The sequence below is a fragment of the Equus przewalskii genome, chromosome 13 (assembly GCF_037783145.1).
Source record: "Equus przewalskii isolate Varuska chromosome 13, EquPr2, whole genome shotgun sequence".
NCBI lineage: Eukaryota > Metazoa > Chordata > Mammalia > Perissodactyla > Equidae > Equus > Equus przewalskii.
The window spans coordinates 74,679,617-74,823,795 of NC_091843.1; the positions used below are offsets into that span (position 1 = coordinate 74,679,617).

The 144,179-nt window shown below is 35.5% G+C and overlaps 1 long non-coding RNA gene across 1 annotated transcript; it reads right to left on the reverse strand.

The window, feature by feature from the left end:
* Window positions 1-113,535: 113,535 nt before the first annotated feature.
* Window positions 113,536-116,801, reverse strand: LOC139075158 (uncharacterized). Its single transcript, XR_011525279.1, has 3 exons — window positions 116,400-116,801; window positions 115,469-115,625; window positions 113,536-113,727 (listed from the first exon to the last, which is right to left on the reverse strand). It is a non-coding gene; the product is annotated as an uncharacterized lncRNA (long non-coding RNA).
* Between the last annotated feature and the right edge of the window lie 27,378 nt (window positions 116,802-144,179).

Here is a 144,179-nt window from a genome sequence, read left to right on the forward strand (position 1 = left end):
GGTTGAGAGAGGATGGAAATGGGGAGTGAGGATCGCATCTTATGAACATGATTGCAGGTCTTCACAGGGATTGAAGGAGGGGCAATGACCAAAGAGAAGGAATCATTGTGGGATTTCTATCACAGACTTGATGTTTTTACAGGAAAGCCTAATTGCCTGAAAGCATGAAAGAATCTACTGACCTGACCTGTGCTCCATAAGTAAGGGCTTTACAACTAGCTATTGTGTTTAAACTATAGAAACAGAGCTGTAAGGGATAACATGGCATAACAGCATTAACAGGAAGCTTGTGCGTAGACTGCTGTAAGCCAGGTAATTTATATACATTATTTCATTTTTTTGTGCAACTCAATCATTACCTCCATGTTACAGATTAAAAAAACTGATGTTCGGTATTGACATAAGTAGTAAAAGATGAAGCCAGGCATCTAGACCAGGTCTGTCAGAGCTAGAAAAGTCATGGTTACGCCGCTCCCCAATTCATATTCTCTGAGTTCAAGGGCCTGTTCTGAACAATTGTAACGTCATTTTAATAATAAAAATTATTAGCCACTATAAAAAAGAAAAATGATCAGACAGTAGGGTGAAACATGATGGAATTGTTGCCATCACCCAGAAATCCTCTCAATGTTTTAGAGGAAAACTACTTAAACTGAGGCCCATGCACCATCTGCCTCTTTCCTCCTTTACCTGGGCCCCTGAATGTAGGGGTAGACAGTTTGTTTTGTGGCAGAGGATATACGAGAAAGTAATCTCAAACTTCTTTAAGGGATAAACCTGGTATTTTGAGCAGTAGATTCGTGTGTTAAGGCTGCTTTACAATGTTTAGTGACCTAAAAGAATGAAGTGTCCTGAAGTACTTTCTCTTCTTGAATAACGTGGGTACTAGGAAGATTTGTCTTCATTTGTATCCTTACTCTGAAAAGCGGGATGTGTGGGTACAAATTTTCCAGGCTGCTATTTTTGGAACATATGGGCAAAGCTGAAATATATGAACATATGTTTGTCTGTTTGTGTATGTATATGAGCATGTATATTTGTATAAGCAACCACGTTTTTATTCTCCCCCTCACCCGCCCCCCCTCTTCTACATTTGGAAGGTATCTGAAATGTGGAACATGTGTTTGGTGGGCAGGCAGTAAGTATTATTTTACAATGATCAACAATCGTGTGCCTGTGTGTGTGTGTTTCTTTTAACAAATTTACAAACAATTAATCTATTCTGTAGCTAAAAATTATTTCATATGTATTATCCCCATTTTATTTCTATGCATACATACATTATATACTCTTTTATGAAGACAAAGATAATTTGTTATAATCTTGTCCAAAAAACTGGATTCTAAATTTTTGTGTATATGTCAGTCAAATAAGAATTTGTCAAAACTTTTAAAAGATAATATGATCACTGGTGGTATGATTTTCGGGCATTCAGGATAAAAGCATAGACTGTAGAAATGGGGTTTTGTGCATAAATGTGTGTCCACAAGGTATGGGGCTGTGAGCATACGTATTGGGAAAATCTATGACATGAGTTCTTACACGTGCGTGAACTTTTTGTTTGACAAATTTTGATGGGTTTACTGATTTTCTTGATCTTTCAAATACTCACTTATATTAATAATATGTTCTGTTTGACAATGTGTTCAACCATCAACAGTGTAAAATTATACAATTTACTCTTCTCTAGCAGTGTATCCTTTCTTAAGATGATCCACAGTTTACCATGCCTTCCTTTTCCTATTTAGTTTCTCTACCCTTTGCATTAAAAACAAATAAATAAACAAAAATGGGTAAGAACTTGGTTGATCTGGGTAATTTTAAGCTTGGATGGTCCATTTAAAATGTTCAAATCCCAGTCGGGATTGTTGGTCAAACGTGACCATCAGCAATTTCAGAAAGTGGAAAGCTAGAAACTAGATTACAAATTAAAAAGAACAAAATTATACTAAATAACGATTGATTAGAAGTTCTTGATATTATTTGTACATATAAACATTATATGGCATTCTAAAAATCTTTCAAACTCTTTGAAAGTTTGAGAGTTCCCAGGGATTTTTTTTTAACGTAGTCTCTGACCTAATGGACACAGTATCTCACTTTTTATTCAGAATACAGCCGCTTACTAAATATGAGCTACGTCATATACGCAAAGCAGTATGTATAACATAAACGTACACCTCAAAGAATAATACTCATGAGTCTTGGGGAACCGAGGTGAGGAAGAGATTATGAAGTGCAGGCCCTTCACTCAGAACAACTCCCCTGCATGCTGAGGCTGTTTGGGTAAAGCTATTTTACTCAAAGATCTTTTTCTCTGTCAGTAAGTCAACATATTCTTGATAAGGATTTACTCAACCTCGATTATTGTTCCTCTACTTTGAAAATGTTAACCTGCATCTTTTCAAAACAGCAATCAGAACAAGATTAGTATGTTTTTAACACAGTAATAGCATACATGTCAGCCTGTTACCCGATTTCCGTGCTTCCTATTACAGATCTCTTATTACAAACTCACAAGCACCATTTTCCTAAAAGCACCTTTCAAGTACCCTGCCTTTCACTGAAATGTGGCTGCTACTGTGTACTTATTTTAAAAATGGCTTGACAGAATTGCTAATGTTCTCATTCCTTCAGGATATTTCCTAATACTTGTAGCCTTTTCATGTTTCTAATTAGGCCAGTAATGGTCCCTGAAGTTAAACCAATTAAAATTATTTACTGTGACACTCAGTGTGGAGATAATTATCTGATATCTGAATCCAACTTCTGCTTACTTCGCAACATTACTTAATAGAAAACAGAGAAACTGATGCCTAGGCTCTCATTTTACTTGTCTACCAAATGTGTTTGCCCTATAGCAAACTGTTTAAATAAAGCATTAAAATCTTTGTGGTGCTAATCAAAATGTTTAAAATCCACTCACACTCCCTTTATAGTTCTGAAAAGCATATAAAACTCTTACACATTACCTTTTACATTATAGTTGCTGACCAATGTGCTATTCTAGCCACATTATATGCAGATAATGCAGCTTCTGCACTTTCTAGTAACCTTACTTTTCTCTCTTCCTCCACTTGTTTTCTCTAATTATTTTTTTTCTTTTTAACATTTCTCCTCTTTTCTTTTTCTCTTTGTCTGGTGCTTTGTTTCAGTATTCTGTGGCTCACCGTAAGGGGCACAAATCCAATGGACTTTGAAATACAAGCTTCATACAACAGAAGGTAATTCTGTATAGTCTAAACACTTATTATGGTGCAGAACAAAACAAGTTAGATTTATTGCCATTTTATCTGCGCGCTGGGTTGGGTGTTTGGAAGACTGGAGGTTTACAAAGGGAATTTTAATTGACGGCAGAAGTCTTAGCAAAAGTTCAGTTTATATTTAATGTAAAGCAAAAATCCCTCTAGAAAAACATGCACAGAGCAAGTAAATCATGTTGTGAAGCAATGCTTTTCATTAAAAGTTGGCTGGCAGCGTGTAGAGAATTTGGGCAAATGCAAAGACTGAGCCTGTAAGTTAGACTTGCGTGTGCTGTAGTTAAACGCTAAAGTGCAGTTGCTCATAAAGTTACAGCTTAGACACTCTGAGAAACTTTAGCCCATAATCCCAATGCAAATTATTCTAAGAGAAAATTGAGTTTCATGCCAAAACGCCACCTTGAGATTGGCAAAGTAGAGTTGGACATTAAGCCCGATCTTAGGGTGGATTCCTTTACTGCCTCCTGCCTTTGTTCAAATATTCATGAAAACCAGTACAGGTACAGTACACACACAGGCATATTTTCCAAGCCACCATGTGTTTAACTGGAGCCCCTGGCTGTTTGTAATAACTTTACTTCGGAGAAATGGATCACAACGGGGAGAAGTTAGGTATGCCATTCAATTCAGAACCACACCCAAGAGTGTGGTATTCGGGAACTTCTGGTCCAGGCTCTGGCTTTGGAATGGTAATGGATCAAATTTGAGCATGCCTGCTTATGCAGGAAGATCTGAGATGCCCAGTTATTCTTCCTGACAGATAGTAGGGAATGCCTGTCCATGTACCACATATGCTTGTGAAGGCATCAGGGTAGCAGAGGGTCAGGAAGAGTAGTAGAGAATCTTCAGAGGCTTTGCGATCGTTCAAGGATGGAGTGGAACCCTTCGCACAGGCTCTCCTTCCCGTAGCACTGGGTTTGACCTTAGCAGGACTAACATGTGCTTGTGGTGGTTTACAATTGAAATCTGTTCTCCTTTTCCTGTATCATCACGTTTTTTGTGCAAAGCTTCATTAACACAACGAGCTTATTGCATTCTAATTGTTGGCAAATAAATGTTGCTAAATTTAATTGCGGTCAACAGCATTTCTTCAAGGTTAGTAGTTGCAAATTTTTTTGGAATAGGAGGGGTAGAGATTATAAAATAAATAACCATAAAATATTAGCAAAGGAAGACCTAACCATCTACTTCTAATTAAGTTTACTGACTCTATTTTATTTATTTTGATTTTATTTATATACAATATTTTATATTAATTTATATATCTTAAGTATTTTTTCAAATTAGCTTTGTCTTCTCAACTATTTTAAGATTATGGTCCAAGTAGCCAAGACTCGTAGAACGTTTAACACAGAGAATGTTACAGAATAAATATCCTGTAATAAAATTTGAATACAACTCCAGACCTATGGATTCTGTGCTACAAATACAGCAAGGCCTCAATAAGCGTTTTTGTACCCTGAGCTCTAGAAGTTTGTCCTATTCCATTCTGATTAATAATTATGCAAGTGAATTTATCTGTGTTCCACGAGAACACAAGACTGAGAGAAGGAAGAAAATTTAATTTTCTTCAAGCTTTAAATATTAATTTAACTCCAACTAAATTTTGGAAGTTTCAAACACTGCTATTTCAGCACTTGTTCTCATCTTTTGCTCTATCTACAAGCAGGAAGGATACTGTTAGTAAACAATGATTTCCCAGACTCTTTTCCCTCTGCTCTTACTTCCTCAGGATATACTCATGAACTTGGACGTATGTTTAAATAACATTATTTATAGCTTAGTATTTACTGCAGAGGCTGGAAGCAGGATGGATTAGGGGAAAAGATACTTGCATTAATGGATGTTAAAAAAGTTGGAGGAGGAGAGAAACGTGATGAGAGGGTGGTACTGAACATGTGAATAGAAGAAAGAAAGCATTACTAAGACACTAGTACCCACAGTCGTGGAAATGCACTTTGGAGGCAAAACTAACACTATTTTGAGCAACTATCAAACAGTTAAAATTAAAATTAAAAGAGAAATGGACCACTCAAATATTTCTAGACTTTCTTGGGGTGATGCAAAAAAGAAACATGAAAGATTTAGAATTCAATTCTTCTCATAAGAATTTTCGTGCTAGAAATTGGCTGGATAACACATGTTCTGAAGACTTCAATGTTGTAGACTTTCATCTAGCCTCTCCAGCCTGTTAATCAGTGTGGTGGAGGGTGGAGGGAGGGAAAGGAAGGATAATATTGCTCTAAAAGAAGGTCTAGTCACTATGCTTATGTTAATAAGAAAATGTGAAAAGTACCGATAATTAGTCCTATAAGTGGAAACAAATTAGGCTATCCTGCTCAATTTAGAGTCAATCAGTCAAAAAATATTGGTTGAGTACTTTTTTGGTCTCACATCACTGGGGTACAGGGGCAAACAAGAATGACAGAGTTCCTTTCCTCAAGGAGATTAAATTCTAGGAGAGAGAGAAGAGACAATAAGCACATCAATAAATCAGATTGCATCAGGAATAAATAAGTGTGAATAATAAGATGAAACATTATTGAGGTAGAGCCACCAATGGTGGGAGTTGGGATTTCATTAGCTATGGTGATTGGAACGAAAAGATAAAAGAAAATTATGTGCCAAGGTCTTGAGAAGAGAATGAACTTGAATTACATGGGCAGTGCAGCTAAAGGGGGCAAAGATGGGGACAAAAGGAAGGATTTGAGTTTAGAGATAGAACTACTCTCCAAATCATATGGGATTTGTGCACAGTGCTAAGGAGCTTGAATTGTTAATATTGTTGTTGTTGCAATGGGAAGCCACTACAGGATTTAAACCGTGGGAGTGAAACAATCTGAATTCATTTTTCTATGAAAACCTGAAGCTCATGAAGGTTAAGTAATACATAAGCCTTTTAATGTTGAGCAAAATGATGAAAATTACTGAGCTAAAGTTTTCAATACTTTCCAATAACTAAAATAAATTAATAATTAAAACAAAAGGAACCACCTCTATCCATGAATGACTGTAGTAGTTTGCTAGAGCTGCCATAGCAAAGTACTACAACCTGAGTGGCTTAACAACAGGAATGTATTATCTCACAGTTCTGGAGGCCAGAAGTCCGAAATCAAGGTGTGGGCGGGGTAGGTCCCTTCCGAGCCCTGTGAGGGCAGACCTGTTGCAGGCCTCTCTCCTTGGGTTGCAGACGGCCATCTTAATCTCCACGTGATGTTCTCCCCATGTGTATGCCTGTGTCTAAATCTTCCCCTTTTTATAAGAGCACCTGTCATATTGGATTAGGGGCTCACTCTCTCCAGGATGACCTCATCTTAACTGATTACATCTGCAATGACTCTATTTCCCAATAAGGTGGCATTTTGAGGTACTGGGGATGGCAACTTCAATATATGAACTTGGGGGAAACACAATTCAACTCATAACAATAGTTATTTTATTAAATGAGCTGTAACTAAGATAGAAGCAGAAAAAAAGCTTTTGCTGTCTTAGTGACCCTTTAAATCTACTCTGTAGAAATTTCTTCCTTACCGCTTAGAGGAAATCTTAACCTATGCTGTCCTTTTCTTCTTAATTTTAGCCTTAAGATAGCATTATTTCAAAAATTAAAATGCCCTGCCTGGTGGCACATCGCATAATTCTGTACACATGCAGTGTAAAGATTCTTCCTTCTGACCTGGTTATTTCTTTAAGTGAAGATGCCCACAGTGGGGAGAAGGGTTGGGTTAGACTACTCTCTCTTTCCTACTTCTAATTCCTACTCTCCCCATTTAGTGGATTGGTTTTGGACCCCTTCAGTGTTTTACCCAGGAAGGGAGAGTGATTTAGAGGAAAGGATCTTATAAGAGGACACAAGTGTGTACCAAGCTAGGCTGATATTTAAAGCTGGCTTTTTATCTCCTGGGCTACTTTTGTAGATTTTTAAAAATAAATAAATGCAACTCCCCTGGTGGAGGGAAATGTGATGACATTTGCTCTCAGAAGACCACCACTCAGCTCCTGTGTGTTCCCCACGTGGTTTTTGTTGAGACCACTGGCCATACATGACTCATGGCTGTCTTGAGAAGACTCCTATCTCAGAGGGCCCTAGGCTTTCTCTTGTGGTCCTCAGTCGAGCCTCTGGAACCACATGTGTTTTCTCCACAGGGAGTAGGACAGTCCACTTCCAGGGCATCTCACTTCTTCTCTGCTCTTGAGACTCGGAAGCACACTGCTTCTCACATTCAGATTTCCTAAATGGGAGTCAGATACTAGTCCATCACGTCCCCAGTTATAGTGATGAGAACACAAGCTCTCTCAGTCACCTCCTTGAAGCCTTCTCTGTGGTCTTGAATTGAGAAGGATGCAGCATCTACCTGTCTCCCAGGGTGAGGGCTTGGAGAGCAGTTCAACTGAGAGGGGTTGGGAAAACTTTTACAGCATTCTCAGGTATTTTTCTGTAAAAACACTTCTCTTGCCAGTGTTCTTTGACTTAGTCTTTCATTATTTGTCTGTGGATGTTGGATGAAGGGTCCCACACCACTTCTGGGGCACCCCTTTTACAATTCTGGCATAGGTCTTCAGAATATAGAGGGAATGGCACCAATTTTTTTGGTTTTGACCTTCACAATCCCACCTGAAACTGAGATAAAGGAGTACCATTTTGCCATTCGGTTACAAGTGTAACAATGAAGTCCAAGTTACAGGATGGATGGAATCTGCTAGTTGTCTGAGTCTGTGTAGGCCCTCCTGTCTGTATATGAAGTCACAAGTACGATTTTCTGATGTATGTCTTTCTGTAATTAGAAACATCAGAGTTGTATTAAGTATTTGTTTTGATCCCCTCTAGAGATGTTTACCTCAAACATCCTGATAATACTCTTAAAATCAGGGATGGTCTTCAGCACACAGGTGACATATTGCTCCAGATCTTTATCCACGAGCCTTGGAAAGATTCAAGCGGTGCAGAAATTTCTCCCAATATATTTTTAAAGCTCTGCTCACATGCCCTTTACTGGCTGTTTCACCATCTGCTGCGGGAGTGCTGGAGTCTGTGGTTTATACCTGTGACCTCTGAAGAATTGCCCATGGCTGACCTAAGCCGGTCATCTCACCTGGAGATGGCTAGGAAATTAGACCCCTATCTGGGGGTACCCAATAAATCCTTGGATACAAAAGCTGGGCCTTCTTGCTTCAAGATGCTGCTGTGTGATTACACTTCTAAGTTTCTTCTCTGGAGGAAGCTTAGGTTAGACCTTACCTGAGACTATCTTCTCGGTTGACCTCCTTTCCTTGCTTCCTCCTCCTACTAAGAGATTTCTCCTGGGAGCACATTTCTCCTGAAATAGGAAGATTTTAAACAACTTAATCTGTTATCGTAGCAGTCAAATTTTCTATTTCTCCTTGGAGTCAGATTTAGTAATTTCTAATTTTCTAAGGATGTGTTCATTTCATCTCATTTTCAAATTTGTTGACATGAATGTCTTCATGATATTTTTCTAACCTTTTTATCTCTATGACAGCTGAAATTATGTTTCCTTTTTCACTTTAAATAATGTTTGTGTCTTCATTTTTCCCTTTATTCCAGAAGGTTTTTGTATTTTATTATCCTTTCAACAGAAGTATTTTGGCTTTATTTATTCTCTCTAACATTGAATTTCTTTTTTGTTTTTTTAAAGATTGGCACCTGAGCTAACATCTGTTGCCAATCTTTCTCTTTTCTTCTTCTTCTCCCCAAAGCCCCCAGTATATAGTTGTATGTTCTAGTTGTAATCCCTCTGGTTGTTCTGTGTGGGACGCCACCTCAGCATGGACCAATGAGTGGTGGCATGTCTACGCCTAAGATCCGAACCAGTGAAACCCTGGGCCGCCAAAGCAGAGTGTGCGAACTTAACCACTCAGCCACGGGGCCAGCCCCAATATTGAATTTCTATTTCATTAATGTCTTATTTGTTTTCCTTTACTTTTTTTGCATTTGTTCTTTCTTTTTGTAACTTCTTACCTAATTTATTTTCACACTTATTATTTGTAATATAAATATTTAAGTACATACTTTTCCCTTTCTGTACTGTTTCTCTTGTTTCCAACGAGTACTATGTATTGTTTATATTTTTAATTTTTTTTAATTTTTATATTTTTCACTTCTGAGTATTTTCTAATTTTCATTATAATTTCTTCCTTGATATGTGAATTTGTTTTTTATTTAGTTTCTAACATTAAGCTTTTTCATTATCACTGATTTCTAATCTAATTTGTAGTGGCCAGAGAATGCAGTCTGTATGATATCAATTCGTTTAAATTTCTTTAGAATGGCTATTGGCCTAGCATATGATCACTTTTTGTAAATCTTTCCTGTATTTTGGTGGTAGAGGTGGAAAGAGAGGGGAGGAGAGGAAAGTGTGTTCTCAAGCTGTTGTTTTTGCAAGCAGTGTTATATTTAGGTTCATTAATCCATATGGTGGGGTTCCGAACTTTTAGCCCTAATTGATTTATCCATCACTGAGAGATGTGTGTTAACATCTCCCTCTACCATGTTGGATTTAACAATTTTTGCCATCAGTTTTGGGTTTTTTTGCTTTGTGTATGTTGAATCTACATTTTAGTTTCTTACTGGTTTATGAATTATTGTACCTTCCTAGGTAATTACAAATTTTAACAGCGCATAATGACTGTCTTTATCACTAACAATGCTTTTTGTCTCAAAGTTTGGTTTGGCCTGAGAATAATATAGTTCTGTTAGCTCTCCATAGTTAATATTTGATTGGCATATTTTTTTGCATCCATCTTGCTCCCTATCTTCTCTATCCTTATGTTCTAGATTTGTCTTTTTCAATCAGCATATGGAGGGGTAGGGTGGGGTTTTTACCCATTCTCGCAAATTTTATCTTTTTACTGGAGTGTTGTTTAGTCCAAATATATTTATTTTAATTGTGGATATATGATTTACATTCTACCACCTTGCCTTATTTTTCACATCTCTACATTGGTTTGGTATTGTTTAGTTGTTGGTTTTTTTTTTTTGCCATCTATTGTATTGATTAATTTTATTAAAGTTAGTTGATTTTTTCACTTACCAGTTGGGCAGTTGTGTGTCTTTTCTGTGGTTTTAGTGCTACTTCTAGAAATTTTAACATGTATATTTAAATTAAAAACTGTAATAACTCATTGTCCTTCATCAATGCAACCTGGAAATGTTAGAATGGTTTAATGCCTATCAATCCCCACCAATTTACATAATATTGTTATCCAGTATTTTGGTCTTATCATTTTTTGACTTCACAAATATTATTGTCTTAGCCAAATTTGGTTAGATTCACATCAACATTTTTATTGCTTTCACTCCTTCTTTCATGAATTTCTGGGATGATTTTCCTTTTTCCTGAATGTGATATTGTGGTTTACAATATATATTTGGTTATGGTCCCTGTTTCTGGCACAGAGCTCCTAAAACCCTTGGAATTTCCTGTGATGTGGACTATAAAAGTGTCTTGATATTAATAACAAACCCCTTTCAACCACACCTGAGTTTGTGTTCATAAGGTGACTTTCGGAGAGCACCTAAGGATGGGGGGCCAAGGGGAACCAAACTTGTGATTGGAGGGTTGGCACTCTCAGTGCCATCCCCTGACTCCCAGGGAAGGGGAGAGGGACTGGACGTTGAGTCAACGGCCAATGGCCAATGAGTTAATCAGTTATGACTATGTAATAAAGTTTCCATGAAAACCCAAAGGCCTGTGTTTGAAGAGGTTTGGTTGGTGAACACGTGGTGATTTGGGGAGAGTGGTGTGCCTGGAGAGGGCATGGAAGCTCCTCACCCTTTCCTATACCTTGCTCTGTACGTCTCTTCTATCTGGCTGTTGCTGAGTTATATCTTTTGACTGAGGAAAAATCACTGCAATTTAAACAGCAGATATTTATTTGGGCAATTAGAATTGCAATTTGGGAGACACAGATTCAGGGAGAAAGCCAAAAAGTGTTCTGATTGCAGGAGAGGGACTTAGGGTTTTTATGAGAAAAAGGGAGGATAAGATGAGCTGTACTAAAGAAGAGTTCATTGGTGCTACGTGAGGTAAGGCTAGATTTGTACTTTATGGATTGGCTTGAGATTCTGTCATCAGGCAAAAGGCTAGACTCGTACTTCATTGATTGGGTAGCAATTTGGTCATCATCCAAGTCCAGTTTTATCAGTCCTTACAAACAGGATATTCTTGTCCTTACAGATGACTTGGAATGTTGGCCATTTTGGTTCAGTTTGAAAGATAAAGAAAAGACGTGCAAGGCAATTCCTCTGAAATGGCTGCTCCAGCTCTATTTTAATATGGCTGCACTCATGTCATATTTCACATCTCTTTTATGATAAACTTGTAATCTAGTAAAAAAGGGAGTCTAAGTTCTGGAACAGCTCTGGTAAATTAAATGAACCCAAGAAGGGAGTTGTTGTAACCTCCAATCTAGAGCTGGTGGGTCAGAAACCCAGGAGATTGGCTTCTGAAGTATGGGGAGGGGACAGTCTTATAGCACTGAGTTCTTAACCTGTGGGATCTGATGCTATCTCCAAGTAAATAAATAGAGTCAGAATTGAGTTGAACTATAGGACACCCATCTGATATCAGAGAATTGCTTGGTGGTGTGGAAAAACCCTCATTCATTGTATTTTGCAGTCAGAATATTACTGAAATACATCTTTAGACATTTTGCTAGTGAGAGTTAGTTGTAATTCATTTAGATTTTGAATTTCAGCATTTACGTTCTTCATGAATTCTGAAAAATTCTCAGTTATAGCTTTCATACCTCCTCTACTCATTCTGGCAATCTCATTTGGTATATAGGAGATCTTCTCACTGTATTCTCTTGTCTTTTAATCTTTTTCACATTTTCCATCTCCTTGTGTCTCTGTTCTATATTCCAAATAGTTTCTTTAGATCTATCTTCCAGTTTACTTACACTCGAAATCTATTTTTTTCCAATATATTGCTAATATGTGTGCCTGATTTCTAATATCAACTATAATAATGTCTCTACTACAGTTTCCCTTAGTTGTCATTCAAGTCTGTGCGGTTAACGTTTTGTCAGAAGAGTAGGTTGTGAATAGAGAAGGAAAAATTCATGAAGGAGTTGGTATTTAAATGGGGCCTTGAAGAATGCATAGGATATTTGTTTCTCAACTTCATAAATTTTTTCAATCTATGGTAAAGTGTAAAGAATAGTATATTGAATTAAATAAACTCACATATATGCCTTTTACCTAAACTTAAGAATTATTAATATGTTGCTACATTTGCACTTATACTGTTCTCTCTCTACATACACACACGCACACGTGCACATAAACTCACAAACGTATGTGTTTTGCAATTTGAAACCTACAGAATCTTATTTTACCTCTCAAAAATTCAGCATGTATCTCCAAAGAAATTAACATTAATACAATATTATTATTTTCTTTATAATCAATATTCAGGGTTTTCCAGTTGTACCTGAATTGTAAATTATAAGCTCTTTCCCTTTCTTTCAATCCAAGATCCAAAGATCATACTTGCTTTTGGTTGTCATTTCTCTTTAGTATCTTTACTCCAGAACAATGCTTCTCAATGGGGGCAATTCTGTCCTTTATGAGACATTTGATGATGTTCATGGACATGTTTGGTTGTCACAGTTTTGGGGAGGTGGGAGAGAGATATTGGCATCTGTGGGTGGAGACTGGAGGTGCTGCTAAACATCCTACAATGTTCAAGACAGTCTCCCACAACAAAGAATTATCCAGCCCAAAATGTCAAATGTGTGAGGTTGAGGAACCCCTATCTAGATCTGTCTCTTCATCTTTTTTTTTTTCTTTTTGCCTTTCGTGGCACTGATATTTTTGAAACATCAAGAACAGTTGTCTTACAGAATGTCGAACAATCTGGCTTTGTCTGATTGTTTTTTCATGACTAAATTCAATTTGAACATTTTGGCAAGACTATCCTATAGCGATATATGCCTTGTCATTTTTGTAGTCTCCTATTCTTCATTATTCTTCCAACACCTTGTTTAATTTCGTTAATTATATTAAATACCTTCTTATCCCATTATTTGCCATTTCTTTTTTCTTAAAGATTGGCACCTGAGCTAACAACTGTGGCCAATCTTTTTTTTTTTTTTCTCTGCTTTATCTCCCCAAATCCCACCTGGTACATAGTTGTATATCTTAGTTGCAGGTCCTTCTAGTTGTGGCATATGGGACGCCGCCTCAGCATGGCCTGACGAGCGGTGCCATGTCCGCGCCCAGGATCCCAACCCTGGGCCACTGCAGCGGAGCACGTGAACTTAACCACTTGGCCACAGGGCCAGCCCCTGCCATTTCTTTAGGTCTGAAGTCTTTTGTGAAGTTTCTTGGTTTTGTCTACTTTTTTCAACTGATTCTCAATCATAGAGTTTTACTATTTACAGTTTTGGGTTTGAGGGAGTAATATTTGATTATAAATTTATTTGACTTTCTGGAAACTTCTTTATCTGTGGGGACTCTTTGACATCTAGACATAAAGAGATTTTTCTTGATTTTCAGAAAGTATTTAAATTAAAATTTTCACTTTGATTTTTCTTGCCTAATAGTTAATATGAGATATGAGCCCAAATTCATGTGACTGCTTAGAATTTCTCTTGGAAGACAGGCAAGTATTTCTACCATTTCCTCCTTTTTGTCAGATTTTTAACTAGTTGACTCACCCGAGGGTGTTGCCGTCTCTGGTCTAATTGTATGCTGTATTCTCCAACTTCTTCTTCTCTTCATATAGTCCCAAGCCTGATGTCTACTTATGTGGACACAGGCACTAGGTTGATGGAAGTTGGTATATTCCCCAGGATGAACACTATTACTTCTTACTTACCTCCCTGGATTGGGGCTTTCTTATTGCCTTGGACCCCTAAACACTGTCTTTACTTTTCTGACAACTATCTGTGCATATAAAATATCTTTTCTCTATTTAATCCAGCATTTTAAGTGTTTCCTTCCCCCTTAAGAATTTCTTGAATACACTTCCACATTTTGTCAGAAACAGAAGCGATTTTATTCAATCTTTAACATCAAATAATCATTCCAAGACTTCCACTTTGGACTTTCATGCAAATGAATGATATTCTAAGCAACATACAGGAATAGATGGCTCTTCTATTGTTGTAAAACTGTGCTAAGAAACTTCCAAAGTGGGAACTGACGTCACCACTTTTAGTTTTTCCCATTGGCTGCTATTTACCACCAAATCAAGATCAAAATTTACCTCTGCCTCCTTGTTGACTAAATCCTAGCAATGGGGTAAATTTTCCTTATTTCTGCATCCTAAATAATTACTTATATATGTCATACCATACCATCTCTTTTCCTCCTCTGGTGTGCCATTTCCAGCTGGATGCCTGCCTATGTTCTTTTGCTGTCTGAAACTTACTTTTTGAAAAGAGGCAAGCATAATTAATTTTCTTGTGGAGAAAAAGAGAAATAAAATATACTAGACATCCAGCAGATATTTTTCAAGAGTCATTAAATGGTAATTTCATTTAATCCATCCACTAACTATGTATTGAGCTCTTTCCTTGTGACAAGTATAATATCAGAAAGTTGGGGATATAGCAGTGAACAAAATAGACGTTGCCTGATTTTGTCTTAGACAACTTGAGGATGCAGATAGTAAAGATTTCAAAATGATGCATAATTAAAAACAATGATAGGTGTATATAGAAAAATAGCAGGATTATATGAGAATAAATGAGTAAGAAAATCCTCTCAAAAAAGTGCTTAAGTTGAAACCTAAATGAAAGGTATGCTATTTGAGTAATCAATGTGAGAAAAAAACGTTTAAAAGTAGAAGTAAAGCAAAGACCTAAGTGGATGTGAGGAGCTGAAAGAAGGTATGGGAGTGGACTTGACTTGTTAAAAATAATAAAATAATAATAATGTTGTAAGGGTAATTAGAAGACAAAGTTTATATGCTCTTGCAAATTAATTTAAGATTTTATGTTTTATTCTAAAAGAAATAGGAAGCCCAAAAAGAGTCTTAGAAGCAGGAGAGTTCACACTTTTACATAGTTATTCTGACTGCTTTTTGTAAAACTGGATTTATAAGGAACAATAGTAGAAGAGGAAAAAATCCAGTTAGGAAGCTGTGGTAATAAACCAAACAAGAGATGAATATATCTTGAGATTGTGCTATGATTCTGAGGGTGGAAAGAAGTAGACATGAGTCAAAATATACTTTGAAGATAAAGTTAGGAGTATTTTTGATAGATTGGATATAGAGATGGAAAAAACCAGAATAGAACATCCCAAGACTGTGGGACAATTTCAAAAGGTGTAACATATTCATAATTGGAATACAAACATGGTAGACGTTAATCCAATTATATCCATAATCACTTTAAATATAATAATCTAAATGTACTAATTTAAAGACAGATGTTGTCAGAATAGAATAAAATAAAAAACAAGGCTCAACTATATTTTGTCTGTAAGAATCCCCTTTAAATATAATCCAAGACAGGTTAAAAGTAAAGAAACCCACTTAGAGAAGCTCAAAGTGAAACTAGGGACAGAAATAAGAACACCAGAGGAATGTGAAGCCTCTGGCACCTGCAGGTACAACAAACATTAAACAGAGCCCAACATCTAGCCAGATTAGCCTAACCCTCACATTAAAAACCTATTTACCTCAGGTCTTATTGCCCAACATATGTCCATCTTTCAACCAAAAAGTTACAAGGCATTCGAAAGGCAAAAGCAAAACAAAACAAAAAATAGTTTGAAGAACCAAAGCAATCATCAGAACCAGTTCAGATATGATATAGGTCTTGGAAATATCATACAGGGGATTTAAAATGACCATGATTAATATGCTAAGGGCTCTAATGGAAAGAATAGGCAACATGCAAGAAGAAATGGGTAATGTAAGCAGAGAGATAGGAACTCTAAGAAATAATCAAAAGGAAATACTTGATGTAAAAAACACTGTAACAGAAATGAAGAATGCCTCTGATGGGCTCCTCAGTAGACTAGACATGGCTGAGCAAACAGTCTGTGAGCTTAAAGATAAGTCAACAGAAACTTTCCAAACTGAAATTCAAAGACAGAAAAGAATGAAAAGTGACGGAGAAAGATATTAACACTAATTAAAAGAAAGATGAATTAGCTATATTAATTCCAAACAGAGTGGACTTCACAACAAGGAAAATTATCAGGACAAAGAGAGGCACTGAATAATGATAAAGGGGTTGATTCTCCAAGAAGACATAACAATCTTAAACAGCATGAACTTAAAAACAGTGTATGTATGCCCCTAACAACACAGCAGTGAAACAACAACTGATAGAGCTGAAAGGAGAATAGGTAAATCCACTAACATAGTTGGCAGCTTCAGCATCCTTCTGTCACTCATTAACAGATCCATCAGGCAGAAGACCAGAAGATATATAGATGATTCAACAGCATTATCAACAAGCTTAATCTAATTGACATTTGTAGACCTCTTCCTCAAACAGCAGAAGTCACATTCTTCTTACACTTAGAACGTTCACCAAGATGGATCACATTCTGGGTCACAGAATATACCTTAACAAATTTAAAAGATTAGTAACCTTACAAAGCGTTTCTATTCTTAGATGATGATGGAATTAAACTAAAGATTAATAACGATAGCTGGGAAATCCCAAATATTTGGAAAGTAAACAATGCTTTTCTAAATAAATAGTGAATCAAAGAAGATGTCTTAAGAAATTGAAAAATATTTTGAACTAAATAAAAATGAATATACAGCTTATCACGTTTGTGACATGCAGTGAAAGCAGTCCTCAAAGGGAAATTTATAGCACTGAATGCATATATTACAAAAGAAGAAAGATCTAAAATTAATAACCTAGCTTCCACTTTAAGAAACTAGAGAAAGAAGAGCAATTTAAAGCTAAACCAAGCAGAAGGAAAGAAATAATTAAAATTAGAGCAGAAATCAATGAAATTGAAGACAGGAAGGTACAGAAAATCAACAAAACCAGAAGTTGGTTCTTAGAAAAGAATGATTTAAGTTTCTGGCTTCAGCAGCTGATTGAGATGAGGGTAATATCAGCTGATATGGGAAAAGAATGAAGGATAGGCAAATTTCAGGGGATAAGTCAAAGTTTTAGCCTTGGGCATGATTATGTTTGAAAATAGGTTAGGTATGAAGTAGGCAGATACTTGAATTTAGGGCTCAGGAGAAACTTTTGGCTGCAAATATAACACACAAATATGGCACACAGATGGTCTGTAGAGTCATTGAAATCAAGGAGTTCCCTAATGAGCGAGGAAAAAAAGTTGACAATGCCTAGTGGTGTCAAACGCTGCTGAAATATCTTTGTAACAACAAATAAAAAGTAGGTATTTGCTTAGGCAACAGGGAGTCATTTGGTGGCCTCAGCAAGAGCAGTTATGGAGTGGTACATGTGCAAAATGGAAAGTTGGCATAGAGAGGATGGGAGACTTTTGGTGAGGGGGGAGGAAGCGAGGGCAGTGTTTAGTGGATAATACCTCTCAAAATTTACCTTAAAGTTAGCAAAAAGCTATATTGTGGCTGGAGCTTAATGTAAGATCTAGAATGTTTCTTTCTTTTTTGAGGATAGAACTAATATTTGTGGAAACGACACAGTAGGAAAGGGAAATTTGAAGATGTGGGAACATGTTCCTGAGAAAGTGGGAGCCAGGTAGTTGTACAGCACGTGTACAAGGTTAAACTTCCCTGCATAGAACACTGACTACGAGTCTGATGTTAGACTCAGAGCTTTATGCAGATTATTTAAATTTATCCACACAATAACTTGAGAAAATAATTGAGAAAATTCAAGTTTAGAAAAATAAATAATTAGCCCAAACTTACAGAGCTAGTAGGTGGTAGAGCCAGAATTCTAACTGGATCTGATGGCAACACCTATAGTTTTTTGACTAGGATCCACATTGCCTCTTGTTTTCATATCTGCAACTGTCCTGAACCTGCAGCCAAAAGAAATAAGTATGATTTTCCTCTGATCGTGAAATACTGAACTCAGAGTCGAGCTCCACCAAGAAAGAGTAGTTCTCAGTTCCGCAATGTTTGGCTGTGAATCGGCCAAATAGATTAACACCTAGAAGGTACTCCTCTCTTTCCTTTGTTCTTTTCTTTTGCACCTACCTCTTCACACTTACTATTCTTTCTTGCATCAAGTGCTTTTTCCTGAATGTTTGTATGATTGTAGCTTTCTTTTCCCTTAGATAAGAGCTTAAATGTCATTTTCTTAGAGAACCTGAAAGGGAAGTCAATATCTGGGGAAATATTGAAAATGAGAATCATGGGCAAAATTGGCAATGCCTACTACTCAAAACTTTTCCAGAAGAGGGGGCCAGACCTGGTGGCATAGTGGTTAAGTTCATAGGCTCTGCTTTGGCAGCCCAGGGTTCACCGGTTCAGATCCTGGGTGCAGACCTACACATTGCTCATCAAGCCATGCTGTGGTGGCATCCCACATAGAAGATCTGGAACGAACTACAACTAGGATATACAATTATGTACTGGGGCTTTGGAGAGGGTGAAAAAAAGGGGAAGATTGTCAACAGATGTTAGCTCATGGTCAATCTTCCTCACTGAAAAGAATACTTAAAAAAAATCTTTCTTCCAGAAGAGAAACTTGCTTTAACCAGCAGATACTGAGAATTTAGGCTTCATTGGCAAGTTCATTCTCCCTCTGCTACTTACTTGCTCTGTGATCCTAAACAAGTTAATTAACCACTCTGTGCCAGTTTCTTAACTATAAAATAGAGACAATAATAGAACATTTTACGAGGGATTTATAAATATTAAATGAGCTAATTTGTATAAATTACTTAGAACAGTGCTTTGCACATAAAAATTGTTCCATAGTATTAGCTACTAATATCATTAAAGTCATCTCTATTGAGAGATGGAATGTGTTATCATGCTCTCTTAGCATGATGATGTCAAAACATTTGATCAATCTAACTAATTCCACTTTGCTTTGATTCCATATTTACAAAGGAATTTCCCAACGACTGTTTCGCTTCACTTTTTATCTGCTAACAAGAAAAGAATAGTCTGTCCCCTTCTGCCTGGGATCTATGATTGTTAATTTCATTGTAAATTAATAAAATAATATTCTTATGAAATTAATCATATAAATCTGTCCACAAGGGGAAATTGTCTGGGCATACTATTTAAATACAGAATATTCTGGTTCCTTGTGTTGGTTATTTATGAATTAATATGAGGCTTTACTGAAAGCTGCATGAGTTTGGAAACTATAAGTGCATCCTGATATTAGTCTGCTTTGGAGTTTTTGAGAAAAGCAAGTTTTACAGCAGATTAGTGATTTTCTGGAAGATGACAGTCCCTGTCTTAGGAGAGAGTGGGCAGCCTTATCCCAGGCAGACAGCATCCAATCTCCTCACACCTCCTTATGCAGAGCTTTCTTTCTCATTTGCATTTTTAGAATCCATGCTATTATCTTCATATTACAGATGGTGATCAGAGAAACAAAGTTACTTGCCCAAGGTCACATAAGCATAAGCGGCAGAGCCTGTACTCAGACTCGGCTGTGACTGACAGCAAAGGCTTCTCATGACGTATACACTTAGTTCCCATAATAGTAAATATAAGAATGATCACAAAATTATCCCTTTGAGGATAAAAAGACATTTGAAATATGTTTACTAATGAGAAGTCTATAAAAAGAACTTTGTAAAATCAAAGGAATATTTAAATAATTATGCAATTATGCATATAAGTATTCCTTTTCTTTCTCAAACACACACACACATATGCATGCACATTCATGTCCTTAAACAGATTTGCTAGTAAATTGTCAGTAGTTCTTTCTATTATTATTTTAAACTCAAACTGTGGGCTAATAGATTTAATTGGTGTGAAAGATGAACACGCTTGGTGTAAATTAAAAAGGCATTTCAGAAAATTGCTATTTATTTAATATCGTGTATAGCTTACAGCCTAGTTAGGTAATTGAGTAACTTGGTCATTCTGGATGGTTTTTCCATTCCAGCTTCAGCTGAAAAGTTTGGATATTAATTGCAGACTTGTTATAAGTAATAGCTTGCCACATACATAAGTGTATGGTTTGTACACTCATCAACAAGATTGTGGAAGCTGAAGTAACACAATCACATTGCTATATGGGTTGTTGTTTGGCTCTTTTTCTTCCTCTGAGCATCTCAGCTTGAAGTGGTTTCTGAAAAGGACTTTAACCACATTCCAGTAAGTCTCTTCATCTCTGGCTTCCATCTGCACTGCTGAGTTCTGTGGACTTAGTCTCAGGCTTAGTTCAGTTTCTGTAGCATCTTTATTAATACTATACAAAAAGAAATTGAATATTAACAAATCCACTTAATCACAGAAGGCTGAGGAAAATACAAGTAGACTGAAGTGCAAGCACAGAATCCTACAGTAAAGAACAATGCACATTAATTTCCACAAAAGAAAAGAACCACAAATAGATAAATCCAAAAGCCTACTGAGGAACTAGGTAAAATGAAATAATGCCCAAAAAAGGCTTAAGGACAGTGATCTAAAACATGAAAGATTCACTTGCATGTGATTTGGTAAGAAACAAAAACCATCAACACTAAGAATGCTTATGTACAAAGAATGCCATTAAAATAAATTTGAGGATTTTTTTCTTCTAGCCTCTCTAAGATGGAGTCTTTCCTTCTTATTCCACTACTCCTGCTTCAGTTACCCTTCACAGCTCTCTTTTCAGTTTCCATCTTCCTCTTCTGGTCACGGCTCTTCCAGCAAATCCGAGACTGACAGAATAGTCTGTAACTATAACTCTCATTAGATGATCATCTCCTCTGGTCGTTCCTTTATTTTCTACTACTTGTGTCCCTGGGTTACACTATACACCTTCTCAGTATTAAACTATTTCTCATTCTTTCCCACCTGAGTGTATTTCTCCTTCAGTTCTATACTATCACTTCATGAACGTAGCTTACTTTCTAATATTTCATTAGCTTTCATAGTTTAATGGTTAAATAGCATCTTCTACAATAGAATACTGCATTCCATGTAGAGTTTTCAGTTTGTATAAGAATAGATTCTTGTCCCAAATATGGTTAAAAAAATTTATATGCAAATGTTTAAGGAAACAAATTGCCAATGTGTGCTTCAGTAATGATAAAGGGAGACAAAATGAAAGTTATAACAGTAGAAACAGCATTTTTAAATACAAGCTCTACCACTTAGTTCTAAGATTTTGGGTAAATTTCCTAAATCTCTGTTCCTCAGTAGTAAAATGGAGTAAATAATGCTAAATTCATACATATGGTCACCTAGACATACGGGCATTTTTGCTTTATAAACAAACATTTCTGAGTAAAATGAATGTTTCTTATAACTTTCCAATTTCCGTTGTCTTATTCACCTTGTAACTGTTTTCTATAAAACCATATTTTTCCATAAGAACTCTCTTTTATGAAGTTTTTAGTGAATTTCTTTTAAGGGTGTTTTACTCTACTGAGAAGCAATAGGAAACTGTGAAATTTAGATGGCACAGATTTAGAAGGAGTCATAAATATGGACTCTAAGATGCAGCCTAAGAAACAAAAAGCTCCATTTTCCACCATTATACCAATTAAATGACAAAGACAATCACTACAATACAGTATAGTGATTTTAGATCTTATTTCAAAAATTGTATATGTTGTTTTAAACCTATTCATAGTCTATGAAAGTTTAAAAAATAGACATTCCATATTACTACTAAGTGGAATGCATTGCACTGATAAAAGTTAGACATTTCTCTAGGTATTCTGTCAATGTAAGCAAACGACAAGTGATTCTAGTCCTAATGTCAGCCTGCTAATCACCACAGCTAATCAGTCCTGGCATTCTCATGGTTCAGTGGCCAGCAATGGAGGAAATGGCCAGTCTTTGGCATTAAAGAGTTAAATGCTCCTTAGTCCAAACTTTGAAAAAGTTTTGCTCCATGCCCTTTTAGACAATGACTAGCTGTTAAGCTCAAAACTAATTAACATTTCAAAAACTAGTGTTAATCAGTATTAGGAAGACTCGAGGGAAATACTTCCCTGCAGAGACCTCTTTCTTCCTTTGCTTTAAAGCAATAACTTCTAAATTATTACTTTAATTTTAAGTTGTGTTTGGCACATAGTAAACAAACTTAAAAATCAGTAAGCTAAAGGAAATGGAATCATAGGCTGGTTCCTTATTTCTTACTCTTTCTAATGGAGGCAACTTATATGGCCCTGATTTTCTTGTTTATAGAAACCAAGTCTAATATGTGCAATAATCCTGCTCTTTAATATGGGTCCATAAACTCATACTCATAGAATGTGTGGGTAGATACACTTAATCCCCTACACTCTTACTCTATTACTGCTACCTGTAGATTTAGAAATAGGGCTGAAAGACTGTCCAGTCGTGTAAGATTAAAGTAATCTAACTTAACATCTTATATTTAGGTTTGGAAGGGTCTTGCAACCAAAATTCCTGCCCACCCCCTCATTTTACACGTGCAGGCACTGAGGTCAAGGGTCAAGGCCAGAGAAGGAACTGTTGGTGGATGTGCACTCAGAATGCAGATGTTTTGAATTCCACTCTCGCTCTTCTCACTGATGAGCATTCGATCAAATGATACTAATCATGTGTTTAAAATTTCAGTTTTATTTAATTGGGATATGTAAGTAACAATAAACCTCTACTTTCCCAAGAACTTCCACATGCAAGATCCTATGAGAGATTTTTTTCTAAACACACATTCAGTAGGCAACCCTGAATGTTTCATTTTTGGATGCAGATCTGTACAAGTCTTTTAGTATGTAGTTGGTGGCATATTGGATTACATATGGACTCAGGACTTCCTGGTCTCAAATCTTTGCTCCCCAATTTGATAACTGTCTATCCTTGGAGCTAAGGTCATTCCGACAAGGTTTGATTTCTCATCTGTGAAAAGAAGATAATAATACTACCTATCTCATCCTCACTGTGAGGCTGATAGGAGATAGTGTACATCCTCTTGCCTGGCACATAGTAGGAGTTTAATAAAGCACCTTAATAGATAAAGGGGTATTTAGATTGTAAAGTCAGGACCAATTGGAAAAATCGACTCATATCGTGAAACGGTGAAGTACAGCAAGATGCCTCTGAAACCATGGCTACGTTTGAGGGGGTACTTTTTACTTTTGTGGTAGTTTCATCAAAGAAGCCGCATGTGACAATATAGATATGAAGTGATGCGTTCCTTGTTACCTTGCCTTTAGAAAATGAAATAAGTGGCTCCAGAGAGTTCATGGGAAAAAATAATCTGAGAAAAGACCTCATACCTGGGAAGATTTCAAATAGTCACAGTGAGAGCAATGGAAGCGATGACTGACACTTTTTTTTCAAGCTTACAGGCTGCATCTCCCAAGCTGAGTAACAAATATAATCTCGAAGCCTATGATGATTTGAAATTGTGGGGAAAGTGATCCTGAAGACTTCTGCTTTGGTCGGCACAATGTGCTCATCTTCAAGCCCTCTGTGAATTGTCTCTCTTCCTGGCAGCCCAAGGCTCTGCATTGCCTTAATTGTAACCTTGAGAGTTTTGCAATAGATTTTTTCACTTAATAACATCCAGTCCAGCAAGCTTCCAAGAACATTTGGTTTGGCCACCCAAGCCGAAACACTGTTTCCCCCAAATCGAACTCGTTACAAACACAGGAAGGGCTCTTTGGTTTTCAGTGTAGCTAAGAAAAAACTCAGATTTTCCTCAAATATTGGCTAAAGATATTTTGCCAGTAGCTTTAGACCCAGTCATGAAAAGACAAAGGAGAAAGAAAAGAAAGAGTAATGACACTGTCCTTCATGTTTCTTTCCCTTAATTCTGGTAATTACAGTAGGCAAAACAACAAAAGTTGTAAGAAGATGTTGTTCTCTTTTGTCTTCATATTGAGTTCTCTGAGGCCTGGAATTCTGTTGACTTTATCCACTATCGAGTCTCCAGGGCCCAGGGTGTGTGAGTGGCATGCAGTAGGAACTCTGTAAATAATTATGGTTTCTGTTTTCTTTCTTCGTTCATGGAGTCCAAGAGTTTACTAGTAGATTTACTTCCCATGTGTACAGTATCTGGAAGAGCAGGAAAGACTGGGAATAAAGGAGGATGATGGTCTTTCTAGTTGAAAAGCTTCACTTAATTCCAAACTGTTTTTGCTATTGAGTAACCTTGCCTCCTGATGCTGAGGCAGTAGGCAAAAGTGGGCTAAGAAAGGATTATTTAGGAAGCAGAATGGGTGGTAGAGAAATTCTAAGACTATAAGAATTTAAAGTATATGAACATTTATTATAAAGAAAAAATAGCCTGGTTGTATATAATTCTGTGCAAATTTAGGAGAAAAAGCATTCAACTTTGGTAAAATTTGTCCTAAAATAAAAGCTAACTATGTGTTTCAAATCACTTTGGGAGAAAGTCAATTACAGGCATGTCTTATGAAGGCATGGTATGTATAACATGATGATAGGTTATTTAAAAGCACGGTTTTACATGTTTAGGAAAATGATGCATGCACCAAATGCTCAAGAATGTTTATCTCAATGGAAAAGATGATACCAAGGGAGGAGGAAGTTATGTCTTTCTACATAATATATATGTGTAATGTTTGAAATTTAACAGCAAGTGGTTACTCTCCTAAAAGGATCAGGTGATGTATACAAACTTGGAATTCAAAGTTCTGGAGATCAAGTACTGTCTCTTCTGATTACTACCTAGTATTTAATATCTGGGTGATTCTGTTTCCTCATCTGTAAAATTGTGTATGAATGATAATAATTTTAACTTTATAGAACTTGGAAGTTATATGGGATAAAAGATATAAAATTAATCCAGTGATGACCAGCACATAGGTGCTATCAATAATTTGTTATTAACATGTAATAGAAAATTATATATTATAATATATATTATAAAATACAATATATAAATATATAATAAATATATCATTATTAATAAGTTAGTATGGGTGGTATCATTGTTACTAATCAGTAAAAGCCACAGACACTTTGAAAGACTAAACAACACTCAAAAAGGATTTATATGAAAACATTCTTTTTGAAGTTACTTTAGGTAATATCTGTTAGGTCTAATACCCTCCTAGAGAGAACTTCCCTGACCACTTTTTCTAAGTATGTTCCCCTGTTTTTCATCATCCCAGCACTATGTCCATTTTCTTCTTAACATGTCACATTTTACCCTTAACTATTTATTTGTTCATCTTCTATATCCCTTGCAAGTGTGTTACCATCACCAGGCAGGGATGACATCTGTCTTGCACAGCACTGCCACAGAGCTCAAGACACCCATCCTCGGACAGTGACCAGCCATGGTATACAGACAATTAAGATTCGGGTCAGTACTCTTGGCATCACATGATATGAACTCAGTTCAAGTTGTCATAAAGAAGGATCTATCAGCTTGGGCAACCAAACCTGGAAACATGTGGCCTGGCAGGCCTCACTGTAGCCTAGATTCAAGGATTTACAGTGTCTATATGCTGTCCCTCTTTCTCTTTAGCACTTTCACCATTTGAAGGCTTGTTGTGTTGCAGAGGCCATGATTGATGAACAATCCCAAGACAACAGTCCCATAGATTGTCATCCCAAGGGGAATGGAGAGTTGTCCTGCAGAAAGATTGTTATTGGTCAAGCCTGTGTTACATGCATAATCCTTGATGGAAGTCAGGGTGTACAGATGGGACGCCCTAAACTCAGGAAAGCCAGTGCTATTACTAGAAGGGGAAAGGAATACTGGAGAGAAAGGAGAAAAAATAGCTTTCTACTACACACATGAAAATCAATGTCAATTATATAGCAGTTGACTATACAGTTCCTTTCACATTTTGAAAGCTAGAGCTGTCTTCGAATTGTTTTTTGTTAAAGAATAAAATTTTAATGCAAATCTTGGGCCACTTTTGCATTATATAAACAAAAGCTTCAGTGGCTGAAGTGTGGCTACGTTTAATGTAATCACATATTTAGGTCAATGCGGATGAATGTCAACCATTGATATTGTCAGCCCATTCCTTCACTGTGGCAGGAGAGCAATTGCTGAATGGAGAAACATAGAAGAAATTGTTGGGGACAAAGCTGCTAGAGAACGGGGGTAATTGGAAATGCATTCTATGGTTTTCTCCTTGAGATCTTTGTCATGGAGGTATGCAAGAAACAAACACGTGAAAATTAGTTTTTGCACAACAATTTCTAGAAAAGTAGCATAAGAACACTACATTGTATCAAAAATCCAGTAATACAGAATCTTGTATACAGATTGCATTTTAATATATACTTGTAATTTAGAAAAAGCAACTCAGGAAACCCCCTCTAAATCAAATATTATCACTGAGTTATGTTTAAAAGAATTGATGCTATATAAGGCTGATCTTTCTTTTCCTTAAGTGTTTTTATTTTTTATCCACTGCTACTCCAACTTCTGTGGACACAAAATTAATGAGTCTGGATAACTAGACTGAGGAACCAATGATATTTAGTTTATGACATTTCTAGAAAAGTTACTTACTTTTTTTAATTTTCAGGATTAAAGGTGGTTGCCTTTGAATACCTAATGTTTACATTGAAATTACTTTGGCCTTTGATCTTACAATATTATATAAAAATTTGTGGTTTTTTGTACTTGATAACACATAGTATCAAACAAATAGTTATGAAAGGGGAGGGTAGACTTGGTGTTGTTCTATGACTCGTGAAGGGACATGCACAGGGTCATTAACTGAGGGAGGAGGTTCACCAAGGAAAATCTTTGACTGCTTTGATAAATGCAGATGATGATTAAGTATGTGACATTGTTCCCATTTATTCAGTGCTGAATCAATCAGTGCCCCAAGTCAGCCTGATGCAATGGGCTCCTCTAGATGCGGTCCTCTGAATAAGACAGAGTGTTAAAATGAGGTCATGACCACTTTGCATGGTACTTTTTTTGCTTGGCCACATTCCAGCTTCGCTAATTAAAGTCTGTCTTTCTAAGACCCCTTTACAGTTTTAATTGGGTATGTTATTTCTTGTGAATTGTATGGAATTGTTATTCACTGTCATAAGCAGTGGCTGTATTTCACCGGGGAGGTGGTTGCATTTCATCATGGGGATCAAAGGAAGGAAACATGAATATAACTTTTAAGAGCACTTTGTAATGCTTTGAGCTCTTTGGGAGAAAGCATTAAAAGGGAAAATAATGGTGTTCTTAAAATGTAAAGTATTGCTATTATCATTTTTAAAAGAAAACTTGGAGATTGAGAATGTGTTTTCTGGTAAAGTTCAGGAAAAATTATTTTACTGTTTCAGAAAAAGGGCATAAATATGATGATTAAGTGAAAATTTAATGAAAAACTTTGCTGAAAAATCTCTATATTATCTACGTTTAGGGAAAAATAGTTGGAACTTCTAAACCTTTCTGAGAAGACATTTTGTATAATATATTAGCTTTTAGTGCTGAGAAGACTACAGCTGCTCCTCAGTTCATAGACGCTAAGGTTTCATTTTCTCTTCCTTCTATACAGAGTGATAGTTTATATTGAACAAATATACTCCTAGACAAATGATAAATTTTTGCATTACACCGAGGTTTTGTTTAGCCCATTTTTAGTTACCTTAATTGATTGGTTGAGTCACACCTCTTCGGGGGGGGCTCCCCCCCACACACACACATGAAAACATATGAAATAACACAATGGTTGAATGGAGGGAAGGTGAAAAATACAGCTTTATGCTACGGACATAATAACCAATACAGTTCTTGGCTATTTTCCATGTATTTATAGTTTTAGAATATGAAATGAGATTGATTTAACAGAATAAAATAAAATAGAATACCAGGAAAGTGAGAGTAAAAGAAGAAATACAAATAGATAGATGACACAGAAACTTGGTTGTGATTAAAAACATTAATTCAACCATACGTTACATATTTGCTACGGGTATAGCCTGTAGTTAACACAAAAAATTTTTTAAAAAGAACAAAAACTTTAGCTACATAGTGCACTGTGTCTCTAAGATAAAACAGAAATTAGTTAGGAGTGTAGAGCTATTTCTATTCCTAAACTCATTTGGGATTTTACTCCCCTTGGGATTCCCACAAAGAAAACACTCTGCGATTACAACAGCCTCAAAAACACCCTGCAAGAGACTTTTTCACAGGACTATTCACTGCAAAGATCTTAAAAATAAACGTACAGTATTGCATAAAAATACAGTCCAGTAGAAAAACTTTTGGTCGTGGCTACCCAAGTTAACATATAACATAGCTCGCCTTTGCTCCATCCCTCTCTGACTGCTAAGTTCATAATTTTCACTTCACCATACTCCACTGTTAAATACGGCAGCATTGACTCAGCATAGTGCTGTTTATTCAGTAGTACGAGAATAGTGATGCATGACAGAGCTGTCTCACTATGTAAATTGCATGTGTGTTTATAGATAGAAATATCCACATATTATGTATGCACATGTAGAAACTTCATAAGTTTCTCTCTCTATATTGTTTTATTTTTCTATTGCACTTATCACTTACCACTACCCAAAAAAATGTGTCTATGTGTGATACACACACACATACACACACACTAATCTCAGGAGCACAGAATTGGATTAGTCATAATCCTTGGTTTTTAACACACTACTTTCTTTGGTCCTTGCATGGTCTTCATTTTCATTTATCCGGGATATAATGAGCACCCTTGAACCCAACATCTGACCCCTAGATCTAGAACATTAAACACAAGTTCCATAATGTTCTTTCTCTATCCATCTTCCTGCTTTCCTCAGAGGCAGCTAGCCATTATCCTAATTCTGTGTCTATCATTTTTTTGCCTAAATACACATACACATGGTTGAACAATGATTTTTTAAGTTAAAATTGTTTTTAATTTTATAAAAAGTCTTTATGCAGGGGCCAGTCCAGTGGTGTAGTGGTTAAGTTCGTGCACTCTGCTTTGGCAGCCCGGGTTCCGGGTTCTGATCCCAGGCATGGACCTACACCACTCATCAAGCCATGCTGTGGCAGTGATCTACCTGCAAAATAGGGGAAGATGGGTACAGATGTTAGCTCAAGCCACTCTTCCTCAAGCAGAAAGAGGAAGATTGGCAGCAGGTGTTAGCTTAGGGCCAATCTTCCTCACCAAAAAAAAAAAAAAAAGGCTTTATGCAGAATGTAGTCTACTGTGGCCCACTTCTTGTGCTCAAGTACTATCTAGCCACATTGTTGCAGGCATCTGCAGTTATTTGTTTCCTACACAGTATAATTTTCATAGTGTAAATATGCCAAATATTTTTTCTTTTCTTGTCTTTGATGGGTTCCAATCTTCGGCTACAATTAACAGTATTGCTGTTGACATTTCTTTGTATATCTCCTGGTGCAAATATGCGAGCATTTCTCTTGAGTATGTACTTAGGAACAGAATTACTGGATCTAAGATTATGCTCAACTTTACAAGGCAACAACAAATTGTCTCCCAATTTATACTCCTACCAGCCATATTTAAGATATTCTTTCAGCCCATATCATCTTTAATAGTTTTATAAGATTTCTTAATATTTACCAAACAAATGAGTGTAAAATGGTATTTAATTTTGGTGACATTTTATTAGTTCTTTCTTACTTGATAATTTATTATCTGTTTCCTCCCACTAGAATACAATCTTCATAAAGCCTGGTACTTTGTCTTCTTTAGTGTTTTATCTTCAGAACCTATGATAGTGTCTTGTATAAAGACATGTCTAATGAATAATTGTTAAATGAATTAATATGAAATTATACATAATTGATTATAAAATTGATATTTAGTACCATGTTTATACATGATAAAATACATATATAATTAGGGAATGTTGTAAATTCCTAAAAATAAGTGTTTATGATAAAACTAATGACAGTGTACATTTTCAACTTTATATCAACATGCACAAATAGATTGTTTTAGCGTCTCTAGCCTACTTAACAACCTTCTTTGTGCAGTCTTCTGAACAGAAAAGCTATGAGATCATTTAAATTAAAAACGCTGAGCAGCGGCCGGCCCCATGGCCTAGTGTTTAAGCTTGGCTTACTCTGCTTTGGAAGTCTGGGTTCAGTTCCCAGGCGTGGACCTACCAGGCATCAGCAGCCATGCTGTGGTGACAACCCACATACAACATAGAGGAAGATTGGCACAGATGTTAGCTCAGGGTGAATCTTCCTCAACAAAAATAAGTAAATGAATAAAAACACTGAGCAACACTGCTAAGATTTAAGAGGAAATTTTTCCACTAATAGAGCTTCAAAGTTATCTAAAGCATACACACAAACACACACACACACTCACTATACCAATAAGGAAGGTATTAGTTCACGGTTGGTTCTCCAAAGACCGAGAAGACTGCCAGTCATTAACACAAACTATTTTATTATCTACTTACATAACTATTTAGGGGCATGTCAGAGTTTTAGAGTACTCATTTATCATTATGGCCATAAGTTTATGTTGAAAACAGTTAATTATCAGAACTCTTACAAAATAATTTTTCAGTTCCTGATCTATAAGTTTTGATTCAGTTAACACAGAAATGCAACGTTGCCGAATCAATGTGAGTGAGATTTGAGTCTTCAAGTGTGGTTTGAGGAACTGTGAGGGTCTCTCAGACCCTTTAAGTGGGCTCACAAGGTCCCCTTTTCTCCAACTATATATTTATTTGAGGATAGATTTTTCTCATATACTTTATTTAAAGTAACATATTGCAATAGATTGAATGCTTAAGCAGATATGAGAATTTATCTTTTATAGGCTAGACATTTAAAAGATTAGCAAAACTGTAAAGGGATACCATCCTTTCCACTGTTATTTGTCTTGGAAAATATAATTGTTTCCATAAAAATATATTTGTCAATGAGTTTAATGAGTTTACTTTTTAAAATAAATTAATATTTTCAGAATTTCACAGTTTTGATTTCTAATAAGGTAAGCATTGATGGATATAATCTACCTAAACAAAACCTCTTTGCAAGTATCAATTTTTAAGAATATAGATGAGTCCTAGTACCAAAATGCCTGAGGTCTGCCACTCTTGGGGAATACATATTTTTCGGTGTTTTATTTTTATTTATTCATTTTATTTTTTTTGAGGCAGATTAGCCTGAGCTAACATCTGCTGCCAATCCTCCTCTTTTTGCTGAGGAAGACTGGCCCTGAGCTACATCCATGCCTGTCTTCCTCTACTTTATATGCGGGACAACTGCCACAGCATGGCTTGATAAGTGGTGCGTAGGTCCCCATCTGGGATCCGAACCTGCAAACCCTGGGCTGCTGAAGTGGAACATGCGAACTTAAGCACTACGCCACTGGGCCAGCCCTGAGGAAAACATATTTTTAATATAAAAATATAGACACATAAAAATTGTGCTTATCCTTAATAAAAGAGTCGCTGACATAGTCATTCCTGCGTCAAACGTTTATGAAGCTCCTATTACGTGTCCAGCACAGCGACATGGTGCTAAGGTGCTGGGATACAATGATGAAAGCTGAATATATAATCCTGTCCCATGTAGAGTTGAATTGTCCTAAGCTGGCAATTACAGAGCTATGGCTTCACATAAGAAGAGTTTATTTTGTTAATATTCCTATTTAAATTACAATCAGAATACTGGTATTCTGGAAAAACATAATTACTGAATAAAGTGGGATAGATAAGCATATGTTTTAAGCAACACATGCTAATGTTCCACTCATTCTTACATGTGTAAATGATTAAATATTTTTTTAAATCAGGGACATTAATATGTTTAAAAGCAATCATTTAAATATAATGCATTAAAATAAATAGAAGTAAAGTGGAGAGGCACATAGTATTTTAGAAATGAAACTTCAGAAAATCACGTGTGAACAAATAATAACCAAAAATGCCCATTTTGATTAGAACTTTAATGGATAGCATTTTTCTCTAGTTAGAGTCAAATATACTGTTACTTCTCCCTTATTAATATTTTGACTGATAATATCTTAGTTCCTTAAAAATAGGACATTAAAAAATGTGGTGTATTATACCCTATGACTCACTGATCTATTAATGAGTCAGAATATACTTTTATGGCCAAAAATATTCTGAAAATGAATACATGTACAAAATATTTCTAAGATACTTCTGAAGCTTTAAAACAAAGCTCTAAATCAGAGGATGAAAACAAACCACATATAATGAGAACAAATACACCAGTTGGAAAAATATTCCTGTATCTACTTTTTGGATTATTTGCTAAAATCTGCATGCCAGGGGGCATGAGCCTTGACAAAAGGTCCTCGTCATATCCTCTCATCACATCTCTGTATTGCTGAAGATTTCTAAGGAAACAATCTACAGTGAAGTGTATGTTTGCTATAATTTGATAGCTTTTTAGAATCCTGAGGTGAAACCAGAGGAAGCTATAATGGTCACTTCATTATCCTGTTGCCATCTTGGATTTTACATGCTGTTTTATATATTGATTTGGTGCATTTTTATCCTATTGATATAGGCTCTTATACCAAATGCCTTTCCCCATTCTGCTTAGCTATCCTCCTAGGTATTTTAACTAGATGTAAAGGTATATGCAATCCATTGTCTAATTATGATTATAATTTCTTTTATGACTGACATCCTTCACTTGGTAGGAGAATGTAGCCACAGGCCCACCATTAATGCCTCTTAAATCATCTCTACACCAAAGAGGAAAAACCTGCTCTCAGCATTATGCTGGAACACTAACGTATGGTTTTATGCATTTGAAACTGCATTGGCAGGTTCATGCTATTTTATTATACACTTGGCTTTCTACCTTCTTGTTCTCTGTGGTGATCAGCTTGTTCCATGGTGCTCACCCCCATTCTGTCTGGCCCAGTATCTGAGCCAAGCACCATGGGCACCCATGGGGTAGACTTGGCAGCTGTGAGACCCAGATGCTGAGCTCCAGTATGTAATTTTCCAGCAACCGCATCTGGGTGTTTGGTTGGCCTTTTATCTGGCTTATGTTGTCTGTCATGGCGGCTGCAGAAAGTCTGTGAATCTGGCAGAAGATTCATCTCCTCGTTTGCGGACCTTTCTCGTCTGCACAAAATGTCATTTCCAATTTATTCTCATTTGGTGTCATACAGTTATCCTCAGTCATACTGCTGGACAGGGAACTGGAGCGAAATTCCCTGCAAGTCACCTACACATTCAACCTTTTTACGTCTTCCCCTTCTAACTTCCCTGCCCAATCACACGCTATATATTTTCTGCTTACATTCTCTGGTTGTGTGTTCACTCTTGTCCTCTATTTCCATTGTGAATCAGAAAGTGTAATAAAATGATTCAGTGGTTGGCACATGTGTGCAGGAGCCGTTTCTCTGTGATTGGACCCCTAGGGCTCTAGGCTTCTTTCGGTTTCAAGTTCTAATTTTAGACCCCAACTATCAAAATACAATTCCTATCCTATATACCATATTCATTGTTTGAATAAAAGAACAAGATTATTAAAGTTTAAATAGGATTGGTCTTTTCATCAGAATAGTAACACTACATTAACATCTGTCTTTAAGACACTGCTACAGCAGATATCAAATACCTTTCCATTTTATGTCTCTTCAAAACAAGATCATATCATTTAAAAAAGATTGTACATTTTTCTTTTTCTTTCCTGGTTTTGATCTCAAGGAATTGAAAACACTTGCCCTTTGATTAAGGATTTAATTTATTTAAGGACTTTTTTTCTTTGGGGAACACAATTTCTTCCTATACCCAAACTTACATAGTTTTCTTTGTGTTATTTTTAAACCAATAAAATGAATGATGAAACCTAAAATATTAATTGCCACAAGAAAATGTGGAAAATTTTTAAAGTTTGATACTAAATCAACCATTATTACATTGTGAAAACTGGATTTAATTTATTTTCTCTGCAATTTAACTTATGAAAGAACAAAGATAATGTAGGCATATACTTGTCCTTGATGTGAAAACATAACTCCCTATATGGTAAGATATGTGACATCTTTCCTCCTGACAAGTGCTTACAGTCCTGTTCATTAATTTTATCACTAACATAAACTTTTAATATGCATATCATCAGAATATAGGACTTCCAGGGCAGCTTAAAGTGACGGTAACCTGTAATTACTGTTCCTGTACTTGATTATAATAATCTGATTGCAATTATTCAGTGATTTTAATACAAGCCTCAAGCTACATAACAATAATTCAAGTTCAGTGATTGGGAACATGTTTCTGTTTGGCTGTGAAGTGATGTTTTAATCCATAGTGATTAAAACTGAACTATAGTTCTGTTCAGGTAATTAAAGCACATTTATATTGCCAGGTAAAATAACCTTATTTTGAAATACATTAATTAATGTAAAAGTTCCATAAGTCAAAATAGATCATTATCATGCATTCTTTGAGAAAAGGTAATAAAGCAAAAATTCTTATGGTTGGGTAACTTGACCTCTATGGTCATGTATCTAAAAATTGCAAATCGAGGTGGAGGAGATGAGGCAGAGCCGGCCAAAGGATATATCAGTTATAGCACATTAGTGCTACCCTAAATATTTCTATTGAATTATGGCGCTTAAAAGGCAATGAATAGGTATAATTTTTTCTCTAGAAAATTCATAGAAATACCAAAAGTCAAGAATCACATTTGGTACAGGAATGATTTCAAAATACAGGAGGCAAGAATGAGTGGCAAAGACAGAAACACACATTTGTCAAATAATTTCCAGGAAGCTTCTCTAGAAATAAACAAATATTTGGAGAGAAAAAAATGTATTGCATACTACATCTGTGCCAGCATGTGGATTTTTCATTTTGGTATTTGTTTCCTTTTCTTTTTTAAAATTAAAATTAATGAGTAGTAACCTTGACTCCAAAACAGGAAATACGGAACACCAAATAATGCTCCCAGACACTTAAACTTACTCTAATGGTAAAGTCATAGTTCCAAATGAGAGATATACAGTGCTATAAGAGAGGGATGATAGTTTTAAGATACTGTCTTGAACTAGAATGTCAGAATTACTGGGCTGCCTGGAGGAGTAGAGGAGGCAGCCCCAATAGACTCCTTTGAAAAATGGATCCCTAAGGCTCCTCAACTCAATCTAACAAGCGACCCAATTTCCTTCTAGAGGTGCTTAAGAACTCCAGGAAACAAAGCAGCCAGGAGTCAAAGCAGAATCCTGATTTTTAAAGTTCCCAATTGGAGAAATAAAGAATAAATTATCTCGATGTTTGCCAAATGAGGCGCACGCTACAAAAGAAACACAAAATACTTTGCCCTTCGGACAGTAGACCCACATTCAGGTGAAAGACCAGGAAAATATCTTTTATGCTAGCTGATAAAAAGCTGTATCATAACTAGGTAAATTAGGGTAAAAGGCATATCTTTGGATTAAATATAGCGTGAAAAGCATAAGATCAGGTCAATAGAACAAACGATCTGTTCAAGAGTAAACTCCCAAGGACAGCTCAGGAATTAAGGGAACATTTCTAAACAACTAACCATGATCAGCCACAAGTGATTTGTCACAGTATAGGAAGGGTTTGGCATCTGATCACCAGATGCAGTTGGCAATGTTTTTGAACCACGTTCCCCAGTGGATTTACTTCCTCTCCCTTCTCTGTGCTTCTTTGAAGAATGTGCTTTACCAGACTTTATATGTTGGTTTCGGTGTCAAGCCATCTTTATCTTTTTGCTAAATGAAACAGAGACTTTGAGCATGGTATTTTTACCAAAGCACTCTTTTTAGGGTTATTTGCCTTGGCTGGTTTTGAAGTGTGTGTGGTGGGGGGGTGGTCAGAGCAAATACAGCTTTCATTTTGTAAGCTATTTTCTTTAGCTGCAGCTTTGTGGAGAGGAGGTCATAGCAGGGAAAAATACTCTAAGTTTGAGAAATGTAAAAAAGCTTTTCGAAATTATTACATAGGCCTGATATTAAATATAAATCTCCGTAACCATGTGAATATTTCGTTTACTATCTTACCCCATACGTGATCTAGAGACTTTTAGCATTTATATATTAAAAGATTCTACAAAGCTAGATAGACTATTTCAGGGAATGCAGGCAGCCCAACTGTGAGTTATATTTGAAACCTAAAAAAACAAAACTGAACAAAACTGTTTTCTAATCAATGTTTAGAGAATATATGAATAATATAGAAATAAGGAAGAAAAATATGAAACCACTTTCTATACTTTATGACGTAACTTTTAAAAGTCATACATTCAGAATTGTTAATCATTTATTATTCTTTAAAAGATAATGCAAAACAATTTGTTTCTAGGTTTTAGAAGAAGAAAGTAATGATAGAGTTAATTCATTAATAGTTATGATTATGTATTATAGTTCAAGCTTATAAAATGATTGCCTCTAGGATTAAGGCCATCCCTTAGCTACTAAAGGAACCTAAGTGAGGAGTGAAATGCCGTCAGTTTTCTAAATGCTCCACAGTAAATTTTAGAATGATGTGAGTCAGGAAGTAACTGCTGATATTCTCCATCATCCTAGAGGATTTATATGTCTCTGCGATGTACCTTTATACATATTTGAGTGTATATTTATGTGTGTGTATACGCATATATGTATGTATGCGTGTGTGTGTGTATATATATATTTATATGGACTGTTAGGTCCACAGTTCTAATTCTGCCTGAAAATTGCCAGCTAATGATATAAAATTAATTTTAGGGAGTTGGTGGCAAAATTGTGATCATATTCTGTGGACAGTTAACTGTTACCTCACGATGCTTACAGTAGACCACTAAACAACTATTTAGAAAATTGCTACACATATAACAATAGTATATAAAGATTTAACTTGCTTATAGAAGCATATCACATATAATCACAGGGTTTTGTTTTGGAAGGAAACTAGGTGTCTAATAATACTCCCATTTAAAGCGGAGGTAGGGGCCAGCCCAGTGGCACAGCGGTTAAGTTTACACATTCCGCTTTGGCCGCCTGGGGTTTGTTGGTTCGGATCCTGGGTGCAGATGTGGCACCGCATGTCAAGCCATGCTGTGGCAGGCGTCCCACATATAAAGTAGAGGAAGATGGGCACAGATGTTAGCTCAGGGCCAATCTTCCTCAGCAAAAAGAGGAGGATTGGAAGCAGGTGTTAGCTCAGGGCTAATCTTCCTCAAAATAAATAAATAAATAAAAATAAAGTGGACGTAATTTGGTCTCAAAAAATGAAGTAATTTTCTAAGGTCATATATTTGGTCAGTGGCAAAACCAAGAAAACACAGGTTCTCTGACTTCTTAAGATGTTTTGCAATGCTTTATTCATATTTCAAGGCTAAGTGATTATTCTAAAAACGTATATTTTATCTTGCACTCAAAGCAAATAAAAACAGCTAAGAGAAATGAATCAATCTAACAAAAATTTTCTTAGTTTCTATTTCCCTAAAAACAATACATATGTGAAATGCAAGTTTAATACGTATGTAGTTTATTCCTCCAAGTAGTTTATTGTAATTCTCCGGTTCACTACAAAGTAAACCTCAGAAAAATTATGTAATTTATCTTTACGTATTTTTCTTCGTCAGATATCACAAGGCAGAAAGTCCCACTATTATAATGATCCCTTAACAAATCGGGGAGAATTGAAAGATATTAATGGGAAAATCCATCATATAATTTTATTCCAGGACTATTACCTTAAGACAGTCTCATGCAGGCCAACATTTGTAACCTAAAAAGTGAAATAAAGAAAGATGTTGAGACTGGTGTACTACTATTGTTATAATCTATTTACCAGCTGTGAGTACTTTAAATATTAATCTCACTGAAGGCTTTTTTCCCCACCCCACTTTAATACACTGGTTTTTATTCATCTGAAGTGGTTTCGGTCTCCAATAGTGCATCAAAGTCAATAAAAGAAACGGATATACTGCACCTATTTTTAAATCTCCAGAGATTTTTTTCCAAATCATTAACCAAGGTGAGCATCTTACCACTACTTCCACAATTGCTTTTGCCTAATGACACTTGGTTAATACCCAGCAAAAGGATGCTTCCATCATAATAATAAACTATTGGTCCCAATTGTACATCATAGTGTAGGAAACCACGTTTTCACTGACCGCAGCCACCACAAATTCACATTTTGACTTCCTTTCTTTTTCTGCATGAGCAGCAGTTTATTATAGGCTCGTATGTTAGCATCTTTAGCAGTGAAAGATCAAATGCCCAGCTCCATCTTAACCCACATGAGATCATTTTAGTGATGGCGGCATAACTTTATGTTGTCTGTTTTAAGAAATTAGGGTGGTTTGTTTTGATAAGCAGGACAATCTCATGCAAAAGAGTACTGGACTAAAACTCAAAAGATATAAATTATAGTCTCCAATTAAAGTTCTAAAGAAGTCACTTATCTTCAGTATGGCAGGTTGTATTTTTTTTTCTGTTCCACACATATAATGATACAAATGTACCTCAAAGGGTTTAATGGTACAATGTGTATAATCTCATTATAAATATTCAGATTGTGTACTTGGTAAGGTATTGTGTTTATTGTGGATTGAGTGTGAGCTTAAAAAAGCTAGAGAGTCATTCCATGGAGAACATGTTAATTCTTCAAGATGACATTTCAAGTTTCTAAGAAAAGTAAATTACTTTTAGTTGTTTCTCGTCGCAATGCTATTTTTCCAGGCTTAAATGCAAGGCAAATGCTATTTGAAGAACACCAACATCCATCTGCTCTTTAAAATTGACTCTCCTATTGGCTTGTATAGCCTATAGCACATCCAAACAGCTTCTTAAAAAGAAAAGAGCACCTCCACAGTTTCGAAGAGTGGTGCTCCAAGTATATTCCCCTAACCACCAGCATCAGTGTCGTCTGGGAACATATTAGAAATACAACTTCTTGAACCTAGCCCCAAACCTACTGAATCAGAAACTATGTGGGTGGGGCCCATCAATTGCTTTTATTACCCCTCCTTTTTGATAACATTTAAGAACACTGGTTTAGTCAAAGCTCTACAAACTTTTCTGTAAAGAGGCAGAAAGTAAATATTTTAGACTTTGTGTGTCATATGGTCTCTACAGTAATCATAGACAATGTGTAAATGAGTAGATACGGCTATTTCAATAAAACTTTATAAGAACAGTTGTAGGTTGAATTTGGACTGTAGGCCATAGTTTGTCATCTCCTGGTTTAGAGAAGCGTTTTTGTGCGAATAGTTCTCTTCCATCTGCTAGTTTACCCCTATTAGAACCTAAAAGCACCTATAAGGCCATTCAAAATGTATGCACAAATCTGGAGTGAATGGGGAAGGGGATGAAGAAAAACTCTGAAATGTGGATGGTAGATCTGAGGAAAAGATCATATGGGATGGACATTTTGAGTGCTCAGGAAGAGCCATAGCTGACTTAATATTTCATGGTTTTGTCTAAGACTAGTCCTGCATCGATGTGAGCAGTATTAAACATGCAATGGTAAGAGTTGTTGTGGAATTTCAGCCTGTGATATCTGGAATATCCCAACCAGGGCATGAAAATCCACAGTTTAGTAAGATATAACGTGTGTTCCACATTTACAGTGGAACTACTCACTGATGCTTTTTCTATTTAGAGGTATACTTTGAATCATTACTTAGATTTAAATACAAATAATGATTTAGAATAAACTTCAAAAAAACAGTACAGGTATCCTCTTAAAGTAAAATTACTTTAAAAGCATTTATGTTCACATTGCTTGTCCGATGCTATCTGACAGATCCTTCCTTTTTCCCCTTGTATAAGGTAACCAATGCTCTTTAACATTACAGAGGTAAGGCAGGGCAGAATCCAGAATGGCACTGGTTTCCAGACTTTCCGAACTTGCTCAATCTTATGCGTTTTAGAATGTATGTTTCCAAAGACAGTGCCTGTTCTTTTTGGAACAGGCCATTTCATGTCCAGAAAATGGTTAAGAATAAAAATTGTAAAACTAACAAACTAAAACAACAGAGCTAGTTTTTTTGTTTGTTTGTGTGTTTTGAGAAGGAGCTGATGCAGGTGTGTTTTGAGCCAGGAATAGAGTGAGATCTTAAATATTTTGAGTTGAAATGCCAATGAATCTTAATCTTGACACCAGAAGAACACATTCAGACTTTACAAAGTAATAATAATGACAGCTATGTTTATTGTAATGTGAACTTTACGGATCTTGAAGAACTTTAATATACATTATTTTATTCAAGCTATGTCTTTTATTCAAAGACATGTTCTGCTATAAGAGAACTTATAATAAGAAATATAAGGCAGGAAAATTATCATACCGGATTTTCTCAAAATCATTAAGTAGTCCTAACTTTCCCATAAAGTCATTAAATCATCATTAAAATTGCCCCCAGAAACATTATTTAAAATGTTGTGATGCAAGCAAAAAGAGTTCTATCACAGATTGATGCTACGAAGTAGTATAAACTGGACATATTTATAAACAGTTAAAAACTACATGTTAAGCTAGCAACTATAAATATATTATAAAATGGTCTATTAACAAAGTTAAATAACCGGTTACTGCATTTCATTGTTTGACTGAAATACACTTTTTGGGATCTTTAAAATTTCCATGATGATAGTTTATCACTTTTATTTGCTGGAATATGTAAGTTTGCAATCAGTTCCTTGAAACGTTGGAGACAGAAAACTTTAGCGAGGAATTTTAAACCTCTACTATCACTTATTTTCTATTTGAAGTGGACTTCAAAACTCTATGAATAATTATATGAACTTAGTGTACATTTGCATACATGTAACCCAATTTTGGATTACAACATTAGATTACCCGTAACTTAAAAACCAAACATCATGGATATAGACAGTCATTCCCATCATTAGGTTGAAATATTTTGTCAACTTACAGCAAAGAGTACACCAGTGATAAAGAAATACAAAACTAAAATAAGGAAATACAGGAGTCCTTTGCAAAGATAACTGATGGAAAGGGTCTTAAAGCAGAATTAAACTCTAAATTAACTTGTCCACTCAGAGCATTACAACTAGAAAGGAGAATGGATCAAGCTTGGTCATTGCGCACAGCCTCTGGCCTTGTTTGCCTAGCAACAATTTTGAGTCATGTTTTACCTTAAAGAACATGACAAGGTCACAAACAAAATTCTGGAACTCATCCAGGCCTAGTGTTTCTAATTTCCAACAGATATTAATCCTCAGGATTGGGGAACAGGAAATTGGAATTCTTACGAATTCTTGGGATTGCTGAAATCATAAATTATTCTTTGTTTTTCATAACACTTTGTTTACATGTTTCTAAGTATAAATGACTGAATAAAGTAATAAGCAGTAAAACATTTTCATGTGCTAGGGCTATACTAAAAGTTTCAGAAGAATGTTATAAAACAGAGACAATGAATAATAAATGCATATATTATGCACCAATATACTATGACAAGATTAGATATTTTAATGAAATGTAAAAATTATATCTATCTGCTATAGATATTTGATAATAGATAATGATATATGGAGGGGGTATAACGTAAAATGTATGCCAAATAAAAATCATTTAAAATATTGAAAATAATTTGAATAATACTTTCATGTTATTCTTAAAAATAATTTTAAAACACATGAATCACTAATTTCTCTATTTAAAAGTATTAATTTGTTTTATGATAAATATTCCAGATGTAGGAAAATTTCTCTTCCTTTCTATTGACATTGGTTGAGTAGTTACAAGTGCTTTCAAAAGCATTTTCAACTTGGGCACTCAAGTTGCTTCATATTTTTCTTTCTACTTTCCTTATTTTTAATTTTGGTTTTACTGTTGAAATAAATATTGGTTTCGTTAATTCGGATTTTAGATCAGTTTTGAATTTCGCAATGGAGATTTCATAACCTTTGTGTTTTCACTTTGTATTTCTTCTAGACTATTTCAAAGAATCGTAGCCTATAGAAAATACTGAAACATTGGAAAACATCAGTGAGCAGCACTCGGTAGTATTAAAGAAATAAAATATTTGTATCTCTTATCAAGTTTAACAGCAGTACACATGCCAATTGCCAATTTAATAACTTATTTTACTTCTAAATCATTGTTTCTTGGAGCACCACTCATAGTATTGGTATAAAGTATACAATATGTGTAAACTTATTAATGTTTATTTTAAAGGACTCATTGTAAACAGCCCACGGAGCCAGGAACAAACACTTAAAACATGACAATCACCACAAGCAAAACTGGGTGATTAGATTGTGACTGCCTCTGGGCTGGGTTCTCTCGTCCTGTTTCCAGGAAATATCCACCTTAACATTTGACGCTGAGTGTCAGAGTGTTTCGCTTTTAACTTGATGTCAGTGGGTTCCTTCAAACTAGTAGCATCTCTATATTGATTTTTTAAGCTTTAATTCTCGCAAAAAGATTATAATATGCTTTCTAATTTTCTCCAATTTCTCAACTGATAATTCTTCAAGATTCAAATTTGGAAAAACATGAAAATTTCCCAAGAAACACTGGGAGGGAATTTCCAAAGGAGGACTGTGTTCGGGTTGATTGTATTACAGTCATATTCGTGTAACTCCTCAGTATTTATGTGGAGAGTACACATGCCATCAGGTTTCTAAACTTATGTCCCCCAGAGCAAGGAAAAATGGCATTGATAGGATTCCTGTACTTATTAAAGCAAAAGGAGGCACCAATCACCATCAGAAAGTTACCCCTAGAGATTAGCCTCAAAAAGTAACAGCTGTCCAATGGCGCCCTGGCGTATTATTTGGAGATAGAATAAATTGTTTATGAAAAAGTACTCAGCAGTCAATGAGATGGGGAAGTAAATGGGGTCAATAGTGACAGGTTCTGCAAACAAAAGTTACATCCAGAAAGTGAGGAAGTATTTCTAACAGTTTACAATAGAAAGCACGTGATTCCTTTCATTTTCAACGTAACTCACTTCACCAGGATGTCAAAGTAATGATTTATGTGTGCAAAAGATAACACATGCCGTGAAGGATAAAATTAACGCCAAAAAGCCTAATTCAAGGGGAATGCAAATTACCTTCCTTTCCACAACCATCTCCTAAAGGGGTGGGCATGTATGTGTCTGTCTAAAGTTGGTAAATGCTTCCTGACCTAGTTTTGTTAAGCAGATAAAGTTCTATTAAAGTATTATATAATTTGCTTGCCTTTGTATTCATTTATAAAGCTATGTCATTAAATACTTTTCTTATGTGTAGCTATAATTTGACCTAAAGTTAAATGATATTTAATGTTGCAATTAAAGTGCCCAAACACCAAGCAAACAAAGAAAAACTCTTTAAAGATGGACTGTCAAATGAAAGAGGAATGCAAACTACACGTCCTAGAAAATGATCTAAGCTTTGTTTATTCTTTGTTGTGTTATATATGATAGCGAAAATGTTTTGTTTAAGTGTTCTTTTTCCTTTAGAGCCAACAACCTTGATAACACACGACCTTTCTGCTGGGGAAAATAAATAGCTAAGTTTTAATAAACATTCATGCACTGAACTCTTTGATCCATGTGACACTGAAGATTCCAGAGGTGATTCAAGGATTAATACTGACGTTTGGCATATTTTTCTCAAAGAATTCCTCAAGTTTTTGGTGAGGGCTGAATTTAGTTACCATGTCCTTAGCATATGTTCTTTTGAAGAGCAGCTGTTCTACAGCTTTGTGAAGCAAAGAGCATAAGACTAATATGGGATCTAAAGCAAGCACAGGGGTGGTCAAATGGACGGTTATATGTCAATTACAGCAGGTTGGGCAATCTTCCAGTCCATCAGCTCTACCGTGCCCATTAAAGCAAGCATCAATGAGAAACATGCCTCACTTGACAGCTATAGGCTTTAGCTTGAGTTGTGTAAACACTGAGGAAGATTCGTGGAGTCAAAGTTTGATTTAAAAAAAATGATATGGCGAAAACGAGGAGCCTGATTATTTTATATATGATCTATGTTAAGTGAGTCAAGAACTGGGCTCACCAATCACAGGCATCTAAAAATCACAAATTTTGTTAAATATTTAGGTAGCTTGTTTGACTTAAAAATATTAGCTTTTATTTCCTCTTTCTATGATTTCCATGGCTATCTTTGCTAGTTAGGTAATGTAACATTTAAGTAAAAGCATTAAATTTGTCAATCTAATTTAGATAAAAATTGGAAAGGTATGATAGCTGTTCCCTTTCCTACCTGTATCTTGGGAAGCTGTGAAAAACCAGCAGTATGAATAAATCAAGGTATAGTGTCCCTTTTTAAACATAGATATAGTTATTCGTAGGTATGTATAGATATACATATATAAATCTATATATCTCTACATATATCCATATATCCATACATAGATATGTACACACATATATATACACATACGAATATATATCTTCTTAAAGTTAGTAGAAAAATAACTTATTTAAACTTTAGAATTTAAAGGATTGACAGATGCCAACTTTTAAATTATATAATTAGTTTTTATTTTACTATTCGTATATCAAGTGTAAAGCTATTTACCAACTTTGCAGGCTGCTACTCTACTGAGATAGCTAATGAGTTACCACATGGTGGCAACCCATTAGAACGTTCTTCATTGTAGGGATAAGGGATTTGCAGATAGTTTCACAACATTTTTGATCTAATCGAAAATTGTCTCCAATTAATATTTCCTCTAAGGCAAGAGATAGATTCCACTGAGACATGTACCTTCTTTCACTCAAAGGTAATTATCAAGCTCCAGGAATGATTCATTTAATAAAATTTCTAGTGATCATATACAAAGTGTGTATGATATAAATCAGAAGACAGAGCACTCCTACAAATATTACCGATACCTAAACACTTCTTGTGAAACATATCTATACTGCCTTTAGATTTATTTACAGTGTATGTCTCAGTTAAGCATTTTACAAATACATCCAGCTCTCGTCTATTTTTTCTTTCTTTTTAAAAATCTATTATTTTTGGAAAATAATGTGTTTAAGTATAGATTTGTAAGTGATAAGGCACAGATTGATGATATGTATAAGCATCGATAGATTTATACATAGATGTTTATATGCAAATATATATCCCGTGTAACTTTCCATGTTGAGTTCCTTATTAATGCAATTTGATTTCTAAAATTCTTTTCTATTTAGAATCACTGGAAAGGGCCTTTGACCTACTGGGAGAGATGCTAAAATAGATTCCTACATGGAGAGAAAATAGAAGGGAATACTTTCTATTCATACTAATCCTGAAGATGTTCCAGGTCACTGACCCACACTGATAGGGTGTGCATTAAACTCCACCTATCGTTTCATGATACATTTAATTTCTGGATACTAAATCTTAAAATGTTCCCGTTATAACCTAATACATTGTTTTTTCATCTTTCAAGGGGAAAGAAGATACCGTGCAATTCAAGCTCTTTGCACACACAAATGGAAATGTTGGACAATGCATATTGCTTAATATTTTTGCCAAATTTTAAATGCCTATGCAGAAGTAAATATCACGTTAAATTTCTGCTGCCTACCTTTCCCTAGGGGTAAGAGAAAATGATGCTTTTTATTTTTATAGGCTTGGTAAATATCCAGGAAAAAGTTTAGGATAGAGACAGCACAAAGGTTTAAAATTAACTTTATTCTTTTAATCACTCTTTGTCCATTAATCACTGTACACATGTAGTCTCAAGGTATTAAGTAGAAGCATTTCAGTCAAAGGTCTGTAACAAGACTTAATTGAAAAGAATTGCATATTTTCAATTATTAACTTAGGTATTGTGATATGGGGAAATGAGTATTTCAAATCTTTTTAGGACTTTAATGAGCACATTTTAAGAGATTAGCAATGCCTCTTCAACTCACCCAACTTCTCAACCCTGCTCTGAGGGAATCACATGAACACTTGACCTCAGTAAGATTTTAAGAAGAAAAACAAACTTCATAAAATTTAATCACATTAGTTGAAAGCTGGAAGGGTGTTTTAATGCTTCTCCTAAGCCACCAAGTTCCATTACCTGAATCCTATCAACATAATCCTTTCTAAGGAAGAAAAGAATGAATCAAATGGAAAAGATTTGTAATTGAATTATCTTCAGTCTCAGGGCCAATTAGAAACGTTTTTTATCTGCACACCTAGATATAACCTTGACTGTTTCTAATTAGTCCATCAACTAGATAATAAGAAATGCAGGAACATTTTTACAGGGTTGTAAATTGAGAAGAGTTCATATTGTTGATAGCATGTGTACTATCTGTGTATGAATAGATGGGGAGAGAAGAAAGAAGCACATTTATAATAGGGTGAAGTGTTATGACATAAAGTCTTTCCATTAGTGAGTAAAGAAGGTCGTTCCTTTGCACAGAAAGAATTCTAATTCTATTGCTGTCTACACCATATCCCTTTTAGATATTACCAGGTTTTAGCCAGTTGTGCTGTTTGATCAAAAATGAATATGGTATGTAGTTTGTATTAAAGTAGAGCTATCAGCACAATATAGATTTTTGGCATGATGTTCCATAAAACAGATGATACTAAAACTGGATATTGGGAGTGATGGAATATGTGCATTTCTAACTGATTTCTGAGTAGTTAGAACATTTTTAAATGTCAAAGTCCGTTTCAGCAGTGGAACTGAATACAAAGAGAAGCATGCTCAATTCTCTATTCCGATACTCTGTGTTAAGGAACAAAAGATTCCTGTTATTTCACTTATTAGAAAACTTGATAAATGAACACCCCGACTTCTCCTGAAAAGTGCTGTTATGAATTAGCGAATGATCATTGCTGCATGGATTATTGTTCCAGTATGGGTTATGGTTTTTATTTGATATTTTTCACAAAGGATATGTATTTCATGGCTCTGGGTTTTAAGAAGTAATGAGTTACTTCTTAAAGAGAAAAACTCTTTGAACAGAAGTTCTCCATGTGTAAGTAAGAAATGCAAGTTTTGGTAATAATACATTCAACCTATTTTTACAATTATTAGTGAAAGTTTTTAAAATTTCACTGAAAGTTACTGTAAAAACTTGCTTTAACCCAACTATTTGTATATATTTTTTTGTTCATGCATAGATTTCCATTCAACTATTTTTGTGTTTCTTTTTCTTCCAGATGAATAATTGCGAATAGCTATAAAGCAAACTGTGTGTACCCAAGGAGGGGATTTTTAGTCTATTCAATGAACAAATATTTATTGAATATCTACTAGAGACTAGACACTTACTATAGACGAAGTCTAGATAAAATTTAAAAAGTAAATAAGGCGTAGTCACTGCAGTCAAGCAGCTTTTGCTCCAGACATATTTACCTACATACCTTAATGCGAGAAAAACTATGGGGTGCAGTCTCTAGATCGTAGTAAGTGTTCAACAAATGTTTACAAAATGAAAGACTAAAGTTTGGAACAATAAAATTTGCAAAGGTTGGGAAAAAAATCATATAATCTATTTTTTAAATGCTATAACTATATTTTGCATGCTGTTTTTATTATTAGATTCTCTAATCTGTAAACTTATTATTTATATATTTCAAATAAGAACAAATATTGACAATGAAAATAAGACATTTCTTTATACCAAAATGTCTATTTGGCAATTTTGAGCTACAATAAAGGAATTGAAGGTGGAAAAGGAATTTACACTCATCAAATATAACACATGGTACATTCCCAATTTAACAGTGAAGATAAAGATTCACTTAAGTGATCTGGAAAAATCTTTATGTAACTTTCACAGTTAATTTTAAAGCTGGAAAGAAAGTCGTTTTAGTGTAAACATACTGCCTGCAATTTCCAGTTGTAATTTAAAAGAGTTATTCCAGGTGTAAGAATTTCACCATTTATCACTTCTTTACCTTATGTAAGTTAAATGAATTACATTATCATAGCTAGAATAAAGAGATATTAACCTTACAGTTCAGTACCTATTTTTAATAACGTACATTTCAATACTATTGGTAAGTATATTAGCAGAGCTACCATCTTTACTAGTTATCTGTACGGATTGTGGCGCTCTATCTTGAGCAATTTCCTGTTATGTTTGCACATACTAAGCGGTGAAGGGTGGGGTAGGGGCGGGCAATTCCCAATTGCTCCTGTGAATTTGCAAGTGAGAGATTGTAATTCTAGGTCCTGGCTCTTTTGCTACTAGTGACTCACAATCATTTAAGAAAAAATGTATCCTTACTGGGCCGTGCTCCTTCTAGGGAGACGTAGGTCACCTACAATCTCCTGATGTCATTCCCGTGTGCACAATGCCATATATGTCACTTATGAAATATGACTTCATACTTTGCCCCTGGGGAGAAAGAAAAATTATGCAGACACATAAAACTGAAATACTCCTTTCCAATCTATAGCCAGGAGAGTAATTTTGGGGGCATAGAAAAAGAAAAAGACTGTGAGGAGTTAAATTTGTGATAAATATTGCACTAAATTTACAAATTAGTAAAGGAAGGCAAATTTACAATTAGTTGTTAGTCTGAAATGGCAGCAAATGTAAATAAAATTGTAAAAATATCATTTTATCCTAATAGTTTACTTTGATATTATGTATTATTTCTACTTACATTATGATAATTATCTTAAAGAACTTAAGTAACTGAAAGAAAAAAATGTCAAATACAGCTAATAAAAATAGTTTTGCTTGGAGGCCAAGAATTAAACAGGTGTTATTTTGGCGTATATTTGTTTAATGAGAAAGGAATGGCTAAAATACTAATTGTAAATTCTATCCAAAACATTATTGGATAGAATTTATTTTACAAACAAAAGATTACTTTAAACTTTTTATTCACAAAACTCTCTCCCAAACATTCTTAGTGCACACGTTTAAAATTTCATCTACCTTTTGAACATCTGAACATTAACAGAAGATATATTTTTTTAGATATCCCACAAGGGCAGTTGTGACAGATATTTTAAAACCATTAATCATACATTTGCATTTGTCATTGATGTCTTAATGTCCCAAAGTTGCTGTAAGTAGTTACAAGAAAACATGAGGAAAATCATGGGCTTGGAGAAATGTATTTTCTAACCAGTGGAACATCAATATGCCACTTTTATTTTCTCTACTGACAAACTGAAGTGAGGGAAAAATGCCTTTACTGCAGTCATATCTTACCCTGAGGTTAGATGCCATCTATCTGTAGCTAAGGTATTGAAAACAACATAATTCTTACCAATACAAAACACAAAACTCAGGCTATTTAGGATTGTTTCATTTTACATAATTACTTTATGTTTGATCACAGTCTTAAAATTTATAATCCTCTCAGTTTTCCTGCTGTTTCCATTAAAGATGAGTTTGAACATTATTGGTGTCCAGAACAAGCAAAGAAAGAGCATAATGTAGCAGAGGAAATGACAAGTAGGGCAATGACCTCCTATTCGTATAGTTCTCTAGAACCGACAAAGTGTCGTGAAACAAATGGAAAAATGAAAATCCAGATTAGAATGCTGAATGGATGAGTTCTTTATTATTACTGATATTGTTTTACAAACTGTGAAGCTATGCAGTAGAGAGGTCTAGTATTTATTTTAAGGGGTGAATTATCATGATTAAACAGTATAAACTATATAATCTACTTCACATCTCATAGAAAAGCTGGTTGCTTTGGGTTAATAAATTCTTTACACTCAGAAACAACTGTTGCAAATACGAATACCTTTTAGATAATAACGGTTGGTGTTCTTTGAAACCAATAGTCTATTTATCATAACCCCCCAAATCATACTGGGGACACAATTTAATCTCACAGTACATCATACCTTTCACATATTTAAAGTCTTACTTTGTAAAGAAGGCAGATTGAATGTCTATTTTGGAGAGTATTATGATCATTTTTCTCTAAATTTCAGATGTCAGAGAACAGTGCTTGGATTTTACGTAGATATAGTTTATTTCTTCAGAATGCAAGCTCCGATTTCAGATTGAGTCAGAAAAGAGATACACATAAATCTATATGACCAGAAGAGATAAGTAGATCATAAAAAGTCCACACACATCATAACCCTGCGCATCTACCACAGAGATCAGGACAGTTACAGATTATTATGGCATGGATAGCTTGATAATCTATGGTGAATCTACGATAAATTCCCAACTATAACAAATACAATGACTCATTTTTTTTTAAAGAAACAAACTACAAAGGCATAAATTTACCCTGAGATTTGTGTCACTAAGAAACTGAATAGTTCAAAGTCAAACATTATGTGACATGCTTTAGATTGCTCTTATGAAAGGCACTATAGAAATGTCACCCTATTATAACCTACTGTATTTAAGAATTAACTGCAGCAGTACAGCCAGGGGAGATGAATATATACTGATCATCCCCATCTATTACTCACCAGCAGTTAATACAAAGCACGCTTTAGAAAAGCGTCTGTAAGACAAAGAAATAAACACATTGTTAAAAGGAGAGCATTTAATATCAGGATTTCTTTTTACTAATTCTAACAGGCCCTTAGACTATAGTATTTTCTCTTTAATAATAGGAGCCTTTCATTTAAATGATGCAATCAGTATGCCACAAGCGGGTTCTTTCTTTAGTGGGAGGAGTTAGCAGCTCCAACATTCAATTGACCTGTTTCCAAATAATCTACAGGAAAAAAATGAAGATTAAGTCCTCTAACAAGAGCAGTTTTCACAGCCTTGCATACAAAGAGAAGGATTCGGTAAAAAGATGAGAGGGCAAGCCGCATTGTGCTGGCCCACTTAAATCTTATTTCCAATTCACTAAATGTGTTATTTGACTTGGCAAGTGAGCTAGTATGTGTATTAGATCAGCAGGGAGCCTAATCAAGGAGATGCCAAGTTTACTGCAGCCCCTCTGAGCTGCATTAGCCTCAACTAGTGACCTTAAGCAAAGTGGGTGGTTGAACCCAAAAGAGAATAGCATTAACTTTTGCTTGAAGTTCAGCCTGATTTGAAGTCTCCTTTTGTGCCTTATTCCAAAAAAAAGAGAGAGAGAGAGAGAGAGAAAGCAAAAAGCATTTAACAGAATTGAATCTAGTCTGCTCAGCACCATCTTCACACGCAAGGCTTCATAGAAGCTTGCCTCCATTAATGCTGACACATGCAAAAGAAATGAAAAGCATTAACTCAGCTGAGGCACTTGATTTTGCAGCTGCAGAACAATTCACTTTGTAACTCAGTAACTCAGATGGGGCTTTTCCACCCAGATAAACTGCTAATTTGCTAATTGATACAAAAAGTATTTTCAAATATTAAATAAACTGCAAATAAAGCAAAAAAAAGAATATAAATTACAAGGATGCATGAAAGATAGTCTAGTTTGAACATTTCTAAGTAGTAGAGTATTAATAGACATATTTCCAAAGATTACTTTTACTGTATAGCCGGCATTGAGTACCCATTCCTACTTTCACAGAATACATTGCATGTATGAGTGAACTCTTCAATTATATTTTGTATCAAGTAAACAGCAAATCTTTGGAGTTAAAAAAAAAACTTATATAATGCAAGGAATAGATTATCTTTAGAAAGCATATTTGTTCTCAATTCGGTTTCCTTATTTTAAAATTGCTACCTTGTTTATATACTCAAAGATTTCTAATGCCAGTTTTTACACATTGTTTAGAAACACTCTGAATTCTATCTGTAACTCCGGGATGTTGGATTCAGAAATATTCATAAAGCAAAAATTTGTTGGATATGTAGAGTGTAAAGGTAGCAAAGCTCAAAGCATGAATGTTTTATAGGGTCTCTGGACAGCCTTTTGCTGTAAAACTTTTCTTTTTCCTCCACAAAATGTAAAATGAGGCTCTTTTTAGTACATCCTTCATTTTCCACTGTTTGTTTGGCTTCTCTCCTCAAATCTGAAACAGGAAGCAAAGCATCATCACCTTCTGGAAACTGCAGAAACTACAATCAAAATCAACAGCAGAGTGTCCTTCCATAGACTCGTCTCCTTGGTGTTAAAGTGATGGCACAACTCTGCAAAACTCAGATTCCGCATTTAGCTAGATGCCGCAGGTCAGAGAGAGATTCCACTGGGGCAATTTGAAAAAAGACCATAAAACCACCCCACAATTTATGCTTCCAGGTAGTATAATTGCCTTTGTATCACGTGTATTTAGAAAAAGTGGCTTAAAATAATCTGAATAGTGTTTTAGGAATAAGATGCTTAAATAATTGGGATTGACATTGCCTTTTTTAACTCTGGGATTTCACAACATTTTCCAAACATTAATTGCAATGGGACCCCTGTGAGGCTGATATTATCATACTTATTTTCCAGGACGATAAGCAGGGAGCACAGGGCCCATTTCTTGCCTTGCCCCATGCCCTTCAGAGCTTGTCCAAGCTCAGAGCTCCCTTAAAAACCATTGGATCAGCTCCATGGGAGCACAGAGGAAAATGAGAAATGGGCTCTTGGAGATTTAAGGGATTTCGTAAGGTCGTGTGCAAGTGAGCTGTAGCTAAAAGTCAAAGCTGAAAATCTCAGCTACCTTATTCTGTGGTAAGATATATTTCCTCATTAAGAAAACACGTGGAAAATATGGGGCTTGCAGGCATTCGCTGGTAAGAAATGGAATCTGTTGCTGCACATTTTTGAGTAACTTATTTAATACCAAAAATGTCTCCTTTTGATTTGAATAAAAATGACTAAATTCCCAGGCAGCATGTGTAGGAGACAAGCAAGGAGCAACAGTGAATTTCAACACTGACTTCTAAAAATTGTGAAAGACATGCTAACAGCCTGATTTGTGGAGACTGGATTTTGCCCCTGTATCAGGTGGTATTATACAGCAGAGGCATATACAGAAGGTGGAATGAGGGGTTAAAAGCCACACCAAACAGGCTGCAAAGGCCTGTGGGCATCTCAACCTTTTTTCTTTAATTGGGAGAAGAAGAGCTTTTGAGTAAAGACGAAGTTCCACAATGTAGGCCGGTCGCCCAACTGGGAAATACTCTTGATTGGAACGTTTGCAGCACTTCTATTCTGAACTCTTTATATAGATCCTCTTTCAATACTGGGACACATATGTTAAGGTAAAAAGGGTATTTTACTAATTTTTTTTAATGAAACTTTGACTGCCAGCAATACTTGGAGTTCGTAATCATCGGCTGGTTCCTGCCCCTTCTGCGCTGCAGGAATGACGGCGGTTTCACAGCTGGTTGTCAGCACAGCTCTTATTACTTACACCAATTATTGATTTCTAAAAGGCCTACACTATTAGTACCCTGCTATATCTCTTCACACACAATATGTGTTTTAAAATTTCTTTTTAAAAAATAGAAAATCTCAGTCTAACCTTTCTATCATCGGTGCGCCTGCTCTTTACATTTTATCTTAAATCTTCACAGGAAAGCAAACCAGGAACCTTTTTTTTTTTTTTAAACTTCTGGGCTAATTTAGAAGCAGAAATGCTTTGCCCATATGATCTCTCTGGCAGGTATCACGATAGGAAAAAGCAAATGATGGGCAGCGAGGGGAGAATAAAAGAACTCAATTAGAGAGTTTAGGATCTTCTCTCCCCTTTTTCCTGCCTTTGTATGGTGCTTTCCCAGTCTGTGCAGAAGCCAGTCCTAAAATCCCACCTGGCCTCGTACCCACTAGGATGTCTGTGTTTGCATAGGCCTTCGGCCCAAATTGGACCTCTCTTTGTAAGTACCCAATGGTTAATTCTAGGAATGTCTTCAAAATAAACTATTCGCACTTTAGTCACTCTAATCATTTATATTTTCCTCAAATAATAAGCAGTTCTGAGAATATTCCTCTTCAGCAATAGTTTGTAGGTGCGTTAGTTTCCTAGCACTGCCATAGTAAGGGGCACAAACTGGGGGCTTAATCAACACGTTTATTGTCTCACAGTTCTGGAGGCTAGAAGTCTGAGATCTAAGGGTCAGCAAGGTTGGTTCCTTGTGAGAACCATGAAGGAGAATCTTTTCCATGTCTGTCTCCTAGCTTCTGGTAGTTTTCTGGCAATCTTTGTCATTCCTTAGTTTATAGACGTCTCTCTCTCACATCTGCCTTCATGTTCACACGGCGTTCTCTCTGTGTATGTGTCTGTGTGCAAATCTTCCCCCCTTTTTTTTGTTTTTTGGTAAGGGAGATTGGCCCTGAGCTAAAATTTGTTGCCCATCTTCCTCTATTTTGTATATGGGATGCCGCCACAGCATGGCTTAATGAGCAGTGTATGGGTCCTCGCCCAGGATCCAAACCAGTGAACCCCAGGCTGCCCAACTGGAGGCCTGCAAATCCAACCACTATGCCACTGGGCCAGACCCCAAATTTCACCCTTTTATAATGACAGTCATATTGGGTTAGGGTCTACTGCAATGACTTCATTCTAACTTTATCATCTACCAAGACCCTATTTCCAAAGAAGGTCACATTCATAGGTACTAGAGGGGTAGGATTGCAACATCTTCTTGGGGGACACATTTAAAACAAAACAATAGGTTTTGTTAAGTGTCTTTACACATGTCACTACTGAAAAATCAATGCCAATGCCTCAGCAAGACAGAAAAATTAATACGTTAATTGATTACCCTCTGCATGGTATGGTAAATGAAAAAAATTTAAATTTCCTGAGGATGCTAGAATTTGCAAGTCAGAAAATCAAGTCCATTTAATTCATCCTACTATGTACTAATCAAATACCTAAAGTATGACCCACACTCTGATAGATGCTTTTCAGTGATAAATTCAATATAAAAATTGAACATGTATTTTCTTTGGCAACTACTGAGTGCATTACTGTTATCGGGCATTAGAATTGTAAAAGTAAATGACTAAGTGCTTTTTATCTTCATACAGTTGAGTCAGGAGGAGTGAGGTGTAAACAGATCATTGATCTTTGGGGGGCACTATAAAGGAAAGCCATATAATTGGGGGGAAGAAAAGGCAAGGATCAACTCAGCCTAAATAGCCTCATAGTTCTTGAAGGAAGTGAGGGCTGGTCTTTATACAAGAACAGATCTGTATCCTCTCACCTCGCAGTAGGGCTGCCTGGAGCAAGACGATGAATGGAGGCCCACACTTCATGTAGCTAAACATTTAAAATGATAAGTTAAGCTAACAAACTACCAAGTAAAACATATTCTATCATCCTACCTTGCCAAATATAACCTTTGAACAACAAAATATAAAAATAAATGTGCAATTGCGAGGGTTTTATGAAACTGGAGGAGGAAAAATGTGAACCATGGTGGAATTTGATTATTGTCCATGTTTAGGCCTTCTCTTGATGGGCTGTTGATGTTTGAATGAGTATTAAAAGAGACACATAATTCATAAATATATATGTACATATTTTATACAATTTTTTCCCTGCCTTCATTTCAATAAAATTCATTAATTTTATTTCTTTCATTGAGATTTGCCCAGATGGTGATAAAATTCACTCTTCAGAATTTATTTAACTTTTAGTGCATCTTAGATCTTGTTTAAATGAAATCTAGTTACTTTAATAGTATTTAGTCCACATTATCATCATCATGTCAGAAATAAGTTGAGATCTTATACATATATTTAAGAAGTAAAAGTAATCATCTAGATAACTAGATCAGTAGAATGCTAAAGATACCCTTATTTAAAAAGATAAAAATATTGGAGTCCTCTATTTTTCCATCTTACCTGACTTCAAAAATCGTGATTTTATAAAATTTTTTGGAAATTCTAAAATGCAATAGAAACAAATCAAAACCGAAAAATAAATAATATGCACATTTTACAAGACTTTGGAAAACATTGACAATCTCTATAATTATAAGCCTCACAACATCAAACCTCCAAAACATCTGGATATTGGGTATGGAATAAGATTTGGATATTTGATTCCCCCTCCTCGACCTTTCTTCAGTTTTGGCATAGTGCAGATGCAAATTACAAAGAATTAATAAAATTTCCTTGATTTACAATGTTTGTTGTTTCGTTCTCTCAGTAATTTTCCAGGAAAGTGCACCCAGGCTTGGTGGTCTGATCCTTTGAAATCTCCAAAGGAGTTTAAATATAGGTAAACATCAACGTGAAATCATAAAAACAAAGCTGATTGTTATTTCCAACTGCAATGACTCAATGTTAATGCCCACCCACAAAGGCAATTCTTCGGTTCACTCCTCTGACACTGTAATAAAACATCAACCTGTAGGTTTAGTATAAACACAACAACCACTTTAGTGTTAAGAGGAAATTAGTCTTTACATTGAGGAGCTGGATCGTCGTATCTTCATTTTGCTGGTGGCAGAGTAATGAAATACACAGCACCTGGAAATATTGGCTCTGAATCTGTTGCTTAGATCCATAGCTTACTTGAGCATATTAAATAAATTAATGTTAATCATAATTTTATCTTTGAATCAAAGTAGATTGTGTGACTCTGAAATTCCCGAAGTTTGCCTGTTGTATAACATCATGTTACTGGAACTTTAATGCCATCCCCAGCACTCGCTCCTGAAACTAGCCATGAAATATTCTAGGCTCTGGGGACTGAGTAGCGCTTATTAGACTGTAACTTCCATAAAAGGAGTTATGTTTTAAACACATCCAAGATTATTACTGCAACAATGTTGTTTAAATAATGAGTATGTTGACCATTTAAGTTGACAGTCTCTGCCACAATTTATCAAAGGCAAATTAGTGAAGTTAAGGTCACCAAAAGGAAACTATTAAAACATAAATGTTTTCATGTCTTCTGATCTAGTGCTTTTCCTACAGGGCTATACATCACTTTAGTGCTTCTTAATGAAGAATGATGCCTTCCTCCAACTCTACATCTAAAGCACAAGCATTCCCTGTCCCATGTTTCTTTTGATTTACAAAATAAACTGGATGATATTATCTTAAAATCAAATGAACACCAATATGTAGCTTTCAATGGTTTATAACAATGATTTCACTAGATGCAGTAAAAATGTATCTGGGAATGAGAAATTTCTCTTTTCAAATATTGAAACTGTCTTCTTTCTCTCTCCTTTTAAATTAATATTATACTTTATTACCTCAGAAAGTTTCATAATCTAAGTATATCTTACTTCTATTTTACTAAATTTAGGATAAATCCTTTTATTATATATCTATTAAAATATCTAGAGAATTTATTGTAAAAAAAAATTAAAATGCCTCGCCCTTATGTAAAAGTAGAAGCTACAGACAGGAAAAATAATATAGTTTTGTTGAAATTTTTATTACGATAATAGTAGATTCATATGTAGTTGAAATAAATAATTCGGAGATCCTGTGTATATTTTCCCTACTTCCTGCCATTGGTAAACTTTAGCATGATATCAAATCAAAATACTCATATTGATACAACCCACCAATCTTATCCAGCTCTTTCCAGTTTTACTTGTATCTGTTTGTACGTAGTGAATTTAGTTCTATATGCTCTTATTACAGTAACTTTTAATTTGAACATGTATATATTTTCTTAAATTTTAAGCACCTATACTTAATAGGTGTTTTATGGGTTAGATTACATGTAGTTAATCCTATAAAACATTAAAATACTTACTAAAAATAGGTTTCCCTTGAGAATCCTAACCAATAAATATATTACATTTTAAGACCTGGTTAAATATTACTAGCAGGTAGTTGGCAAAGATTGACTATTATTCCCCTACATGAAGAAGACAGTTTCAAAATCAGTATTGACAAATTTCCTTTTCTTATGAAAGCACACCATGGTTTTAAGTCAGAGGTTCGAAAAAGGTTAAGAAATATGAATCCATTTTCAGTGTTTGGGGCATCAGCTCATTAAGAGGAATAGAGCAGTCTTCCAGTTTGAAAAAGGCATTGACTCAAATGTGTAATGATTTCACTTTCAAATTTCTTTTATCTCAGCTGCTTCTACTTCAACAAATACAAGTGCTTCAGATATAATAAGACTAATGAGCATTGCAGATGATTACGAACAGATAATACTTCCCAAGGCATAATGACATCTTTTTTCCCTAAATTAAGAAAAAAAAGAAAAAAAGGAAGTTTCTCTTGTTAAGACTCTTCATTGCCTGAGCATGACCTCAGTTAAAACCAAAAACTCAACTCATGAACACGTCTATGAAGTATTTTGTGAGCAGGACTCCTTAGCTTGTAACGGAAGTTTTATTAACTTCAACGAAGACTATATATGTGCTATAGGATTACTTCCTTAAAATAAAATGTGCCAAAATGGGTCATTTGAAATCACTGCCTCATTGCAGCTTAGAGTTGGCATTTTGCTGATCAGCTCACCGTGTACTCCTGGGTACTTTCTCTATAAAGTGGTTACAAGTCCAACCTTCAGATGTTATAGTTGGATGCACTATATAAAAGGGTCATTTTCTAGTAAGTACCTTACTTGCTTCAGAGCCAGAGTGCAGAAGCTCTTTTATCAGTCCCAGGTTTGAAACAGCAAGGGGTGCAATGTATCAGTTTGTTCAAAATAGACATGGTGCTATTTACATAGAAATAGGGACAGAAATCAGGAAAGAGCTTATAACATAATTTAAAAAACAACAAAAATCAAGTGCCTGATCTGACCCACAAAACGAGACATCTGCAAACCGCTACAGCAAATTGTGTAATGAACAGCATCTCCAGGGGCTCGTCATGTAATTCAGAGCTGTTTTTGGCTTTCTTTCATTTTGGTCTGAAGACAGATTGTTTTACAAGGTACATCAGCCTTCAGGGAATAGCAATTTCCTCCCGCCCTCCACCCCTAAGTAACAACACAAATGTAACTTTTTAAACTGTTTATCTTTGATCAAAAATATATTACTTAGCACACTAAGTAAACAGCCCAACAATTTGTCACAGAATTTATTGCTTCCTGTGACTATTTTTAGTGGCTTTTTTTTTTTAACATTTACTGAGCAATTGGTAATGAGAGCTGATAACCCTGCCATTCGTTTTTTATTTTTGTAATGATCTCAGGAAAACGTTTTGAAATATGATCTGCTCTTTAATGTAATAGATAAACTAGTATGCTGCCAGGAATTATACCCGACTTCCTCACTCAATAGTCTTGGGAACTCAAGCAACAACCACAACCCACACGTATAATGCAGGAAATGATATGGAATACATGTATTACATTTCTGTGGTGATGTGTTTACCAAAAAAGGCCACTTTAGCATTATTGAAGTTCGAGAAATATTAAATCAAGAAGATTCACAATATGAAAATGCTGATAGAATATTACGCTCAATTGCAAAGTATTTCGCTTCTTGAGACAGTTCAATAGCCACCTATTAAATAATGAATTTTATTTATAAAAATACGATTAAATATGAAAGAGAAAGCTGCTTAAACACGATACTAGTCCATTTTGTTCCTTGCTGCTATGCAAAATCCTTTTCAGCCCTGAACATATTCTCGATACTTTTATCATTCTTAAATACAGCTTTGATATTTTTAGCTCAGTTTGGCATGAATATTATAATCTATATAGTAAAACAATCAACATATTTCTATTTATTATTTATAGGTTCTCCTTTTTAATATGAGCATTAGAGAAGCTATATCCTTTTACATATTACCTGTTTTTTTCCTGTTCCCCAATTTTCTGTGCATAATTTATTTTCTTTTTCCCCCCATCATTTTGGAAGTACGTTGCATCTCTTGTTTGAAATAGCCCTTAAATTAGGAATTATCAGTTCCATTTTTTCCCCTATATTTGACATGCATCTAGAACATATAGAACAGGTCCTTACTTGTTCTAGAATACTTATGGACTACGTGATGGATAATTCGAAATTAGAGACAAACATTTACTTCGTCCTTACTCATAAATATATCTATTACACTACTACATCCTAGGTTTAGTGATCACTCATTTGATTTCTTAATATAGGAAGAAGAATAATTTTATGGTTGGTTAAAAAAATACAGTTTCGTTTCTTCTCCTATGATGTCAGTCTTAATCAGTAGTCCAATGGTTTTTAAAAGAATAGCATGTATTTATAGCATTTCATGTTCCATGCTGTGCTTCCCAAACTCTATGCCCACAAAAAACTATGGAATCTAAAGAGAAAAGAAACATTGAAACTAAACAACGTCTCATAAATGCATAGATACAAGATTCTGTGAAGTCCTTTGGATGTGGGGTGCCTTTGGCTGTTTTCAGATGACGATGCAGTGTTGAAACATCTCTCTGCCTTCCTTTTGCTCTCCTCTGTATCTACTTAAGTGTCAGAGTCAAAAATACTCTGCTAGTAACTTTATGGACCAAGCTAAGAATCGTCTAGAGCTTTCTTGAAACATTTGTTAACTAATGAGAAATTCAATAACAGACCAGATTTCATTTTTATACTTTACATACTTTATTCTATTATTAAATGTGCAAAATTGGAGACATACATATTCCAATTTTTATATAGAGAGATACATACCCAATTTTTATATGTATACTCAATTTATATATATATATACCCAAGTTATATATATATTTGTGTGTGTGTGTGTATATATACATATACACTCCATAAAGATAAATGAAATTATCTGCAACAATTCTCAAGATCTGTTTTTTGATGTAAAGAGGATGGAAATGTAAAATCATTCTTTTTTTCCTTCCACAGACTGTCATAGAAACAAATTAAGTCCTTTCCTTATGGTCCCTCCTTGAACCCAGATCACATGAGTAGATAATGCCACAAAATCAAAGATAAGTTGATGTGTGTTATAAAGATATGAAACAAGGCTTTTAAAACCCCAAAGAAACATACATTTGGAACAATATTAAAGCTAATATTCATTCTTTTTAAAATTAATAACCTTGTTGGATTGGGGTATATGTTGTATTTGGTAAAGCAATAGAGGAATTATAGAATTTCAGTATCATAAAGAACTATATAAATCATGATGTATGACAAAAAAATCAAAATATTGCCATCTAGCCTCTATTAGATTCAAATTGGTGCAAGAAAAAACATACACACCCAAAGGTATAATTTTGTCATCAAAGCAAAGTTTAAGGAAATTAAAAGAATATATCAGCACAAACAAAATCTGACAGTGCTTTGCCCATTTTCCTAATGCTTAGGAAATAGGCCGAACATATTGATGAAACACAATTGCCTCTTAAAATTCTAATATAAGTTGTAAGGAAATAATTCTACAGAATAAAATGAGGAAGGAAAACACCACCAGCAAATACTATGATGGTGATAAAAAACTGGGATGTAATCTCATTTGCTTCAACATTGGATGTCAAACATTCTGGTAAAATGATTATACTTGTATATTGATTATGTTCACTATAAACAAATTCTTAAAAAGTTGTCCAACATAGGGCAGATAATTTAAAAAAAACTGAAATTACCCACTAGACTATAAGCTCCTCAGTAACAGGGATCTTTGTCTCTCTTGTTCGCTAATGTATTTAAAGGGTCTGGACCAACCCTGGATCATAGTAGGTACTCAATATTTTTTGCTTGAATTAATTATTTCATAACATCTTAATTTGTATTCTGTGTTCAATGAAGAAATTCAGGAGAAACCTAAGTTTTAGTTTGTAATATGCAGGCATTTTATATGAAATTCTAATTTTAATTTGTATGGAATTTTCATATATAGATAGTAAAGCAATCCTACCATATGAGATCTCGTGCTGATTAAGAGTGAGGACCCTGGAATTAGACTGCTATGTTATGTTATGTTACAATCTTGGCATCACCACTGACTAAATTTGTGATCTTGGAGAAATGGCTTAATATATCTGTAGCTTGATTTCCTTTCTGCACAATATAGGTGTTATTAATGGTATCCATCTCATAAAGTTATTGTAAGAACTATATATTCAAAAGGATTTTAGGTTTTAAAATGTGTGTCCAATCAGTATATAAAATAAACATTTATTTATTCATTGATTTGTAAATATCATGCCTGTTTATAGACAGTTTTATAAGTAATATTGAATTATAGGATCTGAAGGGTTTCAAAAGACTCAGTTATCTTAAAAACATTCTTATGCTAAGATATCTTAGTTGTTGGAATTGAAATGGATGCATTGGCCCCTCTTTAGTAGTATATACCTGATTAAAGTATACATTAGACCATTATCAGGTTAAACAACTTACTTCACATGCATTTAACAGAATGGCCAGACAGATAAGAAGCAAAGAGAATAATTATATTTGGAGAGAATAATTATAGCTAAAACATTTTGAGGGCTTTCTACGTCCCAGATATTGTGCTAAGTACTCAAATGACGAAGTTTTGATAAGGATACAAAGGGTTGCAAGAAAGACATTTCTGGAAAAGAGGAAAATTCCCAGGAAGTAGGGTTCAAGTACAGAATCATAGATGGATAGTAAAGCAAACAGACCATGTGAGATATTGAGCTGATTTAAAGTAAATCAGAAATTGCAGTTTGTTGATTTAAGAACATTCCTTGGGCATGTAATATATACCGAGAACTGAGAATAAGGGCCACTGAGAGAAAACATGTTTTCTAGGCCTTGACAGGTAGTGCCACACCTTGCTTTTAGCTTGAAAGCAAGTTTAAAACATTAAAAAAGTGCTGATGACTTTATAAATTACTTGATCTCTCTCTCTTTCTCTTAATGAGGGTTTAGCTGGAAATGGTTCTATTACTAGAAACACTTAGAGCAAGAATACAGTTCCTGACAACTTACATTTGATTTATTCAACAAACATCATACACACGGATCAGCTTCCTGGCTTCATTGTCTTGACACCATCTCCTCTCTTTGTTTCCAAGAAAGGGTATAATTTCTAATACTTTCAATAGTGTCTCAGGAAGCAGAACTAATATAGCAAGAAGAATTTCAAATGTAAATACAGAGTGACAATGTCTGATGTACAAGAGTCTAGAAGGCTCAAGGGAAAATCTTAACTGGTGAGACACTGGCCACATAATGAAATATTCAACCCCGTCAAATTATACCGTCTCATTGGTGGCTAAGGGGCCAGGTTTCTTCTAATTCAGGGCAATCTTAGTAAATGTTTTCATTTCACATTAAAACAGAGGGCATGAAAAGTGTTTTACTTTGTGTCAAAGACATATACATGATAACAGCAGTCATTTAATAGAATGTGTTAGCCTAGTAGTTAGAATTTGAGTCCTTCAGGTGAGTTTCACATTTTCAAATTGTAGCTCAATATTAACTGCTTCAGTAAATTGGGAGTCTCTTGAACCAAGATTTAAGCCAGGATTATGACACATTTTAGGAGTTAATTAGTGAAACAAATCCCAATAGAACTAAATAAATAATAAAAAGAGTAAAAATTTGTGTTAGGGGCTGGCCCCATGGCCGAGTGGTTAAGTTCACGCGCTCTGCTGCAGGCGGCCCAGTGTTTCATTGGCTTGATTGCTGGGCACGGAGGTGGCACTGCTCATCAAATCACGCTGAGGCAGCGTCCCACATGCCACAACTAAAAGGACCCACAATGAAGAATATACAACTATGTACCGGGGGGCTTTGGGGAGAAAAAGGAAACAACATAAAATCTTTAAAAAAAAATTTGTGTTAATAAATATTTTGCTCATTTTTTATCACTGTACACTATTGTGTTTTACTCATGGATGGGCTTACTATAGCCCATGGGCCACATCCAGCCTGCCACGTGTTCTTGCACAGCCCATGAGCTAAGCATCATTTTTATCTTTTTCAGTGGTTGAGAAAAAACTCAAGAATATTTTGTGAAATGTAAAAATTATATACACTTCCAATTGCAGTGTCTATAGTTATGGTTTCATTGGAACGTAAACACTCTCATTTATTTACGTGTCGTCTAGGGGGAGTTGAGTAGCTGTGACAGAGACGGTATGACCCACAGAGACTAAAATACTTACTGTCTTGTCCTTCACAGGAAACGTTTGCCAAACCCTGTTCAAGCTCTCGCGCTGATCCTCCTGTAGAGCAACCATACTAGAGAAAATGAACACTTAAACCGTAATCTGAGTCTAGGAGGCTTACAGACGGCAACTATGTTTTCATTCTCTTTATTACTTTAATCTTAATTAAAAAGTAATAAAGATTTCCAGAATAGTTATAGGACCAGTAGAAAAGCCATATTAAAAGTGAGAAAAATTTTGCAGCTCACAAGAGCAATATAGCCACTTCAACCCAAAGGACTTTGTTAGACATTTGTGCCCAGCCTTAATCTAGATATGCCATGACGCCAACAATAGAAGTGTTTATCGTGAGAGAGGACAGAGTCGGCAAAAATCTGACTGCGTTCCTGCTGTAGGAATTTTCTCCAATACCCCAGTGGGTCCCTTGATCAGCAGATCTCTGATGAAAACACAGATGAACCAGATAGCTCCTCAGCAAACATCTGCTTTCTATTCTCCAAGCTACGTGACTTCACATAATTCAGCAGGTCATTTTTTCCCCCGTTTCTCTCAGAGCCAGTGCCACTATCCATTCTAAAGAGCATACCGAGACATCACAGGAATGTAAAATATTTATTTTCATGCAAATGTGGGCATATATCTGGAAACTTCTGGTTCCAACCTAATGGGCCAGGCTTTGAAAATAACTTTCTCAATGTGTTGAAGACTGTTTTCCTCATTTTTATGGCATTGCTTTACTTACTATTATAGTGACTGCTGTACACCATTACACTTTAAATGGATATTTATACCTTTACACACTTTGCTCATCACATGTACTTTAAAAAGATGACTTTAAGTAGAATAAAAAGATGTGTATTTCCATTATGACAATTCTACTCTGACAGGGAAAGGTGATAGTTTGAATCCTTATATTAAAAATCTTAAATTTTTAAATTTGCAAATACTACATTTATTTTTCTTTAAAATTAGTTATTCTTTGGGCAGGAGTTAATATCCTATACTTATAATTTAAGGAATTAAGACTTTCACTAGCACTATAAAATTATTGCATTGCTTTTTAATTGTAGTTTATAGATTCACTATACTGTTGGTGAGTGGAAATGCCAATGTAAATTAAAGTGCCATTTAAGAAATTACTGTATTTGAAAAACAATGCACACCCTTAAAATCATTGTTATGTTACCAGCTTCAAAAAAATGGGAGTAAAAGTTGGAGCCTCAAAAGGATGTTAGTTATCGAAATACTTAAATGTTTAAACTCTAGCCAAGTGATTAGATCATAGAAAAATGGTTTCCAGGTCAACCGATCTCAAGCTGTTTAAACATCTGCTAGGATAATTTTTCCAACCAGTATGCAAACAGGAAGTTAATAAAAAAAAGGAAGTTTAAGCAACAAGTTTCTGTTGCACATAGCAACCTCACATGCATAAAACCCACAGAAGATTGAGACCTGCCATATTCCAATCTCACATGTACATTAAGGTTGGATCTAGTTTACAAACATAAAACAAGTTTACCACATAGACCCCCAAATTAAAATGAGAAATGCAGATAAGAATGTTCGCAAAGACAGACACAGCATGAGCGACTCATTTTTGCTCTGTTATCATTAGAAATGCTGAGCTTATAACCTTAAATGTTAATTGTTATTTTTAATGTACATATGTTTTCTCACAAAATTAATTTGATAAGTAGTTCCCTTTCTTTCCTAACTGGCTCCTATAAGATTTTGTTATAAAACAAAACCAAAAACAAAATAGGTATTTCTGACACCTTTGTTGAGTTGGAAATACCTGTGGATTTGCTTATATTCATGATATCGTTGCTCTGTTGGCTCTCTCACCATAAAGTGACAACCTTGCGGCCACCTGGTGAATATCTATTAATTGCAGGCCTTAGCTTTGGACTTCGCAGATGTGTCCTGCCCTCCTTCTCACATCAAAACCATTCTCTTCATGTAAAAGGAGAAACAAATACTATTTATAATAGCTTAAACCGTTTTTTCAAGCTTACAAAACCCATGATCTATATCAGAGCATGGAGAATTGTTCTCTCCCCAACTCGGCCACATTTTGTCACCTTTCACCAAAGTATCTTTATATGTGCGCGGTGTCTCAAAAAACCTCTTATGAAAAGAGTTCTTCCCACTTTGAAAGGACCATCAATTAGCCCTCCTCTTCCGTTCTTGCATCTGTGTCTCCAATCTAGGAAGTAAGAAAAGTTGATCCTACAGTCTTTTATTTGTTTTAATTTTCTTTTTTGAGGAAGATTAGCCCTGAGCTAATATCCACTGCCAAGCCTCCTCTTTTTGCTGAGGAAGACTGGCCCTGAGCTAACATCCATGCCCATCTTCCTCTACTTTATATGTGGGATGCCTACCACAGCATGGCTTGACAAGCGGTGCCATGTCCGCATCCAGGATCCGAAACAGGGAACCCCAGGCTGCTGAAGCGGAACATGCAAACTTAACCACTGTGCCACCAGGCCGCCCCACAACCTTCTGTTATAGCATTTTTTAAAGGAAGGAATTGGAAATTTTTATTAGTATAGAATAGGTTTATTGATTACATTTTTATTTTCAGTTTAGCTATTTATATGAGAAATAAAAAACAAGATGAAGATAATTAGTGGAAAATAATGGAAAAGGAAAAATAATGCACTATCCTTGGGAAAATTAACTTAAAATGAAATTAAAATCACCAAATTTGTGGTAGAACATTGAATAACTTTCAAAATCAGTAGCAGTTCAAGCAGTTGCATCCTAAAGTGGATTTGAAGTAATGGCTATGAGCTACTAATTGTAACCCTTAGACATCAATTCCACTAAGCATACATTATTAATTTGTGTGATCATTAGGACAACAAACATTTAGATAAGGTAATAAATTTACCAGTTTAAATTTATAATAATCAATTGATTGTATTAATAGAACCCATAGATTGGTTGAAGCTGAGCATGTAAGTGTGTACACACACCTTTGTATACATGTGCATATATTGTATAATACATAATTTACAAATTTTTACAAATTTCTTAAATTTAAAAACTTAGGAAACAATATAAACCTATTTTCTCATCATGTCTTCTGTATCAATAGCAGTTTTATCGGGTTGATATAGTTTGAAGCATAAGGTGATATTTATAAAGGGCCAGTTTGCTATAAATATAGGATTTTGGGCCTGAGCGTTAATAGGATTTGTTGACATTCAAAGATGATACAATTAGGATTCGTTGTTTTAGCATGTGGTATGAGAAGTTAGAAAACTTGGTTTTTTAACAATGGCTAAATAGTCAAAGCAAATCAATTCACTTGACTTAAGTTGCTTTTATGATAATATCAGTCAAAAGGGAGAGGGCCAGATGAGAGGAGTTTTGAAAAGGTATTTCATTTTTAAGATCCAGAAGCATACCTTTTCAAGTGATATTTTAAATTTAAAATGTCAGAATATATCTGTATCAATCAAGAGTTTGACAAAACCAGCCACAAATAAAATCATATTAGAATTTTCACCATTTATTCCTGCAGTTTAGATAATTCATTTGCTAAAATACATTTTGACCCATAATTATTTAATTTTAACTACTTCCATTTAAAGTGAAAGAAAGATTGCCAATAAATATTTTAAAAAAGCAAATGCAAACAGTTCTGAGAACTGGATTGATACTGGTGTTATTAAGTTAAGAAATATTTGGCCATATATGATGGTACAGACGAACTTAGAGTTACCAAAAGGCTAGAAAAAGTGGAGATTCCTCAACATGGAAACATCCTAACATTAAAGTTATTGAAAAATTGGTTTTAAAATGTTTTAAGTGGTGGAAGTAGAATTCATTTAGAGATGAAAAACTGAGGTGAGGAGAATATACTTTAGTTTACACAATTGTTTGTAAATAGAATTCTAGCTAATGACTTTTAATATGAAAAAATGCTCAATATGAGAAAAACAATACAAACATATAATTAAAATTTAAAAATGGAAATTGATTCAAAGATTCCAAGAAGGGTTCAATTCTTTTCAACAAACACTTCTTATCTCAAGAAGGTGGCATGGGGGAAGAGGATAGTAAAGAAAAATTAATCTTTTTGTTTATTTATCTCTGAATTGCATTTGATTTGTACTATGAATATGTATTTTCTATAATTAATAAAAGGCATACACTGTGAGTAATGCAAATGAATCAAAGTTCATGATTTTGTAGAGAAGGAGAGAGAAATATGTGTAAAAGAGATGTCCACTGTATGCTTACCTGGCTCAGGATATTCCAGGATGCTTAATTTGATCCAATAAGAACATGGATGGATATTGTCTTCACAAATATACTAGGCATCTTGGATACTCTTTAGCTTTATCTTTGTCCTGCAGGATGCTACAAGCATCCTTCTGGATCTGCTGAATGCTGTCAAGGGCAGATTCATGGCATAGGAGTTATTGCTTCTGCTTCTTGATGCTAGGTTTACTGGAGATAAATTGACAAGTGTACTTGGTGCAGTTGGTGTGAAGTTCTACTCAAGTAAGAACCGATGGTGTAAATGTTTACAGTTCCTACCCCAGTGAAGACTGTAGTTGGCTGGTAGGGACACAGCAATCATGACTCTTTGGTACCCAAATGGTGATTCTCCAAGCACAACTTCTTTTCATTCTTCTCCAGTCCTGCTGGGCAGCATCCCTACTCTAGGTTTTCTTTCCCATTATGGACTTCTGATGTTGAGCCTTCTCGGCAATGAGCACTGGTAAAGAACATAAGATCACTAAATGTATAGCACTCACACATAGATACTGAACAATTTTAACAACTGTATCGTTAACCTGCTTCAAAAACTATGCATATCCAACAGTGGGGTGAAGCAGTAAAGGACATAGTTTCTGCCTTTAAAATTCAAATAAATGTGGATTTTCTATGTAACATAGCTAGAGCTCATGACATGTTAGAATCAAATTCTTTCATATCTAGCCAAAATTACTTTTAACAGGTGTAAAATACTAAATATTTATACCATGAGTTTAATTTTCGGGCCACAAATTTTTTTTGAAACAATGTTCTGTTGGATCTCTTTGCATTTATTCTACTTGGAGTTTGCTGAACTTCTTTGATATGTACACTAATATTTTTCATCAAATTTGGGAAGTTTTTGACCATTATTTCTTTAAATGCTGTTTTTGCCTTTTTCTCTCTTTCTTCTTTTGAGACTGTCACTATGCGCATGTTGGTATGCTAGGTGGAATCCCATAGGTCTGAGCCGATGCTCTTTTTTTCATTCTTTTTTTTTTTTTCTATTCCTCAGACTGGATTACTTTAATTACTTATTTTCAACTTTATGGATTCTTTCTTCTGTCAGCTCAAATGTGCTGTTGAGTCCTTCTAGAGAATTTTGAATTTCAGTTCTTTTAGTTTTCAACTTCAGAATCTTTTGTTCTTTTTAAAATAATTTCTATCTCCTTGTTGACAGTGTCTATTTGTTGAGACATTGTTTTATAATTTTCTCTATTCTATAGACATTGATTTTTAGTTTTTGAAAATACTTATAAAAGCTGATTTAAAGTCTCTGTCTAGTAAATACATCCAAACTGCTTCAAAACAGTTTCTATTGACTTTTATTTCCTGCAGATGGACCATACTTTCCTGTTCATTTGCATATCTCATAAATTTTTGTTCAAATCTAGATGCTTTAGACAATGCGGCAATTCTGAAAATTAGATTCCTATCTTCCCAGATTTTTTTCATCTGGGTTAGCTTAACGGTCCTCCAATGATTGTTCAGACATTCCCTTTAACAGCTAGAACCAATAAATCTTATTCCTTTTCAAAGGGGGCTATGTTTCTGCTGAGGCATGCCTTAATGCTCAGGCGGCTTACAAATCTGTCTAGTCTTCACTTTTTTGCTTGCCACATGAGACACTGGGGTCCTGTTAGGTCTTTCCTATGTATGCGTACAAAACTGCACATATATACAACCTTCTAGATCCAGAAGAATATCTCAGAGCTTTTCAAAGCCCTCCATGGACATATTGTCCTCCAGATTTTCCTTTTAAAATCTTGGCCAGGATCCTGTTTGCTCCAAATAGTATTACAGACTTAGGTAGTTTTTATAACCCGAGAAAACTTTCAAGCAATTAAAGATCTGACTTTACATATTGAAAAAGCCCACATAGTATCTCAAAAAACCACATACATTTGTCAACTCTGGGATATATTCTAGTAAGTCTAAAGATAAAGGAGAAAGTCCTCAGGCCCTTCAGATAAAAAAAGCAAATAATTTACAAGGCTCAAAGAATTAGACTGGCTTCATCCTACAACATACAAAAGTAGCATACCTATCAGGACAAAGATAGAAGAGCATTGAAAAAGAAGGAGGAAGGAAAGGAATAGAGAGGGAAGGAAAGAAACTCCAGGAAATAGTGTGAAGTAAGGATTTTATATCCATTCAAGCTGCCCTTCAATTATCAAGGCTATAGACAAACATTTTTAAGTATGCAAAATTCAGGAACTGCTGTTCCAAAGAGACATCTTGGGAAATCTGTTATGTGTATCTATTACTAAGGTTCATTTATAATCATTTTTCTGTTAAGATGTATTTGACATACAGCATTTTATTAGTTTTAGATGCATAAATAATCCTAGTGCAATCCTACTAACAACATCAATTTTTTGTGTGGCTAGTCAATATGACATTAAAATTCACATGGAGAATAAACCTGCCAGAATGTCTAGGAAAATGCTAAACAATAAGCTATGAGAGGTAACCAGTCTTATCACATATTAAGTTATAATATAAAAAGCCTCTATAATCAAAGTTACATAATTATATGGATCTGCCTTTGAGTTCACTAGCCCCCCCAGTTTATTTTTTACATTTCTAATCTACTGTTAAGAAAGTCATTTAAGTTTTTTCATTTCAGTTATTGTACTTTCAATTCTAGAATTTCCAGTCTGATTTTTTTTATAACTTTCATTTCTCATATGAGATTCCCTGTCTGTTCACCCATTAATACCATATTTTTATTTAAGTCTACATATATATGTATATATGTATATACATGTAATGCATATTTATATATAAATATATATATTAAATATCTATATATAGCTGCTTTAAAGTCATTATTTGTGAAATCCTGTGTCTGAACTGTCTGGGTCAGTTTTTAAAAATCTTTTTAAACTAGAGGTTACATTCTCCTGTACTTGGATGTCTAATAAATTTTGATTGTATAGTGAACCTTTTGAAGGATACATTGGATGATTCACCTGAAGCGTGCTGTTTCGGTGTGTGCTTGTTTCTGATTGACATCTTGAACAGAGATCCAAGTAGGTGTGGATATATAGAAAGGCCAATATTTTTCCAAGCTCCTCTCTTGGTGGAATTTTACTTCCAAATTCTCTCTCCCCTAATGATTTTATTGAGGCTTGGATTTTGGCTTTGTCAGGGCCAGTCTAGCACAGATATCCCTATAGGTGTGGACCTTATTCCTAATTTAGGGCTTTTCTTCAGACTCAGATGCTTTCCCCTTTCTGACTAGGCTGGAACTCTCATGTTGCTCAGTACTGCTTGACTCTATTTGCCTTATAGCAGCTGCGCCACAGTAACCTCATGTAAGCAGCCACATACTCTGATCTCTGCTTGATCTCCAGTTTCCTGTAGAGATCCAGAACAATCATGGGGCTTGCCTTGTGAGTTTCCCTTTTCTCAAGAACTGCAGTCTGCACTGCCTGCTGTCCGGTATCTGAAAACAGTTGCCTCATACATTTTCCCCCCAATTTTATAGTTGTTTACCACACTTAGGGTGAGTTTACTTCTAGTTATTTTGACATTGCCAGAAGAAGTAGAAGTTCCTTGCATAGTTCTTAATTGTTTTATTTGCTAGTATTTCATAGTTTTTATTTCATAAATGCAATATTACATCAATCTCCATATATTGATGATGGAAGACCCTTGCATTTTGGGGATTAAACAATAATTAGCCAAGTTGCATCTGTCTTTTTATATACTATTATTTCAAGTTTGCTAGTATTTTACTTGGTATTTTATGTAACATTCACAAGTGAAATTAATGTCTAGATTAATATTTAGGGATGATTTTCTTTGATATCGACAAATGTTATTTTCAAGAATGAACTGGAAAGTTTTTTATATATTTTCATATTTTGAAATCAGTTAGATAGTGAAATAATTATCTCTTATTTGAATATCTGATAGATTTTTGTATACTATTTTAGACCTATTATTTTTTTTCCGAGGTACATATTTACAATTCTTTCTTATTATACATATGATAGTAATAATAATTCTATTGTGTTTTCTTATACATATACAAGAATTGCTTTAGGGTACATAATTGGGTTTGAAGTTGCCTTTGTTTATAGGACATGAACATATTACTCCAAAGCAGTTATACCAATTTACATTTTTAGCAGTAAATACGAGCCTACCAATTTACATTTTTAGCAGTAAATACGAGCCTATCTCTTTATTTATATCCTCACTCATACGTGTGATAGTCAGTCTTTTAGGTTTGATAAATTTGATGGATGGGAAATATTTTTGCCTTAATTTGAGTTTTTATAACATAGAGCAAATTTGAGACTCTTTTTATAGTTTCCATTTTTTTATTCCAAATCTTTACACAATTTTCTATTTGGTGTTTGAAATATTTCTTACTAATTCACAGGAGTGTTTTAAGATAAAATCTAGATGCCAATTCATTGTCAAATTTTTCCATTGCATATATCTTTTTTTACCAGTTTGTGGCTAATTTTTAGCTTTATTGTCTCTTTTGTTGAAATATGTTTTAATTTCAATGTAGTCATTTTTATGAATTTTCATTTTACCATTTCTAGGTTTTTTTTCTGTCTTTTCTAAGAAATTCCTTTTCATTCAAAGGCCATAAAAATATTTTATTACCTTTCCATTTAGAATTTGTAAATTTTAGCTTTATACATTTATTTCTTTGAAAGGACAAATGCTTCTCTTTCTCTACTGTGCTACATTCTCACTCACAACACTTCTGACACTTCTCTTCTGAAACCAATTGTGTGGGTTTTTTTTCCCCAAGCCAAGCAATTTTCCAACACCAATTGGGTGTCCTACAATTCAATTCAATTCTGACACTATCTGTGGGAAGTTAGCATCAGATCCCAAAGGTGAATACGTGAGTCCAATAAGACTTCTTCCCTGACTTCAGATGCTAATTGCAAGTGCAGGTTGTTACCTGTGTTTGTCAACAACCAGCTGTAAATTGAAATTTACCACATCTCCCTCCTCAGATTCCACAATTTGCTAGAATAGCTCACAGAATTCAGGAAAACAGTTTACTTACTAGATTACTGGTTTATTATATAAAGATACAATTCAGGAGCAGCCAGATGGAAGAGATGTACAGGGTAAGGCATGGAGGAAGGGATGCAGAACTTCCATGCTCTCTCTGGTACCTCCAGGTGTTCACCAATCTGGAAGCTCTTTGAAGCCAGTACTTTAGGGATTTCTATGGAGACTTCATTATGTAGCCATAATTGATTAAATCATTGACCGTTAGTGATTAGCTCGATCTTCAGCCCCTCTCCTCTCCAGAGTTGGAAGGGAAGATGGGGGGAGCTGAAAGTTCCAACCCTCTAATCACGTCATGGTTTCCCCTGGCAACCAACCCCCATCCTGTAGTTATCTAGGGACTCTCAAAAAATCAAGTCATTAACATAAACTCAGGTGTGGTTGAAAGGGATTTTGTTATGAATAGCGAAAGACATTCCTTTCACCTTTATTGCTATGGAGCTATTTCAGGAACTGAGGACAAAAGATCAAATATTATAACAAAAGATATTCCCAAGGCTCTTATCACTTAAGAAATTACAAGGATTTTAGGAGTTGTATGCCACGAACTGTAGACTAAGACCAAAGTATATATGTTCTTATTATAAATCATAATATCACATTATTTAATCCGCCAACTATCTTTTTTATGACATAGGTGATAAACAAATGGAAAGCAATAATACATGTTGGAGTATATGAGGAAGCCAACTGGTTTAAAATTATTCGGTCTGATCTTGTTTTTCCAAAAGGGCCCAATGTGGCCTTTTGAGCATGCATTATACATCTGCTTTAAACATTTACTTTGTCCCAAAGACAAGAATGATGCCCCTAAAAATAGGGATGTAATCTCCCCCGTATTGGCATTTCCTTTAGGATAAGCATCTCTCCCTAAATTAAGGATTAATTACTGAACTGCTGTGCTCACCTTGTGACCACTCACCTTGTGACCACCGATCTGCTGTGCCAGCTAAGCATCTCGTGAGAACTGTAAAAGGGACATTCCTGTCATATGTGGTGTACGTCCTTTTTCCAAGTCAGTAAACAACCACTCTGTACACTCCACTTCTTTGGTGAAGGTAGGCCCCTTGCTAGTCCTCAGATCTGGCTCAGATTAAACTCACCCCAATTTTGATGTAAAGATTGATTATGGATTATTTGCCTCAACATAGGTATTGATAAATTCTTTTTCTGTATGGATAATCAATTTTTCTACTACTAATTATTAAATAATCCACTAATAGTAATGGATTTTATTTGATTCCATCTCTGTCTGACGTTATTTCTATATAATGTGGCATATTTCTGAACTCTCAAGTCTCGTATATTTGCCTCTTTCTCTGAAAATACTACAATATCTAACTATTAACATTTTACAAAAATCTTGATATCTCACTGGTTAAGCGTTGCCACTTCATACTCCTGCATAGTGTTCTTGATTATTCTTGGTCCTTTGTTTTTCTGTAAGCTTTTCTGAAATTTTTCAGATTTCATTAAAGACTCTGTTGTCAATGTAATTGCATTTAATTTGTAGATTAATTTATTGATACCTTAGTAATATTATCCTTCAGTATATGAAGGTATTGTATGTCTTAATTTATTTGGAATCTTGTCTTATATCACTCTATTATATTTTGTAATTTTCTCTATAAAAGTCTCACAGATTTTTATTAGATTTAATCCTAATGTCTTCATGGTTTCTGTTGCCACAGTAAATAGGATCTTTTCTCTGAGACATTTTCTAATTGACTTTAATCAGTGAATAAAATGTTGCTGATTTTTGAATTTTAATTTTTCAATTTAATACTCAGTTGATTACCTTATTAGATACAATATTCTGTCTATAGACTGGCCTTCAGCATCCTATGATATCATACTAGCTGCCATTCAGGAGATTTTTAACTCTTGTTTTCAATTCTTATAAGTAGCATATTTCCTGCAAAAAGGATCACACCACCTCACAAACTGCAAGGGAGAATGGGACACATAGCCTTCCTATGAACTCAGGAAGAGTAAATGGGAATGGTGAGCATTTGGTCAGTCCCTCTTACCATCTGCCCTTCTGAGCACCAAATATACATTTCTCTTTCCCTTCACAACAGTATACTCACTTAAAATAAGCTGTCCAACCTGCCACTCAGTCACTGCATCCAGATCAAAGTCCAAGATAGCTCTTTTGTGTGACAACTTTTGATGTCAAAAAGAAGGTATGTCACTGCACACAATATACAATGGTGGAACAGGGACAGGATCATGACATTAAACACTCCTGAACATAGGGGGACAAGGAGAGTAATTCAAAGTCCCCACTGGGCCAACATTTTGGAGGCTCTCATTCTGCGATCCGGGAGGAGCTGCTTTGCACGTTCTTTTCCACAGCTCTAATTTCTGTCATTTCAGAGACAGCTCGGTGGCTTTGGTAGATGTGGTCTTGGGAGTCTGGCTTCTGTGGTGGCTATGCAGAATTCAAAGCCTTCCTCTTTTTCACGGAAGTTGAGGGCTAGCATTGTTTTAAGTCTCAAAAAGTCAAAGGCTTTTTAAAAATCAGAGCTTGTGTCTTTGACACAATATTTCTCCAAAAGTGTGATAGACATTTTATCAGTTTTCTTTTAATAAGATACAAATTTTAGTAACCATATCCATCCTCTTGCCCCATCCTTTCCCTCTCAGCTTAATGGTGGCTGCCGTAGGCTGTCTGGAACAATAGCGGGAAGGTCACAACTCATGATCTGATTGCTGCACTTGGTCCCTTTATTCAACTGAGAAGTTCAGCTTGGCATCACACTCTTTACCTGATGTTTTCCCTGTGTCATTTTATTCAACTGAAAAGTTTAGTGGGGCTGTGCTACTTTTGAATTTATCACCTGTGATTTAGACTCTGGAAGCAGCTAGTCTGTTGAAGTCCATAAGGCCATAGACTTGTCTCTACTCCCTTTCATATTAGAAAACAAGGCAATTCTTTACTGAGTTCAACTTTCTCTTGTGCTTTGTCAATTTCAGGCAATAATAGCCAACAGACACTGTTTTCCAACTTTTTCTGTTAGAGGTATAATTTCCAAGGGAATGTGGTCTGCCTCCCAATTTACTTCAGGTATCAATTTTACCTGAAATTTTCTAGCTGCAAAGCAAAGATCACTGGACTGCTGTATTAAGTATAGATGATTAGCACAAGTGGATTGGGTTGCGGGAGGGTGGGGGAGGACACAAAAGTAAAATCACGGAGAGAAGGCAGAAAACAATTACAATAATTTAGGAAAGACATGATAGTGACTTTAGCCAGCAGGGGGAATGGTACAAGGTCATCAAATTCTCAATATATATCAGCAACAGAGTCTTTGTTATTTGATGATAGATTGGATATGAAAGACAGAATACGGTGTGAAGGAGGACTATCCGGTTTATTGTGAAGAAAACTACAAAGAGGGCTGGCCTGGTGGTGTCGTGCTTAAGTTCCGCGCTCAGCTTTGGCAGCCTGGGGTTCACGAGTTCAGATTTCAGGCGCCGACCTACACACCATTCAAAAAGCCACGCCGTGGCGGCGTCCCGTATACAAAATAGAGGAAAATTGGCACAGATGTTAGCTCAGGGCCAATCTTTCTCACCAAAAAAAACAAACAAAACACCTACAAAGATGTTTTTGCCATTATTTCATATGGAGAAGACAGTGGAAAGATTAGATTTGGGTGGTGAGTAATGTTAAGAGTCTCTCTTGGGACATTTAAGGTTGATATACCTGTTAGATAGCAAAGTGGATATTGAATGGAAAATGAGATTTACAAATCTGGAGTTCAGTGAGAATTCCAGGCTGTGGATATAAATAAGACATCAGCATTAGACAGAGTTTGAAATCATGATATCACTACTTGAGAATAAGTATATATAAGGAGGAAAATAACTATATACAAATGTTATTATCTGGGAGGGCTTGCCCCTCATGAACCCCTTCCCAATTTAGGTATTTTTTACCTACTTTTTTTCTCATTAAAAAAAAAATCTATTTGGTATTTTTATTGGAATAAGTTTGAATTTGTAGGCTAACAGAAATAACTCATATCTTTAAGATACAGCTTTCTGAGAACTTGCTGTGCCTTTGCATTTGTTTCTATTATCCTCAGAGTCCTTACAGCAGTTTAAAGTATTTTTCAAGTAGATTTTAAATATTTTAATTAGGTTCTTTCGTAGCTATTCTTTTCCATGTTGAAAAATGGGTCTTTAATTCCATTTTACCTTTTTAGTTATTTGTACATAAGGAAGATATTGATTTCTGACTATTAATTTTATATTCAGAAATCTTGGGGTTTTTTTGTTAGTTAGAATAATATTTCATTTTTATTCCTGGATTTTCCAGATGAATTACGTTGTTTATACCTCTTTTCCTTTGTCTAGTTATATTGGCTAGTTGTTTCAGAAAAGGAAAAATGAGAGTGGGAGTAAAAAACATTCTTATCTTGCTCATGTTTTTAATTTTAACAGAAATACTTCCAGAGTTTCTTCATGAAGCATGAGGCTGACTTTGGATTGATAATATATGAAGAAAATATTCACATATTTCTATTTTAAAAAGTAGTTGTTGAAATTATATCAGATGTATTTTTTTTTTCCAGTGCGGAAGATTGGCCCTGAGCTAACCTCTGTTTTCAATCTTCTTCTTTTTGCTTGAGGAAGATTGTCCCTGAGCTGATGTCTGTGCCAGTCTTCCTCTATTTTGTATGTGGGATGCCTCCACAGCATAGCGAGATGAGCAGGTGTGTGGGTCCATGCCCGGGATTTGAATGCACGAACCCTGGGACATCGAAACAGACCATGCCAACTTAACCACTATGCCACTGGGCTGGCCCCAATATGTCAGCTGTATTTTTCACATATGAAGATAATCATATCAGTAACTAAGAACTAATTTTTGATTACTTACCCTGTGCCAGGTTTTGTTCTATATGCTAGGGAGTAGCAATGATTAAAATAGTAGAAGTCCCTGCTCCATACATCTAGCTTTTCAATAGAGGACACAGATAAAAACAAGCAATACAGAGGTAAATAATATAGAGTTAGGTGATGTTTACTATTAGATGGAAAAATAAATAGGATAAGGCGTTCTAGAAAGACACTAAGAGCTCATTTAGAAAGGGTGGTCCATTCAGCCTTCTCTACAGAGGGGACGAATAAACAGACACCTGAGTGGCTTGGGTGAGGATGAGCCTTTAAAATATTTGGGGACAGGAGTATGTTCTAAGCAAAGGCAACAACAAGTGCTTTATGTACTTAGATAATTAAATATTTCAACAGATTTCCTAATGTTGAATTACTTTTGCATTTCTTGGTTAGACTCCACATAATCATGTGTACATGTTTTTCAGGAAATGTCTCTTCCTACTCTTCCCCAGTGTCATTGCCTTAGTGCAGACATTCATCTAGACTATTCTAGTTTATTTCATATAGACTCCTGTATGCTGTTTTAATAGCCTCCTATCAGCTCTCTTGTTTTGTATTTTTCTCTCTGCTTTCTCTCTCCAATAAAATTAGAATTTTATTTCAAAAACACAAACTGTTTTTGCATATCTACTTAAATTATTTTTTACAGCTTCCCATTGCCTCCAGAACAAAACCCCAACACACCAGTCAAGGCATTTATAGCTCTAATCTACCGTTTTGGACACGTTTCCCATCACTCCCTCGTGGCAATGTCCCCTCACATACATGTTGTTTTCCAGCCACCTTGTGTTTCTGTGAAGGGGGCGTGCATTGAGATCCATAGATGCTGTGCTAATTCTTGTAATAAAATAATGAATGAAGCATAGGACTTTCCTTCCAGGAACTCACACTATAGAGGCACAGATAATATAACAAATAATTTCTATATAATACAATTAATGTGTATATAAAATTATTCACTACTTGGTTCAGTGAATTCTTTATTATCAAAAGAAAAAACAAATTATGCAAAAAGTAGTCTTAGTGTTTTATGGATTTCATTTTTTTGAACATGGTTAACTCATCTTTGCATGCTTGCTAACTCTCAAATAGATTAAAAAAAAAAAAATCCCTTGGGGCCGGTCAAGTGACATAGTGGTTAAGTTCCCTTGCTCAGTTTCACTGACCCAGGGTTCACAGGTTCAGATCCCTGACACGGACCTAGCATCACTCATCAACCCACGCTGTGGTGGCATCCCACATAAAATGGAGGAAGATTAAGTGCCAATGTTAGCTCAGGGCCAATCTTCCTCACACAAAAAATAGCATAAAATCTCTGAACCAAAAAGTTACCTTATTCTTAAAGTAAGTGGAAACTTAATGCCATTTTATAAAAAAATATAATAACAGGGTGTTTTTTAAGTGAGGAACATATATGCAGACTTTAAATAAGTTTTTTTCTTACTTAAATTATATAAACACCTATATTTTCTACAGATAGACAGTTGTCTTTAAGATGAAAAAAATTAGTAACAGCTCTACAATTTTGTGCATACACAAGTCCATCAAGTTAAAGGGCACTTCTTGGAAATTAAACAAATGAAAAGCAAAGAAAATTTATTCAAAACTTACCAATAGAATGGGACAACTTAGTCACCTTGTTTAACTGTAGTGGAAATCACCTGTAGTTTTTCCATACTTAAGGATCAGCTAATTCCATATTCTGTATAGAGCACGGAATAATTCTGTAATTTAGGTTTAACTATCTTGCAGTTCCTTTCCAAGGGTTCTCTCTAGAGTTGTAGGCATAACTGGAAGGCTGGAGAAAGGTCCATGGCCCCTGAACTGCGAATGTAAAATTGTGTGTTTCTGTGCCTGTTTTAATTTTTGTGTCAGAATCTTAAAGGATTAGGTGGTCCTAAGACACAAAGAAGCATTTGAAAGCATCTTGCACCCCTCTGTCTTTCCCTGCCTAATCTCACCAGTCTCAGGATTCTGGCTCTCAGGCGGTATGACTGGCTATTATTGTGTATTGAAGACACATTCATGAAGAGTGGCCTCTTGGAAATGCTTTATATTACATATCCTTCCCAGTTCATGAGGGTGACTCCTGTTTTCTGAAGGTGCTAATCTTCTTATTTTGCTTGATTCTGCTACACAGTGATGTCTGCTTTGTAGCACAGGTTTTGGCCAAGGATTCCATTGCTTAAGATACTGGTTTTGGCCTTAACGCTGTGCCTACATTGGTTGGTTCTGATTTAAGTTGTCTAATTCTTCATCCGCTCTGATCTCAGTGACATCACTGGGCCACTCACATGTCTCAGTTTTGTTTAATCATTGTGAATTTTTTCCCTTACACTTTCTTTGGAGCCATACTCTGTGATGCGGCTCCCACAGCTTACTGTTACAAACGCATCTTCAATACACCATGATAGCTAGTCATACCACCTGATACGAATAAGTTTCAGTTCCTTTCCTTCCAAAATTGATTTTTTTTTTTGGTGAGGAAGATTCTCCCTGAGTTAACATCTGTTGCCAATCCTCCTCTTTTTTCGCTTGAGGAAGATTAGCCCTGAGCTAACATCTGTGCCAGGCTTCCTCTATTTTGTGTGTTGGATGCCTCCAAAGCATGGCTGATGAGTGGAGTAGGTTCATGCCCAGGATCTGAACCTATGAACTCAGGCTGCCAAAGCGGCATGAAACGTTAACCACTCAGCCCCCAGAACTGATTTTTCATTTGAGGAAATGGTCATACAACTAGACAATTACAACAAAATGTATTGTGGGTAAGCGTGATTGTATAATTATGAACAGAGTGTCCTGGGAGCATGTGGGAGAGAGTACATCACTTTAGGGGGAGAGGAGAAGGGGATACGATTTTGCAAAGAAGGTGACAGAGGGTTGATTCTTGAAAGATGACTCGGAAGGTGTATAGCACTAGAAGTTTTAAACACTTCTTAAATGGGAAATTCTATCCTTTATTTCAGAGATATCAATTGCCCATGTTAGTATTAGTCACTTTCCATGGTGATCTAATGGAAAAAAAAAATCAAAGATAAGTGGAAAATACAATTATTCATAGATAAGTTATCCATTGATCACTTTTATTATTCATGGATAAAATTATATTAATCAGAATTTTCTAAGTCGATAGACAGATCATGCCATACTTTCCATTTCCTTGGACAGATTTCAATGGATGAAATGGTGATAATCTCCCAATTTAAGAAAACAACTACATACCTTATGAAAAAGGATCATATTTACATTTACTATATTAGTGTGCTTAAATAATGGAATCAAATTCTGAATAATTTTAAACAAATTTGATATTTGTAATACTGTACTAATTTTTTGCCAAAGAATAAATGGCACTTTCCTTATGTTGTACCTTAAAAAACCTTGGTTGTAAATCATATTCATTTTAAAGATGCTCATGTGAGAAAAGATTGAGACAAAGATAAAATCTGAATTATATCTCACCCCAAACGTTTTGAGTTGCTTTCCTATGTGAGATCATCCACAATAAAAGTCAGCAGTGAAGTGATCTTATTTGAAAATATCATAAAACTAAAAGGCAAATCTATATTTGGAAAATCTAGTGGGTTTTTTTTTTTTTTTTTGAGAAAGATAAGCCCTGAGCTAACTACTGCCAGTCCTCCTCTGTTTTGCTGAGGAAGCCTGCCCCTGAGTTAACATACGTGCCCATCTTCCTCTGTTTTATGTGTGGGATGCCAATCACAGCATGGCGTTCCAAACAGTGCCATGTCTACACCCTGGGGTGCCGAGAAGCAGGACGTGCGAATTTAACTGCTGGGCCACCGGCTGGCCCCTCTAGTGATGTTTTGAAAACAACTGAGATGACTCATCTAATGAATGAGATTGTGTGGCTTCCTTGGAATTCTTATTATCTGAGCATCTTCTCATCTAACTTCCCATCTCTCCCTCATCTTTCTGCTCTTCTGCATTTTTGTTTCCAGTGAACAGATGAATGGATAGGAACTAAAGCATTTTTGTACCCTACCCTTTCACTTTCATATTCCCACACTCCTTCAGTTCTCACGGACACTATTTGGGTTGTGTGACTATTACTATGGGTTTAACTCTCTAGGTCTGAAGAAGCTTCCTTTAGACATTGAGATAGATATAGATGAGAGTTAGGGACTCAGGAGATCATGGCTTCACATGATCTTAGAGATAGATCATTTAATTTCACTGGTCTTCAATTCCCTTATACCATTTAAAATTCAATATTTATGACTCTTGAGTGATCTCAATTAATGTGTTTATTTATCAAATATGTATTAGCTGCCTACTAAGTGCCAGGTACTATACAGGGCACTGAAACAGTCACTGCCTTCAAACAGCTGAGATTACTCTTCAAGTTGTGTGATCCAACCATATTCTGCTTTTTACTCTTACTCCATTGCAAGAGGGAGGATGACAAGAGCCAGGTCATGAAGGACCTTATGAGACGTGTCAAGAGGATGTTGTTTATCGCTCCTGTCTATCTGTATAAAATAGGACGATTACTTATATGTGACATTATTAATTTACATACAATATTGTTATCTGACGCAAACTAGAAAGAATTCTGAAATAAAATTTGAATTATTTAAATTAGCATACCTTTCATTCTGCTTTAATTACAAAGCAGTTTTCTATTTCTTTTTTCTCCTTAGATTTTCTGAAATGTATTAATCCATTTTTTAAAATGTTTTGGTCTTAGAATAACCCATTTTGCTAGCCATTTTCCCAATAATTTTTAAACTCATGTTTATTTTAAAAGTAATGTAACCCATGTGTTTCTAATTCATTTCACTTAATCTATCCAAATATTGTTGTCTATGAATGTACTAATGGAGAAGGGGCCTCTTTTATTGGGTGTTTGAAATACTTTAAAGAAACAACAATTTGCCAAGAAGTAAAGTAACTTTGAAAAGTTTGATGTTCTTGAACTATGAAACACATTTTACTGAATTTATTCATGCACTTAGTTCAAGAATCCTCACAAAAATGGGAACTTAACTAAATCAAGATCTTGCATTTCCTTCTTTTCCAAACTCTATGAACCTAGTGTCCAGATATTTGTAATCTGATTTAATAACTTTCTTGAGATTCATATCAGTGTGTTTCAGACAATAAAAAGAAATCTAATGCCTTACTGAAAAGAGACTCAGATTGAGAATAACTGAGCAGCTGAGTATGAGTAGAAAGGAAGTGTTATTATTTCCAAGTGCCAGTGAATGTTTTCTCCATGTTATTTTATGCTAAATGAGTCATAACGTGCTTTTTCAAAGTGAGTGGTGTGAAGTTTCCCATCCTTTCTTTGATCTGTCTGTTGCCCATGAACGACTTTGGCCTTTTCCTTGTTTTCGTCCCTAAGGAAACTTTCCTCCAGTATGCCCAGGTTGAAGCAATAAAAAAACAGCAACAAAGACAACAGAATCTTCTTCCCTAGAAGCGGACTAACAGAATGTCAGAACTCACAGAAACAGACCTATGTCCAAATCCAAGCATGACCGTTTACAAACTGCTTGACTGAAGAGTTTTTAAAATTCCCAAGACCTTCTGTAACTTTTTGTGTGTGTATGAGGAAGATTGATCCTGAGCTAACATCCCCAGCCAATCTTCCTCTTTTTGTTTGAGGAAGATTGTCACTCAGGTAACATCTGTGCCAATCTCCTTCTATTTTGTATGTGGGACACCGCCACAGCATGGTTTAATGAGTGGTGTGTAGGTCCACATCCGGGATCCAAACCCACAAACCCCAGGTCGCCAAAGCAGAGCACACGAACTTAACCACTACACCACTGGCCTGGCCCAGTATCTTTTTTTGGTAGAGATAATAATACATGTCTAAGTTGTGTAAACATTGAGAAAACTACTTAAAATATTATAGTTCCCTCACTTCCTTTTTAAAATGTATATTATGTAATTCTGGGTGTTGATGAGTTACCAGATATTAGTTGAATCCTTTAAACTGGTTCTAGTTATTTTTGCCACAAGCATCTTTGCTTTATATGGTCTTTGCTGCAAGCATTTTAGCCGCAAATATTTTCACTTCATAATTAATTGACTGTAAGGCAATTTGACCATAAAAGATAAAATAACAAAAATAAAGGAGGGACGTTAAAAAGAACATAATGAAACATGAAAAATAAGTAACAAAACTAAAAAGACTTTCTTGCAAAATACAAAATATTTGAATACATTTTGAACGTGTGTAGATTCATGGCAATACTGCTCAAATAACGGGTTTTACTTTGTGGGTTGTCCCTAAGCACTTGTGTTTGAAGTCTTTCATTCACAGTATTATATATATATATATATTTTTTTTTTGCTTGTTGATTCAGCTCCTCTTTCAGTATCCATCGCACTTTTTCCTTTTTGCTAAAATTTCTTCCTTCATTAAGAGAGGTATCGGTTTCCAAATACTAGGGTGCATGTGTGTAACTGAGCTTTGTACTTCATCATGAAAAGCCTTCTACACTGGTGTTTGTTCTTGGCGTGTTGTCACATGTCTGCTGATAGATGTTGCAAAGTTCTATGGGAAATGTGGAGCTGAGACGTATATAATATAAAAATGGAAGTGCTGCAGTCAACGGAGAAATGAACTCAAACTGTCAACCAGTTGTTTTATCTTTTATGGCAAAATTGCCATAAAATTAGTTATGTGGCAAAAATGCTTGTGGCAAAGATGCTTATGGCAAAAATCCAGAACACAATGTAAATCATGTGTCTATACTGGATTCAATTTGATAATAGATTTTTTAAAGAGAACATTAAATTGCTACTTTGCTTCTGTAGGTCTGCATACTGTTTCCACAGCTAGATCCTCACGAACGTCATTTTCAGTATTTCTCAAGTTTTTCAGTGTAACTAAGGCAGGATTCTTAAAGTTAAAAGATTGCTACTTTTGTATTTTCTTTATAGATTAGGTTTCAAACAGAGTCTTTAGCTCCTATTTGTCTTCTTTCAAACTCTCCAATTTTGATCAGAATGAATTTATCTGTTATTTAATGATCTGAAATAGCAGCTGACAATTTAGACTGTTGGCAAAACTAAACAATAAGGCATTTTATGTGATTCCTGATGAAAAGAAAAAAAATGTCCTTCAGGCAATATTTGAGTAATTAAAAAGAATAACAAAAGGTAACAAACAAAATGTTCCAGCTGTCTTTTTATGAGGAAGATTCTTGGAAGCTGTAACAGAATCTCCTTATAACTCACTGGCCAGAATGTAATCACATGGTCACACCAAGACGTTGTGAACAATGAGAAAGTAACTGAGTGTCCATGTGCCCAGCTACTTTATTTATTAAACATTGAAGAAATTCAGAACAGATATTGGGAACAACATGTCCTCTTGCCACATGATCCAATTTCGGTTCCTTTAAAAATTCTCTTTCTAAAACATGTCTTTCTAAAAAATGACTTGTCTTAAAAACTTAATTCTTCTATTAAAACAAGGGAGAACACACATATTTAGCAAAAATATAAATGAGTGAAAATATGTACTTTTTCTTATTTGTAAATAGTACTAATTATCACTTTTTTATAAAAGAATAAATACATGACTAATTTTTTCTTAAAATTTACTATCATCTCTCTTGGGCTTCTTAGTGATGCTCTACTTAAATATTTCTTCCTATATTTTTTTACTTTTATTTTCAATTTTTATCCACTTTTTTTTCTGCTTCAGTGTTGTAATTTAAAAATATTTGTCATTAAAAATCTGTCTTTATCCTCAAACAAAATAGCAAAGTGGAAAAATGTATTCACTTTCTGATATATATCCACTCATTCACATTATAAAATCAATAAAATATTATCTATTTAGTAAAAAATAGTTGATTTACTTGCTATGGAGCATATGGGAGAAGTAAACAGCACAACGCACATTCACATTTTGGAGAGTTGAAACTTACACGTGCAAAAACGTAATGAACAGCATAAAATCTTAAATATTTCCATGCTAAATTTTGCGATAAGGATTCAAAGTCCTCCATGCATTCTTGAGTAAGAATGTTCAGAGGGAATACAGAAAGTCTCCCAGGATTAGGATTTAAAATGTTCTTTGAAGGAGAGTTAGGTGTTCAAAGAGGGACGAGAAGGGCATTGCTGGAGATGAGGACAACATGGATAAATAATAGAGGTGGGAGGGAGCAAGGCAGATGCTAGGTTATGGACAGTTCCGTTTAGACTAAAGAAGAGGGTTGAGGAGTAAAAGAAAGTAGTTTCACAGGTGATGTGGATAGAAAGCCTTCAAAAAGGTGAAGAGTTTATCACTCTTTCCATGTTACACTAAAGTCAGCTCTTAAATGACTTTTCAATTTTAGATTGGTGTTTGATCTACAGGAAAGTTGTGAAGACAGTATGAGTTCCCATATATTTACACCCAATTTCCCCTATTAGTGTTTTATAGCAGCGTGGTACATTTATCACAATTACTGAGCCAATAATGATGAGTTATTATTAAGTAAAGTCTACACTTTATTCAGATTTCCTTAGTTTTTACCTGAAGTCCTTTTTCTGTTTCAGGATCCTTTTCAGGAGACCATATTATGTTCAGTCATCATATCTCTTTAGGCTCCTCTGACTTGTGACAATTTCTCAAACTTCCTTTCTTTCGATGACCTCGAAAGTTTTGAGGAGTACCGGCAAGGTATTTGGCAGAATGTCTCTCAATTGGGATTTGTCAGAAGTTTTTCTTATGATTAGGTTAGAGTTATATCATTTTGGGAGAAACATCACAGAAGTAAAGTGCCATTCTCATCACATTATATCAAGATATCAAAGGTATATGCTATCAACATGACTTACCACCGTTGATGTTGACCTTGATCACCTCCCTGACTGAGGTAGTGTTTGTCAGGTTTCTTCACTGTGAAGTTACTCTTTCCCACTTTGCATTCTCTACTCCTTGGGAGGAAGTCACTCTCTACAGCCCACTTTTAAGGAGTGGGGAGTCATGCTCTACCTCCCTGAGAGGAGAGTATATAAATTATTTGGAATACTTTTGCATAGGAGATTCATCTATTCTCCTTCATTTATTTATTTAATCATTTGTTTATATTAGTATGGAATTATGAATAATTATTTTATTCTTTGGGTTGTAATCCAATACTATTGTATTTATTTTGTTGCTCAGAATGTTCCAGCTTAGAGCTAGTTGTTCTCCAAGGAGAACTGGTTCCTTTTCTTGGAGAATAGCATTAGAAACCAAGCTCTGGGAGCTACACGTACTTGTTGCTGCTAGAGTTCCATTGCTTCAGGCTCTCTCAGCTGAGAGGGCAAGGGAATATATGTGAGCATATGAACCTGCTTATATGTGTCTGTTAATATTTATATATTATCCGTCTCTCTCTCTCTCTATATATATTTATGTATATTAAACCAGAGAGCATTCTGATGAGTCTATACTAATATCTTCAACTCTAATCCATTACCACTTGGATCACTCCAGCCTCCTCCCCTTGCTTATCTGTAATCTCCTACTCCAACAGTAAGAAACCTGGCTCCCAGCATCTGACATCCAGTTATTTAATTGTTCAAATCCAGTACACACATGTAATTAGAATTATCAACTCGTACTCTTGTGGAAAACACTGCAGCAACTAGAGCACAGCGCTTAGGTATACTTTCTTTTGCCTTTAGTCTTACAGTCTTCCCTCATCTCCAAAGTTGCTTAGATCAGTATCTTTCCCCACCATCTTCAGTGAGGTTATTTCATCCATTGGTAACACAGTAAGATTCTTTTGTCACAGTCTGCATGCATGTCATCCTGGAACCCCTCACCCTTTTAAATTACTGCTTTTTAATTTGTATACATTACAGTTCACTTTTGTGCTGTAAAGTTTTATGGGTTTTGGCAAATGCTTTAGTAGCACATATTTGCCTTTGCAGTATTACACATAATGGTTTCATTGCCCCCCCTACAAATTTCCTGTGCTTCTCCTATTCAACCCTCCTCTCTCCCCAAAGCCCTAGACGCCATTGAATAAAGTCATTTCTTTTCCTTTTCTTTTCTTTCTTTTTTTTTTTTTTTTGCTGCGGAAGATTCACCCTAAGCTAATATCCACTGCCAATCTTGCCCTTTTTGTGTATGAGCCTACGCCACAGCATGGCCACTGACAGACATGTGGCGTAAGTCTGTACCCAGGAACCGAATCCAAGATGCTGAACTGGAGGATGCCAAACTTAACAACTAGGCCATGGAGCTGGCCTGAATAAAGGCAATTCTTACAGGTAATTTTTATAAAACTATATTAAGAAAATTAAATTAAATATTTATGATGCCAGAATACTTTGCTAATTTTCCCTTAGATTTTTGTCCTATACCTACACATAAAAATAGGAAAATCGTTTCACTATTCTCAGAGTTTAATGATTTTACAGTATATTTCAGTGTAATAGTTTCTCTATATCAGACTTCCCCTATTATTTAAATATCTTCATAATATTTGGTGCAATACATATTACTCAACATAATTACTGAGTATTGGCTCTTGCATGCAACAACTAAATAGAATAGTACAATATTTACCATCATCATATGTGGGAATTTTTATTCAATCACTGGAAACTGGAGGCCACAGTTTGTTAAATGAATACAAAATATAGGAGCTTAGTCAAGTCTAGCAAATATTTTATTAAATTTCAGGGAATATTTTCACAAGAATTGCAAATTTTCTTGTTTTTCCTTTAATTTTTTAATATTTGAAATTTCATGCAATTTTGGAATTTGAATGTTAATAATAAAATAGGAGATATATATATCCTACCACCACACATTCCTATCACTTTTCTCAGATAAGATTGTGAAGCTTGTAGAGCCTGGGCAGCATAAAGCATTTTTACAGTGAAAGCCATACAGTTTATTGAATGGAAGGAATTTAAAGAAATCCTTGGAATTCAGATTTCTAACAAGAAAGCAATATATTTTGGCAATAAGTCCCACACTATAGCTTGTCTTAAGTGTCCCAGCACTGTCTCTGTAGCATTTTAGGTTGTCCATAATTATACTCAAGGGATTAACAAAATACTTTTAAAAAGCCCATTCTAAACCCAAATTCATTTTGATTTAACATATGTTGATATGTGTGTTCCTGTCATTACATGCATACATGCATATGCACACACACACAAACATATCAGCACCTTCAGAGACAAAGTTTACAAATATCTTAATCAGATGTTGCCACTAATTGCAGCTATTTGGCCCCATATGCTATATAGGTCACTAATGCTCCTAAAGTCTTGGTACAAGGAAATGGCCAGGAAGAAGACTCAGTGCACTATGTGTTGTATATACAAATGTGACAAAGATCTTCTCTTTCTAAAGTAGGGATGGGGTGGTGAGTGGAAGGGCATCAAGTACACAAAGTTTGAGTGAGAGAGTGGCTGGTGAATGGGGTACAATTTCATCTTGAAAATCCTTTATTTCTCTTCCAAGTAAGACCCTCTCTCTAATCGCAGCACAGTGGTGGATGTGGCAGAGCATGCAGGGCTGCACCCACTACCCCAGAGGCAGAAGTGTCATTACTTGAAGAACTGTTTGCTATTGGAGAACAAACAGTGGGGCATGCAAACTAGACAGCTGTTTTGACCTTCTACTCTCGGGTCCCCAGGGAGGCCCTTTTTTAAGAAAAGAGAAAGCATTGATTTTTCACATCAGACAGATACATATCACAACTACTAGTAAATTGCCCGTGATTCCCTGTATTATGTTCCCCAGGGAGTCTTCTGTAAGGGGAAACCAATGATTTCAACTTTTCAGGTATGAGGTTGCCCTTAAATTATCTCCTTTATAGTCTCAGTCCATACTGTGTCAATAACAGGAAAACAAAAAGGGAACATAGTTCAAGTGTATAAAAAATGGATATTTGCTAAAAAAGAAGAGGACAAAAAAATCTACTTGAATGTTTGACTATTTGTACACAACTCAAAATTATTTTTCTCCGTAAATATAGGAATGCTTTATGTCCCAGTGAATACCTACATTTATAATAAGACAGGATTAACTCCATATTGGGTTCTATTCTTCATCATCATCTCTAAGCATAACACAAAGTTGGAATGTTAAAAATATCCAAACATAATTTTATTCCCATTTCTCCTGCTATTATTCTAGTTCTCGAATAACACTTTGTGGCATCTTAGAATAACTCTTGTTAGAATAACTCTTTGAAAATATGTCAACATTAAGAATTTAATGGGGATATAAAAAAAAATGAATGAAAGTCAATCCAAAGGCGCCTGTATCTTTATTCCCTACCTACTTTTAAAAACTGATAGATTGAGGGGGCCACTCTAATATGTAAGGAATATAGAATTTGATTAGTGCAGAGTCCAGAAAAGTGAGTAATAAATTATAGAATGTACACAATACTAACACTTGTTTGAATTCTTATGTAATTTGGCACCTCTTGAAACACAGTGCTCCTATCCTATTCATTTCTGTATACTTTTAAACTCTTGTCTTTCACTGAATTTCTCCCATTTTCAGCTGCTTTCCCTTTTGCTCACATGATGCTTTCCAGCAGCAATAGCTCCTCTCTGTCCTGTCCCCAACCACAGCACCAAGAGAGGGCCTGCATTAAGTGTGTATCTGCAAAAGTCTTGCAGTTATCTTCGATTGGTTTGTTTCAGGGACAGCGTCATGACCCAATCCTGGTGGCCCAGACACAATATGACATTCTTACTGGACTGGCATGACACTGATGAAACTGTGAATGTGATGAGTCCTGTGTGAACTACATGGGTGGGGATTTTGTCTAAGAGAAATTAGGGTTCAGAAATCAAAAATGGGGAAATAGATGCTCGGCAGACAAACGAGTACTCTACAGACTCTGGTATTTTGAGAAATGGAAAGTGTTGGGATTGATGTAAATATGGATTTGGCTGTGCTTATTTAAACATTTTTCCATCAACTACTGATCCTCATATTAGGAAATGGAAGCAAGAGTGTTATAAGGAGAGAAGCGCTGGCTGAGCTTGGAAGTAGAAGAACCAATCACTGATTTCAGTTTTACTGCTGAGCCGGGCCAACACTTTGAGTAGTCAAAAGAAGAGGTTGATCAGATCATGTCCAGGTCTCTTCTACCTCTTTGACTCTGTAATCCATGAATACTGGCAATGACCTGTTACAGTGTACGTCTGAAAGAGTTTAAACCAGTTGGGTGGCCGCAGACTAACAAAAAGGGTGACATCATGTGATCTGAAGAGTTAAGGAAGAAAGACTTATTGTATTTGAGAGGATTCCAAAGTTCATGTGTAATCCTAAGGGCTTGCATTTTTATTCATATTTTCCTCATAATTTGTTGTAATTACCCGACAATTTCAAACACCACCCAAAATAGGCACTATGAGATTGCATTTTCATTTTAGTCTGCCTAGCTGTTGCATACCTAAAGAAAAATAAATAAAAACCCTGAAAGGCAGCCAACTCAAATATTGCACACCTGGCTCCCATTTGTTATAAGATTATCACTGAAAACAAAGATTCTTGACTTTTACAACCCTCAATCCTGTGGCCTCCTCAGCGATACTCCCCAGTCTAACCTGGTAGAAACTAAAGCAAGAACAAAAGAAACCCCTCAACAAGATCCATGTTATGATCTCCATATTAACGTCTCCCTCTCCTGGCCCCTGAACTCAATGACAGCATTTGAAACAAAGGCATAAAAAAGGAAATATGACAGCAAGAAACGTGTTGGGTTCCTTCCATCCTCCCACCCACACGTAACGATAAAACTAAAATACAACAAAACATTTTCCTTTGGCAGGAGAGTTTTGCTTTTCCTTTGGAGATACCAAGGCCCCATAAAAGAAAACATTTTTCTTTCGATTTTTTTCAGTTTTAAAAATGTTTAAGTCTCTTAAATGTGCAATTGGATTAGAAATCATGAGGAAAAACACAATAGAACAGACTGCCAGAAGGGCTGCCTGCTGCCTAGGTGTATCTACATTTAACCATTGCATTTTGCTCCAACTCTAAATTGTAATTTCTGATTACAATAGGCTTGCCAGGTTCACTGGGTCTGCAAGAAAAGTAAACACAGAGAACAGAAAACTAAATGTAGAGTTCTATTCAAAAAGACTTCAAGATCATTAAGACCAACATTCTGGCTCGAAGTCTGACTGCTCCTTACGTATCCCAGATATTGAGCAGTTTGCTATCTTTTTTTTTCTTCTCTTGAAGGTCTAGATGCATATATTTGAATAATAACTTTATCTCATTTAAAAGCATTCACGTATCTGAAAATCTTTACTAAAAGGAGATTCTATGTTACAATCCATGTACAGCTGTTATGTCTTTTTAAAGCCCATTAAAAAATCAATCTCATTATATATGGAGAGCTGCCATGTTCTGTCCTTCTATGCTACATGAATTGTGCAAATATGTTCAGGTATTACTTGTATGGTTGAAAATAACATCAACCCACCCTGGGACAAGCTTCTTGGTTATCTGTCAGATGTACCCAGCCTGGCTATAGGTAATATTTTCTTTTCTCTCAAGAATTCTAGGTACAGTGGATCTGAGCTCCTTTTCCTTAGTATAAGCAAGAATTGTTGTTAGCTATTGTGAGTAGTTGAATCATGACCCAGGGAGAACTGAGTGATTAGTGGGTCTAAGAAAAATTCCCAAAGTGCAAACGAGGAGCTGGAAAAAAGGAGGATAAGAAGATGTAGAGATGTCTGCTATGGGAGTTAGCCATGCGGAAAGCCTGGAGGTTAGTGTGAATAGATGATGCATCACGATTATTAGAGGACCTCGTTTTTCATGGACAAGAAAGTGAGGAATGGGCTTTCAGGAACTAAAGGTGATAGGTGAAGCTTGATGTGGGAGTAGTGGGAGGAGATGGCGGATTCTATGAAGGTCAGAACAAAAGGTAAAGATCTCCTGGTAGCTAATTTTGGAACATGTGCTAGTTGAAGGCAAAAGCTCTAACAAATCCTGGATAAAGACGGAGTGGGGGTAGAATATTTCCAATGAATTCACATCGCGCCTCCAACTTCTCACCAAACCACCTGCTCAGATTGATAGTTATAGTTTCTTCTCTTCCTGCAACAGTAATGAACTGAATTACTCTGCCAGATTTGAGAAGACTGCCTTGAACCCAGGGATGGGAACTCCTGGTCAATTATCATTTGTGAAATCCAAAGTATACAGTAGTTCCAAGGACAACACTATCTGCAAAAGGTCTTCCTCTATTTTGTGCCTTTAAATAAATAGTTTTTGAACATATGAATCCAAAATAAAGGCATTCCTCTTTAAGAAAGTGAATTTGAAATTTATTTAAAAATTCTGGTGTCAATGTTGCCAAAAGTGAAATGAAAGACATGTTCTCATTCACTACTCAGTTGGTACGAAATATCTGGATAGCAACTTGTCAATATGCACAAACAGTTCTAAAAAATTTGATACTATTAATTCTTAGGAAATTATCTTAAGAATTACAGACAAAATAAAAAATTCTATATGTGAATATTTATTACACTATAATTTATAATAGTAATAAATTTAAAACAGTCCAAATGACCAACAATGAGGATTTGGATAGTAAAAGTGGTTTATTCATGTTACACAACATTTTCCAGTCATCAAAATGTCAGGATTTTGAGAAATACTTAGTAACGATAAAGTATGTTTCTTGAATAATGAAAAGCAGGATATAGAAACGTGTATGATTCATAATCTTAATTTTGTAAAAACAAGTTTAAAAATATAAGATAGAAAAAGCACCAAAAGTCACCAAAATTAATTAATTAATTTACAATTCATTCATTTACTTATTTATTTATTCAACACATAGTTACTGAGAACCTGGCACTGAATATACAAACTCCTGCTCTATAGTAATAGGTAGGAGATGGAAAATAGAGTAATTGAGACAGATAGAGATATATTTAGTTATAAGTTAAATATGTGTGTGTGTGGCATATGACACAATCTCTTGAGCTTCCCTAATAGATAAAATATGGAAAATTATAAAAATGACTACCTCATAGTAATGTCATGAGTTAAATAAATTAATATCTCTAAAGTGTCTAAAACAGTAAATGTGCAATAAATGTTACAATCTGTTATTATTACTGTTATTCCCTCTAGTTTACCTATAGGTGAACTTTATGAACTGGGCCCTCCAGGATTTGACTGTGCAAATTTGATAAATCTGCCCTTTTCATAAAGAAAGCTTTCAAATTTAGTCTTGTTAAAGTTCTAAAATCAACCTTCTCCTCACCTATGGTTATACACTTCCTGACTGAGCCAGAGAAGGAAAAGCTACAATAAAACTATTTGAAAGAAGAATTGGAATAGACGAGCTTAATATTTGACAACTATTATACCTGGTACGTTCTTTTTAGAATGCATTGATGTTTGAGTGGTAGGTGAGGAAACAGGGAGAGAGAGTAAAAGAAAGTTTTTCAAAAAGTTTGGCTAAGAATAGAAAGAGATAGGGAGTACAGGAAAGATATAGTTTCCAGGAGGTTTGTGTACTTGCTTATTGCTGGATGAGGTTTTGGGGTTTTTTTGCTGAGGAAGATTCACCCTGAGTTAACATCTGCTGCCTATCTTCCTCTTTTTTTTGTATGTGAGCCACTGCCACAGCATGGCCATTGACAGACGAGTGGTGTAGGTCTGAGCCCAGGAACTGAACCCAGGCCGCTGAAGCAGAGCACACCGAACTTAACCATTAGGCCTCCAGGGCTGGCCCTTGATGAGCTTTTATTGATGGAATACTGTGGTAAATCTTGGCTAAATAGGACCACCAACAATTTTTCCCCTCTCTTTATGTTCGCATCTCTTATGCCTTCCATGAAGAGTCAGAATCTAGTTCCCATAACCTTGAATCTGGGCTGGCTGCATGACTTGCTTTGACAACAGAATGTGATGCAAGTGCCATTCCAGAGCTTCTAATCCCAGCCTTAAGAGACCTGCAGCTCCTACTTTTACCCTCTTGGAATTGTTGGGGAGGAAAAATTTTCCCTTCTTCCCTTCTAGCTTTGTTGGCTGGTCTAATAATAAAATTGACATAAGACATTAATAGGAGAAGAAATTAATTATGTATATATACAGCAGCCCCACAAAGACATGAGACTCCAAGGCAGCCAGGTAATTGAGGCTTAAATACCATCCTGAGCCAAGGAGAAGGGGTTATGGGTCTGGGGCTTCAAAGAGGAGGAAGAAATTTCACAGGAAAATGAGAATGCAAATGTTTGGTAAACAAATGTTTGCCTTGCCGTGCAGATAAGTCTTTCTGATATAAAAAGTTATCTCTGGTAGCAGCTCTCTTGGTGATATGGGCCCCATATTGAAATTCTTTTAGGCAGTTAAGGGAGAGGTAATAAAGCTTTTCCCAAGGTTGTTGGGCCTTAATTGCCTTTAGCTGAAAATAATCTACATGCTAAAATGCCACTTTTTGGGGTGGCATATTCTGCTCCCTGCCAGCATCAAAGCTCCATATGCAGAAGCTCAGACCTGGACATGGAGAGAGAGGCTTGATCAGCGCCCAGCTCTGTAGCCATCCCAGATGAGGCACCACATATGTGAGTGAAGCCATCTTGTTTTTTTTTTTTTCCACCACCTGAGCTCTCAACTGAAGTTGTACCACACAGAGCAGAGACTAGCTGTCCATAATGCATCCTGGCCGAATTGTGGAAGGGAGAGCAATTAAATGATTGTTGTTGTTTTAAACAATCTTTTGAGATATAACTCACATGCCGCAGAATTCACTAATTATAAAATTCAACAGTTTTTGGTATATTCAGAGACAAGTACAACCATCATCACACACAATTTTAGAACAATTCAATCACCTCAAAAATAAAAGTTTGTACTCTGTAGCTGTTATCCCGCTATCCCCAATCTCTCCCCAGCTTTAGGCAACTGTTAATCTCCTTTCTGTCTCTATAGATTTACCCCTTCCAGCGATTCATATGAATGGAATCATATAATACGTGGACTTTTGTGGTTGACTTTTCATTTAGCATTATGTTTTCAAAGTCTATCCAAGTTGTAACATGTATCAGTACTTAATTCCTATTTATAGCTGAATAATGTTCCATTGTATGAATATACCACATTTTCTTTATCAGTCAGTCTCTTGATAGATATTTAGATTGTTTTGTTGATTTGCTTCAACTTTTTGGCTATTATGAATAATGCTGCTGCAAGCATTCATGTAAAAATTTTTCCCTCGATATATATTTTTATTTCTTTTGTATATCTATATGTGGCATTAGAAGACAATATGGTACTATATGTTTAATAATTTGAGGAACTGTCAGACTCTTTTCCAAGGGGCCTTACTATTTTACAATCGCACCAGCAGTCTATGAGAGTTAAAATTTCTCCATGTTGTCACCAATACTTCTTACTACGTGTCTTCTTTATTATAGCCATGTTGGTTGATGGGTGAGAAGTGGTATGTGATTGTGATTTTGATTTGCATTTTACTGATGTTAATGATGTTGAGCATATTTTCAGCAGCTTTTTGTATATCTTTGGAGAAATGACTATTAGATCCTTCTCCAATGTTTTAATTCGTTATTTTTCTTTTTCTTATCTAGTTGTTACAATTCTTTATGTATTCTAGATACAAGTCCTTTATCAGATATGTAATTGGGAAATATTTTATCTTGTTCAACTGGTGATCTTTTTCACTTTTTTGTTGGTGTCTTATGAAGCAGAAAAGTTTTTAATTTTGGTAAGGCCGATCTTATTCATGTTTTTGTTGTTGCCCATGATTTTGGTGAGATGTCAAAGAATCTTGCAAAATCCAAGAAGATTATGAAGATTTATTCCTATTTTTCCCCTTGAGTCTTACAGTGTTGGTTGTTACATTTAGATATTTGATCAGTTTTGAATTAATTTTTTTGTATCATGTAAGAAAAGGATCTACTTTCATTCTTTGCATGTGGCTATCCAGTTGTCCCAGAACCGTCTGTTACAAAGACTATTTTTTCCCAGTCAATGTTCTTGGCATCCTTGTCAAAACTCAACTGAACATAAATGTATGGATTTATTTCTGGTGTCTCACTTCTATTCCATTGAAATATATGTCTGTCCTTGTGCCAATACCTCACAGTCTTGATTATCATTGCTTTGTAGAAAGTTTTGAAATCAGAAAGTCTGAGTTCTCCTACTTTGTTCTTTTTCAGGATTGTTTTGGCCATTATGCATCCTTGCAATTTCATATAGATTTTAGAATTAACGTCAATTTCTACAAAGAAGTCAGCTGAGATTCCAGTATGGATGGCATAAATCTGTACATCAGCTTGGGGCATGTTGCCACTTTAATGTTAAGTCTTTTGACTCACTCTTAAACATAGGACTTTTTTTAAATATAATTAGATTTTTTAAAAGTTCTTGTAAAAAAGTTTTGTAGTTTTGAGAGTTTAGATTTTGGTTTCTTTTGTTAAATTTATGCCTAAGTATTTTATTATTTTTGATATTATTGTGAATAGACTTGTTTTCTCAATTTGCTTTTCAGATTGATCATTACAAGTATATAAAAATACAGTTGGTTTTTATATATTGATCATGTATCCTACAACCATGCTGAGTTCATTTATTAATTCTAACAGTTTTCAGAGGATTCCTTAGGGTTTTCTATGTATAAGATCAATATATAAGATCTTGTCGCCTGTGACTAGAGTTAGTTAGACTTCTTCCCTTCCAATTTGGATGACTTTTATTTCTTTTCTTGCCTAATTGCCCAGGACAGAACAAAATTGAATAGAATTGAGGGCAGATATCCTTGTCTTGTTCCTGATCTTAGGGGAAATCATCCAGTCTTTCTTCATTAAGGATGACGGTAGTTGTGGCTTTTTTAATAGATACCCTTTATTGGTTTCAGGAAGTTCCATTCTATTTCTAGTTTCTTAAATGTTTTTATCATGAAAGGGTGCTGGATTTTGTCAAATACCTTTTGTTCATCTATTGAGATGATCACGTGATTTTTGTCTTTTACACTATTGCTGTGATACATTAATTGATTTTGCAATTTTGAGACAATCTTGCATTCCTGAGCTAAATGCCACTTGGTCATTGCATATAATTTTTTTATATGTTGCTGGATTCAGTTTGCTAGTATTTTTTTGTGTGGTAAAATATACCTAACATAAAATCTTACACTTCAGCCTTTTTTTTTTTTTTTTTTTGAGGAAGATTAGCCCTGAGCCAACATCCACCACCAATCCTCCTTTTTGCTGTGGAAGATTGGCCCTGAGCTAACAACTGTGCCCATCTTCCTCTATTTGGTATGTAGGATGCCTGCCACAGCATGGCTTGATAAGTGGTGCGTAGGTCCCCACCCAGAATCCAAACTGGTGAACCCCAGGCCACCGAAGTGGAGCACATGAACTTAACTGCTACACCACCAAGCTGACCCCCTTTAACCGTTTTTAAGTGATTGTTGTTTGTATAATATATATTTTCCATCCTTTTGTTGTCAATATATTTGCATTTTTAATCTGAAGTTGTTTCTCATAGTCAGGTTATGTTTTTTTAAGCGAGTTTTAAACTCTGCCTTTTTATTACTTTGTTTAATACATTCATATTTAATGTTATTATCAATATAGTTGTATTTATGCCAATTTACTCTTTGTTTTCTATATATTTCATGTGTTTTCTTTGTTCCTCTATTCTTCTTTTACTACTTTCTTTGGTATTAAGTGAATATTTTCTAATGTGGCTTTTTAAATTTTTTAATGGTTCTTCACTATATTTTTTGAGGTTTTTATTGTTGTTTGTTTGTGTTTTCAATCATTGCTCTAGACTTTACTATGTACATTTCAACTTGGCCCAATCAGATTCAGATTTATACTAGCTTGATTCCAGTGATACATAGAAATGTTACTCCAGTACAGCTCTCTATTCTCTTTCCCCCTCTTTAATTTTATTGTTATATATATTGTCTTTATTAATGTTACAAACCCAACAATACATTGTTTAATTATTGCTTTACCATCTCTAGTCCTTTATTTAGCCCATAACAGCTTTGTTTCGTCCTACCTTATTTGAGCTGTTATTGACAAATATACTTCACCTGTTACATTTCTATATGCTATAGGCCCAATATTATTACATACATATTATTTTATACTATTGCTTTTTAAAATCAGTTACGAGAGTAAACAAGAAAAATATGCTATATATATTTTTATAACTATACAATTACTTTTACCAGTGCTCTTTGTTTTTTCCTGTGGGACTGGGATTACCATCTGGTGTCACTTGCTTTCAACCTGAAGAACTTCCTAATTATTTCTTGTAAGGCAGATCTACTAGCAATAAATTCTGCTCTTGTTTGTCTAGAAAAGTCTTTATTTCACCTTCACTTTTGAAAGGTAGCTTTGTTGAATATAGGATTCTTGGGTAAACAGATTTTTCTTGGGAATATGTTATTCTCATGCTTTCTGGACTCATTTATTTCTGCCAAGAAGTCAGCTGTTAATCTTACTGAGATTTCCTTGTAAGTGAAGGTCATTTTTCTCTTGCTGCTTTCAAGATTCTCCTTGTTTTTGACGTTTAGCATTTTTAATATGGCACATCTGTTTGTTGGTCTCTTTGAATTGATCCTACCTAGGGTTTATTGAACTTCCTGATGTGTAGATTATTGTTTCTCAATAAATTTGGACACTTTCACTGATTATTTCTTTGAATATTTCTTTCTTTTTCTTCCCTGTCTCCTCTGCTTCTGGTACTCCTGTTACATGTATATTTGTATATTTTATGATGCCCCACATTTTTCTGTGGCTCTGTTTGTTTTTCTTTGTTCCTTTTTCCTTCTGTTTAGTTTGCATAATCTCTATCCATCTAACTTCAGGTTTGCTAAATGTTTTATTCTGCTAGTTCAAATCTACTGATGAGCATCTCTAGTGAACTTTTTATTTCAGTTACTGTACTTTTCAACTCCAGAATTTCCTTTTAGTCCTTTTTTATAATTTCTATCTGTTTGTTGATATTCTCTATATGGGATCACATTGTCATCATACCTTCCTTTACTTCTTTAATTATGCTTTTCTTTAGTTTGTAAACATTTATAATGTCTACTTTGAAGTCTTTTACTATTAAATCTGACATCTGTTTACTCTCCCAGAAAGTTTCTGTTGCCTGATTTTTTCCCCCCAGTGTATGGGTTATACTTTCCTGTTTCTTTGCAGACTTCACAATTTTTTCTTGGAAACTGGGCATTTTGGATACTTTATTGTAGCAACTCTGTGCACTGGTCCTCCATGCTCAAGAGCTCATTATTGTTATTTGCTTGTTTATTTGTTTAGTGAAAGGCATGATTATTCTGTGAAGTCTGTTCCCACCCTCCCACCCCCCTAACTGTATTAAACCTCTGATGTTGCTCCTCAGAGAAGTAGAGCTTTGGGTACGCCCACAGTCACCCTGGGATGGCAGTGGTTCTTCTAGGGCTCTCTTCCACTCTCTCTGACCACACCCAGCTGGTAAACTCCACTGATTGCTCTATTGTTTGCAACATTACCAGGAGACATAAATTCCTACACAAACTAATCTAATCAAATTGTGGTTCCTTCAAGGGAACAGTTTCTGAGGTTATTGTTTCACGTTTCTCCTGGCCCTAGGAGGACTCTTCCAAGCTGTTTTATTCCCTAAATTCTCTCCTGAAAATTAGCTAGCCCACAGTCTATCTGTATATTTGATACAAGCTTTATCTTTATTAGATCCATGATCTCCTCCAAGTTGCCTTTCACTACAACCTTCAATGTTTTTGAGAGCAACTTTAGGTTAAAACTTCTCTATACTTTGTTGCAAATGAAGTCGGTTCTTCTGGGAAGAGCTTAGCAGGTATTTGTTTTATGGTCTGCTTCTCCCTCAGGCAAAAATCTCTGAGCCCAGGCTCTAGAGCTAGGGCTAGGGTCAATGGCAAGCTTTTCTCTGACTGACCTCAGCTCTAGGAGCTGAGAACATGGCGGAGGGGGAAAGGCAGCAGTCTGTCATCCTCTTGGCTTGCCTCTCTTAGCCTGGAATCACCGTCTCCTGAGCACAGGAGGAATACTATCAGGGCCTCTGTGTGCTTAGTGTACTACCCCCAGTTAGAACCTACTTTTTATGACTGGGGATTGAGTGGTAGGAGGGAGCCCCCACATCATGATGGTGCTCACCCCAGGACTTAGCCTCAACAATAGGCAGCTGGGGACAGGATGAGAAATGATGAAGTCTTGCTCCTCCTGGGAAGAAAGCCCTCCAGCTGAGAGCCAGGGGGAGAGGGAGATGTGTGTTCTTGCGCAGCAGTCTTAGTTCAAATACCACCAACTCATCTTTCTTACTGAATTTTTATAGATTTTCTTGAATACATGTTTCTTCATCCACTGTTTGCCTTTAGGACCATTTCCAGAGGCTTCCCATGTTTGTATTAATTTTATAAATCTACCAGTTTCCCTGGGGACTGGGTCAACAGAATTTCTCATGCTGTCATGCCAGAAGTCAATTTCCTGTTGTTGTAAACCACTAAGTTTTGAGGTGGCTTAGAGACACTAATAGATATTTAACATAGGAAGTGACAAGATTGGAGGGATAATTTGGTGATATAGGCACAGGAGGGGGAAGTGAAATTACAGAGAGTGGGCAAGTTTGTGATCCAAAGTAGAGTTGAGGGACTGGGTTGTGATATGTGGGTGAATAAAAACTCCTTTTGGGGGGCAGGAGGCGATAAATACTGGGAAGATTTATAGCATAGGCTTTAAAAAATAGACATATTTTTATTTTTTATTTTTTTGAAGTAGGCCCACCGAGAAGGAGAGTGGACAAGGTGAGTATCCGAGGTTTTCCTCTGACTGGGAAAGCAGTGTTGACCATGTTTAAATTTGGTGACTGAAATTTATGGTAGTCATAGCAGTGTTCCTGCTTATGTTATGCTCTTCAAAGCAGAGGTATGGGAAATAATTTGGATTATTTCTGGGTTGGGATTTCTCCAAGTAGGTATGATGTAAACGTATGGGCAAGAGAATTTAGGACATTGATTTAAAGAACTGACAAATCATGAATCTTGGGATATACTTTTGATATAAAAATGAGTATTTATGAATAGGAAGAAAATTGAGGCGTCCTTGCACTCACGGTTCCAATGAGGTCAAAAGAACAGGTGTTGGGGAAGAACGTAATCAGTGACCTGAAATAAAAGGAGGTTGTTGGAGATTAGTTCATTTGATTTGATGACAAACTCAGGGTTTGATCACAAGAATGTATAGATGAAAGAGAGAGAATGAAGTCAGTGGAAGGGAGAAAGACAAAGAAATGAGAAATTTTTAAGTGTGTCATCCACATTGAAACCTTTAGGATGATGGCTGGAGTTGGCATAGAGAAGAAAACAATGAGCTGTGCTACAATGTGTTAAGCAAATGAAGAGAAGGACCAGGGTATCAGCAGATGGCAGCAACAAGGGATAGACTCTAAATTTCTAGTGGCATGAACTACGAAATGATAGTGTTGTTTTAAGTCTAACTATTCATTGTTATAGAATTGGTTTAGTAGATTAGGATTTTTCAGGCATTAAAATAATATAGTTCTATATTTGTAACATAGAGAACTTCCTATTACTATATCAGAACAGCATGTATAGTATGATTTAACTTTTATAAAATCATGAGTCAAACCAGAATAATATAGGCAGATTTGGTTAATAGTGAGACTGTTTACACAGTGAGACTGCTGATTTTTTTCTCTCACTTTTATTGTTTAAAATATAATGAGCACATATTATTTTGAAATTCAGCAAAGAACTAATAAAGCCCACCTTTATTTTGGAAAACAAACTATAATTAACTCTAATATTTCATCAAACTGGTTATTTATTTTATCCATAGGAAATGCAAGTTACAATTAGGAGTCATCTATACAGCTCTGTGTAAATGTACAATAAGAAAATAGACAAAAAGTGTCTCAGGGAACTGAATACGCCAGAGTCTCAAGAAAATTCATATACATATTACTCAAAAATTAATAAATTTGAGCATCATTTTTGAACATGAGCTTTGCATTTGAGAAAACTTGAACATGTAAATGTAGAAATTTATTACTTCCTCTATTTTGCAACTAAAAATGTACTTTTCAAATTACTTTTTGAAATGTAAATTTCAAACAATTTTAAAAGTAATCAGATTGTTTCGTGTCTGTCAATGAATGTGGAAAAAACTAATAACCTAAAAGAAATTAGTTATATTCTGGATTCAGGTAATTTAGTTACATACTCAGAATGAGATTACACAGAAAAGAGATTACAAATTCTAACAATACTGAAAACTAGGACTGGCAGTCACAAAGGTGAGAGTTTCCAAAAAGAAAAGTTTGGATGGGAGCCCTAGGGCAGAACAACGCAGTCAAGTAAGCAGATAGTAGGAAATTTTCTTGTATGTCATTGCTAATCCCTACTTCCAGGACTGAGGTGAAGAGAAGGGTTTACTAATCACAGGATGTCAAGATTCAACTATTTTCATTTGAATTTTCTCTCAGACATGAAGACAATGTATGTCAATCACCTCTAGATTCCAAAATGAGGTGGGGAACTACCAATTCATGCAATTAAGGTGGTCAAGAATAGGTCCACAACTTCCTCGAGCCTTTATTCTCCTCTTCGATGGTCTTTCATTGCAACTCCTGGCATTTCTACTTTGTGTGGGCCATCACTTCCTCCAAGTTTTGGGAGCTAAATGGCTAAGCTATGTGTTTATTCACCCATCTGCTGGAATCCTTAAAAGGTTGTTAAATTTTACCCTGGAAGAGTGTACTCATTTCATTAAACTCTCCCTTATCTGTCTTATTTCCCACTCCCCTTGATCCAGCACCCTTGAGATCTAGCTCTTCCTGTAGTCTCTCAGTTCCGGGTAGTACATGTTAGTTAGGTTTTGCAGCTCCTTTGGGGTATACTCCCTTTTCTCCTTTATCAGTCTCGGCACATCCATTGCCAGGTTATGTAATAACTTAACCTAGTTTATTAGCCTAGTGGCCAGAAATGGATGTAGAGGCAGATTCTGAGCAGGGTGCATGTAGCCTTGCTGAGGAGAGGTCTCTAAGGAGAGAGGGCAAAAGAAAGTACTGCGCAATTTCTCTCAGCTCAGAGGGTGCAGGGGAATTTGAGGATTCAAGATTTTCCAATCTATCCACCTAGATGTCTTCCTCTAATATCCCAAGGTCCTAATCAGGCCCTGTCCTTGGCATAGTGGATCCATCTGGCTTGAGAATTTAACTTCCTCTGAAACTCTACTATTCTTGTCACTAAGCCCTGGGACTGCCTTCTAGTTTTCTGTGCCCTTTAGCTATAGGAGGTGAGTCTCTTTACCTGCTGCTGAAGAAGATTTTAATTGACAATGAATAAACCTCAAAATTTTATTTTTTATTTCATGACATTGATTGCCCCCAGATAAGACAAACAATTTCATTTTCCTTATATTTACCATTTCTCCCATATTTCCTCAATACTTGATCTACTGTACCCACTTCTGCAATTCATTCTGCTACTATGCCATCCGTCTTCTTCACTGGAGAAAACTATAATGATGACACTGCTACCTTATAGCAGGGGCTGTGTGTACTCCACCCATCATCAATGGTTTTCCGTCCAAAATCCTATCTTAGCATCTGCTCCATTGGACCTCTTCTGGTACAAACTCTTGAAAATCAGAGTCTGTGGGAAGCTGACTGAGATGGGGAAGGAAGAACCAGGCAGAGGGAGAAGTTGGGCTGCAATCAAATTCATGGGGAATTCTGGAGCTGAGCTCGGCCTTCAGACTTGTCCAGAATTGGGAAAACGCTAGAAGTTTATATTCCTATATAGACCTATTATTGGATGTAGGCTGCCCTGGAAAAGGGGCATGAACTTGTGAGTCACCTCTCTTCAGATGAGGGAAATTTGTAAAGAAGGCTGAGAGAGGGCTGTCAGCTGGCACCAGTCACAGAAAATAGGGAAATAAGTCCTCCACTGTGGAAGAAGGATCTTAATGGCACATTAGAACATTTGCTAGGCACCTCTTAGTTACTCATCCTAATTGAGGGGACAACATTGTTGGGCAGAGAATATTAGAAGAGGGTTGTTTGTGAGTGTTGTTGTCTCCTCCTACTTATCCCCTCACTCCTCCCTGTACACATGCTCTTTCTGCTACCTCTTTCCTTCTGGGTAATTTTCTTTTACTTGAAACCTAGCAAAGGGGACCCTCTTTGGTCCACTTAGAGAACTTGATGTTTATCTCCTGGAGCTCGGAGGACACACTAAACTGACTTATGCTGGCTAGCTGCTGTCGGTGAGGCATACAACAGTCAGTGATTTGGGGTTAGCCACGGCCACACGATCAGTCTTTATTAAGACCCAGTCTCAAATGAGAAGCTGTTTCTCTAAAGGTGAAGAGTTATTTGCAGAGGGTGACATAGCATTGCTCTAGAACCTTAAAAGTCTGCAGGGTTGCTTACCTTTAGAGGCCCACCAGCAGACTCCGTACAACTGCCCAATCTGTCCCAGGCATTTCAAGGACCATTTGATCTCTTGGGTCACACAGCTCAGCTAGCAGAGTGGATTGCACAGTAGCCTGGAACGATAGCAGAGCCTTCCCTTGTTCTGGGTCCACTCAAAACTGGCAGCCTTTCAGATTACCTGACAGATGAGCAGAATCAGTACACCAAACCAAGTATGTATTTCCTTAAAAATTCAGAGACCAATTAGGTGATATGCCTCTTCCTTAGAGGCAGGAAGAGCAATCTGCTCTTCGCTGTGGAAGGATTACACCAAGCAGACACTGAGACTGCAAGCCCTGGGTCTTTGTGGGATTTATCTTAGACCCTCTGCTATGCACGTGTCTTACTAAGTTGCTACCTCCTTTCCACCAGGTGCAACTCACACAACGGCGTCAGTGTCGTACACAATGGGATCCTGTGGATTGGACAGGTGATTCAGGTCTGTGCAGGCTAGAAAATGATAGTGGGCTGGAGAGATGATGTAGCCCTGAAATAAGAGTGAATGTGTATTGACGATCCTGCTAACTGAAAGCAAACTACTTCTGAGAGTCTTTACTAGAAGGTAGAGAGAAAAAACATTCACTGCATCAATAGCTGCATACCAGGTGTCAGAGGTTATGTTGATTTGCTCCAGCAATGAAATCACACTTGAAAAGCAGCTGTAATTGGAGACGACATCCAATTTAGTTTACAAAAATCCACTGTGATGTCCTAAATTCCATTTTACATGCACCAGCCAAAGAGGCGAGTTGACGGGGCATGTGGTAGGAATCACCATCCTTGCACCTTCAGTTCCTTGGTGATGGGACCCGTCTCTGTAATCCCTCTGGGGATGTATTATTACATTCGGTTTGCTATTTTGGTAGGTGGAAGCAGTCCTAGTGACTTGCGTTTAGCCTCTGCTATTATAACAGCACTGTCTCCGTAGGTCAGAGAACTGATGTGGGATTATGCCAGCTGCTGAATATCTCTACTCCAATTGTGCGTTCTGGAGGTGGAGAAATAACCAAAGTTGGATCTGAGAGCCGCTGAGTCTGCTATGAGGTAAACCTGAGCATTTTGGGTCCTTAGGAATTAGTATCAATTCAGAGCCAGTGTCCAGTAATTCCTGGAAAGTCTTTTCATTTCTTATTCCCAAAGCACAGCCGTGTTGGTAAATGACTTCAGATACCTTTGGGAAAGCTCAAATGAAAAAGTTACATTATAAAAATTTGGCTGTGGTAATGTCTTCCTCAAGAGTACTTAGTTCTTTTTGCTCAAGGGGCTTTGGGCCTATGAACTGGAATTGGTGAAGGGGCTATGACTCTCTCATGTTGCTATTTAAGTAATATTTCTGTCCACCAGACCTAGAGCTTTTCCATTTAGACAAATCAAGGAAGATTTTAGTAAGCTGCCAATCTATTTCAGTTTTAGGGTTGCTACGTTCAACTATCTGACTCCAAAGATCCCCTCTGATTACGCTTTGGCTCTGCTTCTCATTATGGTGACTATGCTTGCCTTATCTGGTGATTCAGTGCTGGCCCTTTACCCCTGCCATCCACAATCTAATCATCTCCATTGTATTTGGGGAGCTCAGTTTCCTGACAGCAGTTCCTACTGTAAGTCCGGTTCTACAGAGGGTAGCCAGCACTGAGCTCTTCAAGGATGCTGTTGCTCCCCCTACACTTGCTTTTCCCATAGTGTTAAAAGAGGTAAAGAGGGTATCTCCTGGACTCTGCTGGTGGACATGTTTAGGTGATTGGTGATCTAGTTTTCCTAAGCTGGCATTCCAATATCCCTATAGCTTCCTTCATATTATAGCAAAGTTGTCCTGGTATTTCAAGGTAATTTAGTATAGGCCACATTTGGTCTAGGTTTCAGTCAATAAACCGAACAGACTTCTCCAGTCACTCCCAACTACCTGGGGTAATACCATTGATTCTAAATCTTTCTAAGGTTCTTCATCTTAAGAGAGACTAACTTCTTCAGCCGTGGGACGGATGGTTGCTTCTCCTGGCAAAGGAAGCGCAGCAGAATTTGTAGGTTTAATGTGTCCAGTTTCACCAAAGTCAGTCTACTTGTCCCAACTCCATTTTCAGGGTCTTACTCCTTCCCAACAACGGCTTTAATGTTAATATTACAGAACCCACAATTTTGGGAATCCAATTTCCACTGTACTTCAACAGGCTTCAGAATTAGACTTTTGTTTTGTTTTACAGAAATTTTCACTATCACTACAGAAGATAGTGTTTCTTTTGGGGCGGCCATAGAAGGTTTCTGGTCTTTTATCCACATCTTGGGCTCAGAATTTCAAGCCCTTCAGTAACATTTCTTTCCCCAAGTTCTTCAGTGCACTTAGAAGAAACCTCCTGTCCCAATAAGGCGCATGCCTTGTTTTCACTATCATGTTCTATATCGCTAACTACTAGGTCTCCCAAAGCTTTGCCTTCCATAGGTACTTTACTACAGGTGATGATTAAGTATCTGATTTACCAATGCTTTCCTTGGACTATGTATGTTCCCTCCACCAATGGAAATAGAGCCATTAATACCTTTAGCCTTATCAGATAGAGACCAATTCCAGATATCTTAGAGCCAATTCTGAGAACTCCTTCCTAAGGTCCTTTTCTTCTGGAACGTTGCTGTCCAACAGAAATACGATGTGAGCCATACATGCAACCTACCTCTATTGTTAAAATGTAAAAAAAAAAAAGTAAAATTAATAATTTATTTTATTTAAATCAAAAATCCAAAATATTATCATTTCAACATATAGTCAATATCTCTTCTACTGTCTTTGAAGTCTCATATGTATTTATAGATACGGCACATCTCAGTTCTGACTAATCACATTTCAAGTTGATCAATAGGCACATGTGGCTAGTGGCTACCATATTGGACAGCACATATCTAGAACCACTTCCATTAGTAATTTCTGTATTGGTCAGGGTTTGATTAAAGAAGCATAATGACATAAGTGATATAGAGTAGAGAATTTTATACAGGGGCTAGACCTTACACAATTATATAGAAATTAGAGTAGGCATCTCTGCAATGCTGTTGCCTCCACATCTGATATTGAGAGTAAAGCTGATGGCTATTAGCCATTAACTATCAGACCTCCATCAGAAAGAAAAGCTGGATATATGCAATAGGCAGGTTAAGAGACCCTCTATGATGAGCTGGAACCAACGTCATTCTCTGTCTCTAGCTGCTGCAGGGGAAACACACAGGAGAGGCTGCAGCCCTTTACCACAGACCTGCACATTCATTCTTCTGGCCCAGGACTGTAAGAAAGTGGAAGAAGGCTCCCCATGTCATCAAAGTGAGACTGCAGATCAGTGAGTATAACTGTGAGATGCCACAGTGCACAGTATTCTCCATGAATCTTCTGACCATAAAAAATGTGCCTGCTGCTTCACTTCTGCCTTCCAGATTCATGCAAATTTCTTTTGTGGCCAATATGAATCTAGAACCATGTAGTACAGGAAATTTTCGAAAACATTTCCAGCCTGGCTAAGGTGACACAGTAATAAACCACTACAACTATGTTACATTAAAAATTAAAAAGGAACCAGAAATTGAGAAATAAAATTTATGTGAAATATCACAGGGAAGATTAATATCCATAATTTGTAAAGGACTCTCACTAGTCATTTACAAAGCAATATTAACCACTAATGAGTAAGTTGAACAATGATCATTCTCAAAAGATTAAAGAAAGCCACGAAGGGTCACAAAAGAAGAGCCTCAATTCTAAGAAAGAAAATCCAGATAAAAATATATAACTAACAATTTTGTATTTTTTATGGTGAGGGTGCTGTGCCCATGCTATCATACATTTCTGAATGGCACAAAAATATTGTAAATTAACAAAATATTTTGTAAAGTGCCTCATAGCTTTAAAATGTTTCTAATCTTTACTGTAGTAATTCCACTCACATTTCTTACTCATATTTTAAAATGTGTAAATTTTGAAAGTACCCAAAATAAGAAAAGAATAATCACATAAAATACTTTTAAAAAGTATAGAAGTGATAAGCCATCTATTCCACTATATATATAGTTACAGTATGGTCCCAAGTTTTAAAATAAACATTATAGTGGCATATTTCTCCACCTGGAGAAAAGTCTTGGAAGACAATATTTTAAGATTTTAACAGATATTGCTAGGTTATTTATTTACTTATTTATTTATTTATTTATTTATTTATTTATTTGAGGAAGATTAGCTCTGAGCTAACATCTGCTGCCAATCCTCCTCTTTTTGCTGAGGAACACTGGCCCTAAGCTAACATCTGTGCCCATCTTCCTCTACATTTTATATATGTGGGATGCCTGCCACAGCATGGCTTGACAAGTGGTGCATAGGTCTGCACCTGGGATCTGAACTGGCAGACCCCAGGCCTCCGAAGTAGAGCGTGTGGACTTAACCGCTGTACCACTGGGCCAGCCCCTATTGCTAGGTTATTTTTAATTAACTTATTATACTTTCCTCTCTTTTCTAACATTTTTAAAATTTGAATATGATATTCTCTAAATTCTAAAACTAATCAACATCATTAAGATGTTGACATTAATTTAATGGCATTTTTTTCTCAAACAGTTTGGTATATGCTCTATATTGTTACAGACATTTTTCTGTCTATTTTTTCTTTTAAATACTGGATCATAGATAATGCTTCAGTGGATACTCTCAATAAGTTTTCTAAAGTGTTGTTTGTACCAATTTACCCTCCTTCTGCTAGCACTTTCTGAGAATTCCTCTTGCTCTACATTCTTGGTAATACTCAGTGTTGTCGGTCCTTTTCATTTTAGCCATTCTTGTGGGTGTGTAGTGGTAGTTCACTGATGTTAATTTGCACTAAGTAGAGTTCAAATTAAGTTGTAATTTAGTAATTAAGTTGAGCACCTTTTCATACACGTACTGGCAATTCATATATCCTCTTAAGTGAAGTACTTTTCAAGTCTGTTGTCTATTTTTATGGAGTTGTCCGTCTTTTGCAGGAGATCTTTATGTATTGGATACAAGTCCTATCTCATGTTTATGTACTGCAAAAATCTTTTCTCACTCTGTATCTTGCATGTTCATTTTCTATTTTTTTAAATGAAAATGAGATCTTAATTTTAATACATTTCAATTTATCAAGCTTTTCCTTTAGGGTTAGTGCTTTCAACGGTTAGTGGAAATCTTTCCCTACTCCAAGGTCATGACGATATTTTCGTATGTTACCTTCTAGAAACTTTACTGCTTGACCTTTCACATTTAGGTCTGTGATCCATCTGATTTGATTTTTCTGTATTGTGTGAGGTAGAGTTTAATTTGTTTTCCCCTAAAGAGATAAGTTTGATTAAGCATCATTTATTTTCAGACCCTGTTTCATTGTAGCAGTAGTTTTACCTTAAATTAGATGATTATGTGTGGATCTAAAACTAGACACTTTCTTCTATTCCACTAGTGTCTTTGCCTAATTCTGCATCTATACCACACTGTTTTGAATATTATAGCTTCATGATTAGTCTTTATATCTAGTAGTATACATCCTCTAACTTAGGTCTTCAATTCTTTTTTTAATCAAGAGTACAACATAAAGATTCAATATATGTATATACTGCAAAATGATCACCACAATAAATCTAGTTAATATCCATCACCACACAGTTGCAATTTTCTTCTTGTGATGAGAACTTTTAAGATTTACTCTCTTAACAACTTTAAAATATGCAATACAGTATTATTAACTATAGTCACCATGCTATACATTACATCCCTGGGGCTTATTTAAAGATTTTATTTTGTCCTTTTTCTCCCCAAAGCACCCCGGTACATAGTTGTATATTCTTCGTTGTGGGTCCTTCTAGTTGTGGCATGTGGGACGCTGCCTCAGCGTGGTTTGATGAGCAGTGCCATGTCCATGCCCAGGATTCGAACCAACGAAACACCGGGCCGCCTGCAGCTGAGCACGCGAACTTAACCACTCGGCCACCAGGCCAGCCCTGGGTCTTATTTAATAACTAGCAGTTTGTACTTACTGAACATCTTCACCCATTTTGCCCACCCCCCAGCCCCTGCCTCTGGCAACCAGAAATCTGTTCTCTGTATCTATGAGTTCTTTTGTGTTAGATTTTACATACAATTGAGGTCATACAGTTTTGTCTTTCTCTGTCTGACTTATTTCACTTAGCGTTAACTCCCTCAAGGGCTATCCATGTTGTTGCAAATGGAAGGACTTCCTCCTTTTTTATGGCTGAAAAATAGTCCATTGTTTGTATGTATGTATATATACTTATATACATACACCACATTTTCTTTATCCATTCTTCTGTTGGTGGACACTTTGGTTGTTTCCATGTCTTGGCTCTTGCAAATAACACTGCAATGAACATGGAGGTGCAGATATCTTTTCAAGTTAGTGTTTTGTTTCCTTTGGATATATACCCAGGAGTGGAATTTCTGGATGATATGGTAGTTCTATTTTTAATTTTTTGAGGAAGGTCCACACCATTTTCCATAATGGCTGTACCAATTTACATTTCCACCAATAGCGCACAAGGGTTCCCTTTTCTCCACATGCTCACTAATTCTCATTATTTCTTGTCCTTTTGATAATAGCCATTCTAACAGGTATGAGGTAATAGCTCATTGTGGTCTTGATTTGCATTTCCCTGGTGATTAATGATGTAGAGCATCTTTTCATGTACCTGTTGTCTGTATGTCTTCTTTGGAAATATGTCTATTCAGATCCTCTGCCAAATTTTTAAATCAGATTGTTTGGTGTTTTGCTATTAAGTTGTATTAGTTCTTTACATATTTTGGATATTATTCCCTTATCAGATACGTGATTTGCAAATCTCTTTTTTCTAATCTGTTTTCCCATTCAGTTAGGCTGCCTTTTCATTTTGTTGATGATTTCTTTTGGAAGGCAGAAGATTTTTAGTTTGACATAGTCCAACTTGTTTATTTTCACTTTTATTACCTTTGCTTTTGGTGTCAAATCCAAAAAGTCATCACCAAGACCAATGTAAGGAGCTCATGGCCTATGTTTTCTTCTAGGAGTGTTATGGTTTCAGTTCTTAAGTTCAAGTCTTTACTCCATTTTGAGTTGATTTTTCTATATAGTGTAAATTTACAACCATTCTAACATTTAATGAATCAATTCCTTAACTTCATAATATTTTCATGGAAATCTGAATATTTGTCCATTTTTCCCCATTACTTTAGTGATTGCTGATTCTTTCCTTATGTGTGAAGCTTCAATTAAAATATATATAAAATTGCATAAAGATCTCAGACTTCACAATATATGATAAGAAGTATATATCATTTAACTTTTAGTTGAAAACTAGGAAAGGAAAGAAGAATTAGTTTTGGTATATAAATAAATAACCTGAAGTCTTACGTATGAGTAAATGGCTTAGTTACAGTGAGCATACAGGTAAGTTGAATGATTTTAAGAAACATAAAAAGCACACAGAAATGCAAAGTTATGAGTACAGAGGAACATAATAGGCCGTTTTGACCTCCCACATCAATTTGTTCACACCCTTGTCTCTGTAGTTTATCACTCTGCCATGCTATGTTATCACGGTCCAAATGTGGGGTTTATCTCACAAGATAATCTTGTTATAGGCAATCTGGTTATTGAATGTCTAGAACAAAGAACAATCTTGTTGATAGCTCTTTGTGTCACTTCAAATCCATCTTACATCTGGAACCCAGCTATATATATATTTAAAAAAATCTTTCCTTTCTCAAATTGATAGTGATTGTTCTATCCAGAAGTCATAGTGTTTCACAAAAAAATTTGCTCAGCCAGTAAAGCTTTCTCAACTCTTTTCTGTTATTTTTTCTTAAAAAGGAAAAACAAAGGAACAGTTTGATTGACAGAGGATTTATTCCAACAGCCAATGTTTTTATCACTTGGAAGCACATAGAAGCCATTTTATAGCATTTTTTGAGCAACATTATCCTTTATATCCTTGATATGAAAAAACAGGAATTTTCAAGATATCTTCTGTATATAAACTTAAATGTTGCTTCCTATCATCACTCTGATGTGTTTTCCACCTGAAATAAAAAGGTGCATTCTAAGCTTGTTCATGGAAGGAAGAGACCTAGCATATATCATAGTATCAAAGGAGAACTTGAAATTTGATCTTTCAGATAATTCGAAAGACAAACTACAGTTCTGTAAGGAATACTCCCTCAGAGAAGTTTACTTACTGTCAGGATAAATGGTGTATTTGAAGGAAAGGGTAATAGCGGGTGTGAGAGCGGAAGCTGTGAGTTTGATTCTGTGTCAAGGGTCACAGGGAGGGTCTTCAGTTAGTACACAACAGAGGCCATCAGTTCAAGTTCCGAGAGAGGGAAAGAGAAACCCAAAAGAAAACACGCTAATAAGTAGACAGTGTCAAGAAAGCACTGTGCATGACACAGCCGACACATGCTGCTGGGTCTATTCTATTTGGAGTAAGAGCCCGTGTGCTGACATTCATAGGTGCTTCTTACTTTGTGCTCCTGAAGCACTTTGAACACGTGTGTGGGCTCATTTATCCTAGTGCTTTGTTTATGGCCAGCCGGAAGAGTCAGACATGAAAACTGATAGTTTCAGTGAAATTATCTGGTTCTTCTCCGTATCCTTAACATCTACCCAGCATTGTACTAGACAGTCTAACCCTTAATATTTTTTTGGTTTAAATTTTGTTTTTCTTTATTTCAAATAATATTTGACTTGAAATTACATGAAATTTTCTCCTATTCTTCTTTCTTTTTTAAATTTTTTTTTAAAGATTGGCACCTGAGCTAACAACTGTTGCCAATCTTCTTCTTCTTTTTTTTTTTTTCTGCTTTATCTTCCCAAACCCCCCATACATAGTTGTATATCTTAGTTGCAGGTCCTTCTAGTTGTGGGTTGTGGGACGCCACCTCAACGTGGTCTGATGAGCGGTGCCATGTCCGTGCCCAAGATCTGAACCCTGGGCCTCCGCAGCGGAGCACGCAAACTTAACCACTCAGCCACAGAGCCAGCCCCTCTCCTATTCTTCTTGACTAGGTTAGAGGGATGAGGTTTGGAGGCATATCTGAGAGGAGAAAGATATGATTTTAATCACACTACCTATCAGACTTTTGAGTAATGGATACTTGGTGAGGATGAGAGATAAATTGTTTAGGTGAAGGCAAGGGGTTTGGAGGCTTGTTAGAAAGGATATAAAGCAAATGACAGGACAGAAGAAATTGGGGGAGAAAAGGAAATTCTAATGGGGAATTTAAGTCTCTGTTATGTGGTACATAGTAAATTCTCTTATCTATTGCCCTAGAGAATCTTCAGTAGAATATCTATTTCTCATTGTTAAATTTTAAAACTGGAACTGCTTTAGAAGTTGCATTTAAGTACCAAGTCTTGAGTCAAGATCAGTGTTGGGTAAGAACAGAGACAATCCATAGGGACATTGATAAAATCAGTTCATAAAGAGTAAGTAAAACAGCTCCTTGATGAGATTGACAGTTAAATAAATATATAATTGTGAATACCATTACTAAGTTTTTAATGGTAGTTAACATTTATTGAGTACCTATTATATATTAGGCGTATGTTAAGGACTTTTAATGCATTATCTCATTTAATCCACACAATAGGCCATTGTAGTATTTTATGATAGTAATGGCCCCCAATGAATCACATCACTCCCTCTTCTAGTCCCTTCCAACACTGACTCTAGCCTTGGCAGTGTGACTTACTTGAACAGTATGACTTCAGCATATGAGATGGAAATAGAGACTTGAGAAGCACTTGGACATTGCAGCTTACCCTCTTGGATGGCTGCTGTTATACAAAGTGAATAAGCCTGCTCCAAGGAGAGTGAAGACCAGACATCCTAGCTGAGTGCAGTCCCCATGCAACTCAGCATTTGAAAGCAGCTGCATCAGTGAGCCCAGGCAAGACCCGCAGAATTTAATCTACAGAACTGAGAGAAATAATAAATTCTTATTGCTTCAACTCATTACGATTTGAAGTGACTTGTTATACAGCAGTAAATACTGATACAGAACTTTATACCAAAAATAGATGCTTCCTAACAAAAACCTAAATCATGCGGCATTGACTTTGGGATGAGGCAGAGTAAAGTCTGGAAATCAACAAGGACATTGTGATTGGAGGTTGAAAAAGCAGTGAGTAAACTGCTATTGGAGGATAGAAAGATGATGGCCCATGTTTTGTAGTAGTGAAACAATTGGCAAAGTTGTCAGCTTCTGTTAAGTGTAAGACAATGATTGGGCTAAGCAGATTTCCAGGCACCACATTAAAAATGCCAATTGGCTCTCACTGCTGCATAGTGATAAATAACTGATACAACCCTAGGGATAAATACCACTATTGTCACCAATTTACAGATGAGGAAATTAGGCTTAAAGAGTTAAACTTGCTCAAGGTCACTGCAATGCTATTTGTTATGGGAGAGATTTGGCTATATTTGTTTATGGATATCCGTCTTAGAGTCCGCTCAAGTGGGAACTTATTTACAATATTATTATGAAATAGTTATATATGGTTAAAAAGTTTTGTGAATCATAAACTATATAGATTGAAAAATTTTCAATATAGTGAAAGTACAAAAAGTACATATTTCTTATATATTTTATGGTATGCCCAATGGTATATATCACTTTGCCTAGTTCTTACAATAAATATTTTAAAAAATTATTCCTGACACGTACGAGTCAACAAGATTTAGTCTTACATTTATTCATCATGTCTTACATTTTCTTCAGTCTTCAACTAACACGAATATAGCTCTGGCCATGTCCAGATATTCACACCTTTAGTCCTAAGTATAGCAATAGCTACTTAAGAGTCCTCCTTCTGCTCATGTTTTCTTTCATTAGTTCGTTCTACTTGTTGAATGTTGTTAGCTGAACATCTGAAAATGCCATTTTTTTTCTCAGGTCACATTTGTGCTGAAATATTTTCAGAAGTTTCCCTCTAGCAAAATGTATTTATTCTAAGACTAATCTCTTCTCAACCTATCTTTTCTTTTCTCTCACTCTCTTTTAAATTAGCTCTATTTCTTTGCCAAATTGGTCTAATCTAAGTTCCCTGGACATGTCTCTCATTTCCACGCATACGTGTATTGTGTTCTCTCACTTAGAATGCCCTTCCACGTTCTTTATGAAGCCTTACCAGCCATTATGACCTGTGGGCATTCATAAGAATGTTGGAGATAACAAATTAGTTTTATTTAGAATGCCACCTACATCCAACTTGTTGTATCTTCCTGGGCCACTGCTTTGAAATTACTATTGTGTACTCATGGTGATGACAGCGTCCTGAGACACTCTACAGTTTGCTCAAAGTCCAATCACTGTCTTCACATTGTTCAGTCTATAGACAGAGACCTGCTACAACATGGTTTGTGAAATAATTCAGATCAAAGATAGAGAACTTTTGTGAATAAAAGTTTTGCTTCAGATCTGCTCTGGTTATATACCACAACAGATAGACAGATGCAAATCAAAGTTTTCACCTTTCTAACACTTGAATGTTTAAAGCTATACAGTCCAAAGATTCCAGACTTTTAAAAAATTTGGCATTGATGAGATGCAGTCAAACTTTATTTAAGATACTAAGGTATATTAAATAAGTATGACTGGCTTAATGATGAGGTAGAATTAGTTACCAGTACTAGAAAGAGTCATAGGGAAATCTAACTTTGCATTGCTATAAATATAGCTCAACTAGAAAAAAAGTTTGTTCAAGACAAAGTAGAAAGAGTAAATGTTCCTAAAACATTTCCACGTTAAAAAACAGTTGATAAAACTTTCACAGCAACAGAGATTTGTAATGATATCTCAGTTTTTTATAACAAAATATTAGCTGAAAATTAATCAAATCAAATTTTAGAGTCCAGAAACTGCATCTTCCAGTTAACCTGACAATTTCGGATGACATCGTTCTGAGGAATAAAATCATTTTTTACATACAAGACCATTTTGATAATAGATTTCTACTCTAATTGTTCATTTATTTTATATCAAAGCAGTGGTAATGAGAAAAGTCTAGTGGTAATGATAGTAATGAATTTGCCTGCTTAATTACTGTCACAGGTATAAAACGAATGAGAATTCGCGAATATATTCTTTACTATTTTTTAATGTCATTGTTGAAGATGAAAAAGCAAGGAAGGGGGATGGTAGTAACATAAAAGCAGGAACCACAGACAGAGGAAGACATTTCATTTAAAATATGTGGCTGCCAAATTTTGCATCTTATTACAGACTAAATTTCTGTGGCCCCCTAAAATTCATAAGTTGAAACCCTAACCCTCAAAGTGATAGTATTTTGAGGTGGGGCCAGCAGAGGTGATAGGTTTAGATGAGATCATTAGAGTAAGGTCCTCATGATAGGATTAGTGCCCTCAGAAGCAGAGATCAGACAGCTAGTTCTCTCTCTCTGCTGTGTGAGGATCAAAGCAGCCAGGAGGAGGCCTCTCACCAGGACCCAAATCAGCCAGCATCTTGATCTTGGACTTATCAGCCTCTAGAACTCTGAGAAATAAATGTCTGTTGTTTAAGTCACCCAGTTTATGGAATTTTGTTACAGCAGCCCAAGATGGCTAAAGCACCTCTTCAGAGTCATACTTCAGCAGTGGAAGTAAACCATTGGTCAACTTCTTGAGTCAGATACTGCAATCGATAGAACATGCTGGAATAGCACTTAAAATACTGATAGGTATTAAACAGCTGACAAGTTTATTGAAGAAAAAAAGGTCACTGTGTTCCACAGAAAGGCAAAGATTCTGCTGCTTCCATGTTCTTGGTCCTAGCACAATACTCAGCTCAGAAGTATATGTCTGCAAAAAGATTTTGTAAATGAATGAATGAATGAGGTTTCTGACATTGCATATAATATCCAGTCCAAATAAAAATGACCGCCTCTTACTGTTCAGATAATTAGCAACATTCAAGAACTTTTGTGCTGCAAAATGCCTAAGTGTTTGTCTTTATTACTTACCAATACTGAGGCCACAATGTTCATTTGTATGTACTCAGATGAGTGTGTGTGTATGGCTAAATATCCATGGCTTAATAATCAGAGAACACTTTGTTACTCAGCTCAGTTTGGTATATGTATACCTTTCACAGATGATCACTTTCATCTAAAGCCCTCTTTCCCTTTTTTCTTACCTTTGTCTCCCTCTGCAAATAACCAAAAAATACCATTTGGAGAGAATGGAGGGGATGCCTGATAATTACAGTTTAGTATGTAGTTGCAAACACTAGCCGAAAATATGGACGCATTTTTAATGTTAAACTTTTTTAACTATTAACACAGATGCAGAAAAGCTAATCATTTTTAACCCAGCAAATAAACAAACTCAGCATATAACCAGCACTAATATGAAGAAACAACATTATCAGAATCTCAGAGGCCTCTTCATGCCCAACTCATGCCCCAAGGGTCACCTCTAGCTCATTAGTTATGGCTAGGTTTGAGCTTTATGTGAACAGAATCATTGAGGGTATGTGTCTGTTTTCTCTGGATCAATATTATGTTTGTGAGATCCATGTGTCATGTATAGCTGCAGTTTCTTCACTTTCATCGTCATAGAGTATTCCATTGGATGAATATATAGTACAATTTATTTATCTATTCTAGTATTGGTCAACACTTTGTTTTTATTTTACTCATATTAAAAATAGTGTTTGTGCATGTTTTATCTATATACCTTGCATGTGTATTTTATGAGCATTGTTCGGCTTTTGTAAATGTTTGTGCACGTTCTTTCACAAGTCTTTTGGAGAATGTATACCCATCTATCTTTGGGAGAGGAGCTGTTGGTTCATAAAGTATATATATAATCATCTTCAGTAGCCTTAGCCAAAAGTTTTCAAAGCAATTGCCTCAGATTATATTCCCACCACCAGCACGGGAGGGTTTGGGCTGCCGTAGAACTTGGACATTTGATATAAACGCTAATTCTGATCTTTGAATCTACCCAGCCACAATCATCTTCTTTCCTCCCAGTTGTAAGTTAGAAAAGTGCAAATGGGCAAAGGTACATGAGGGGACGGGTACTTTAAAGTTCTTAAATTGTGAAAAATTGTTTAATAGAAATATATTTTCTCAAACTATTTGGTTGTTATTAATTTAAATTATTGGATTAAAACAGAGCAGATCTAATGAATTATTCAAAACAATAACAAAATGTTTATCTTAATTCTATTTATTTCTTCTCTATGAAATATCACACACACACCTTTCTCTAGATCCTGAACACTCACTCACCAAGTAAATAGTCATTTTTGGTGCTCTACTAAAAGCCCCCACAGGAGAAAAAAACACAATACATATTCATAAACAAACAAAATTAGAAGTCCGTGTGCTGAAAAAGGAGTGCTTGAAAAACACCATGATTTTAAGCTTTACAGAACATATCATTGTACTCAGTGTAGGAGGTGAAGACAAGAGGCAATTTATTCTGCAGCTGGTTTCGAAATAAACACAGCAAAGAAAGATAAGGAGTGAAAGAGGGATAAATCCGCCAGTTGCAAACTTGATGGACAGACAGGCTGCCATTAACAATGCTGTTGCCTTTGTAAGTACAGAGTGATGTGGAGATACCCTGGCATTTATACTGTAGACATGGTCCTTAAAGATTTTACACCTCCAATTCCTTAGAATTATCAGCTATCTCCAGCCTGTCAGTCATCCAAGCAATCTTAGATTTTTAGCTTGCAGGCCAGGCAGATTATTGACAAAGCAATCCAGGGTGATATAACACACCCCGACAAACAGCAGTGAGGGGATTGTGTTTACCACTTTCACCGCACCAATTCAGCTAAATTAATTCTTAACACTGCAAGTAAACTTTCTCTTGATAACCATTCACTCCCCACCAGTGTTGTTTTGCCACACAGCACTAGCTCTGGTGGAGATGTAATGCAAGTAATTTAATCTGGTGGGGACAAATAGAAGCAAAAGGAAGTATCTGTCTCCACCGCAAGAGGGCTAATGAGGGCATCTGTAAATAAAAATCTATGTTAGAGTTGAGTTAAGGATTTGCTTTAAGTATACAAAAGGAGGAGATTGCTAAATTAGGTCTGCCACTCTGTCCTTAATTCACCCCTTCATCTGTAAGAATTGAGCACACATAACTCTGATTACATCCCAAGTCTAAAAAGCAAAGGTAACAAAATAACAACCACAAAATACAGAAAGAAACAAAATGGTTTAACAAAATTTATCCTAGGCAGTTTTTGTTAAATCATATTTTTGCCCAAAGGCAAGAAGTTTTAGCTTTTGAGTAATAAATTCTTAAAAAGGGGTGGGGCTGGCCTGGTGGCATAATGGCTGAGTTTGTGCACTCTGCTTCAGTGGCCCAGAGTTTGGATCCTGGTGTGGACCTACTCATGGCTCATCAAGCCATGCTGTGGCAGTGTCCCATATATAAACTCGAGGAAGATTGTCACAGATGGTAGCTCAGGGACAATCTTCTTCAAGCTAAAAAAAACAAAAAATTCTTAAAACAGGGGGCAAGGAGAGTTTGGAGGAGGCAAAAAATAAGTTTTGAAGGCAAAACATCAAGCTACCCTTAATTTCAGCTGTTGTTTCAGGCGCTGCTAACACTCAGAGCTAATTTTTTAGACTATACTCATTTTAAAAAGTATGTTACACATTGAAGCACTGACAGAACGTCAGCGTCGTGTGTAATTGCTATGTTGAAATCATTTCTCTGGTCTTATAGTTTGAATTTTTAAAGCTACTTTCAATGGTATTAGACTAAAACTTGTATGTTTTTCAGGGGAATTCTAAGACTGTCACAATTATATGAGGCTGTCTTTCAAATGCTTTTGAAATTTCTTGGGATGTATATTTACAGAACTGTCTAAATTTCATAAACTTAACATGGATATTGGCCTCCTTCTAAACTAGAAGTTGAATATAACTTCTATAAATGGAACACTTTTATAAAATACATGAATATATTTGGTTAAAATATCCTCATATTTTATACACAATCCCAACACAATGCATAGTTAAGTTTTATCGTCAGCTAGAAATCAAAATAACTAAAAATATGAAAAGCAAATAAATCAAAATGTCATTAGCTTTCTAAAATTTCATCACCTTGGGTCTATCTCAAGCTCTTTTCATTTTTAGTGACGTGTAGGATATTTTGCTTGTACATTTATTTTAGAATCTGGTTCCTGTCTTTCCCTTTAAATCCAACCGGAAAAATAAACACCCCACATATTGAATAACCTCCAAAACCCTGACCTTGTTACTCTTTCTCATAAGTGCGGAGTTCATTGCCACTTCAAGGCTTTTATTTATGCTGCTGCCCTCTCCAGATTTTTGCATGAATAGGCTCTTCATAGAAGGAGCTAGAATGTTACCTTCTCCAACATGTTACTAATACCCTAATTAAAATGCCATCTTTCAATCATCTTCTATCCCCTTATCCTGCTTTATTTTCTTCATGGCACATGGCACTACTCGAAAGCATACCTTTTATTGATCTGTTTACTTACTTGTTACCTATTTTCTTTACTAGAATATAAGGTCCGTGATAACTGAATCTTTGTCTTGTTGTCACTAGAGTGTGTCTACCACTGAGTGGGTATCAGCAAAACTCTGTTGAAAGAATGAGGGACCAATTCTGGAAACGTCAGAGGGATAAATAGCAAAAATATTGGGATTGCCTATTTAGCACAAGAAGTAGGTAAGACAATATGTAAAATGTGTCTAGGGAGAACGTGGTAAATTCACCTTTGGACAAATGTTGAGGCACCAAAGAGACATCCATACAAAGAAATCCTTAGACAGAAAGGGATCAGAACAGCGGTTCTCAAGTAGGGGTGATTTTAGCCCCCAGGGGACATTTGACAATGTCTAGAAACAATTTTTGTATTACAGCTCAGGGTCGCTACTGGCATCTACTGACTAAAAGCTAGAAACATTACTAACCATCCTGCAATGTATAGGACAGCTCTTCACAATAAAGAATTGTCCAGCTCCAAATATCAATAGTGGTGATATTGATAAACTCTGAGTTAGAAATACATATAGATGTGAGACATCTCTATGCAGATGGCTGATGAAATGAGGGCATATAAACTATCCAAAAGAAGGACCGCAGGTAGGTAATAGGACTAATTGACATTTATCTAGCACTTACTGTCCGTCAGGCATTGTTCTAGGTATTTTACATATATTAACTCATTTAATCCATAAAGCAATCATATGAGACAGAAGTCATTGTTATCACAATTTTACAGATAAAAACATTTAACGTCCAGAAGTGAAGCAACTTGCTCAAAATCATAAAGCTAGAAAATGGTAGAACTAAGATTCAAAACAAATCTTAGATTCTAGAGGCGAAATATAACTTTTACATATTACTGTCTTTACAGTAAAAGTAAAAAAAGTCAGCAAAGCAGGTGTAAAAGAACTGAATAGAAGCTGGAAAAACAATCTGAAATTGAAGAGGCCCAAAAGTATTTCTAACGCAGCTATCTCATGTTATGAGATGCTGAATTAAGCAAAGAAAAATGCCCTTGGAATTGGCCGGTGGTCCTTGGTGACCTTCTGGAGAGTAATTTCAGTCAAGGACAAGTAGTGATATCCACTCAAACAGATTGGTTGTCTATATGGTTCTGAAGGAAATGTATGTTGCAATAGTTTGAGGGAGTATCAGGATTGAGGGAAAGATATTTCAAGCTCAGGAATCTCAACCTTGGAAAGCAGAAAACAAGACGGAGTGCTAAATGTTTTGGGATAAAACTTGGCCTTTGAGGGTGCAGAAGGCTTGGAACAACCCCATGGAGAATGTAATAAGAGTCAACATGAAGTACATTTTTAAAATGGGAGGCCAATGCCCAGATGAAATACAAAAGAATGAGTTTGTAAAAATCCCAAACATTCACTTTCCTCTCTTTTTCTATAAAAATTTAGTTGATAGTACTGCCTGAGACTAGGCTTGGCATGGGATATGATAAAGTGTAATTGGCATGGAAACGTCTCAGTTGGGTCCAGTTTCATTGCTGAAATGACTGGTTTTGAATGAGATGGATGAGCGGATGGTTTAGGGGAGTTGTCTGGATCAGATCAAGGTTCTGGGGTTGTTATGAGAAATAGAGAGATCAGGGCTTCTGAGAGATTAAGAACGGGTAGGATTGCAGCTCAAAAAACTCCATTTTCATAATTTTTCCGGTCAAAAACTAGCTAACTATGCAGGATTGTTATGTGTTGACATCATAAAATCACAAAACCCGTTAAAAAATAATAGCACTTTCCTCTGTGAAATTTTGGAAGAGAGAGTTGAATTTTTGATCTAGATCCCTCCTGCTTCAAGTATTGTTCTCTGACAAGCAGTGTTCTCATCACCCGGAAGGGCCTCACTTGTTAGAAATGCAGAATCTCGGACCCCATCCCAGATCTGTTGAATCAGAATCGACTTTTAATGAGCTGCTCTGTGATTCATATAATCATTGAAGATTGATAAGCACTTCTCTGACTATCAGTTACTGGTTTTCTTATTGATTTTCTTCTGTTTTGTTCTAAGTCATGGATCCTTCTTGTGAGGTAAAATATTTTGTGACTACAATAGTGTAGTTGAATTGGAGACAGGCACGTGGCTAATGCCAGGTCTCCTTACTGATCTGCGCTGCCCTCAGAAGTTTCTAGTGTTCCGCAGAAACAGTTGGCAAACCACTGGCCGGGGATGTTTCAAGATCCTTAATTATGGACTCACATGTTGCAAACTGTGACCCTATACTGACTGTGTGACATTTGCCTGGCTACGTGGAATATTGAATTTCCTTCATTCTTGACCACTAGATAGTTAATAATTGATTTGCTATTGATGAAATTACAGTTCCTCTTTCCAATTATAATAAACCTGTTTGTTAGATTTTAAAGTTCTATGTAAACCATTTTAATTTTTCACTGATCTATAGACTTTATTTGCATTTCCCAAGTTTTTCCTGAACGTCCTCTTTCTGTTCCAGATCCAATCCAGGGAACCACATTGCATTTAGTTATGGTTCTCCAGTCTCCTCTGGTGTGTGAAAGTCTCATCTTTTCTTGTTTGGCATAACCTTGACCGTCTTGAGGAGTACTGACCAGGTATCCTGTAGAACTGCCATCCAATCCAGGATTACCCGGGGTTTTTCTCAGACTAATCTGGGGTTATAAATTTTTAGAAAGAATACCAGAGAAGGCTTCACGTGTCAGGGGGACATGCTATGCCCAGGGCATCACTGACCGTGTTAGCCTCCATTGTCTGGTGAAGGTCGTCTTTGCCAGGTTTCTCCACTGCACAGTTCCTATTTTTCTCTCTCCTTATCCTTTTATTTGGACAGGAGTCACTATGTTTCAAAGGGGGGGATTGAGCACCACTTCTTAGAAGGTGGACTATCACATACGTAAATTTTTAGTTTCGTTTCTCCCAATAGCTCCACACCTGGCAGTGAACTCCACATTTGATAGGTGGCCTCTTGAATGGAGGGACCTCAACTTAATCTCCGCATTTCCGGCCTTAGACAAAATGCCTGCGACGCAGTATACATTTCATAAATGTCTGCGTTTTGAATGAACTATTTATTTTCTCACAAAGTAAAGCTGTCACAGATCACATGACCCTTCAGTTTCCAAAAGATTAATCCTTCTCAGGTAGTAAATTAAAAGGGTTCATTGTGTGCCAGAAAGTTTGAGTCCGTGCTGAGCATATTGACCGAATGATTCCATTAAGCTTCAAAACTTCTTCAAGTTAACCTATTTATTAGATTCTATAGTTTGGTATTTACTGTTTTATAAAATATACAGTACAGAACATTGATTTAACAAGGTGTTGCCATAGCAACTGAAAATATCAAGTGTATGTCAAATTATTAAGTATAAACAAATATGGAAGATTGATAATAATTTCCTCAAAATAGTGCATCTTACTATATCTATATTATCTCTAAATCTATATCTATATAGAGAGACATCTATGTAATGACCTCTTTTGAATAATTTACTGCCAGTGATTCATTCTTAAGTATGATAATTAACTTACAGAATAGCTCAGAGGTTATGGAAACATTTTAATGGTAGTAGATTTTGGAGTTCTAACTAATATTTTCCCTACATTGCTATATTTTGAAAAATAACATCTTATTGTGTGTATTTATAAACATACATAAATACAGCAATAATATAAACAACGGCTTGTTTCTTTATCCATTAGTATGATATATGCAAATATATACACATATATACATACAAGCCTTCATACTAGTAAAACTGAAAATCAAGATGCCTTTCTTTATGATATGATGTCATATAGAAAATCTCTCTGTGCAGTATGAGGTTAATCTAGGGGAAAGTTTCCTATTATTTCTGACCTCTGAATAATTTTCTAGTACGATCAAGAACAATGAAAAATGCTATAAATCCCTTTAAAGCAATATATTCTTGAATCGATTACCCATGCTCACAGAAAAGGAAACCGGCTGTGTTGTAACAATGAAAATTTGCAAGTTTAATTATTTATAAGGATACAACAATCCAGTTTCTAAAAATCTTTCCATAGGAAATCCTCCATATAAAAATCTCTGTGATATAGAGTAATGCTACTTCATCTTCGCTTCCAGCTGTGCGGTGTAAATCCTTTCATTAGTACACGCCTTCACTTAAGGGGATTGCTTTAACGAAGGTATCCAGCGCATCAGTATGACTTTTAGAGTTAAGAAATGAAGGCGGCAAAACAATAAATACCCCATCCTATTAAGACACGTCCGTTATGGCAGTCCTGAGCTGTTTTACGTTTGGTTTCCGCACAACACATTTCAGTTCCGGCAGAAACCCAGGGATGCACTCCAGAGGAACACCTAATGAGGTCAGATGGAAAATCTTGTCTTGTTTCAGATATGAATTCAATCCATCCTTTCTTTCATGTGAGACAATATTCACAGTCGGAACTGCTGCTGACATGTTTTAACTTCACTGACACTGAAAATCTTTTCTCCTCAGTTGGCGCTTTTAGGCTCCACCTGAAAAAAAAATCCATGGAGAATAATATTATTAGAGATGGCCACACATAAAAGCAAATTTAATTATGTTTGTTTATTCACCTCTTGCTATAGTCACTACACAATTGCGTCAGCTAAATTTTGCCTTATAAAATATGAATAATGAAAATCACTATTAGTTTAGGCCATTTTTTGTTGCACTGTGTCTTTGAGGCCTTGAGTCTTGTAAATTGGGCAGGAGAGCAGCAGATATAATAGTGGGAAAGGGGATAAAGAAACAAAATAATGGTTTTATATTTTCAAAACCACAGCCTTGGCATTTAGCTGTCACAGGAGTTCTTCACTTTAAAACCAGCCCCTAGATCCATGCTGTGTGATTGTGTGAAGTCAGAGCAATGTGTCAGGCCCTGGCTCCCCGCCTTTCATGTAACTATTTGAATAACAGTTAAAGAAATAACAGCATTATTTGAATTAACATTTTTCATAGTAAAACCCAAATTAGTCTTTTTTTTCTGCACATTAAATTTAATTTTGTGCCTAATAATAAGGGAAACTGGAGTAACCTGAATCCAAAAATCTAGTTGCCCGTAAGAAAACAGAGGAGACAACTGAACGCAAACATGGTTTTTGTTCGAAACAACAAAGCGTGGTATGGATAGATGCTGTAGACGTTTAAAACGGTTAACTTTTTTTGGATGTATGTTCTATGTCTCAGGAGAGACTGTGCATGAAGCTTTGGTCCTGTAAAGAAAAAAAAGCCTAATCATAGGTTTCTTATGGTAATCCTACCTCATGTAGCTTTGCTGTGTCTGTCTTCCTTTGTGAGGAACACGTTCACAGGGAAGTAATAAAAGTGAGTGAAGACTGGCAAATCAGCATGGTTCCTACATCCAAACTGAGAGCCTCATTCGGCCTTCAGGAGGCTGCTGTTCTAGTCCAACCCTGCCCTCTCGGAATCTGTGCTTCCTCATCTGTAAGAAAGAGCATCAAACTAGGTTTCATAAAGTTTATTCTGGAATTAATACTCCATTCTTCTTTTTGTTTTTTTTAGAGATTGGCACCTGAGCTAACATCTGTTGCCAATCTTCTTTTTTTTTCTTTTCTTCTTCTTCTCCCCAAAGCCCCCCAGCGCACAGCTGTATATTTTAGCTGTAGGTCCTTCTGTTTGTGCTCCATTATTCATTTTTAAGAGTCTTGACTCTAACAATAGACCTTATTATGTGAATGGAGAACTAAACTAGAAATCATTTTTCCTAGACTCTATTCTGTGTGTGCAAGTATTGGTGATAAGTAACTTAATCTCCCTGTATCTTTTGAGAACAAGTACAAGACTGTTTCAAAGTGGAGATTTATTGTCTCCTGAACAATGTGCCTTAAGTTCCATTACTCCTTCAGTAAGTCGCAAATCAATACAAATTACTAGCATTTCCTCTTGTCATTCTGAATAAGTTTGAAGATGTCAGTTTTATCCAAAACTTGTATGATCTAGCAAATGATTTAGTTCTAATACTTGAGTCAATGAATGGAAGAGTCAAGTGGTGTTTGGGAAGAAATCTAGTTTTGAATATATATATCCAATTTATTCTTCTTAATGAGGTACCAGATGTGAAAATTGCCAACTGAGGACTTGGCATTCAGTACATGCTCAGTAAACATTGAATAAGTGAATACATGTTGATTATAATAAAGACCACATATTAATAAATAGAAAAGTACAATAAAAGATAAGATGATTTTGTAGAAATGGAGCACATTCATTATCTATGCTATGATCACAAAAATTTTGTCAAGCTTTATTTTTTTATTTTTATTTTTAAATAGGACTACATTTTTTTTTTTTTGAAGATTTTATTTTTTCCTTTTTCTCCCCAAAGCCCCCCGGTACATAGTTGTGTATTCTTCCTTGTGGGTCCTTCTAGTTGTGGCATGTGGGACGCTGCCTCAGCGTGGTCTGATGAGCAGTGCCATGTCCGCGCCCAGGATTCGAACCAACGAAACACTGGGCCGCCTGCAGCTGAGCCCGCGAACTTAACCACTCGGCCACGGGGCCAGCCCCTGTCAAGCTTTATTTTGACTCCATTTTCGTTATCATTAAATTCATGGTATAAGAATACTAACTGACCCATATTGTGGTTCACAGAATTATTAAATATACAAATTAAAAAACAATTTATATTTTTAAATTACAAATGTAGGATTTTCTTTATATAAAATAGTTCAGAAATCATAGAGCAAAAATTAAAGTCCACCTGACACCCCAATTCCCCTTGCCCACTCCTTAGAAGTTTCTTCTCTATCCAGTAGGAATTGTTTCATATGTATACTAGCATATTTGTGTGTGTATCACATTATATTTTAAATATTTTTATTGTGGTAAAATATAATATACAATTTTGCATTTTAACCATTTTAAGTGGACAATTCAGTGGCATTAATTACATTCAGAATAATGTGCAACCATCACCACTATCTATTTTTAAAATTTTATCATCCAGAACAGAAACTCTGTACCCATTAAGTAATAATTCCCCATTCGTCTCTATCCCCAGTCTCTGGTAACTTCAAATCTACTTTCTATGTCTATGCATTTGCCTATTTTAGATATTTCATATAAGTGGGATGATACAGTATTTGTCCTCTGATGTCTGGCTTATTTTACTTAGTATAATGTTTTCAAGTTTCATCTATGTTATATCATGTATAAAAACTGCATCCGTTTTTAAGATTGAATAACATTCTATTGTATATATATATACCATATTATTTCTTTATTCATCATCTGTTGATGAACATTTTTGTTATTTCTACTGTTTGGCTATAGTGAATAATTTATAATGAGCATCAGCATAAAAGTACCTTGTTTGAATCCCTGTTTTCAATTATTTGGGGTATATACGTAGGAGTGGAATTGCTGGATCATATGATAATTATGTTTATCTTTTTGAGGAATTGTTACACTGTTTTCCACCATGGCTGCACCATTTTACTTTTCTACCAACAATGTACAAGGGTGCCAATTTCTCTTCATCTCCACCAGCATTTATTTTGATTTTTTTAAAAAAAATCATAGCCATCCTTGTAAGTGTGAAGTGTTATCTCTTTGTGGTTTTGATTTGCATTTCCCTAATGACTAATGATGCTGAGCGTCTTTTCGTGTGCTAATTGGCCATCCATGTATAAATTTTTGGAAAGAAATCTATGAAAGCCTTTTGCCCATTTTTTAATTGGGCTTTCTTTTTTTTTACTGAGTTATAGGAAGTTTTAAAATATATTCTGGATATTAACACTTATTATATATATATATAATATAATATAATATATATATATAACTTTCAAATATTTTATCCCATTCTGTAGGTTGCTTTTTCATTTGTTTGGTAATGTTCTTTGATGAACGAAAGTTTTTAAAACAATAGTTATTAATTAAGATGGAGTCCACTTTATCTATTTCCTCTTTGTTGCTCATGCTTTTGGTTGCTCATGCCTTTGGTATCATATCTAAGAACTGATTGCCAAATCAAAGGTCATGAAGATTTGCTTATACAACTTTCTCTAAGAATTTTATGGTTTTAACTCTTATGTTTAGAGCGTGGATCCATATTAAGTTAATTCTTGTTTAGGCTGTGAGGTAGACATCCAACTTTATTCTGTTTGCATGTGAAAATTCCAGTTATTTTAGCACGATTTGTTAATTAACTATTCTTTCCCTATTGAATGGGCTTGGTACCTTTGTTGAAAATCAACTGGCCATAGACATATGGGTTTATTTATAAACTCTCAGTTATGTTCCATTGGCCTATATGTCTCTCCTTGTGCCAATACCACAATGCTATGATTCCTATAGCTTTGTTGTAAGTTTTGAAGTTAGGAAGTACAAGTCCTCCAACTTTGTTCTTTTTGAAGAAAGTTTTGTCTATTCAGGGCTCCTTGAAACGTCATATGAATTTGAGGATCAAATTTTCTATTTCTGCAAAAACGGCTGTTGGAATTTTGATAGGAATTGTGTTGAATCTATAGATTGCTTTAGATAGTATTGACATTTTAACAATATTAACTTATAATCCCTGAATGCGAGATGTCTTTCCATTTATTTAGGTCTCTTAAAATTTTTTTCATTAACGTTTTATAGTTTTCAGTATACAAGGCTGTCACCTCCTTGGTTAAATTTATTCCTAGTTATTTTAATCTTTTCTATGCTATTGTAAGTGGGATTGCTTTCTTAATTCCCTTTTTGGACTGTTCATTACTAGTGAAATACAGCTGATTTTTGTGTTGATCCTGTAACGTGCAACTTTGCTAAATTCATTTATAGGCTTTACTAACAGTCTTGTGGATTTTTTTTTTTTTATTCTAGATATAGGATCATGTCATCTGTGAATAGAGCCAGATTTACCTCTTCCTTTGCAATTTGGAAGCCTTTCATTTCTTTTTCTTGACTAATTGATTTGGCTAGAACTTCCAGTAAAATATTTAAATAGCAGTGGTGAAAGCATGCATCTTTGTCTTGTTCCTGATCATAAGAGGAAAGCTTTCAGTATTTCACCACTGAGCATGATATTAGCCATGGGTTTTTATAAATGCCCTTTATCATATGAAGAAAATTCCCTTTAATTTCTAGTCTCTTGTTTTTCTTTTTTCTTAATTATGAAAGGGTGTTGAATTTTGATACATCTTTTTCTGCATCAATTGAAATGATCATATGATTTTTTTCTTCATTCTTTTAAACTGGTTTTATGTTGATAAATTTTCTTTTGTTGAACCACCCTTCCATTCCTTGGATAAATCCCACTTCGTTGTGATGTATAAACCTTTAATATGCTTTTGGAATTGATTTGTCAGTATTTTGTGAAGGAGTTTTGCATTTATATTAATAAGGATTATTATTCAGTAAATTTCTTTTTGTGTCGTATTTTTATCTGGCATTGGTAAAAGGTAATGCTGGCCTCATAAAATGAGTTCAGAAGTGTTCCTTCCTATTCTGTATTAGGGAGTTTTGGAAGGATTGATATTAATTATTTTTTAAATGTTTTATAGAATGCATCAGTAAAGCCATCCGACCCTGGACTTTTCTTTCTTGGGAGATTTTGAATACTGATTTAATTTCTTGTTATGGGTCTGTTGAGATTTTTTATTTTTTCTTGAATCAGTTTAGATAATTTTTATGTTTGTAGGAATTTATCCATTTCATCTTGATTCTCTAGTTTATTGGCATACATTTATTCATAATGTTCTTTTATAAAACTTTTTGTGTATGTGAAGTTATTAGTAACGTCCTCACTTTTTGATTTTAGTTATTTTCAATTTCTCTTTTTTCCCTGTGAGTCTAGCTAAAGGTTTGCCAATTTTTTTTAATCTTTTCAAAGGAACACCTTTTGCTTTCATTGATTTTTATTTATTGTTTCCATTGATTTTCTTCCATTGTTTCTCTGTTCTCTATTTCACTTATCTCCACTCTGATCTTTATTATTTCCTGTCTTCTGCTAGATTCGGATTTAGTTTTCTAGTTCCTCAAGGTGTAATTAGGTTATGGATTTGAGCTTTTTCTTCTCTTTGAATGTAGATGTTTGCAACTGTATATTTATGTGAGTACTGCTTTTACTGCAGCCTCTAAAATTTGATATGTTTTCGTTTTTATTAAATGATATTTGTTTCATATTGTAGGGTATGTTATAATTTCTCTTATTGTTTTCTCTTTGACCCATTTGCTGTTAGTCAGTATGTTAATTTCCACATATTTGTTGATTTTCCAGTTTTCCTTCTGATATAATTTCTGGCTTCATTCCATTGTTGTGGGAGAAAATACTTTGCATGAATTCAATCTTTTTTTAAAAATTATTTTACTGAGGTTATACTGGCTTGTAGCATTGTGTAAATTTCAAGTGTACATTGTTATGTTTCAGCTTCCATGTAGACTGCATTGTGTTCACCATCAATAGTCGAGTTTTTATCCATCACCATATATACGTGCCCCTTTACCTCTTTTGCCCTCACCCAATCCTCTACCCCTCTGGTAACCACCAATCTGTTCTCTTTATCTATGTGTTTGTTTGTTTGTTTATATTACACATATTAGTGAAATCATACAGTATTTGTCTTTCTCTGTCTTATTTCACTTAGCATAGTACCCTCCAGATCCATCCATGATGTTGCAAATGGCACAATTTTGTCGTTTTTATGGCTGAGTAGTATTACATTGTATATATATATGCACTACATCTTCTTTATCCATTTAGCCACTGATGGGTACTTGGGTTGCTTCCATGTCTTGGCTATTGTGAATAATGCTACAATGAATATAGGGGTGCATTATCTTTTAGAATTAGTGACTTTATGTTCTTTGGATAAATACCCAGTTGTGTAATAGCTGAATCATACGGTATTTCTACTTTTAACTTTTTGAGAAACCTCCATATTGTTTTTCATAGTGGTTGCACCAGTTTGCATTCCCATCAGCAATGTATGAGGGTTTCCTTTTCTCCACATCCTCTGCAATATTTGTTGTTTCTTGTCATGTTAATTATAGCCATTCTGACTGGTTTAAAGTGATAGCTCATTGTAGTTTTGATTTGCATTTCCCTAATACTTAGTAATGTTGAACATCTGCTCAAGTGCCTATAGGCTATCTGCATATCTTCTTTGGAAAACTGTCTGTTCAAATCCTCTGCCCAGTTTTTGATCTGGTTGTTCATTTTTTGGTTATTGAGTTGTATGATTTCTTTATGTATATTTTGTGACCTAACATGCATTCATTTCTAGGGAATGTTCCATGTGTACTTGAGAATGATGACATTCCACACTTGTTGGTTGCAGTGTTCTATATATATCTACTAGGTCTAGTTGGTTGATAGTGTTGTTTGAGTCCTCTATTTCCATATTGATTTTCTGTCTAGATGTTCTATCCTTTATTGAAAGTGAGGTATTGAATACTCCAACTATTAGTGTAGCACTGTCTTTTTCTCCTTTTAATTCTGTCAATATTCACTTCATATACTTGGAGGCTCTGTTACTTGGTGCATGAAAACTTATAATTTTTATACCTTGTTCATGATTGACCCTTTTATCAGTATATAATGTCCTTCCTTAACTCATATAACAGCTTTAACATTAAAGTATATTTTGTCTGATATTAGCATAGCCACTCCAACTCTCTTTCGGCTACCATTTGCATAGAATATATTTTTCCATCCTTTCACTTTGAATCTATTTGCTCACTTTAGATCAGATCTATAAGTCAACTTTAGAGCAGTTTTAGGTTCACAGAAAAATCAAGAGAAAGGTACAGAGATTTACAATATACTCCCTGCCCCTACCCATGCATAGCTTTCCCCATTGTCAACATCCTTCACAGGAGGGTAGATGTGTTAAACTTGATGAACTTGTATTGACACATCATAATCACCCAAAGTCCATACTTTACCTTAGGCTTCACTCTTAGCATTTTACATTTTATGAGTTTGCACAAATATGTAACCACATGTAAGTTGGATCATTTTTCAAAAATTCATTCTCTCAATCACAGCTTTTTGATTTGGAAGTTTAATTCATTTACATTTAATGTAATTACTGATAAGAAAGAACACTCTTTTGCCATTTTGCTATTTTCCCCATATGTCTTATACCACTTTTGATCCTCATTTTCTCTATACTGCCTTCTTTTGTGTTCAGTTGAATTTTTGGAGTGAACATACACTAGAATTACTGAAGAATAGACTTCAGTAAAAAAAAATCCAAAAGGAAAGAGCCAGCTGAGAGAAGTAATTATAAGCAAAGAAACTGCTAAATCTGTGGGAAAAAAATTTAAATAATGATTGACTAATATAATCATAATGACAGTAATGAACAATTTGGAGAACATTTTAAACCAAGGCAGAACTTACAACACTATAAAACAGTAACCAGAATAATGAGTTTGAGTTAATTAGTGTAAAAACATTTTATTGTGTTTGCATTGTTCCAAATTAGGATAAAGATACAAATGTTTGACTTTGTAAAATAATAAATTAATATTAAAAACAACCACCTATTGAGCTAGTATGAAGGTCAAAAGACAAAAGTACTAAAATCATCTATATCTATGATAAGAGGTTAAGGCATGCACAAAATTAAAAGAGGTAAAATATGATGTCAAAACATAAAACAAAAACATAAAACATAAAAAGAGTAAAAGTGTATGGCTTTTAGTAAGATCAAACTTAAAGACCATCAATTTAATATAGATTGCTATTTACATAGGCTATTATATATGAACCTCATGATAAGAACAAATCAAAAACTTCTAATAAATATACAAAAAAAAAGAGAAAGGAATCCAAATATAACACAAAGAAAGTCATCAAATCACAAGGGAATAGAGAAAGTAAAGATGAAAGGAACGGAGAAGAACTACAAATTCATTTAGAAAAAGAGTAACAATGGCAATAAACACATACTTATCAGTAGTTACTTTAAATGTAAATGTACTAAACACTCCAATCAAAAGACATAGGGTGGCTAAATGGATAAAAAAACAAGACCCATATATAGGCTGCATACAAGAAACACACTTGAGATCTAAAGACACTCATAAACTGAAAGTAAGGGGATGGAAAAAGATATTCCATGCCAATGAAAACAAAAAAAGCAGGAGTAGCAATACTCGTATGATTTAAGCAATACTTAAATACGTAAAGCAAAGGCATCATCCAGACAGAAGATCAATAAGGAAACATTGGCCTTAAATGACATATTAGACCAGATGGCCACAACAGATATATGTACAGAGCATTCCATCCAAAAACTGCAGAGTACGCATTATTTTCTAAAGCACATGGAAGAGTCTCCAGGATAGATCACATATTAGGTCATAAAACAAGTCTCAATAAATTTAAGAAGATTGAATTAATATCAAGCATCTTTTCCAACCACAATGAAGGAAACTAGAAATCAACTAAAGAAGAAAACTGGAAAAGTCACAAATATATGGAAATTAAACAAAATGCTATTGAACAACTATTATGTCAATAAAAAACTCAAAGGAGAAATCAAAATATTACCTGGAGACAAATGAAAATGAAAATAGAGCATACCAAAAGCAGAACTAAGAGAGAAGTTTCTGGCAATACAGGCCTACCCCAAGAAACAAGAAAAATCTCAAATAAACAATATAACTCTGGAACTAGAAGAAGAAGACCAAACAAAGCCCAAAATCAATAGAAGGAAGGAAATTATAAAAATAGGAGCAGAAATAAATGAATTAGAGACTACAAAGGCAACAAAAAAATCAATAAAATGAAGAACTGGTTCTTTGAAAACATAAACAAAATTGACAGACCTTTAGCTAGACTCAGAAAAGAAAGAAGGCTCAAATAAATAAAATCAGAAACAAGAGAGGAGAAATTATAACAAATACCACAGAAATTCAAAGGATTATAAGAGAATACTATGAAAGATATATGCCAACAAATTGGATAATCTGGAAGAAATGGATAAATTCTTAGAATTACATAACATTCCAAAACTGAATCAAAAAGAAATAGAGAATCTGAATAGACCAATCACTAGGAAGGAGATTGAAACAGTAATCAAAAAGCTCCCCTCAAATAACTCCAGGACCAAATGGCTTTCCTGGTGAATTCTACCAAACATTTAAAGAAGATTTAATACCTGTTCTTCTTCTAGTCTTCCAAAAAATTAAAGATGAGAGGTTGCTTCCTAATTCATTCTATGAGTCCAACATTACCCTGATGTCAAAAACAGACAAGGGCAACACACCAAAAAAGAAAATTAAACGCCAATATTGCTGATGAACATAGATGTAAAAATTCTCAACAAAAAATTAGCAAATCGAATACAACAATACATTGAAAGTATCATACACCACGATCAAGTGGGATTTATCCCAGGGATGCAAGGATAGTTCAATATCAACAATTCAATCAACATGATACAGCACATTAACAAAATGAAGAATAAAAATCACATGATCATCTCATAGATGCAGAGAAAGCATTTGACAAGATTCACCGTTCATTTATGATAAAAACTCTGACTAAAATGAGTATAGAAGGAAAGTACCTCAACATAATAAAGACCATATATGACAAACCAACAGCTAACATCATACTCAGTGAAAACCTGAAAGCCATCCCTCTAAGAACAGGAACCAGACAAGGCTCCCATTTTCACCACTCTTATTCAACATGGAATTGGAAGTCCTAGACAGAGCTATTAGGCAAGAAACAGAAATAAAATGTATCCAAATTGGAAAGGAAGAAGTAAAGCTGTCACTATTTGTACAGGACATGACTTTATATATAGAAAACCCTAAAGAATTCACAAAAAAACTATTCGAAATAATAAAGTTGCAGTGTACAAAATCGACACACAAAAATCAGTTGCATTTCTATACACTGACAAGATAGCAGAAATAGAAATCAAGACTATAATCCCTTTTACGATTGCAACAAAAAGAATAAAATACCTAGGACTAAACTTGACCAAGGAGTTGAAAGACCTATACACTGAAAACTATGAAACATTGTTGAAAGAAATTGAAAAAGACATAAGGAAATGAAAAGATATTCCATGATCATGGATTGGAAGAATTAACCTAGTTTTTAAATGTCCATACTTCCTAAAGCAAACTAGATTCAACACAATCTCAATCAAAGTCCCAATGGCATTTTTCATGGAAGTAGAAAAAAACACTAAAATTTACATAGAACAACAAAAGACCTTGAATAGACAAAGGAATCCTGTGCAAAAAGAAAGAAGCTAGAGGTAGCACACTCTCTGATTTGAAATTATACTACAAATCTATAGTAATCAGAACAGCATGGCACTGGCAGAAAAACAAATGCACAGATCAATGGAACTTAATCAAGAACCCAGAAATAAACCCACACATCCAGGGACAGCTAATTTTTGACCAAGAAGCCAAGAATATACAGTGGAGATAGGAAACTCTCTTCAATAAATGGTTAGGAAAACTGGACAGCCACATGCAAAAGAATGAAAGAGAGCATTATCATACATCGTACACAAAAACTAACTGAAAATGGATTAAAGACTTGAATTTAAGATCTGAAACCATAAAACTCTCATATGAAAACATAGGCAGTATGCTCTTTGATGTTGGTCTTAGCAGTGTCTTCTTGAATATCATGTCTCCTCAGGCAAGGGAAACAAAAGAAAAAATAAACAAATGGGACTACATCAAACTAAAAAGCTTCTGCATGGCAAAGGAAATTATCAACAATAGGACAAGACAATCTACCAATTGAGAGAATTGCAAATTGTATATCTGACAAGGAGTTAGTATCCCAAATATATAGAGAACTCATACAACTCAACAACAAAAAAACAAACAACCTGATTAAAAATTGGGCAGAGGATCTGAACAGACATTTTTCCAAAGGCCTACAGATGAACAACAGGCACATGAATAGATGTTCAACATTACTAATTGTCAGGGAAATGCAAATCAAAACCACAATGACATATCACTTTGTGCCCATAAGAATGGCTATTATTAAAAAGACAAGAAATAACAAGTGCTGGAGAGGATGCGGACAAAAGGGAACCCTCGTATACGGCTGATGGGAATGTAAACTGGAGCAGCCACGTGGAAAACAGTATGGAGAGTCCTCAAAAAATTAGGAATAGAACTATCATATGATCAAGCTATTCTACTTCTGGGCATTTATTCAAAAAATGCAAAAGCACTAACTTTATACACACCCCTATATTCATTGTAGCATTATTCACAATAGCCAAGACTTGGATACAACCTAAGTGCCCATCAAAAGATGAATGGGTAAAGAAAATGTGGTATATATATATATACATATATGTCATCATATTTTGTATATATATATACATATATATGATGGAAAACTACTTGGCCGTAAAAAAGACAAAATTATGCCATTTGCAACAACATCGATGGACCTTGAGGGTATTATGCTAAGTGAAACAAGTCAGACAAAGACAAATACTGTATGATTTCACTCATGTGATGAAAAACAACAACAAACACACCCATAATACATAGAATAGCTTCGTTGTTACCAGCGAGAAATGGGGGGAAGGGGTAAAAGGGCAAGTTTTTATAGTGCTGGATAGCAACTAGACTTTGGGTGGTGAACATGATATAGTCTACACAGAAGTCGAAATATAGTGATATACACCTGAAATTTATATAATGTTATTAACCAATATTACTTCAATAAAAAGAAATTAACAATTGAAAAAAATTCAATCATTTTGTTTCCTAAAAACAGAAACAACAACAAAAAAAGAAAATACATAACTGCCTTCTATTTAATTGAAGGGAAATAATGCAATTAAATAAAAATCTTGATAAAGCCAGATGAAATCAGGAAAGAACAAAAGTACAAAAACAAATAAGCAAATGAATAAGTTTGTGTGTGAAGATTAACATATGTTTAAAAATAAATCTATAAGAAAATAAAAATTGCAATTTTATATGTCAATTATAACTCAGTAAAGCTGAAATTTTTTTAAAATGGATGAATAGAGTGACTGGTATCATGGTTCACTAACTTTCACAATAAAAAACATTTTTCCAAATAAGTAAATTTTATTTAACAATATGATAGGTATATTATTTATTTATTAAATATAACTTTTTACAATTAATGTAAATAGATTAAATATTCCAGTTTAAAACTGAAGGTCTCAGATGAGATATAAAATAAACAATATATAGCCATTGTGTTAGTTTTCTACTACTGCCGTAATAAATTACCACCAATATACCTTAAAATAATAAATTTTATTATTGTATGGTTCTATAAGTCATAAGTCCAACACAAGTTTCACTGGGATAAAATCAAGGTGTTTATAGAGATATGTGCGTTCTGTTCTGTAGATTCTAGGACATTTTATTGCCTTTGTAGCTTTTCGAGACTTCCTGTATTTCTTGGTTTACGGCCCCTGCCTCAGTCTTCAGAGTTTGCAATGGCAGGTCAAGTCCTCAGGTTGCCTCTCTCTGACCCTTCTTCTGTTGTTATATTTCTCTCTGACCACAGCCAGAAAAGTTGTCTTCTTTTAAGGAATCATGTGATTAGGTTGGGCCCATCCAGATAACCTATAATAATCACTCCATCCTGAGGTCCCTAACCTCAATCACATATGGAAAGTTCCTTTTGCCACATAAGGTGACATCCACAGGTTATTGAGATTAGGATGTGGACATCTTTAGGGTCACTATTCTGCCTACAAAAAAACTGTACTACACAAGAGAGGGTAGCTAAAATATGATGGTATATTTGAAAATAAAGGAGTAAAAAAGACATATCGGCCCAGTACGGACCAAAATAATGTTGGTGTTACTGTAATATTATTAGATAAAATATACTTTAATTTTAAAGCATTATTAAGGAAAAAAATATATTTTCTCCACTTCACTGAAGTTACAGGTTAAGTAGAGGTCTCAGTTTCATTTGCTCACCAGCCTCATGAGGTCCAAGGCCTTGCTTCCTGTTTTTGTATGAATATAAAAGCTCAAATCCAAGTCACTAGTGCCTATGTTGGTGCTTATGCTTTTAGTTGTAGCATTTTTGATCAAATTAAAGCTTAATAAAAATAGTTGTACTGCTTGGCCTACAAATTCAGCCTAATGCACGCCTATTTTTTGAGATTGTGTTGTTTCTAAAACATTTTGAGTGTCATTTGCACAGTAATATCAAGGTCCCCATGTAGGGGCTAGAGAGCACCAATTGCAATTGGGACCTGAGCTGTCCCAGAAGGTAATGTGACACATTTCACAAAGGAGAAGAAAATGGGATTTGCTTCAGAAGACTAGTTTTAATTCAGTAAAGTGATCCCATGAATATACTAGGTAATTTCTCTGGAAACTTATTCTCATTATGGTTGAAATTTATAATGCAAATCAAATCATCATAGTCAATATTAAGGATGTAAAAGGAAGAGACTGTACTATTGATAACGCATGGGGGATATACCTCCTATTATGGGAATATATGTGGTGCACATCATAATGGTTAAGAGTGAGGCCTTGGAGTCAGACAGCCTATACTTTAATCTTGACTCCTCACCTTATTTGCAGTGTGACCTTGGGTAAGTTACTTAATCTCTCTATGCCTCAGTTTCCATATCTATAAAGTGGAGTTAATAATAAAATCTATCTCATAGGGTTGATACATTGCAAGGTAAGCACAATGTAAATCAATACATTTTGGAACTTTCATCAGAAGGGCAAACAATAACAGTCTTTTTTTGAGTACAGTATGTACTGCTGCTTAGCTCTGAGCTGACTTAAGAAAGTAATACATATATTAAATGTATACCATGTAAAATTTGACCTCAAAATGACAGAAATACCTTATGAAGATTAGAAATATTCATTTGCTACACTGTGCAGCACTAGGTATAATAGAATCCAGAAATTAGATATTAGTTTAGGCCTTATTATTTTATAGGGAGAACAACTTAGTACATGAGGTCAGCGCAGTACAAAAAGACGGGTAGATCACTGTAATAAAGCTATGGTACAATCCTCTGCTCTTTTAACGTTTCTCAGGTGCTGTAACCATACACATAAAAGGTAGAGAAAAGAGGGTACTGGCACACCTACAATCTATTTAAAAAGCCACTTGCACTTAATGTAATAGCTGAGGTATTTTTTGGTCTAGGCATCAATGTAGCTTCCAGTCTACAAGGAGAAAATTGAACCTCTTACATTTAGCATGTGCTTGTGGGACCAGTGCCTGATTGACATTCGAGAACTTGATGGGTCATATAATAAGGAAAGAAAACAGTAGGTTATTAAAGCTGAAGGAGCACAATGGCGTGGCCAGAAGAGAGTTTTGAGGAGCACACCAAAGAACCATTTCAAACAATGTGATGGCAACATCAAGTGCTTAGAAATAATGATTCAGACAGACATCAGTGGTAATCAGCAACTTGATCAAAGTAACATGAATACTCACAGCATCAAATAAGCAGTCAGTAACTACGAGAAATCCTAGTGCTGGCTACATCTTCAAATCAAATGACCATTCCCATATACACCCAATTCAATTATTAAAATTTATATTTTTGAAGTTTAAAAAGTACAAACTTTCCTGCACTTCTCATTGATCAATATTACTACCATCTAACTACGTAATTAGCACATCAATATATTTACCCCTGAGGATATGCATCCTCATTAGGTTCCCTAATTGGAAAGAACTCTCTAACCTTAAGATTTAGTTGCTTAAGATTTAGGAGGAGGGAAAAGAAGAGGAAGGATATTCAGTAAAAGCTGAACGAAACTCATTTTATCATCTTAGAATTTTTTTCAAGTTGTGGAAATGCAATCTTGAAAATAAAAGTCCTCAAGAGCAACACACAATTAGAAAGTCTATGTGAAATGGACAGACTGAGATGGCTCCCTCTGAGCCTCCCCTGTAGAAGTAAATCCTATCTATTATTTTCTATTGGAAACTCACAGGGGGGTTTCCTTAAGGCCTTTATATTGTTGGTGTTGCAACTCTCCTGATTCACTGGAGAATATAAGCATCTTCATAGTTTCGTCAGTTCCTGCCTCTTTATCCTTTTCAATCTGCTTGTGTACAGAAAGTCTCTTTCTTTTCTTCCCCTCTCTTCTCTTCCCTCTCTGTATATATGTGTGTATAGACATATATTTATAAACATATATACAAACATGTATGCATATAATACAATGTGTATACACATTTGAGAGTATCTCTGATAAAATTACTTAATTACAAAACTCTAGGGCTTAAAGATCAAATTTGTTGGTCTGTCAAATTTCTTGGTCTTTCATAAAGTCAAGGGAGATGTCAGATGCTTTAAAAAAATTTTTAAATAGAATATTTAAAATAAACTTCTCTCATATTAATGCTCTTCTAATATTTAAAAATGGTATTTGCCATACTCTTTAAGAGACTGTTTAACCATTGATAAATATCTACAAAGAAAATTAAAATCCCAAACCATCCCTGTCTTCTTGGAATTGGAGTGATGGGATGTAGACCAACGACAAAAAGAAATGCTGCAATAAAATCACAAGTTAATGTATAATGCATATCATAAGTTAATGTCTAATGCATATTATTATATAAAATCAGAAAAGTTTATCTTCTTGTCTGTGTAGTTTAGTCAACTAATTCAATCATTAATTCTACCACTGTTTATTAAACTTTGACTTTGTGGTAGATATTATGTTAGTACCAAGAATACAGAATGAACAATACATTCTCCTTTCCTTCAAGGAACTTAAAATCTGGTTAGGTGACACAGATGATCAACAGCCAGCTATAAAACTTTAAAAGTTGTTAAAATAAAAGGGATGCTTAATACAATATGAATGTTGAGGGTAAGGAGTCATGGAAAGAATCTAAGATAAGGTGGCATCTAAACAACTTGAAGATGGAGGAGTGAAGGGTGAAAGAAGTGATCATGGTTGCAACAAGTGCAGATAAAGAACATATTTCTTGTGGGGAATTAGAAATAGATTATCATATTTAAAAGAGAACTGGGGGCCGGCTCCGTGGCCGAGTGGTTAAGTTTGCGTGCTCCGCTGCAGCGGCCCAGGGTTTGGATCCTGGGCGCGGACATGGCACCGCTCGTTACGCCACGTTGAGGCGGCATCCCACATCCCACAACTAGAAGGACCTGCAACTAAGATATACAACTGTGTACAGGGCGGGGGTGGGGGGGTGGGGGGGTGGGGGGGTGGGGGGGTGGGGGGGGGGGGGTGGGGGGGTGGGGGGGTGGGGGGGTTGGGAAATAAAGTAGTCAAAAAAAAAAAAAGATTGGCAACAGTTGTTAGCCTAGGTGCCAATCTTTGAAAAAATTAAATAAAGAGAACTGTTGGGGACTGAAGGCTGGAGTTAGAGATGAGGCTGGAGACAGAAGGAAGATATGATCTTGTAAGCACTGCTAAAGGAGTTTCCACTATCTTGTTGGCAACAGTGGGAACTAGTGTGTGGAAAATAAAGTCAAGGAGAAACAAAAAAAGGCAAAAGGACAAGATGTACAATTGAGGTATCTAAGGCCATAAAATGTCTAATGCAAATAATACTGAATGGAAATTCTGAACTGAAAAAATATTTGTTTTAGTCACTGTCAGAAATATATCCAGCATTATAAGGAGCCTATAGCTGTGGAGATAGAATGATATTATGCATTCCAAATAACCCTTAAGTTTTTCTAATCCCACGAAGAGCAAAGATGAGAGTGAATCATAGTTTTCAGACAACTATGTATGTATAGAGATTACCTAATGAGCATAGTACTATAAATCTAGGCAATAAAACAGCTCTTTGTATGGGTCTTTTTTATATCATAAACTATTAATCTCAAGAGTACTTTTGCTTTAGAGATTTATGTAAATGCGTGTTTTATCTAGGTTTTTAAAGTTTAAGTTACAAAAAAACTGAGTTCAGCACAAATAGCCTGTTCCCACTACTTATAAATATCTGTACCTGTCAACATCTTTCAATGCAAGCACAGTCCCATGAAGCTTCTCT